The following is a 117,334-nucleotide window of genomic DNA, read 5'->3' as shown; positions in this document are numbered from 1 at the left end:
TATTTTTTATTTTTTTGATATATTACAATATATTTTCATTCATAGATTTATTTAAGTCTAAATCAAAATTAAATTCTATCCTTTTTGCTTTTCTTCCCAGCAACACAATGAGTCAATGGAAACAAATCCAGCAACTGGATATTAAGTTCCTCGAACAGGTGGACTTTTTTTATGATGACAACTTTCCAATGGAGCTGAGGCAGGTGCTGGCCAGCTGGATCGAAAGCCAAGATTGGTATGTGGATGTTTGTACATATTGATCAGAATTAGTGTTTTCAGTCACATTTTAATCTATCACAGAACATTCAATCTAAAATATTCTGATGCTCATAATACAAATGATATGTTTGTAACACAATTCCAGTGCATAAAGGTATTATGCCTCCTCCTAAAGCATTTTAATTTTCATCGCCACAGGGAAACAGCTTCAAACCATGAATCTATGGCTACTGTACTCTTCAATAACTTCCTCATTCAGCTGGAGAGACAGTGTTCTCAGGAGCAAAACTTTCTTCACAGGCACAACCTAAAACGAATATTTCATCAGATACAGGTAACAGATGCACATTGCCCTCCTGTTAATTTCCACCCGTCTGATGCAACATCATCATTTCCATTAAAGAAAGCATTTTTCTTGCCCTTTAAATTATAGTTGTTCATGAAAAGCGTAGTTTCGTTTAGTGATGCCTCCATGCCTATTTTTTTCTCACCTACTATGAGAAGTGAAAGAAAAGGAAAGTGCGCATATGTACTTGTGAAATGTTGATATGAATGTTTATTTAAATGCACAAATGGATGCTCATATTTTCTCTGTGATCATTTTGCAGGAAATAATCCATAATGCTAAATATTGAGATTTATAGTAATAGTCAACAAGCTAATTATATAACAATTATATATCTCAAGTAAACGTTAATTATAAATGATCATTTAAGTGCTGTATTCGGTTGTCAACGGATGCTTGTGTACTCAGATGTGGTTTCTGATAACTTTTCATGGACTTCAGTGGAAACAGTCCTATCCAAAATTTTGCACTGAGGTCACCTACCTCACGTAGAGTTTACCACATTTAGTAAGTGAGAATATTTTCCAGCAGTCTATACGCAATTGCTGACATGTACACTAAAACAAGATACTATTTTGATGTGTTGTTGCAAAGTCTTGAAAGGAAGTCTTGTAGGAAGACAACAAGAAAATTAGAGTAAAATCACTGACCGAAGCAAACTCTCAATGTATTTTCAGGCTGCTGAAGACATTCCATTCAATTGTGCAGAGTTTTCATGAGTGGGTGCTATGGGGATTTCTTAGTAGATAAATTCAAAGAAACTTCCACCGAAGAATCAAAGGTCGGGGGTTTCGCTTTGTTAAAAAAAAATTACATAGCTGTCTGTAACTGGTGTTGCTACCCCAAAACACAAAAATGACAGAGCACAGCGTGGGGAGACAGCATCTTTTTTTTTCTTATTTACATAGACTGTTTATAGGGAGGCTGCAAAAATGGTTGGGATTTTTTTTTTTTTTTAAACCTTTACAAATATCATCAATATTGCATGAAAAAAAAAGAACGTCTAGACGAAACACCCACAATATTTTTGGTCTAAAAACAGAAAAGTTCAAAAGAACTTGACAGATGATTATTATTTTCTGTACCATCTAACAAATGTCACTTAAACCCCTGAATGAATATGAAACTCTACAAAGTCTGTATTTCAAGGAAAAAAATCACTCAAAAATTAAAGTGCACTCTTCTAAAGCCATTTGTGTGATGACCAGACTAAAATAAGTTGATTTTCACTAGTCATTTTTCCCTCTGCCATATGCTGTCAAATCAGACATGGGACATTTAGACGTGTTGCATCAGGTTCATCATTAATTATGACATTAAACATAATTGCTTTTGTATCTCATGACTAAATGTCATTGATATCAAATCTGCTAAAAATCAAACCCATTCCTTAATTGGAAACAAAACAGACCTATATAACTTCATGCATTAGATTTTTGCCATGGTCTGTTTCATTTACATCAATGGTTATTCATTTTAACTTTCACTTTCCAAGATTACTTAACCCCTTGTTATGTCACATTCCCCATGATACATGATTCCTGTAAATGGGGTTGAGCGTTTACTGTCAGCCAATTATTTTTAGAACTTTAAATTCCACCTAAATGAAGTGGGTACTTAAATGTGGATATTAAAAACACTGACAAAAGCAAATTACAATAACTAGGTTAAACCTAGGTGCTAACCCTGAACCTACCCCTACCCCTAAACCTAACCTTAACCCTACCCAGTACTTTCTTAGGTAAGCACACTGTCAGTACACGTAAGTGCACGTGCTGTAAATTAAAGCTGCATTCAGTAACTTCGGGATTTCTTCGCTGTATTCTCGCTTTTTGCTCGCAGGTTTCTCTCTAGAGCTCCCCCCACAGCTTCGGAATAGATATTTGACAACACTGTTGTAAAAACTCGTTGGCTATTCTCAGACACCAGAGGCTAGTAGATCAACGACATCAAAGCAGATGGGACATTCTTTAAAACGTCTTCTTCATTCGGGTTCGAACAGCGTGAGGGAGCGCAATAATGACGGCATTTTAGCAGATTTCTTTTGGCCGCAAAGCAATTGTTTACATCGCGAGACCTGATATCACGCGATACTTCCTGACGCGGCGGCCCGCCGCCCCAAAGTTGCAAGTGCGTATTTTCCGCTCACGGGCACCAGGGGGGTGCGAAACGACCACCATTCAACCCGAAATAAGTATTATAACCATTCCAATGACTCCGAAGCTGTTCAGTTAAGGTAAAAAAAGTTACTTAGTTCACCTTTAAAGTGCAACTTCAAATTATGCTGTAGATCTCATTAATAATAAATGTTTAAAAGCTGTATTGATTGTTAACCTTTGCATAACAGCAATAAACCTCAATGGATAGCGATTCTACTCCTTTTTCCCCACTCAGAGTCCCACATTCTCCTGCTTTCCTCACATATTGCAGAAAACATTCCAGCTAATCAGACATCCACTGGATTATCCTTTTTCACATTAAAATGTAGTTTTACCAGTGTACGATGTAGCGTGAATAGAATTTCCGGTCTCATGTCAGTAAACGCTGTTGCATCACTCATTCAGGTTAAATACAAGGCGAATACCATTCACATGGCTGCCGTCATCTGTAACTGCCTGAGGGAAGAAAGACGCATCTTATCCACAGCCAGCATGCAGGAACAGGTATTGCCAACACAGATTTGACAAACAAAAACCACATTATACACATATTTGATTTCTGACCTTTGATAATGCAGAACCTTAATAGTCTATTTCTTATTCGATGTCATGTCATCACGTTTCTTTGTTTTTAAACCTAAACTTTTGTATATTCTCCAGGTTAAAATTGTTGAATCCCAGATTTTCCATGCGGACCTCACTGTAGATTTTGATCTACTGTTTTTCATGTTTCCATTTCATTAATGGCAGGGACCACTGGAGAAGTCATTGCAAAACTCAGCCGCTTTGGAGAAGCAGAAAGTTCTTGACAACAAAGTGGCAGTGATTAGAAGCAGCGTTCAGGTAGTTCACGTTTAGTATTATCATCACAGACATGGTTTAGGTTTATGAAAAAAGTGCATGCATGACATGTGGAATTATTCAAACACGCTCTATCAGATGCTGGACCAGGCTGTGAAGTATCTTGAAGACATGCAGGATGATTTTGACTTTCGCTACAAAACGCTCCAACTTCGAGGTGAGCCGTCGCATGACCATCATAACTTCAGAATGTGTTCCAAAAATGCCTCCATCCTGCCGTTTTATGATATAATATAGCAAATAATATGAGAGATGGTTTTTGAAATACATCTTCTAAAATTCTGTAGATCCAGTTGAGAGGAACTCTTTGTCCATGAAGCAAGAAGTCACTACACTTCAGGAAATACTGAATCGCCTGGATTTCAAAAGAAAGGCAAGTGTTTCTCTAGGCTGTTATTACTCTTTTCTGTGTTTCTCTTCACAACCATTTCCTCTTCTTCTCGTTTGTCAAAGGTATTGTTTATATAGATTGTTTCGCACTTTCAGAAGTACCGTGGGTACTTCCTGCCTCAGAGGGGTGGTTTGAGAGATTTTCACACGTCTTTGCTCAGATGTGTGCATTGTTGTTGGCTGGTCATTGTTTAACTGTTTAACTATTGGTTTTTGCTCTTTGTTGTACCTTTGCAGGAGATTTTGTCAAAGATCGCAGATGTTATAAAAGAAATCGATGCCCTGATTTCCTCCCAGCTTAACCCTGAACTTAAGGAATGGAAACGGAGGCAGCAGATCGCCTGCATCGGAGGACCGGTTCTGATAGGACTGGACCAGCTCCAGAACTGGTATGACGCTATATAAATATAGAGAAATATAATAAAAAGAAATAATATAATATTTCTGTTATTGTTCTGTTCTGATGTTTAATATAGATTTTTTAAATGTTGTCATACTAAAAAGTCTGTCACAGTGCTCAATGTAAAGACAAGCTCAATGTAAAGACAAGGAGGAAGTAAAACTGCAAGAGATTTGGAGTTTGAAGGCATGTACACTACCGTTCAAAAGTTTGGTGTCAGTTTTTTATACTTATATTAAGCATTATGCATTAAAAATTGACCAAAAGTGACAGTAAAGATGTCTACAATGTAATAAAGATTTCTATCTTGAAAAAATGTCATGGTTTACAAAAAATGTAAAGCAGCTGCTGTTTTCAACATTAATAATATTAAGAAATATTTCTTAAAGCACCAAATCAGCATATCAGAATGATTTCTGAAGAATCATGTGACACCGAAGACTGGAATAATGATGCTGAAATTCCAGAAAATCAGCTTTGCATCACAGGAATAAATTACTTTAGAAATTGTAATAATATTTCACAATATTACTGTTTTTACTGTATTAGCCTTGGTCAGCATTAGAGACTGCTTTCATAAACATAAAAAAAATCTTACAGTCTCCAAACTTTTTAAACGGAAGTCTTTCTAGGTGGTTTCTTAGGTTTTCTGAACGCTTGCTAGGCAGTTTCTGGAGTATTGTGGCTGGTTTCTAGGGTGTTGTTATGGTGTTACAGTTTTATGGTTGCAAGTAGATTAGGACCTTTTAATCAAACCTAATGTTAATGTGATATCACTTTTACAGGTTTACCCTGACAGCCCAGAGTCTGTTCCAGATTAAAAGGCAGCTGGACAAACTGGGCGAGCTGATTCTGAAAGTCACTTACGAGAGCGATCCAATCCCTCTCCAGAGACCTCAGATGGAGGAGCAAGTCAAATACCTCATCTACCACCTCATTAAAAGGTACAATTTAGGGAAACACATTACATTTATTTACAACTAAGGCACAACAATTCACTTTGGGATTATAGTGGCATAAAAACGTTAAACTCAATGAATGAGAACAATAGAAAAGGATGTGCTTGGATGATCAGGAGGCCTGAATAATCTTTCCTGGTCATGTTTGCAGCTCCTTTGTGGTGGAGAAGCAGCCCTGCATGCCTACACACCCTCAGAAACCTCTAATCATCAAAACACAGGTGCAGTTTACCACCAAGGTCAGGTATGAACCACAGCCTCCTCCAAACTCTTCATGTAAACAAGTCTAACTTCGCAACGAGTCGACTGCCTTTAGTCAAACACAAATATTGCCCATTTAAGTTCACTTTTTTTTCTTTTTAGATTGCTGGTTAAGTTACCTGAGGTGGATTATCAACTCAAAGTCAAGACAACATTCGATAAGTATGTTTCCTGAATTATGTCTACATTTTATCTTGAAAACCTGGGTCATTCATATTATGCAATACTTTTTCAACCCAACTTATTAAAAAGAAATATACTGGTGCTGTAATATGAGGAAATATTTCTGTAAAAGGGTAAAGTGTTGAGTCTTAAAGAAATATAATCTGGTCAAGATCAGACACTTAAACAATATTTATAACTTGTTTACTTACACAATGTATTTATATTTTTAGTTTTTTTACTCTTATGTAGCATATTGATATTATCATATAGATTTCTGTTATTTTTATTATACAGCATGGAATGTTTTAGAGTGAAATAAACCATCTAATGTCAGAAAACACCACATTATTCATCATAATATTTACTGAGGTTTGTTCTGTTGCTTTCCTACCACATATGATGTCACTTCCTGGAGAATGATGTCAATGAACTCAGGTGCCTTTAGTTGAAGAATAATACATTGTATATATGTTCATTATATAAATAGATCACTTAGTTAGCCTCAACATAGATTCATTAACAACTGAGACAAAACTCAAAACTATATATAATCTATAAAAAGCAATATTCAATATTTCCCAAGACAAAATGCTTTCTTTACTTTATTTTGATTAGATATAAAAAAAAAACTGGAATGTTTCTTAGACATTAATGCTGCACATTACAAAAGTTATAACATCCACTCAAACCAAAGTACCTGTAGTGAAATTATTGAAGATAAATTCCTTAAAATAATCATAATCCCTAATCTTTTTAATTTTTTTATTAATTTATTTGACAGGGACAATGGACAGTAAGAAACTGTCCCAGAATTAGCTACAGAGCTAAATTTCATCTCCAGTCCTTGGGCAGAAAGTACCAAATCACATTACACACAATGTAATATCCCACAAGAAAAAAATATACGACACATTTTCTATCAATTAACAATAAATACAACAATATTACTACCAAAAAATCTCAATATACATCCTATAAAATCACATAATATTACAAAAATCAATCCCCCATAATTATAAAACCTTGACAAAACAAGAGTATTTAATGATTACAGACCTGACTCCTTTTTAACCACATTTTCAAATGCAGCTTGAACTGTGTCAAAGTATGACATTGTCTAATTGGTAAGTTATTCCAGTTTTTAACAGAAAAAGCTGATCGACCAAACTCAGTTACTCTAAAATGTGCTTCACAGGCACCTCTTGATGAAGCCCTTGTTTGTCTTGTGTTTTCTCTACGTGAAGCAACAAATGCTTTTAAAGGAGGAGGTGCAAGATCATTTACAATTTTATACATTAAACAACAATTGTAAAATATAATAAAATTGTCAAAAGTAAAGAAATTGTGCTTTTGGATTATAAGACAATGATGGTATCTAATAGGTTTCTTGTCAAATGCCTTTAGAGCACGTTTGTATAAGGTATGTAAAGGTCTGAGAGTAGATTTTCCTGATTGTGACCGTGAAGTAATACAATAAGAACAATGAGGAAAAAATCAAAGAATGCAAATAAATTCTTGCAGTGAAAGTTGACTCCGTATAAATTTAAAGAATTTAAATTTATATGATAAATTTATATTATATTAAAATAATATGAATTCCATCATTAAAATTGTGAAATATATATTACGACACACAGTATATGATAGGGACATGAAAAAGTACTGCACACTAGGTATAACCCACATATTATGATCGCTATAATCATTAATCATCAATAGCATAACCTATACTCTTTCTTACATTTACAATCAAGTCTGTTTCAAAATCATTTTTGCAAGCAATGTTTGTATGACAGGTGTGTTTAGCCCAAAGTGACCATGTTTTTCTACCCTTTTCTATTTGTGTGTGCAGAGACCTTCCGCCAGGCAAAGTGTGAGTGCACTCAACCTCAAAGAGAAGAAGCAACTTCCTGTTGTTTATTCAGGCCGAATCTCAATATGAGTTTTTCAGCCATGTGTGGGGGGAGGGAGACAGCAATGCTTTACAAGCTAAATTCTGTAGAATACATAGTGGGTTACTGTAATTAACAGTACTGAGGAAATTGTGACTAAACAGAAAATATCATAATTAACATTACTGATATTTCCTTATAGGAACAGACAGTTCTTCATCCTCACCAACAACACCAAAGTGATGGATGTTGAGGAGTCGACTGGCTGCCTTTCTGTAGAGTTCAGGCATCTGGTACTTCACTCTGAATTCTAGCACATGATATCAAGAGCAATATGATTTATTATGAGACTTTCTATTAAATTATTAGTTCACCCACTGTGGGAAAGTAAATGAGTCATTATTTACTCACCCTCATGTTGTTCCAAACCCATATGCTGATGCTGTTTTCCGTGAAACATAAAAGGAGAAATTGTGAAGCTTTTATTCCATACAAGGACAGTTTGTTGTAACCATGGTTCCAAAAAGTGAATAACTCACATAAATGGCGTTCTTTTTCTTTTCTTTTTTTTTCTTTGTTGAGCTTAAAATTGTGTTGCCACTATAAACTACTGTCCAAATGAGCTGTGTGAAAATGAACATGAGGGTGTAAAAAAAAAAAAAAAAGTACATTTTTTTTGGTGAACTGTGCCTTTAAGAGGGAAGTTGTTTCATGATGTCTTTGTGTTCTGCAGCAGCTGAAAGAGAGAAAGTGTCCTACCGGAGGAAAAGGAAATGAGGTAAGAAAGACTGCAGTGTCTCTTACAGAGGCCCATTTTTTTATTCTTAAAAGTCCTACGTAATGCCTTATGTCTTGTTATGAGATGTTTTTGTCGTGTTGTTAGTCGATGTGGAATGCACCATCCTGCCAAGTGCCAACAGAGGGCAGCCTCACACTGACTGTATATTCTTGATCTTGGCATTGAAGTGTAACAGTACTGCGTTTCTTTATTACAGGGTCCCCTGTCAGTAACAGAGGAGTTACACTCACTCAACTTTGAGGCCATGCTGATGTTACAGGGCCTGGATATTGATCTTGAGGTGTGTGTGATTCATGTGATGTATAAATCTCAATTAAATTTTTTTTACCCATGTGACTGTTTTTGTGGTCCAGGGTCAAACACACACACATTACATATATATGTATAAAATATGATATATAATATATATATGATATAAAACCATGCCTTATATATATATATATATATATATTCATATTCATGCCTTAGAAATTTTACACTTAGAAAAATACACTTAAAATATAAAGCAAAGTTGAATTTCCAGTCTTCAGTGTCACTTGATCCCTCATAAATATATTTTTATGGAAACTGTTATATATTTTTTTCAGGATTCTTTGATGAATAGAAAGTTCAAAATGACATTTGAAACAGAAATATTTTACTACTATAGCCATACTTAGATATTTTTATTAAAGTCAAGTCAGTTTTAATGGTATATTGTATTTCTCAATGTTCATCACTTTACAGGAAAATATGTAGGAGTAGTTGTATTTAAAGTTTCATTGAAAATTATGACTCATAGGGTTAGGGTTAGGGTTAGGTTTTTGTCTGTAATGTTTTATTTATATAGATTCATAAATTACATGTTTTATCAATTATTACATGACAATTTACAATTCTGACAAGAACAGCTGTAATGGGCATGGGAAATAAGTGTGCTAATACAATGCTTTTATGGTCTTTTTTGTTATTAACCATAATACCGCTTACTTGGTTTATATTTTTTCCTGTGCAGACGTGCTCCCTGCCACTGGTGGTCATCTCCAATGTCAGTCAGCTTCCAGGGGGCTGGGCCTCCGTCATGTGGTACAACCTGCTTACTGACGACCCTAAGGTGGGCTTCTCAAAGTTCTGATGCAGATGCAAATGAATGGATATCTAGACTTAAAGTATCTTGTCCAGAGCTTGCAGCACTTGGTAGAAACATGGTTACGGTCTGCATGTGGTCTAGTGTTGTATTATATGACTAAAAGAACTAGAGGTCATAGTTTTAATCAGTGACCAGACTTGACTTAGAGTACTATTTGAACTTCTCTGACATGTTTAGAACCTTGGGTTCTTCGGTAACCCTTTGCGGGCAAGTTGGAGCCAACTCTCTGAGGTGCTCAGCTGGCAGTTCTCAAGTTTTGCAGGCCGAGGACTCAACAAGGAGCAGCTTAACATGCTGGGAGATAAACTTCTGGGTATGTTTTTATAAACATGTTGGATTATTATGATATTATAGTATATTATCTATAATTTTATGTCATTGTCAGCTGCTTTACACTGTGTTCCGTTTTTCCCCTTTAGTTTTATTGTGAACAAATTTTTGCCTCCATCTAAACAGTGTTTTGTAATTGTTTCTGAAGGTCAACACGCTTCTTTTAATGACTGCCAGGTTTCTTGGTCCAAGTTCTGGAAGGTAATATTGAATAAATATTATATTCTCTTGTTATGTTCAAATTGTACTTGAGCATCATGAAAAGCACAACAATATAAATCCAATGTTTTTTTTTGTTGTTTTTTTCTGTTGCTCTCAGGAAAACATCCCTGGCAAATCATTTAGTTTTTGGCTGTGGCTAGACTCTATCCTGGACCTTATTAAGAAACATTTACTTCCTGTTTGGATTGATGGGTCAGTGGCCTAATCTTCTTGCATGATAAATGGAACACATAATAGTTCTGTTATTCTAATAACCATGCAATACATTAATACAACTATTGGGTAAACTACTTTAAATTAGGTTGAACTGTTTTAACCAAATATATTAATCAGTATATTTATAAATGAGAGATCTTTTGATTAATCTGCCATTCTGGATTAATTTGTTGCTCTTTGCAAAACTTCTTTCTGCTTCTCAATGAATTCTGCTGTTTTTGGTTGTCAGTTACATAATGGGATTTGTGAGTAAAGAGATGGAACGCGCCTTATTGAAGGAGAAGAAGCCAGGGACATTCCTGCTACGCTTTAGCGAAAGTCACCTTGGAGGAATCACCTTCACCTGGGTTGAGCAGGATGAAAATGGTTTGTTTTTCTGCTATATATTATGTTTGAATGACCATATTCACAGGTAGGAGACATGATGTCACAGGTGTCCAGTTGTAAAACAAAGATAGTAACACAAAACAAGTTCCACGCAGTGAACAGTTAAAATGTTCTGTTTGCAAGCCCACCCAGTTCAGGAACTCGTGCCAAGTTAAGCAGTTGTTATCCAAGTGATATCCTCACTGGGATTTGCTGAGGGAAATTCCACCCTTGGAGTTGTTCCAAAATTTAGAAGATGCCTTTTATCTTATAGCTACAATTCAAGTGTCCTTATTTTAATTTGTCTTTGTTGTATTGTCTTAATTGTAATATGTTTTTACATGTATTCTGCCCACAGGAGACCCAAAGTTCATCTCTGTAGAGCCGTACACGAAAAACCGTCTCAACGCCTTGCCCATTGCTGATATAATACGGGACTATAAGGTCATTGCAGATGGTGTTGTCCCAGAGAATCCTCTGAAGTTCCTTTACCCCGACATCCCGAAGGACGAGGCTTTTGGAAAACATTACAATAGCCAGCAAAACAAAGGTTAGATGTCTATAAACTTTATCTGGTTTATAATATTACACTGTGTTCCATATTTTGTGTACAGCCCTGTTACTGTTTCTCCATCAGAAAAAATGAAAACATTCTGAACAGTTGTGACACGCCTAAGAAATGGCAGGAAGGCTCAGGAAATCTTTATATAATCTCATTATCTACTGTAAGGGTGGTTTGCCTACAGAGGTTCAGGCTGCAGGATGGCAGAAAACATTATAAGCACGATGGTAGAAAACTGTACATTTCTTGTCTAGGCCACTGGAGTGTTTCATTTTATTTATGTTTAATACACTTTTTTTTCTATTGAATGTTAATGTTTACTTTATGTATTTTGTTAGAAAATTATAGTCACACAAATCAAAGTTTTATACTGTACTTGTGTTTAAAGTTGAAAACCATTCATTATAATTAGCTCATTTAATATTTTATTTAATATTTAATTAAGGTTAAGCACCTCTTTTTTAACTATATTTGTGGAAAGTGCGCAGTTGTAGAAAGATTAGAAATAGCATATGCTAAAATGCAGTTTTTTTATTGTTGTTTTTCCCTTTTCCAGTTTGTCCTTACATTCAGACACAGTTAGTTCCAATTTCCCGTCGGAAGTGAGTATCTTCATTTCTTTCAGATTAATATTTAATTTTATAATTTGTTGTCTCTCGGTGTTGTATGATTGTATGAACTGATACTAATGATTTTCTTTTACTTTCTCAGTGGTCCAGTCCAACATGCATGTTCCTCTCCTGAACCTCCGATGTCTCCTGGAATGTTTGAAATTATCACCCAGCACCTCAGTCCCTTTGAGTTTGAAAGCGCTGTAAATATAATTTTTTACATATTTAAAAACTATATATATATATATATATATTAGTGCTATCAATCGATTTAAAAAAATGAACTAATTAATTGCTTATTTTTCTGTAATTAGTCATGATTGATCGCACCTAACATTAAAGTTTTGAATACATTTTTAAATTGTAATAGTTTTACAGTTGAAGGTGCAATAGGTGATTCTCTACAGAAAGATTTTTTGTTATACTGGTTGAAAGTCTCCTCATATCCTGATAGCAATCACTATGTTAAATGGTCTAAATGTGTTTTTATAAATATATATTGGCTGTGGAAGGCATAGGACCATAAAATGTAAATCCAATCATTATATTCGGTCCGAATGAAATAATACAATGTCCTACCTGCCTGTCAGGGTTTGTTTTTACATACCTTCACGCACCCTGTTCACGCAGACATCATACGTCATCAGCGCGTTTCGCGCTATAAAGATTTAGACAGATGTTGATCATGGAGCACCGCAAACAAACAGCAGCCGCCATTTACAGTTCCTCCAAAACAACGAGCGTATGCTGCGTTCACGCCATAACTACCGTAATTAAGAGATGGCAACCCGTGACGCTCCAACCGGAGCTGTTCATGTCCTCGCACATTTGAATTATGCGTTTCCATATCAACACCGCAATGAATCTGCAGAAGTCAGGTGGTACTGGTCAGAGTTCTCCAAGTTGTTTACGTTCATTTTTATTGTTATTTTATGTGCTTTGAGACATGAGGTAGTTTAACGCCGTCTCTTGTGACCCTTTGCTGAGAGCAGATGTGTGTGTGTGCCTTCATGTGTTGTGGAGGAAGCAGATGTGTGTGTGTGTGCCTTCATGTGTTGTGGAGGAGGCATGGTTTGGACGGCGATTTGCAGGGAGGGTGGGATCGTATGCTTTCAATGCTAGCAGGCTAACATTAGCATTTCCCAAATCACCTACTGCACCTTTAAGGCCCTTGCACACCGAGTCCGAAATTATCGCATGCGTTTTTTCGCATTCGTGATTCGGTGGCTCTGAATTGTCAAAACACCATTCAAAATGCTTGCTACGGATGCGAAAAACGCAGAAAATTACGCGAACCTTATTCGAATTTTTCTTTTGACGGAGGAAAGTTTCGGAGGCAGTGTGCAAGCGTGATTGACATAACGTGAGGTCGTATTTATTTTTTAACGTGCGAAAATTTCGGACGCGAATTTTGGACTCAGTGTGCAAGGGCCTATAATCTCCAAATTAATGTAGAAACAACATAAAAGCAGTATTTTAAATATTTGATCTAACAGGTAGGAAATATACAGAAATTAAATAAAGTTACTTCACGGTTCCTCACTGCATAAATTATACATTTATTGTAGATTAATACTTATTAAAGCTACAGAAGTTATTCAGTCAAGAGTAGTAAGTGATTTTCTCTGATTTCTTTTTTTTTTCCTTTGTCTTTTGTTCTTTGATTTACAACCCCATTTCCAGAAAAGTTGGAACATTTTGTAAAATGCACTAAAATTCACAATCTGTGATTCGTTAATTATCTTGAACCTTTTTTTAACTGACAAAAGTGTAAAGAAAAGTTTTCCAATGTTTTCACTGATCAACATAATTGTATTTTGTAAATATAAAAAAGTTTGATATTGATGGCTGCGACACACTACAAAAAAGTTGGGACAGAGGCAAAAATAAAAGTGAAAAGATTATAAAGGTTAGATTATCCAACTCTTTTGAAACAGTCCACAATGAGTAGGTGACTTGGTAATAGGTGATGGTATCATGTTTGGGTGAAAAAGGAGCTTCTCAGTCTTTTTCACTGAACAAAGTCTGACGCTGCATTAAGGAATGCCACTTGAATCTCTGTTACGCAAAGAGAAAGCTATACATCAGTTCTATGCGGAGATGCCGGCGAGTCCTCTGGGCCCGAGCTCATCTCAGATGGTCTAAAACACAGTGGAAGTGTGTGCTGTGGTCAGATGACTCCATGTTTCAGCTTGTTTTTGGGAAAAACAGACATCGAGTTCTCAGTCTCAAAGACGACAGGGACCATCCAGATTTTCATCAGTGACAAGTGCAAAAGCAAACATTTGTCATGGTATGGGTTGCATCAGTGCAAACGGCATGGGTGACTTGCATTTGTGTGATGTGGAGGCATATATTTGCATTATACAGAGACAGAAACTGCCATCAAGATGGCACCTTTCCTGGGAAGCAAGACAATGCCAGGCCTCATTCTTTCTGCACATGCTAAAACTGAGTGGTTTCTAGTCACTCTACACTAGAGTGGATGTGTCTGACTGCCTGCAGTCCAGCTCTGTCTCTTATTGAAAATGTATGAACCATCATGAAAAGGAGAATCAGACAATGACGACCACGGACTGTTGAGCAGCTGTCTTGTATCAGACAAGATTGGGCGAAAATTCCACTTGCAAAACTTCAGCAATTAGTATCCTCAATTCCCAAATGATTAAAAAGTGTAATTAAAAGGAGAGGTGATGTGACACAGTGGTAAACGTGCCTCTGTACCAACTTTTGTGGAGTGTGTTGCAGCCATCGAAATCAAAACTTGTTTATATTTACAAAATAAAATTAAGTTGGTCAATGAAAACATTTGAAATATTTTCTTAAGTTAAATAAAGGTTCAAGAGAATTAACAAATCACAGATTCTAGATTTGATTGCATTTTACAAAATGTCCCAACTATTCTGGAAATGGGGTTGTACGTGAATGGCAGACATCACAGCTGCAGGTTTATTTGGAGATCTGAAGATCTGAAGCACATGACGCGGATCTGACACATATCCCATGGCCTCACAGCTCTTTACAGTCATTTAAGACTTTGTTTAACTAATTTAAGACTGTGCTTCCGAGGATACTCGACAAAGCGGGCATTTTGGCATACGTTTGTGTGTTTTTGTCTGTTCAAGCGCGAAAGAAATGTGCGCTGTCTGAAGAGGCTTTCTGTGCGCACAAGTCATGTGTGTGTCACACAGACAGGAGATTCACGGACAGCACGCCAGTACAGATTTAACTTCTTTTTTTCCTCTAATCGCGCTTGAATCCCTAACTGTACCCCTAACTGTGCATTTTCAAACCCATAAAATTTTAATTCAATATGGTTTTTCAGGCTGTTGCTCAGAACCGTATCTTGTGGGTAATTTGGGGCTGTCACTAATAAGCAAAACATAACTGTTTAAGCATCTATATATTTAAGAAAAGCAAACTAACATAATCAGAAAATGACATGACACGTTTTTCTTGTTTACATTGCAGATGAATTCACCGTAGAAAGGGCAACAACCAGATTTCGCTCAGATACAAGATTTTGGATGGGTTCGAAGCTTTCCATCTCTGTATTCTGGTTTCTTTTGCCATTCTTAAAGTCCCCCTGTGGTGAAAATCACGTTTTTAATGTTGTTTATATGTATATGTGTTGTTTTTAATATGCTTTGAGACAAACCATGTACAAATGCACAAGTCAACACCATTGCTGAGTATTTTCTCCTTAAAACTGCAGTGAACCAAAGACAGTCTCAAAAACGCGGTTTGAAATCGCTGGTGTTTCTGACGTCACAAACTACCTTGTAACCAATCAGGTCAACGTGTGATCGTCAACGAGTCAATCTCTGAGCTGGTGTGAGTGAGTGGAGGCGGGGGCCAATTTGCATATTCATGGCTAGGCTGTAGAGTTATATTCAAGAGGTTTTAAGGCATGAAGAATTTTATAGACTTTTAAATATATAACTTTGGTGATCAAAGATGAGTTTTAAGGGATACAATTATTGACTACAGGGGGACTTTTTTTCTGGCTCTATGCCACTAAAAAACATAATTTCTCTCCCTTTGATTTGCTGAGTGTATATTCCAAAATACTGTCAATATGAAAATGTATCAGATGTACTATTCATTGTATTATTCAAGTTCTAGTTAAGTATCTGTGAAATTCAGATTTAACTAAACATAACTGCCTAACATTATACCCATTATACAGTTTATGTATATATTATGACAAACTTGTTGTTGCTATAGTATTTTTTGTTTTTTTAATAAAAATTTTTATGGTATCACTATTGTATTATTAGTAGTAGTAGTAGTAATAGCAGTTTACTAAATACCAACAATGTGCAGTCTTAAAATGCAATGTGTAATCTTTGACTAGGACATTGACTGGACATTGACTAGGAATTGTGATTATTGACATTTTGATGATGGAAATGTTGTTGAGTGAGCCAGTATAAAGCATGTTCCAACATGGGAAAGACATATTACCACATCCTTCCTAGCAGCATATGTGAAGTGTTTTCATTTTTCACAGTAATCCAGTCATTTTAAGATATATAGCAATATAACCATGTTCTCCTTTAGCGTGTGGAAGTGAATCAGAAAACTTCCATTAAAGTCTATTTCTAGATGATACATGGCATTTAAATTCAGACATTTTTTTTTCAGACACCTGGCTTTATACACTTGACTTTTGAGTTTGTGCAAATACGACGTTAAGTCTTTTGCATTCGTGCAACTAAATATGCCAACAATTTGACGTCTACTTCATTCCCTTAGTATATATGCTGATGTGGCAAATAGTGCTTATGTATAAGGGAAATGCTATAAAAAGCGGTTGACGGGCCTATATGAATCATAAGTTGATCATAATAAAGAGTTTCATTTCTGTAGCAATCCACACACCACTTTGCAGTACATTTTCATATACCTGTCATGTCTTAATATATTGGATAAAGTATTAAAACTATTAAACTCACAATTACAAGATAGAAATCATATTAGTTTTTATTTCTCGATATCACAATTAAGTGAACATATGGGCTATTTTTCATCAGTTTCACTACTTTGGACTGAGCCAATGTTTTGCCATGTCCAATGTTTTTAAAAATAAAGTATTATTAAAAAAATATGTCAGGTGTATTCAAAGGACATTGTTTTAACTGGTAATCAATGTATACGTATTTCCCATATCCTCTATTTCACTTTTCATTCTGTTTAACTAACAAAAAACAGCAACCTGTTAAGAAAACCCTTATTATTCTATTAAAATTGTAGAATAATAGCTTAAGAGATTTGTTACAACCTGGCCCAGTTCCTTAAAGGAGAAGTTCACTTTTAAAATGAAAATTCTGTCATCATATACTCACCTTCATGTTGTTTCAAACGTGTATGAATTTCTTTCTTCTGCTGAACACAAAGGAAGATATTTAGAAGAATGTCAGTAACCAGACAGTTTTTGGGTCCCAATGACTTCCATAGTATATTTTTTTCCTACTATGGAAGTCATTGGGACCCAAAAACTGTCTGGTTACTGACATTCTTCTAAATATCTTCCTTTGTGTTCAGCAGAAGAACACGTTTGAAACAACATGAGGGTGAGTATATGATGACAGAATTTTCATTTTAAAAGTGAACTTCTCCTTTAATGAAACATCCTCCAGGAGGTGACATCATTATAGTGGGAAAACAGCAAAGCATAGCGTATTTGGCAAAGGATTTGTGATATTAGTTGGTTTGTGTCACTGTAAAACTTTCATTCCTTTTTGATAAAATTACAGAAATTGTTATGTGGTCTTGATCATAGCATATTTTCATTCAAACTTTTTACAGAACTGCTTCCTAAAATTACAGCACAAACATTAATTTAATCAAATTTTAGCAACGTGCTGTGTAGGCACAGGTAACAACAGAATGGCTCGTTGTATCACATAAGATCATTTTAAATATCAGTGAAACAAACGTCGTATCTGTTCTTCTCCATGTCTGCCTATACATTTAAAACAGCACATTTAAAAGCCAAGGGGTCCCCAAGAAAACATCCAGTGGTATAGTATTATGATAGGGACCTGACGCAAATCCAAGTTTCGTTTCTCTGTTTAATTCCTGCATTCAGATCGTTTAGGTCTCGCTTTCTCAGAAAACGCGTGCTTGCCTTGCTGGCTATGCCATGAGTTTCACAACCCCCCTCCCTCCCTCCATCCAGACGGCAGCCTATCAGAATGAGATACTGCTCCACGGATGTGCTCCAAATGTCTTTTTTATTGGTTGAAGGAACTTAGCTATTTCTTATGAATGTTTATTTTAATAATGTATGTATGTATTTATTATTAATTTCTAGTGTGTCGCTAAGTTTCTGTTTTCTCAGCAGTTCCTATTCTGTAATCAAGGGAGGGCTGCGCTTCACTGGAACAGCCATTCGCTAAAGGGGCGCGGTTTAGTTCACGCACTAGAACGTTATTGGTTGTCATCACTAGGATATTTACATATGGTAATTACAGCATTCCGATTGGCCTATAATGACAGCGTGGGCTGTAACCTGCGTCAGTTTTTCATGCATAACCATTTGGGGGCTACTAAAGAGAATAAAAGTCTGAAGCAGAGACAGTTTAATCTACGTGTGTCTTGTCTACTTAGCCTGAGAAATACTGCTTTTGTGCCTTGACCCAACTTACATGTTGAAAGGTAATATTCTGTTACGTTGTCTACCGTTTTATCTGTGTTCGTTCTTGTAAAAGGTTGTGGGAAAACTGAATAATACTATAGCCTAATGTAATGTCATGTAATGTCATGTAAAGCAGTTTAGTTTACCATGGAATGAAACATCAGACATAATATAAATTCTTTTATTCTGTTACATACAGCTTTAAAACTAATGGATGTTAACTGTATGATAGAATAGAAGCATTTAATTAATCTCTAAAATCATATTTAGTCCTTTAATCTAACTCATGTCGTAAAAGGACAGTAATGAGTGTGAACGTCATCAAACCCTTGATTTTAAGTGGTTTTAATGGATGAGCACAGCACTAAAACTCTAATATTATTATTATAAAAAAAAACTTTTTATCAAAGTCTAATTTATAATTAAATATTATTACATTTGTGCATTTTTATAACGCATTTTATTTTATTAACTGTTATTTTTATTATTAGCTTAATGCCTAATGTTAACATAACTGTGCATAAAACAAGGTGTTAGGTGACTAACGTTATCACAGACAGGATGTACTATGTAAACAGTTATAGTATTACAGTATGTCATAATGGTTTGCGTTTTTATGTTTGCAGATGACGCTGTGGAACCAGCTTCAGCTGCTGGACTCTCTGTATTTGGAGCAAGTGGACCAGCTGTACGATGAGGCTTTCCCCATGGAGATCCGACAGTATCTCAGTCAATGGATTGAGAGTCATGACTGGTGAGATTTTTTGTAATTTCATATTTCATTTGATTTAGTAGCATCACGAATTGCTGAAAATAAAAATGTTTACGCATTATTATTGGTTGCAGGGAATCCGTTGCATGTAATGTATCCTTGGCCACCCTACGCTTCCATGAGCTCCTCAACCAACTGGATGAGCACTACAGCCGTCTCAACCTGGGAAACAACTTCCTCTTACAGCATAATATACGCAAAATTAAGCGTAACCTACAGGTGCAAAAAAAGATTACATTCAATTTAATTATTTTCATTATTCTAGAATGAAATGGTAATGGAAATTGATCATCTCCCATTAGGAGCACTTCCAGGAGGATCCTGTTCACATGGCTATGATCATAGCGAACACTCTGAAGGAAGAGAGAAAGATACTGGAAACTGCACTTAGTACACAAGTAAGACTTTTAGTCTTTCGTTGGTTGTAATTTGTTTTACAGTCCTGTTCCCCATGTACATACTATGTACTTATTATAGTGATAATAACTACGGTAGTAGGTACTAACCCTCAACCTACTCCTAAACCTAATCTCCTTAACCCATGTAGTTACCTTATATTACCCAAGACTTACTTGGATAAGAACACTAAGTTCACGTAAATGCACCTACTGTAAAATAAAGTGCAACTGTTGCGTCACAGCTGTCATTTCAAACTTGCACTTCTGTTGTCATTCATCTCTGTAATTTTGTTTTTAGGGTAAAGGTAACTCATCACAGGGGAATTTCATGATGGAACAACAAAATGATTTGGCCAATAAAATCAACAATTTGAAGACGAGCGTGCAGGTAAAACATCTCAGTGAATAATGACTAGGTTTTGGAGGTGATATTGAATCTTTTTGGGTCTTTACCACAAAAATGGCCCACATTTCCGAAAAACTATGTCTAGAAGTGACTACAATTTCACAAACTGTGGAATATTTGTCTCTCTATAGGAAATAGAACAGGACATTCAGGTTTTGGAGGACGTACAAGATGAGTATGACTTCAAGAGAAAGACCTTGCAGAGTCGAGGTAACAGATACATTCTTAGCATTTCGCCCTGGTATGATATCAGTTGACATTTTGGGATATCTGTTATCTGTTATTGGTTGGGATATCTGTTATTGGTCTGAATGAACAAATTATTTTTATTCTTATGGTTTCAGTGGAACTTGATATGAATGTCCAAAAAACAAAAGAGATCCTGCAGGAGGAAATGGCGATTCGACAAATGTTTATGGAGCTAAGCATGAAAAGAGAGGTAGGCCGAGATTGTGTTCACATCAGTGGGAATGTGTTTAATGTTGCCCTTTTCTTCAGTATCATTTCTTTTCTACAAAATAGCATATATGTGTGCAGGTGGCTATAAAGGAAATGGCTAATGTACTGACTCTAGCAGAGCAGATCCAGCACACACTCATATCAGATGAGTTACCCGAGTGGAAGAAGCGGCAGCAGATGGCTTGCATCGGTGGTCCGCCCAATGCGTGTCTGGACCAGCTGCAGAGCTGGTGAGAACCTCTCCAAATTACCTGTATTGCAAGCTGGAAACAAAATAATGGGTGCTTTCCAAACGGAAGGCTGGATCCTAGTAAGGCTGCTTATCTCGGCTGCCACGTCATCAAGCGCCACCGAAGGCCGTCTCGATTTGAAGAACCTTCGCTTCGCGTCCTTCATATAGCTCATTTTGAAGTGTATCCTCCGCGTCCTTAAATCACCCACAATCCATTGCACACATTCCAATTCACAAAGAACCGATGAAAAATGAGTAGGCATTGAGCTTGTCTGAGTTCATTATGAAATGTAAGGAAATATAATGTTAACTAATAACTTAATTTTGTCTGTCAGGAATTGATTGGATCGTTGTCATTTGCTATTGCTGTGATGTCATTGGAAGAGTTATTTTGATTAATGATTACATGAATTAAAATAAAATTATGATGTGTGCACAGATAAATCATTTATTATAAATACTGGAATGTTCCAATAATTTTTATTTTATGGTGACTTAAAGATTTTCTAGTTGATAAGTAAATCATTTTTATTATCAAATAATTCGCTGGAGATAATGAGCTTATATTGCCCGTATATTTGTTTTGGTGCTGTCCTTGGTACTGATGTATTATTTTTCTATAATTAGCTACTGCGTGAATTGTGCTGCAGGTTCACAGTGGTGGCAGAGTGTCTGCAGCAGATCCGTCAGCAGCTGAAGAAAGTTCAGGAACTGGTGCAGAAGTTCACCTACAACAACGACCCCCTCACTCTGGGCAAGAGCCAGCTGGATGAACAGGCACTTTCACTCTTCAAAAACCTTATATCAAAGTGAGACACAACACCGTAACTCTTCTTCCCTTTATATGTAGAGCACAAGCTGCAGAAAGACAAACTGCTGGTTATTGAAACGAGGATTTGTGGGTTTAAGGTTCACGGTGGAATATGAATATATCCTGTGGTTTACGTCACTTCTGAAAGATTATAGTTTTGAACAGGATGACAGCGGTTGTGACGTGTCTTTCAGTTCTCTTGTGGTGGAGAGACAGCCGTGCATGCCCACACATCCTCAGAGACCCTTGGTGATAAAGACGGGAGTTCAGTTCACAGTCAAGATTAGGTGGGTTCAATTTACAGTCACTGACGCTCTTATGTCACTCAATGTTGATGTGTAGCCAATATCCAATCTAAATATGTTTTATTATTTTGTAGATCACTAGTCAAACTCCCTGAACTGAACTGTCAACTGAAAGTAAAAGTCTCTATTGACAAGTAAGTCATTTCTATCTATCTATCTATCTATCTATCTATCTATCTATCTATCTATCTATCTATCTATCTATCTATCTATCTATCTATCTATCTATCTATCTATCTATCTATCTATCTATCTATCTATCTATCTATCTATCTATCTATCTATCTATCTATCTATCTATCTATCTATCTATCATCTGTGTATTCATACAGTATACTTGTTTTTCTCCTGTAGAGATTTAACAGAGAATGACACAGTAAAAGGGTACGTAAACTCGCCGAAACTCAGTTCAAATGTGATCTATTACTATAATATGATGTTTTGAATGAGCCGATGTATTTAGATATATAGCAAGCAGAGGTTAAAAAACATTTAATTGTGGCCCACACAACAACCACAAAAGCTTCTGCAACCCACATTTGAACAAGATTGCAATCCTGCAACTTACTATACTGTGCAGTATTACAGTGAGCAATGTAATTATAAAGCTTGAAATACATAATGACAAACTCTATTCTGTTTTGAATCAAATATTTTAATGGCTCACCATTAGCATTTTAATACATGCCACCAAAGCTCAAATAATCCAATTGTCTGTTTTCTAATGTCCTAGATGTAGAAAATTCAATATTTTAGGGACAACTTCTAAAGTTATCTACTTAGAGGAATCCAATGGATGTCTAGCAGCTGAATTTCGCCATTTGGTATGTTGTGGAAAACCCCAGGACAGAACGATAAGACATTATTGCACATCATAAATACATGTTAATGTCTGACTGAAAACCTATTGTTGCTCTCTTTTCTCCCCACAGCAATTAAAGGAAATGAAATGTAGCAACAGAACCAATGAGGTAGGCCATAAAACACATACATTGAAATGGATCATTATGAATGGCTGATGTTTTTTTCTTTTATTACAGACTTCTCTCATCATTTCTGAGGAGCTGCACTTACTTAAATTTGAAACTCAATTCATTCAGCCAGAACTATGTGTTGATTTATCGGTAAGGTACTCCGAAACATAGTTACAATGTCAATAGCATTTGGGTAGACAAGACATCTGAACTGTTGATCGGACCAGTAATTCTGACCTGACCTGTTTTATTGTGATCAAACAGAACATATCACTTCCTATTGTGGTGATCTCTCACGTGAATCAGTTACCTAGTGCCTGGGGCTCCATCTTATGGTACAACATGCTCTGCAGTGAACCCCACGTACGGCCGTTTCCCATCATCAGTGTTTTTGTCCTCTACTGATGCTTCCGTTCTGACTCTCGCCGTCCATCTCTCGCTCTCTCTCAGAATCTGACGTTCTTCTTGAATCCGCCACCAGTGAAATGGGAGCAGCTTTCGAAGGTCATAAGCTGGCAGTTTTCTTCTGTCACTAAACGAGCGCTGAACTCTGAGCAGCTGAGAACGCTGGCCGACAAACTTCTTGGTGAGTTTATTTATATTTTCTTATTTCTTGATAAAAAATATTATTTATATTTTCTTAATATATAGCACATTTTTTCAGATTTCGCATTTGTTTTCAGGTCATGAAGCCCAGGGTGACCCCGAGGGTCTCATTTACTGGAATACATTTTGTAAGGTAGGTTTATGGTCGTGACTGAAACAAAGACAGGAAAGTTGCTTTCGTTTTCTTTAACCGATCTCACTTTTGTTTGTTCCTCTGCTGTCAGCACATGATTTACTGATAAAACAAAACTTAGAGACAAAACTGAGACTGTGGAAGAACCTGATACCAAATAGAACAGCTGGGCTTTTAGAACTCGACACTAACTGAATATATATATAGTAGTCACCATTTGAAGTGAATCAAAACCTTTCATCAAAGTTACCCATGAATTTTAAACAATACCCGTTCTTGTCTTAGGACAACTTTGATTAACTTTTTTTTTATACATACAGGTGAAACATTCAAAAAAATTTAATATCGTGCAAAAGTTTGTGTATTTCAGTAATTCAAATTAAAAGGTGAAACTAATTTATTTAGTATATATAACGTATATATATATATATTATTTTATTATATTAATTTATTATATATATATATACAGTACCAGTCAAAAGTTTGGAAACACTACTATTTTTAATGCTTTTGAAAGAAGTCTCTTATGCTCATCAAGCCTGCAGTTAAAAAAAAAAAAAAAAAAAAATCATAATTATGAAATATTATTACAATTTAAAATAATGGTTCTCTTTTTTTAATATACTTTAATATGTAATTTATTTTTGTGATGCAAAGCTGAATTTTCATCAGCAAGTACTCCAGTCTTTGGTGTCTTATGATCCTTCAGAAATCATTCTAATATGCTGATTTATGATCAATGTTGGAAACAGTTGTGCTGCTTAATATTTTTTTATAACCTGAGATACTTTTTTCAGGATTATTTGATGAATAAAAAGTTAAACAGAACTGTTTTTATTTAGAATAGAAATCTTTTGTAACAATATACACTACCGTTCAAAAGTTTGGGAACAATAACAATTTTTTTTTAAAGAAATTAGTACTTTAAAGGGATAGTTCACTTTGAAATTAATTTTTGATATGTTTTAGCTTACCTCAAGGGCATCCAAGATGTAGGTGTCTTTGTTTCCGCAGTAGTTTCAATTTTGATATTTTTAGGTCAAACCGTTCTTGTCTGTCAGTCATATAATGCAGGTCTATGGTCACTGTCTCAAAACACAAGCACAGAGTCCAAATTAAAACAATTCCCCATCGTCCAAATGAAACAATTCCCCATCATAAGTAAACATTGTTTCATTTGGACGATGGGGAATTGTTTTAATTTGGACTCTGTGCTTGTGTTTTGAGACAGTGACCATAGACCTGCATTATATGACTGACAGACAAGAACAGTTTGACCTAAAAATATCAAAATTGAAACTACTGCGGAAACAAAGACACCTACATCTTGGATGCCCTTGAGGTAAGCTAAAACATATCAAAAATTAATTTCAAAGTGAACTATCCCTTTAATTCAACAAGAATGCGTTAAATTGATAAAAGGTGATGGTAACGATTTATATTGTTAGAAATGTTTTTATTTTGAATAAATGCTGTTTTTATGAATAAATGCTGTTAACGTTTTACTCATCAATGAATCCTGAAAAAAGAATTCCAAAAAAAAATATTAAACAGCACAACTGTTTCCATCATTGATAATAACTGAGTATCAAATTATCATATTAGAATGATTTCTGAAGGATCATAAGACACCAAAGACTGGAGTACTTGCTGATGAAAATTCAGCTTTGCATCACAAAAATAAATTACATTTTAAAGTATATTAAAAAAGAGAACCATTGTTTTAAATTGTAATAATATTTCATAATATTAGTGGTTTTTTTTTATTTTTTTATTTTTTTAACTGCAGGCTTGATGAGCATAAGAGACTTCTTTCAAAAGCATTAAAAAAAGTAGTGTTTCCAAACTTTTGACTGGTACTGTATATAAAACATATACTTTTCGGAGGGCCGACATTTCTGTATTTAAAATCCTTTTTTTGATTGATTTGATGTAATATTCAAATTTTCTGAGATTTTGAATTTGGGGTTTTCATAAGCTGTAAGCCATAATCATTAAAAGTATAACTTTTGCACAATATTCAAATTTTCGATTTTCACCTGTATACACACATACACACACTCACACACTCACTCACACACACATATACATATATACTGTGTAATAAAAATTGTCAAGGCCATACCATATCCACTTGCTTTATCTAATCAAATAGAGGTAGTATAAATGAAATAATAAAATAAACTTGTGTGTTTTCACCTAGATATCTCCTAATGAGAGGGGTCTAGCGTTCTGGCTGTGGATGGATGGAATTCTGGACCTTATTAAAAAACATCTGCTCAACATCTGGAATGATGGGTAAGAGTTCCATCATTATTATTATTATTATTATTTAATTCCAATTCTAATTTCAGTTTGAAATGAATTAAAGTCAACACGAATTCTACATTCACCCCATTTTCTTTATTAATATATCTTTCTGCTCTTATTGTGTATGATTCAACAGTCTGCGTTATTCCAAATAAAACAAATTGCGGTAACACTTTATTTTACAGTGGCATTGTTACATGTAGCTACTATAGTAATAACTATAAATTATGCATAATTACATGCAACTAAGCTTAAACCAAACCAAACCCTAATCCTAACCCTATAGTAAGTACATGTAGTTACAGTACTTAAATGTACAATTACAGTGTAACAATGACAAATTTCATTCACATTGAAATTTGATGGATATTTTTATTCAATGCCACAAGCTGCCAAAAAACTTTATTTTAATTTCTCATAACAATATGCAGGTATATTATGGGGTTCATGAGTAAAGGGAGAGAGAAGGCTTTGTTGATAGACAAACTCCCGGGCACGTTCCTCCTGCGCTTCAGTGAAAGCTGTCGAGAAGGAGGAATCACCATCACATGGGTGGAGCATTCACAGGACGGTGTGTGCTGGTTTGAACTGAGTATTTTATAATCTTTTTTTTTTTTTACAATAATAGTGTGCATCTGGCAGTCTTTTACTGCACGTGAATGAGTATCAACATGTGTGTAAATTATAGGTAAACCTAAGATGCATTCGGTGAAGCCCTACACTAAATCAGATCTGGCGAACATCTCTTTGCCTAACGTCATCCGGGACTACACCCTCACTGCTTCAGAGGAGGTTCCAGTGAATCCCCTCGTCTACCTTTACCCAGACATCCCAAAAGATGACGCCTTTGGTCGCTACTATAGCAGCTCTTGTGATGGTAGATACTCGTCCATTCATTCATTCATTGAGTAAAAAGAGGGGTAAGACATGAGTGTAATACATCATGTGGCCAAGATTATGATGCAGATCTCATGGGTGCAAAAAAACATCACTGTATAACACAAAAGTTATATTTTAGTATATTTTAAAGGGATAGTTCACTCAAAAATTCTAATTCCATCATTATTTACTCATCCTCGTGTCATTCCAACCCCATAAGCCTTTGTTCATCTTCGGAACACAAATTAAGATATTTGTAATGAAATCTGAGTGATTTCTGTCCCTCCATTAAAAGTCTATTCACCCAAAACTCTGACACTTGAAAACATTCATAAAGAGATGGTACAATAAATCCATATGAACCAAGCAGTTTAATCCAAGTCTTCCGAAGAGACACGATCGCTTTATATGATGAACAGATTTAATCTGATCAGCAAACAATGCTTACAGCATTTAAGTTTGCATATCTCTCAGGTTTCATTAAAAATATTAATTTGTGTTCAGAAGATAAATAAAAGTCTTTTTTGGAATGACATGAGGTTGAGTAAATGATGACATGATTATCATTTTTGGGTTAACTAACCCAAATTAATATATTACAGCACATTTCTCTTCTAACTGTATATATATTCTTACAGTATATAGTGTCCACAAATATATAGTCACACTTAACAATGAATTTCATTGCATTAAGAAACAAAATATTGAACCAAGTTCCTTTTTTTTTTTTTTTTATGAGAGAGCACAAGCACTTTTTTCAAGCAAAATGGTTGACAAAAAAAATGTGTTTGATCTGAAGAAAATAGATGTAAGTGGAACTGTGTTCAAAAGCATTTTAGGACCACTGTATGTTAGAGACCACGTGTTTTGTCAATATCGACGTACCTTACATGTTCTTTTGTCCATCAGATTCAGAAGAGATGGAGATAGACAAACCCATCAAACCATATATAGACAGACGCATGATTTCTGTGTCAGAAAAGTAAGCAATTACTTTTCCTTACTTTCTACTCTCTTTTTTATATGTGTATTTCTGTGTCTGAAAAACTATATTCATGTTTTATTTATCCATATTTTTAGCCCTGTTTCAAGACTCCAAAAGTGTTGAGCACATCAAGGCAACGCTGGTTTGAGGAACGTTTCTCCACCGATGCATCTAAATTTAATCCAGGTTTTTCGGGGAAGAAAATGATCCTGTTTCTCGAAGTACTGCATCTGTTACAACTATAATGAACGATGGAAACAGATAGTGATACCCAAAGGATTCATCTTTGCACAGATCTTCTCTCTACTAAATTAGTCATAAAAATATACTACATTTATTCTCCACTTCTTGATGAAAAGGAGCCATTTTCTTTTGTCAAATTACAGAATACATTTACAGCTAAAACAGTGTAATCCTATTTCTTTATATATATATATATATATATATATATATATATATATATATATATATATATATATATATATATATATATATATATATAAAATGTGAACATATGGTCAAGATATGGTCAAGAAACTTGCATTTTGTTGTCACTGAGAATGTTTGTAATAATTATATTTAGTGTGTGTGTACCAATCTCTCATGCTAGATATTGGCATAATGAATACATGCAAATACTCTGTTTCTGCTAAGGCATTTGTTTGAGAAAAACCTCCTCTCTTTTGTGAAGTATGTATTTATTTTTGCACATCAAAAAACCTTTACTGTATATACCATTGCTTTAATTGCACAAACACACACACTGATTTCAGTCAGCCAGATACAGTCTAACAGAAATAAACAACAACCGCCCCTCTGCAGTCAGTCACTGCTTCAAATCCAAGCTGTCATTATTTTGTGATCTATTTTTGAACATTAGACAGTTTTACATAATGTGAAGAACTAATAAAGACTATTACATGCTTTTTATTCATGTAGTTTGAACGTTGTTGTTTTTTGTTTCTCAACAGTGGGTTCTCTCATACTATGGAAGCATATGGGTAGCAATATTCAATTTGAAATGTAATATTCAAAATGACAGTGCAATATGTAAAATGGCAATGCATTTCTGTATTTACATTTACATTTGCCCATTACATTTGTGCAACGTTTGGTGCAAAATGAAAATGAAAATTCAATTATATAATTTACATTTGCCATTTCATGCACTAGTTTTAATATGTAAACTGAATACATATTTTAACACTTTATAAGTTGCAAAATTAAAATGAAAATGTATTACAGATATGTTTAACATGTTCAAGCAAAAACTGTAGCAAAATGATCATTTAAATGCAGTTTTTCTTAATTGCATTTACACTCACAGTTAAGACACTTGCGATTGCATTTACATTAAATGTCCCGCAATTAATGAAGCAAATTTCAATGTGCAAATTGAAAATGCATTCCGAGCCGATCACTCCCCGCCCCCTCCCACCCTGTCAATCTCTGCGTGAGTTGGCCCCGCCCACACCCAATGCAAAACGTCGGCAAAATCAATATTAACCAACTGCAGAACCGCAGAACCATACGTCATAGCAGTGTGAGGATGACAGCGCCAGCCTAACGGTCTGATGCCGGAAGTGGGCGGGGTAAAAGCATCTAAGGGGTGGAGATGGGTAGGTTTAGGGGTGGGTTTAGGGATCAGGGGGTGGAGATGGGTAGGTTTAGGGGTGGGTTTAGGGGTCAGGGGGTGGAGATGGGTAGGTTTAGGGGTGGGTTTAGGGATCAGGGGGTGGAGATGGGTAGGTTTAGGGGTGGGTTTAGGGGTCAGGGGGTGGAGATGGGTAGGTTTAGGGGTCAGGGGGTGGAGATGGGTAGGTTTAGGGGTGGGTTTAGGGGTCAGGGGGTGGAGATGGGTAGGTTTAGGGGTGGGTTTAGGGGTCGGGGTGGAGATGGGTAGGTTTAGGGGTGGGTTTAGGGATCAGGGGGTGGAGATGGGTAGGTTTAGGGGTGGGTTTAGGGGTCAGGGGGTGGAGATGGGTAGGTTTAGGGGTCAGGGGGTGGAGATGGGTAGGTTTAGGGGTGGGTTTAGGGATCAGGGGGTGGAGATGGGTAGGTTTAGGGGTGGGTTTAGGGGTCAGGGGGTGGAGATGGGTAGGTTTAGGGGTGGGTTTAGGGATCAGGGGGTGGAGATGGGTAGGTTTAGGGGTGGGTTTAGGGGTCAGGGGGTGGAGATGGGTAGGTTTAGGGGTCAGGGGGTGGAGATGGGTAGGTTTAGGGGTGGGTTTAGGGGTCAGGGGGTGGAGATGGGTAGGTTTAGGGGTGGGTTTAGGGGTCAGGGGGTGGAGATGGGTAGGTTTAGGGGTGGGTTTAGGGATCAGGGGGTGGAGATGGGTAGGTTTAGGGGTGGGTTTAGGGGTCAGGGGGTGGAGATGGGTAGGTTTAGGGGTCAGGGGGTGGAGATGGGTAGGTTTAGGGGTGGGTTTAGGGGTCAGGGGGTGGAGATGGGTAGGTTTAGGGGTCAGGGGGTGGAGATTGGTAGGTTTAGGGGTGGGTTTAGGGATCAGGGGGTGGAGATGGGTAGGTTTAGGGGTCAGGGGGTGGAGATGGGTAGGTTTAGGGGTGGGTTTAGGGATCAGGGGGTGGAAATGGGTAGGTTTAGGGGTGGGTTTAGGGGTCAGGGGGTGGAGATGGGTAGGTTTAGGTATGGTATATGTAAGGTGGATATGTATGGTATGCGGTTCCGGCATCAGACTGTTAGGCTGGCGCTGTCGTCCTCACACTGCTATGACATATGGTTCTGCGGTTCTGCAGTCAGACCTATCGCAATTGTTTTTACGTCGTTTGTGCTGGAAATTTTTTTTTTTGTGCTGCTTCGGTTTTTTAGATATTAAAGGAATATTTGTAGGTCATTCTGAGGTTGCCCAGCACCCACATGCTCCAAATAAAACAGTCTCGGTTGTTTGTGCTGGTTAAAGTTTTGTTTGTGCTGCTTCATTTAATTACAGGTGATGACGTAATCAGCCACCCCCTGCTCCCACATTCAGCCAAAAAACTCTTGTTTGTGCTTCGGTTTTTAAAATATTAGACACTGAATTATAGACGATGACGTCACCAGACACCCACCCCTCCCAAATTTTTTCTTTTTTTCTTTTCATTTTACACCAAACGTTGCACACATGTAATGGAAAATGTATATTTAAATACAGAAATGCATTACAATTTTACATATTGCATTGTCATTTTACATATTGCATTGTAATTTTGCATATTACATTTCAAATTGAATATTGCTACCCATATGCTTACATATTTTTCATCCACCATCTTACCAAAGCTTAAAGATAAAGTATGTAGTATGTTCGTCTGAGGCCACTAGTGGCAACAAACAGAACTGCAAAATGAAACTATTTTTTTTTTTAAATGCAACGAATTAAAAGACGCTTATCTTTTAATGAAGAATTACTTAACGCTCACAACGTGCCACAGGTAAATTTATAATGGTAAATTAGAAAAGGTTACGTTGAACTTTCAAGCAATCATAACAAATAGAAGCACTTTTTTTTTTTTTTTTTTTTTTAAAGGAAATACTTAAAAAAATAAATGTAGTGTTTTTTATTTATTTATTTTGCATTACACAATAAACCCAAATAAGTAAACCATATCATGTGATAACATGTCAGTATCTGTAATTTCCTCTATTAATTTGTCCAGTTTCTAGTAGTGTCTAGGCTTGTGAAAGTTGCATTTTATTCTGAGCATGCATATCTTGACTGAAATAACTTCCTGCATGGTATAGCGTAACAAAACCAAGCAGGACTTCTTACAGGTGCACTACTTTGCTCTTTGTTCTGCAATATTGTATTAAAGATACAGTATATTTATAATAATTTTATTTTGTGTAGCATGTTTATATTTCTCGCACTAGGAGCACTTAAATGAGGACATTGTTTACATGGCTACGATCGTATCCAACACCCTGAATGAGGAGAAGTCACTTGTTTTTGTCAAGTAAGTTATTCATACCTTTTAATATACTGGCATTCGTCGAAGTACGTCTAATAAGAAATTGACTCATCACAGGAGAGTACGACGATGGAACAACAAAAAGATTTGGACCATAAAGTCAACAAGCTGAAGAAGAGTGTGCAGGTAAAGCATCTTACTGTAATTAATATGGCACTTTACTCTCACCTTCACTCATTCTTAAAACATGAACATTCAAATACACAACAGACTCGTCTGTTTGGATATTTTTCATGAACTATATGAAACAATCTTAAAACATTCAACACAGTAGCTGCCTTCTGTTCTATTTCTTCAGGAAATAGAACAGGACATTCAGGTTTTGGAAGATCTGCAATATGAGTATGACTTCAAGAAAAATACTTTGGAGGGTCAAGGTAAAATGAGAGCAATATGTGTTTCTGCTCTGTATAAAATTAATACATAGCAATGGATAATGTACATGGTATATTCAGACTCCAAAGTTTACATACACCTTGCAGCATCTGCAAAATGTTAATAATTGTCATAAAATAAGAGGATCAAAAATCAAATCAAATAAAAAACCTTTCCCATAGCAGATGTTTACATTTACACAACAAGACAAAATTATAGCTGGATAATTTTTTAAAAAATAAGAAAACTTTTAAAAAGTGACTGTTAATACTATGTGTCGTTACTTTTTGAAAACAATGATCACGGTAAATTGTATTGTTTTATGGGAAACAAGCAAGTATGTAGCTTCAGAAGGCCAGTAAATAGGGCATTAAAAGACAATTAGAAAATTGTACACAAACATTTACATAGGAGGAAGTGTTTCATAGATGACAGCTTCATGGACATTATCATTCTTTATATTTTCAGTGGAGGCTGAAACAAATGGTCAGACAACAACAGAGATGCAACAGGAGGAAACTGTCCTAAACATAAAAATAGAGGTAGGTCAGTAAACACAGCTTCCCATAGAATTAACTGTAGAAATGTGGTTAATGTCTATAATGTACTGTATATAAATCAGTGGTACACTGTAAACACTGCTGCCTTAAATATTTCAGTACAATCAACTTGGATGTTTAAGTCATTTCAACTTACATTACATTAATCTTGTATAACTTAAAAAAAGTTGAAAATTGCATAACTTATTTTGTTGAGTTAAAGCAATGTAAAAACAAGTTGTCATAACGTTGATTCATTTTTTTTTTTTTTTTTTTTTACAGTAGCATGCATCCCTTTAATATAGCACTGTATACTCAATGTGTGTGCAGGTGGTGATAAAGGAAATGGCTAATGTACTGACTCTAGCAGAGCAGATCCAGCACACACTCATATCAGATGAGTTACCTCAGTGGAAGAGGCGACAGCAGATGGCTTGCATAGGTGGTCCGCACAACACGTGTTTGGACCAGCTGCAGAGCTGGTGAGAACCTCTAGCAGGCGCTGTTTATGCCATAAATTAATGCATCCAGGGCAGAAAATAATGGCCAACAAATGAGAGCCATTATTATGCTGCTTTTTCTGTTAATACCATTAAAAATACTAAGACTTGCCTTTTGTAAACTTAAGCACTGTGACGGAGAAAGTGTCCCACATATGTTATCGAGGATATAGTTCTCTAAACTATATTTTAGTTAGTTTTTCAATATTTTCAATATTTTGAAATTGATTGACGACTGGGGCAAATAGCTCCAAAATGACAAAAAACATATCATAACAGCAGTCTGTATGCCTCTTGCCCCATATTACAAGTCTTCTAAAGCAATATGATAACATTTTGCAAGGAACTAACTAAAATATCTCACTATATTCACTATATCTATCTAGACGCATCTACACTGATCCATGAGGGAAGTAGTGACTAGATCTTTGTTTGTTTGATTCTTTTCAATGATCCAATTCCTGATCTGGGCTGCGTTTCTTAAAAGCATCATACTCCTAAGTAGATCATTGAGACCATTATCACCAGTGGTTTCTATGATCTACTTACTTTTCACAATGTTTTTTGGGAAACGCTTTCATTCACTAATCTGACTGATTATCCTATCGATTTAATGATTCGATAGGGTTTGGAACAACATGTGGGCGAGAAACAATGGGGGAATTTTCCTTTTTAAAAGTATTTAAAAATAACTATGTTCAGATTAGAGTGGTAGTCCAGAACTAAAGTCTTTGTAAATGAAAAGACACAGGAATCTTTCTTTTCACTTATTAAAAGTCTGAAGTTATGTGTATGTACTTGCATTATTATTTTTATTATTAATTGCCCAGAACAACATGTTGCCTTATGTTTATGATTGGGTGAGTTAAGTACTGAATTGTAATTGTGCTGCAGGTTCACAGTGGTGGCAGAGTGTCTGCAGCAGATCCGTCAGCAGCTGAAGAAAGTTCAGGAACTGGTGCAGAAGTTCACCTACAACAACGACCCCCTCACTCTGGGCAAGAGCCAGCTGGATGAACAGGCACTTTCACTCTTCAAAAACCTTATATCAAAGTGAGACACAACACCGTAACTCTTCTTCCCTTTATATGTAGAGCACAAGCTGCAGAAAGACAAACTGCTGGTTATTGAAACGAGGATTTGTGGGTTTAAGGTTCACGGGGGGATTTGAATATTTTTTTGAACGATTAAACACCCAGACAGGATGAAATCTGTTATGATGTGTCTTTCAGTTCTCTTGTGGTAGACAGACAGCCATGTATGCCAAATTATCCCCAGAGACCCTTGGTGTTGAAAATGGGAGTTCAGTTCACAGTCAAGATCAGGTGGGTTCCTTTGTAGCATTACTGTTACATCAACAGACTGCCACTCATTTGAAAAGACCTTAATTTTCATGTGTTTTATAACACTATAGACTATTAGCCAAACTTCCTGAACTGAACTGTCAACCCAAGGTCAAAATATCTATTGACAAGTAAGTAATATCTATCTATCCATCTATCTATCTACACTGAAAAAAATTATAAACGCAACACTTTTGTTTTTGCCCCCATTTTTCATGAGCTGAACTCAAAGATCTAAGACTTTTTCTATGGTTTTATATGGCACAGGTGCAATAATCTGTGAGGTGGATGGATTATCTCGGCAAAGGAGAAGTGCTCACTAACACAGATTTAGACAGATTTGTGAACAATATTTGAGAGAAATAGGCGTTTTGTGTACATAGAAAAAGTATTAGATCTTTGAGTTCAGCTCATGAAAAATGTGGGCAAAAACAAAAGTTTTGCGTTTATAATTTTGTTCTTTCTTTCTATCTATCTATCTATCTATCTATCTATCTATCTATCTATCTATCTATCTATCTATCTATCTATCTATCTATCTATCTATCTATCTATCTATCTATCTATCTATCTGTCTGTCTGTCTGTCTGTCTGTCTGTTTATATATCTACCTGCATGTTTACGCATATTTTTCTCATTTAGAGGTTTTTCCGAGATGGATACAGTGAAAGGGTATGAAGTACTGTATATTACTGTACATTAAAGGAGCTGTATGTAAGAAATGCATTTCAATTAATCATAAAATGGCCCTGATATGTCACTAGACATTAAGAAATCATGTTAATTACAAATACTTATATCACTGACAACAGTAGTCCGGCCAGGATATTGTCATTTAAAAAGTGAAGTTGCAGCCCTCAACTGATGTTGATGTTGTCATGTTGTGTTTTGGCCTGATGCCTCACCCTCCACCTATCTACCAATCACGAAGTCAGTAGTGTTTCGGCATCGGGGTTGCCAGCTCTGCTCTAGTTACCACAGCTACGTAGCAGCCTACGTTCCTGCTGGATCCTGCAGCCTATCTGGCAACCCCGAGTCAGGGGGAGGGGGAGGGGATACACCGCTCTACAGTAATTTGAAAGTGATTGCAGTACCAGTTTTGGCCACAATCTTACATACGGCTCCTTTAAACCAAAGAGCACAAGTAAATGCTAATTACAAACGAGCTCTCTGCACATACGTAGCTCATGATTAAAAATTCATATAAAGAGCAATGTTTTTAGTTGTGTATGCATGTCACAGGTGCTCACTGATACCTGCTTTGTAATGTTCTAGATTTCGAAATTTCTTATTGTTAACTAATCACACCAAAGTTATGAACTTGGATGAATCTAGTGAATGCCTTGCAGCTGAGTTCCCTCATGTGGTATGATGATAAACACTTATCTACTAAAGATATTACAAAAGATAATAAATACATGATCGTATATAATTATTTTTTCTCGTTTTTAACACAGATCTTAAAGGAGAAAAGACCTAGCAACCGAACAAATAAGGTAGGATAAAAGAAATATAAGTGAATATTGCTTTTAACGTAACTTATTTGTTTGTTTTTTTCCAGCGGTCTCTCTCTCTCACCATATATGAGGAGCTGCACTTAATCAGCTTTGACACGCAGCTCATTCTGCCTGATCTATGCATTGATTTATCGGTAACATGATTTGCTTTCTACAAGCAGAGTTTCTACTGTCAAAGGTACAACATGAAACTCTTGTAACTGCCACACAGGTCACATGTCTTCCTGTGGTGTTGCTCAGCGCTGGTATGATCAACACCATAGTGCCTGGGGCTGTGTCTAGTGCCTGGGGCTCCATCTTATGGTACAACATGCTCTGCAGTGAACCCCAGGTACGGCCGTTTCCCATCATCAGTGTTTTTGTCCTCTACTGATGCTTCCGTTCTGACTCTCGCCGTCCATCTCTCGCTCTCTCTCTCAGAATCTGACGTTCTTCTTGAATCCGCCACCAGTGAAATGGGAGCAGCTTTCGAAGGTCATAAGCTGGCAGTTTTCTTCTGTCACTAAACGGGCGCTGAACTCTGAGCAGCTGAGAACGCTGGCCGACAAACTTCTTGGTGAGTTTTTAATGTCACCTATCGGAAATATCCTACTTCGCACTTCTGAAGTCCTAATTACGTGTATCTTGGGTTCAAATGCTTTGTTGTCAGAATCATGAAAACCATAAATTCTTCCCCGTCATGTTGGCTCCTTCAAACCTGGTTATCAAAATGAGCTTCCCAGTCATAATTACAAGTTTCCTACTCTGAAGTCACATGTATGAAGTCATATTTGCGATAATTTCGAAGGAACGTAAAGACAGAATTATTGTACTTTTTGTTTGTAGTAAATGCTCATAGTTAAATGCATGTTGCTTTAGATGTCACATCTGTTTTTTTCAGGTCATGAAACCCAAGATGACCCAGAGGGACTCGTCCACTGGAAAACATTTTTCCATGTAATTTTTAAACAAATGATCGAAGCAAAGACATGAAAGTTGCTTTCGTTTTCTTTAACCAACCTTGCTTTTGTTTCTCTGCACTTGATTTACTGATAAAACAAAACTGAGTGAGAACATGATACTGTAAAGAACAGAGATGAAATATCCTAAATAATTGTATTTTTAATATATACACTCACCTAAAGGATTATTAGGAACACCATACTAATACTGTGTTTGACCCCCTTTCACCTTCAGAACTGCCTTAATTCTACGTGGCATTGATTCAACAAGGTGCTGAAAGCATTCTTTAGAAATGTTGGCCCATATTGATAGGATAGCATCTTGCAGTTGATGGAGATTTGTGGGATGCACATCCAGGGCACGAAGCTCCCGTTCCACCACATCCCAAAGATGCTCTATTGGGTTGAGATCGGTGACTGTGGGGGCCATTTTAGTACAGTGAACTCATTGTCATGTTCAAGAAACCAATTTGAAATGATTTGAGCTTTGTGACATGGTGCATTATCCTGCTGGAAGTAGCCATCAGAGGATGGGTACATGGTGGTCATAAAGGGATGGACATGGTCAGAAACAATGCTCAGGTAGGCCGTGGCATTTAAACGATGCACAACAATTGGCACTAAGGGGCCTAAAGTGTGCCAAGAAAACATCCCCCACACCATTACACCACCACCACCAGCCTGCACAGTGGTAACAAGGCATGATGGATCCATGTTCTCATTCTGTTTACACCAAATTCTGACTCTACCATCTGAATGTCTCAACAGAAATCGAGACTCATCAGACCAGGCAACATTTTTCCAGTCTTCAACTGTCCAATTTTGGTGAGCTCGTGCAAATTGTAGCCTCTTTTTCCTATTTGTAGTGGAGATGAGTGGTACCCGGTGGGGTCTTCTGCTGTTGTAGCCCATCCGCCTCAAGGTTGTGCGTGTTGTGGCTTCACAAATGCTTTCCTGCATACCTCGGTTGTAACGAGTGGTTATTTCAGTCAAAGTTGCTCTTCTATCAGCTTGAATCAGTCGGCCCATTCTCCTCTGACCTCTAGCATCAACAAGGCATTTTCGCCCACAGGACTGCCGCATACTGGATGTTTTTCCCTTTTCACACCATTCTTTGTAAACCCTAGAAATGGTTGTGCGTGAAAATCCCAGTAACTGAGCAGATTGTGAAATACTCAGACCGGCCCGTCTGGCACCAACAACCATGCCACGCTCAAAATTGCTTAAATCACCTTTCTTTCCCATTCTGACATTCAGTTTGGAGTTCAGGAGATTGTCTTGGCCAGGACCACACCCCTAAATGCATTGAAACAACTGCCATGTGATTGGTTGATTAGATAATTGCATTAATGAGAAATTGAACAGGTGTTCCTAATAATCCTTTAGGTGAGTGTATATATGTATATATATATACAAAATATATGCATGTGTATGTGTGAGAATTTTTGTGGTGTAAAAAATAACTTGCTAAATGACGAGGTATACCATACACATGCATGCAATATATACCATAGAATAACTTATTTGTTTTCATCTCCAGACGTCTGTTGAGAGTGGTGGTTCACTCTTGCACTGGATATATGAGCATCTGCAACTTACTAAATTATATGTACTCAGCATCTGGAATGATGGGTAAGAAGTCCAAAACATTTGACATCAAAACTGGCTCTATGGACGTTGAGGCGGCAAATGTTCAATGAGTTTTGAGATTTGAGAGGGACCTTAATAATCAGGCTGTTCATATTATTTTATTGTATTGTCATAATTATAAACACACTGGTTTGTAGTGCAAATAGTTTTACCGTTTATGGCACTTTGTTATCCTTATGGTTATTTACCTATAGTGGGTGATGACTCGAAAGTCACAGAAAATACTTTACTTCTGCATTGTAAAATAAGGTGGCTAGTGCATGAGTCAGATGGACACTTTTATACAAAGCAAAAATTGTCCACTTTCTTTATGTACAGGTATATTATGGGTTTTCTGAGTAAAGAGAGAGAGAAGGCTTTGTTGATAGACAAACTCCCGGGCACGTTCCTCCTGCGCTTCAGTGAAAGCTGTCGAGAAGGAGGAATCACCATCACGTGGGTGGAGCATTCACAGGACGGTGTGTGCTGGTTTGAACTGGAATGTTGTTCTGATAAAGATCTTGGTGTTTGAAATGTCTCTTGTCAGCACAGGTGAACCTGTGGTCCATTCAGCAAAGCCGTACACTAGGGTAGATATGAACAGAGTCCCTTTACCGAACTTCATCCGTGACTATACCGTCACCGCTGGAGAGAAGGTTCCAGTGAATCCCCTCGTCTACCTTTACCCAGACATCCCAAGAGACGTCGCCTTTGGTCGCTACTATACCAGCGCATCTGATGGTAGAGACTTTACATTTACATATACAGTAGGCTTACTGTATGCACTTCATACTTTTGTAATGTGCCATATTTGGCATGCAAAGGAAACAGCACAAATCCCAAAATAAATCGCCTCATAATAAAGTGGAAAATACAATATTGTATAATGAAGAGCAAAAAAAAGTTGCTAGATAGGCAAATACTTAAGAGTCTATGATTGGATCATTATCACAGTGATTGTTATGTTTCTAGCATGTTATATATTTGGCAACAGTTCTTCTAACCCAAACTGATGGAGTGTGTAGCTTTTCATTTCTTAGACAACCATGTAGGAAGACACATCATGGACATATTCCAGGATGACAAAGCCAAGATTCATCAGGCTCAAATCGTGAAAGAATGGTTGAGAGGGAGCATGAAGAATTATTTTCACACATGAATTGGCACCTCTGAGTCCAGACCTTAAATTGAAAGGCTTTTGGATGTACAGGAGTAGACTTTACAGAGTGCTGGACTCTAACATTGTCATAGACATTTAGAGACCTCATAAAGTGCTCGACTCGTGCATTTTCAATACAAGATCTTTACCAAAAATGTAACATTTTACGCGACAGCTTGAGCAGACTCACAAATGTGCTCTAATACAAGAACTCTTCCTCTTCTCAACATGGACTGCGTGTTCCAGAGGGCGGGGTTTATGTAAATTTTAGGGTTGGTGATGTCACTAACCCGGGAGGAATGTCATGTAGTCCCTTCCAGCCGTTTGTTGTAGTCCTTAAAAAACGATTTCTTTAAAAGCAAATATCTCCCTTTGCTTTTGAACATTGTTTATGCTCAAACAGCAACATTACACACTAACTAAAGTTAGAAAAGTGAAATCATAATCAACCACCCCTTTAAGAGGTGCATCAGTTTTTGGTCAAGATCTTGTATTGACAATGCAAGAGTCCACAACTTTATAAGGTCTCCAAACAGTGACTTTTATTTTTTGGCCGGGCAGTGCATTACAATTTCAGTTCACCCTCCAATTCTGCATCTGTTTTGAGACTCTTGTATGAGTGTTTTTTGTCCTGGTAATTTACACACAATTTTGGACTAAAACAAAATTCTGTTCTCTTTTAGCTCTATGAGGGATGAATGAAAATATAGGACAGTACTACAGCACGTCTGGACATCGTGTGCTCTGCCGGACTCATCTGACCTAAAGGATTTATGCTTTGAACTGGTAGAGCATTAAGTTAGCAATGCCAAGCTCATGGGTTTGATTCTCAGAGAACTTATCAAATGTATACCTTGAAGTTGTTTTGGATCCAATGCATAAATGTAGGAAACAAAGTAATTTTGTTATTGTGTTCGACAAACATCTCATGGTTATTCATTTCAGAGCATAACTCATCCTGTTTCAGCTCTGAACATGACAACTGATTGTTGAGGTTGTTGTGCAATTACTTTAGATACACATTATAAATACAGTAGACAAAACCACATAAAACACTGAAATTCTGCTTTAGTGAGGTGATTTGTATGAGAAAAATCACAACCTTTTAATTACTAACAGATTTTATTAATTATTGCACATCAAAGCTAAATCTTTACATACCATTGCTTTAATTGTACATGTACACACACCAACTTTAGTCAGCCAGATACAGTGTAATATAAATCAGAAAAAAATATTTGCTTCTATCCGATTGTATCTAGTGAATACTGAACAGAGTTAAAGTGTCTTTAAAATAGTTTTTGACAAGTGTTTGGTCCGAGTGAACAGGTCTGACATCATATTTCCTCTGCTAAAACAAATGTTTAGAAACTACACTTACAGTAATTTAACACTTCATCAATTCTAGTGCAGATGCAGATGTTTGCACAAATGCATGGTGTCTTTTATTTATACATAAATGAGTAGTTATAAAAGAGTTTTTATAGTATACAACAAGCTGGTGTGGATGTAGGCATAAATATTATTTATAATGGGATTTTTTTTTTTTTTTTAACTTCATACAGCTTCCTGTATGTAAAATGTCTCAGTAAATAATGTAGTTTTATTTTTGGGATTGCAACATTGTGTACTTTCTCAAAATCCAGGCATTTTGGGGGACCTGCATGCTAATATTAAAATATGATTGTGCGTACATTGAAGAATAGATATAGACTAACATAAATAACATGAATTTGGCAGTGGTTAAAATGTTTAAATAATGTGCTATAATGAAATAAAAGTGATATACACGTAAAAAAAAAAAGTGTTATCTACAGTTTAATTCTCTACTAGGAGTGCATGCAAACTTTTTTATATTATGAAAATAAATCCCTTTTTTTTTTTACTCAGGACACATTTTTACATTCCTCCTGCAATATTTTGTATTACTACACAGCCCGGTGGAATACTTCATTCTGATTGGTCACAGCTGTGGTGAGTAGACATGTAATCAGCAGGATAATGTCGTTATCGCTGGTCAGTATCACAAAAATAATCAACCTGTCACATGAGATCGCGGTATACGTCACAACAGGGAAGAAAAGACTCGCAACTACCGTTTTCATGCTGACTTTGGAAGAGGCTATATGTTGTTCAAAAGCTTTTATATAAAGTCGTGAGTGTTTTTGTGGAACCGTGCCAGATCTCAAGAACGCAACGTGTTTGAACGGCTTTACTAAACAGGATTGTTTGGTATCAAATCTATACTTTATAATTATGTTTAACCGTTTGCCCTCAGAGAAACAACGGCATTTGTTTAATCATTCACATCCACACCTCAATCACCTCTTCACTTGCACGAAAGACGATAGAATTACAGCGCCTAATGAGAGCGTTTCACACCACTGAATACGGACATCATCACTACTCACACCCTGATTTGCGATGAGGAAGTTGAGAACAAGCCAAAAATGTCTCACAAAAGCATACAAAAACTACTAGAGACAATGACAAATGAAAAAACAAAACAATAATGTACACAAAGTTTTGACAAAAACAGCACAATGCTATTGTAAAGAGCCAGTCCTTCACTCTGCTCCAGAAGAGTGTCCTCTAGTGGTGGGAATGGTTACGTCTCCAGCATCCCATCCAGGTTTTTTTCGGTGGTCTCTTTATCTGCCACAGGATTGACCGCTGGGCTGTACTTACTGGTGTACTCCTGTAGAAGCGTGAGCACCTCGTGATGCCCGAAATGTGTCGCCTCATCAATCGGTGTGTTGCCCCACCTGGAGGAAATAGAAGTTATTTTGTTTTCATGACCCTTCCAGTCATTTGATTACTGTATAATAATATATCATTATTAACTCAGAAATATTTGATCTATTTTTGCTCTGTCATTTTTTTTCATTTAATTATATAATTATTTTACTTTGCAGTTTTGAATTACAACACTTAAATGGTTAATTCACCCAAAAATGAATATTAGCCCATGACCTAATTTTTGGTCACTATCCCTTTAATATGTATTCATTTTTACAACATTGGAGATGTATGTTCCTATGAGAAATGTAAAATATATTTATTTATTCAAAATAATTATTATTATATAAATGAATGTATATACATAAAAATTATATAAATAACTTTAATTTATAAACATATTTTTTTAACTATATTTTTCTTTCTCCCTTTTTTGGATTTATGATATTATGGCCAAAGTAATTGAACCAGGCTGAATGTATCACTGAACGTTGGAGAGTGTTTTTTCTCACCTGTCCTTGGGACCAGGATTCACCTTGCAGGCCTCTAGCAGAAAACGCACAACTTCAACATGTCCTAAAATCAAAAGAAAGGAGAGAGAGAGAGAGAGAGAGAGAGAGAGAGAGAGAGAGAGAGAGAGAGAGAGAGAGAGAGAGAGAGAGAGAGAGAGAGAGAGAGAGAGAGAGAGAGAAACATTTTTTACACACACAGACTGGAGTTTAGAAGGCAGAAGAGTGAAATGTCATCTGGATAACTCCCCACTGATATAATATCTGAAGACTTATATTTACATTAGACAATCAGATACCAACAGATATAATCTAAACCAAACTAACAGATACCAATGGTTCTTGACCCCAAAATAAAGTGACGGCATGTGCAGTTGTGTACCCTCAGCGGCTGCTACGTGAAGCGCTGTCCTGGAGTCATAGTCCCGCTGCTCCATGTCCATGGAGGACAGTGCAAACCTGGAGTCACCATAAGGGAAATGTTACAGAAGTAGAATAGAAAACACTGTTAAGACTTTTAGGCAATAATGAACTCCGTACCTTCTCAGAGCAGACACATCTCCTGTGTAGGCAGCAAAGAGGAGGTTGATGACAGATTTCACCTGGAATGATACAAAAGAGCCTTTGTGGAATAGAAATAAGTTATTATGGACAGATGGTGGGCAGAAATGGACGCCTCCAGAGCGTCTCCTTTAGCTCTAGTGGACAGAAATGAGAGGAAACATCCAATTAAAAATGCAACTTCAATTAAGTGCATTGAAACACATTTTTCGGGTGGAAAGACAGGAGAGGAACAAATTGAGTGTTGCATTTTAAGCCTTGCATATAATAATATGCATATTGACTCATTTTATATTACCTTTTAATTAGGCAACTTCTAAACAATTAAAACAATCGTTTGCAATTACTGTGATTTTTACATGATAAAAGTTATGGACATTTCTAGAATTATTCAGCAGCCAGTCTTCAGTGTCATATGATCCTTCAGAAATCATTCTAATTTGCTGATTTGCTGCTCAAGAAACATTTCTTATTTATTATCAATGTTGAAAACTGTCGAGCTGATTAATATTTAATATTAAGACACTTGCCTCAATCAAAACATGACTTGATTTGATTTTCTAGCAGGATAAATTTGGTTTTAAGCAGCATCTGATTATATAAAAATAAAACAAACAAGCAAGCCATGCAAAAAGAAGAAGAAAACCTTCATGCACTTTACATGCAAACTTGTGTTTTAAAGCTTGTGAGACAGAAAAGCACCGCTAGGGGGCATCAGCAACCCTTCATGTTAGTCAGCAAATCTCAAATACCAAGACAGAAACAAGATCGACTTACAAAAAAAAAAGTGCCAATCTTGCTGCAATTCTCCTTTGTACATTTTTTTCTGCCTTTCTTATTAAAGTTTTGTTCAAAAACGTAATCATAAACCAACCAAAATAATAAATAAGAATAACCATCAGATGTTTGAATACATATCTACAAACATAAACATTTGAATTTAACCCTAAACAAAACTGTACATTAAAAACAAAAAAGAGAGATGACAAACATTAATGCTTAATGATAATACATTCAGATAGGCTACTCAAACTTTCATGTTCCTGGAGAAAATGTTAATAACCCTGTTACCAAATTTTGGGACATAGCTAGTCTAAACGCTCGTTATCACCAATAACGACAAGATAACAATAACTATAGCGTCCACACCAAAGAACGATAACGCTCTGTTTATTCTAAGCTCGTGCTGCAGGTTTGTCGTCTGTCACTTTAAATGCTCGAGCTCTTTAAAGCAGGATGGATTCTGATTGGCTGTCAATGTTTTTACCGCCCATAAGCTAGTAAGAAACCTTGTGGAAAGTGATTACAACGATATCGTTTCTCTGTGCCTTTATAGTTACGGTGTGGACTCTGCAATTCTTTTATATTTAGACTTTTTTTTAGAACTGCATCTTTATCGTTAAGGCCCGTTCAAACAAAGAACGATAACTATAAAGATACACACCAGCGGGCGATATCTTTCTGTTTATTCTACGCTCGTGCTTGTCTGACGCTTTAAATGCTCGAGCTCGTTACAGCAGGATGGATTCTGATTGGCTGTCAATGTTTTTATCTTTCATCAGCTGGCTAAAATCATTCTTAAACTAATTCCAACTTTTCTCTGTGCCGTTATCATTGTAGCTGGGAATTTGAAGTCTACTATTCTTTAATATTGAGAACGATTTTTAGAACTATATATTATCGTTATCTTTATAGCTATCGTCCTTGGTGTGAACGGGCCTTTTAAAACTTTGATTTGTGTGATTTTTTTACTTATTATCGACGATAAACATCAAATAAAAATGAAATAGGCCTACGATGTATGAAATAAAAATAAAAAAACACTAAAGGAGGAGTAACAAAATAATTATGACTTAATTGAACCATTTGAAGGAATAAATAAAGTTAAATTATATTTATTTTAATTATACATTATACTTATTATCTTAAAATATTCAGTATTCTCGCTTTCCTTTCCACAGACATAGAGTGAATTCAAAAAGTGGGAGAAGGTGTCAGTGTCTTTGGCCCAAAATATCATCCGAGAAATGTCAGTCCCAATGCGTGTGTGTTTAATTATAATCTCTATCAATGTAATTACATTCAAGTAAGCGTAATGTCTTAAATTGAAAAAAGGGCACTATTCCTGTTTGCTATAACGTGTAATTCTCATTCTCCAGAAATGTGCATGCTAATTCCAGTCAGAAGTCAACTAGAGCAAGACAAACTTGCGTTTAGTGTTTAAAACTGCTTTAAGGTCATTTTCAATGTTATATAACATCTTTGCAGGCCCTTGCTAGGAAGCTAGTAAATTAGAAAGCAAGCTAGATAGATGTCAGTGTATCAAGTTGCAGTGTGCCATCAGCATGTGACCCACAACCCCTGCTGTATGAATGAACATGTAACATGAGTCAGTGTTTAGAATCACATTAGAGCTGGATAAATAAAAAATGAACATACAGTTTCATTCCAAAGCATAAACTACTACATATGAGGGGTAAAATGATGATGATCTTCAGATCTTAATACTTGTCTCAAAATCAGGCATTTGGAATGTTAACTGTACATCAACAAACAAAAGATGAATTAAATATATTTAGCTGCATTTCTAATGAAGTATGGATCACAAGGGAAAGTTAATAACAAATGTAAATAAATAGAATGTAATCAATGTAATAAATAGTCACGGAGAGAAAGTTGACAACAAGGAAGTCCAAAATGTGGGAAGCATCACTAACTATTCAGCACAAGAACCTCAGGTTTACACAGGGGTGCTTCATGTGCTTGCTGTTCCTGCACAGCTTCATTTCTCTTCCTGGATCAATGGAAGGTTCTCTCATCACCTCATGCCAATGAGAACAGGATGTGCTGAGAACTGATAAACAATACATTTCAAAGACAGACTAAACATGAATTCAACACTAAAGCACAACAGAAGGCAGCAGAGAAGCACTGGACAGCAGCTCTTAAAAAAGAAAAGAAAAAACAGTTCCCACCTTCTGAGTGATGAATTTACATGCCCTTTCCAGTCGTGCCACCATTACTGAATAAAGATTTAAAAAATGTTTGCAAAAAGATCATCTTTTAGATAAGAAAATATTTTGTATAAATATAATTCAAAAGAAATTTTTCATAATTATATTTAATAAAAAAATAAATGTTAGAATTATACTCAATTATATATAATACACAATTTTAATTATACTTTATAATAAATGTGAAAGAATTTATTACGATTTTATTCACCATGATTTTTCAGGCCTGAAAAAAATAAAAAAAATAATAATAATAATTCACGATTTGAAAATTCCTTGCAACTTCCAGATTTTTCATGAACATGGGAATCCTTTCATAGAGATATTTTCCGTTATGTTTTTGTGATGAGGAATGTTGAAGCTGCTAGGGGTCGCTAACCTCTTACAATAACAAAGGCGTAGATTGATGATGCAGTGATAAGCGGAATGATGGGACTTGCTGTCATGCTGATGGATCTAATCATGTTTATGGATGAGTGAAAACAATGATGTTTTTAACATGACTGTGGTATGAAGCAGGGCGCGATCGCTAATAAGAGACAGATATCAGCTCCACACGCGAGTCCCGCGGATATAAAGGAATACGGACATTTCATTCTACCGAACTACCCGCAAGTGCTGAATTACTGCGCACACTGGTCAGTTTATTTGACGAATTAAACTTGTGAGGTAACGCACCGCTGTTTCACTTGGTCCAACGTTACACTATCATACTAAACAGCATTTGAGTGTGTTGAAAGTTATAACGTTATTCTTTGTGTTAATTCGTTTGCTATATGAGACTAGCAGTAAGCTAGATCAACATTAGAATAACATACTGATCATATTCTAACATTTCATCATGTTGAGCTATATAACATTGATTTGTTTTATGTACATTTGCTCACCTGTCTAATAAAGTACATGCAAGAGCGGCGTCCCTGTCAAGTCGTGACTCGCGAAGCTCTGTCAAGTCCAAGTTAGTCGCAGACGTGGAGCTCTCGGCATCTCGAAAACGTCACTCCGATATTGATCCTCATTTTAGTTCTCCTAAAATGTTTAGTTCGCCATGGTCCATAATGTTTGAACGAAACAAGAACACCGCTAGACGTTACACACTACGCAGTTGTCCACGTCTGTCGCCATGGTTACGCCATGGCTATGGCAGTACAAGCGGAAACCAGGGATAACGCGGAGATTACGTCATTGACGGGCGACAAGTGAACAGGGACGGCCGCTTTTTAAAATTGTGAAGTTCTCTGAATTTACAAATTCTTGGAAACATTTAGAATAATGGAAGTACACAACTGAAAGAAATATATAACACTGTGCAAGTGGTTTTTGGATATTTTGATACAAAATTCTTGCATATTATACCTTTAAGTAAAACTATGGCACTCTAGCAAACAAGGCACTTTTTTGACACTTTAGAAAACAAAATAATATAATAGTGTCCCTTCATCATTTCTAAAACACAAAACAGAAACAAAAAAGCAAAAGCAATTGATTTCAGGTAACAATGTGATGAGATTAAATACATTTATTAATGATACAAAAAAGAAAAACAGAACAAATGACATAGATGCACAATGAGAAAACAAGAGAAAATAAACAGAACTGTTATGACATTATGAGTGAAATCAGAAATCATATATATAGTGATGAGGAATTTTGACAGCCGTTCTGTTAGAATCAGAGCGAGCCGCTTCCTCAAGCGATAAACTCATTGACTGTTTAAGCAGTCAGTAAGACCATGAGAACACTTCTCCTTAAAAGCATATGACTGAAGCAGCATAAGACCATGACATGAAAATAATAATACAAAAACACACACACAAAAATAGTGAAACTAAGCAACAAAGCCCACAATAGTTTCTGCAGATATACTGTACACAAGCTTGTGAAAGCATATAGTAAATTATACAAAAATAAAATTAATTTATAATGTAAACATTAATATGTATACACTGCAAATATATTTACAGTTGTAATCAAAATTATTCAACCCCCATTGCAAATCGTATTCTGCAAAATGTACAGACTTTTAGTTGTTTGCAATTAATAAATAAAACAAAAGTCATTGAAATACTAATCAGGTTATTTTGGTAAAATTTACAGACTTTTTCAGCTGTTCAACAAATCAAACAAAAGTAATAGAAATAGCTCAACACAACAAATGTTTCAAGTGGTTTCCTCAAATTCAACTGAAAATGCAACTTTTAACGAATGCAATCCTCATGAAGAATGGGCTCAGATTCCTCAGAAACGCGGCCAGAAGCCGGTGTCTGGTTATACATCTCATTTGTAGCAGGTCATAACAGCAAAAGGGTACTAAAGTACTCAAGATGCTTGCTATGAATAATTTTGAGACTGCAGAAGTCATTAAAAGTTGTATTTTCAGTTGAATTTGGGGAATCGACTTAAACATTTGTTGTGTTGAGCTATTTCTATTACTTTTGTTTGATTTGTTGAACAGCTGAAAAAGTCTGTAAATTTTACCAAAATAACCTGATTTGCAATGGGGGTTGAATAATTTTGATTACAACATATATGTGTGTATATATATATATATATATATATATATATATATATATATATATATATATATAATTAACTAAAACAAATTAAAAGATCTCGCAACACATAAAAACAAATATATATATAATACTTAAAAACCTAATAAAGGCAGCATCTTCCCCATAATAAAACAACTACTGAAGCTAATTGAAGCTTAGTATGATATAAACCGACATTCTGAATTATCAAGGTGCATAAATGTTTTTAGCAATAATATATGATAATAGACAGAGCAGACGGAACAGTGGAAGGAGTGTAACATTATTGATTTCACCTTAAATAAGGCTGAGCAGTACTATTGGGGCTATATGATGCAAGAACTGCACATTACAATAGCGTTCAGGTCATGGAAACATCAAGACAAGCAATTCGGTAGAAACGCATGCGACTAATCTAGAAATCAGTAAGGGAGAAGCAATTAAGGAACAGTTCAGCCAAAAAGTTAAATGCTACTTCACCTTCATGTAAGGAACATTTTTGAACCTTCATGCAGCTCTTTTCAATTGAACCTTTTCAATAAAATCTCCAAAGAGTACCAAAAAACAACCATAAAAAGGGGTCCATATGACTTGTGCGCTATATTCCAAGTTATATAATAGTTTTGTATGAAGAACAGGCAGTTATTCAAACATCTTGTGGAGCGCTCTCGGAGTAGGCATCTATTTGTCGTTTTAACTGATGGAATAGGAACGTAAAAGTGGACGTCAAAGATTTCTCATCCTGTTGCACCCTCTATAGGTCATGATCAGCGACTTGTCGATAGTCAAGCTTAAAGCGTCATGGCAGAGCATTATAGTTGACTAGTCCAAGGGTCCTATTTTAACGATCTAAGCGCATGGTCTAAAGCACAGTGAAATGATAACTGCGTCGGGCTGAAACTAGCAAAACACACTTGCGTCACGCTTGTAGTGTATAATAGGGCCCCAAGTGTTTAAAGTCATATAATAGTTTTGTGTGAAGAACAGACAGAAAATTTGCCATTTTCAAAAGATTTTCAGTAAACAAGTCATTCTTTTTCTTTTCCCTCAGAAAAAGCTATTATATAGCTTCAGAAGCCTTTTTTATGGGTATTTTGGATGAAGAGTGGGAAAAAAGCTGCATAAATTTAAAATTCCTCAAAAATGTACCTTTGTGTTCCACTGCAAGTCAACATACAGGGTCAAAATTACACGAGGGCGAGTAAATAATGACAGAATTTTAATTTTTTTGGACGCACTAATGTTTTACTTTTGTTTTAGCAACACACATATAAAACCAAAAAAATATATATATAATACTTAAAAACTTGCTGATAAGGGCACCATATTTCCAAAAATAAAACCAATTCAGGCTCTAATCGAAACTTAGTTTGATTTAAACTAAAATGTACTTTTGTGTTCCACAGAAAAACAACAACAACTACATATGGGGTCAAAACAACATGAGGGTAAGCATATAATGACTAAAATTTCCTTTTTGGGTGAGCTATTGCTGTAATTCTGACTGAAGGCCATCCTTTCCGGCCACCTATACAGTACTTCCTGCAAAAAGTTTCAGAGAACATTCATGTGGTCGTGACACCATCAAGTTAAAGGCCACACTGAAAGACTCCATGTGTGGTAAGAGGCGTCAATTATGCATGACCACAACATGCAATTGTAATGAAAAACAGATCCGTTCAGCAGCCAATCCTAAACTTCCACCAAAAAAAACAAAACAACTGCTGGTCTTTGAGAGAATACAGAGCCTATAAATCACACTGCACCTAACGTCCACCAAGCAGCATTGCTTTAAGCATTTGCTCAGACAGATAAAACAGAAGCCAAGGCACACAAGTCCATATCCTCAACCACAGTCATTCATATTCACTGAGAAAGATACAGTGACTCTGGTGACAAACCACACACGTGTCCAGAATGAGATTCATTGAAAATAAATAACTGTTAATTTACATAAATATATATTGTCAAAAAGCTCGTTGAGGTTATTCAGATCAGTTTTAGTTGCCATCTCTGACATTCTCCATCCTGTAGACTACAGTAGTGGAACTGTCTTCATTGCACTCAGTGGGCGAGACTTTTGTCCACACAGTGTCTTTGAGAGCCAGCTCTTTCTGAAGGCTCTCGTAATCCATGGGTCCAAAGGTTTGCTGCTGTGTTGAGCAACACGGAGAACAGATTAGTTTTTTAGGGGCCTCCAGGGAAAGTGTGAGACTGACACTGTTCAATATGGTGATTTTATAAAAAGATTTCAAAGTCAACAAAAACAAAGCGAGCCCTTGTATTCACAAAGCTGGGAAAATGTCAAAACAGGTGCGTCTTATCACAGAAACTGCACAAGCCTCATTTAGGTGTCAGTAGTCAGTAAGTCGTGATCATTATTAACTGATGACCAGTCCCACACGGAATCTGTGCACGCAGATTTCAGATGAAGCGGGTGTACATACATCACATTAAATAATAAAAGTTACATTTTAGATTGAATAATATAATAAATAATATAGAATATTATGATAAATACAATAATGCACACACAATACGTTATTGTATTTATCATATTTTATATTACTGTATATATTTTTTATATTATATTATATTATATTATATATCTATATATTTTATTAATAATATTATTGAGTCAAGTGACATTGTTATCCCCTGAGGAAAATGTAATAATGAAGATCATAAAAATTGCACATGCCTCATTTAGGTTGTACTAGTCGGATTTAAGTCATGATCATTATTATATGTTCGGCCATACATCAACATATATCACATAATAATAATAATAATAATAATAATAATAATAATAATACAAAATAGTATAATATTTTACATTGTTTTGTAAAATACAAACAATTAATAATATAATTATTAATACAGAAATATAAAATACATAAACTATATAGATTATACATGTAGTATTTTAAATATAATAATAATATCAAATGAAATTTGACATATATATATATATATAGTCAAATTTCATTTGCAACAATTCATTTTCTTATTAAATAATTGGGTTTGCACGAATCTGTAAAATACATATTTTATTACTTTTTTCAACAGGAAAATTGTCTCTACATTGATTTTTGTAAAAAAAATTATCGGGTCTGTGTTCAGGTTTAAATATTTTAACTAATCTTTTTTTTTGTTGCTTTTTTTAGATAAGAGTATTCTCAGCTATGTGTAACACATTTTACCATGTTTAAATGCATTCCGCAGATTTTTCTAAAGTGGAAAAAGTCTACAGATTCCATCTGGGCCTGCCGATTATGAATCTGAGGATGCAGACTGAAGCAAGCAAACAAAAATCTCTGGCTAAAACGGCATAAAACATGGGAAATTAAGAGGTGGCACTCAACATGCACAATTAAAATCTCATGCAGAGCTGAGAACTTTGACGAATCAACGCTGCTCTTTTCTCGCTGCTTTAGCTGTGCTGCTTCCATGAGAGGACAGAACAGCAAAAACAGCCGAAACCAACAAAACTCTTTGGCTTGTAATATAGCTAGCTAACTAGGCATGTAGTGTCAAAATGCTCCAGCAGGGGGCGTGGTGTTTGTGCATGTCTGACTCTGGGCCCTGTACCAGGTGTTTAGTGGAAATAAGCTTTCTCTGCAGTATTCTCAGCTTCAGAGTCTTAAGTAAATTATTATGTGCCGTCAATCATACAAGACGTGACGTAACGTAACGCTCCGATGGGGCAAGTGGGGAGGGCAAGACTGGCTGGCAAATAGAAGAGGACACTCACCCGCTGGTCTCCTCCCTCACGGCGAGGATCGAGCTTCTTAGCAAAGTGCCTCAGGTTGTCATAGTTGTGAAAGTTGAACAAGGACACCAGATCCTACAACAGGACAGAAAGCCACAGGAGTCAGTCTGAGAGGTCAAAGGCTCAAAGCGCACACACAACTGTGTATGTCTGCGTTGAGGTGGTCTGCTAGTGACAAGAGATTGTGCAGTGCATTTCAAGTTTTCATTAGAGCCTTTTGTACCATCATAATGCTGAAATTAAACTTCATCACAATGTCATTAAACTCCTCAGGTTCCTGTTTGCAGGGTCATCTGAGGTTTAGTCCATGTGATCTTTATATAGTCTTTAAAGGTGACATTTCAAGCAGTGCCAACAGTATCCGTTCCTTGTTTATGTTTAGCTTGTTGTTGTTTATTTTTGTGTAGCCGTTCTGAAAACGTAATCAAAATTAACCTGATAAAAAGGTGACATTTCAAGGTTTAGAAGTGTGATGTTGATTAGGAAATGATTTACTGGTCCATTTTTTTAGACAAAGGCAAAAGTTACAGTTGCCTTGCCATTAGACTTCCATTGTAAGTGTGAAACATATATTTTACTGCATTTTCAGGGTTAGGAGAAACCACATTTTTAGTTATGTTCTCATTTCTGTATATTCAATTTCAATTCCCTTTAAAAAAAGAAAAGAAAGTCTTTCTTAGGACCTAAGGAGAAGCAAATTACCATGTGCTACATCTCAATTTTAGCCTTTCAGCTAAGACAATGTTTTTAAGTCCTAATATTAATAAACTATTATTATTATTATTATTGGTAATAATAATAGATTATGTGTATAATATATTTGTAAAATAATAATAGTTTATTATTATAAATAATAATAGTTATATTAATTATAATTAATAATTATATCCGCATCTACCGTTTTGTTCTACTATCAGAAACTCAGAAATATTCTTTAAGACATTGAAGTTTGTGTAACAAGCAGTTAAACCTTGAAGCTGACCTTGAAACTGCACTTCACCTCATAAACTATGATTTAAAGGACTCAAATATTCAGAACACTCCCTGAATTTGTTAGAAACTAAGAAAGAGTTGGCAGGAACGTCTGAATGTCTAATATTACAGCCATTTGCTGTTATGTAAGCCCCTGACTAGCCAGTCTTTACTGTGACCGTGAGACTGTAGAAATGTGTCAAACGGTTTATACCATGATATAAAATCCTGGTCTTACTGCCCATCCTTTAATTAACTCCACCAATTAGCTCTGGTTCCTTTCCTGGGGTTGTCGACTGTACCCACTCATGAGACCCAGACATGGACTCTGATTTCCTTAAGACACACAGGGAGTAATTATAGATTCCTTGACCTTTTACAAGGGTCTGAGAGGCTGTCGAGATATTCAAACCCTGAACCAGTGCTGGTTCTCAGAAAGACCTTAAAATAACACTGACAGATTCTGATCATTTCGGAGTTACACGATGGGAACCACTCATAAAGGACAGGATCGTGGGATCAAAAATACAGCAAACAGAGAAGACAAACTATAGATGAAAAGCATATTTCCAAACACAAATTCTATTTCTTGTACTGATTGCAGATATGTAACTACAGCTAGGCAATATAGCAGTACAAAAAAATTAATCTCTATAATTTTTAGGCCTCTGACAATTTTCAATATATAATTCAATATAATATTAATGTATTAACTGTAAAATACTGTACAAATCTAGTTAAAAATAATCTATCATTTTACACTGTTTTTAAATGAATAAATAACTAAACTGAAACAATAACAAAACACAGCAATAAACAACTGAACTACCGTTCATAAGTCTGGGGTCAGTAAGATTTTTGTAATGTTTTTGAAAGATTTTTTTTTTAAAGCAGTTTTTGTCTTTTATGCTCAGCAAAGCAGTAAAACAGTAATAGAGTAAAAAATACAGTAAAACCAGTAATATTGTGGAATGTTTTTGCAATTCAAAAATAACTTTTCTATTATTATATTTTAAAATGTAATTTAATAAAAATTTTAGCATCATTACGCCAGTCTTCAGTGTCACATAATCCTTCAGAAATCTTTCTAATGATTCTGATTTGGTGCTTAAGAAACACTTCTTATTATTCATTTAAAAAAAAGTTGTGCTAGTTAATATTTTTGTAGAAACTGTGGTAAATGTTTTCAGAACTCTTTGATGAATAGAACATGGAAAGAAGAACAGCATTTATTTGCATGTAAAAGTCACTTTATTGTCACTTTTGATCAATTTAACGTGTCCTTTCAATAAAAAAAAATCAAATAAAAAAATGTATATAATATATAATATATTAATATAATATATATATTATAATATATAATATATTTTTTTTATATATATATATATATATATAAAATATATTGATACTAACAATTTTTTGGTCAGTAAGATATGTACCAATAATAATAATAAAAAAACATAAATATTGCTTTATTTCACCAAATATCACCAGCAAAAAAAAGTTTGCAAATATATTGTGAATGTTTGACATATCGCCCGATCCTACATGCAAAAAAGAAATCAAGTTTCCAGTACATGAGTAGTACGTTTTTATATTGTGTGTAGGTGTGTTGAGAAGAACATTCACATACCGTGCAGAACTGGATGCCCCTGACACTGTTGCCAAGTTTGTCTAACGGCGGAGACCAGCACATAATGCCCATCACATTGGGCACAACCAGCAGAATACCTCCAGCCACACCTGACTTGGCTGGCAGACCCACCTGAACAAATATTAAATACATTAAAATAACATAAAACAATTATATACAAACAAATACTAGAATAATAGTTGAAGATGTTGTGTTTGGCTAGAAGACACTGGGTGAGTTGTTTATTTTCATGTTATGTTTCTCATGTTACGTTATCATATTTCATGTTATTACGTGCTTTATTAGCATATAAAGAAGATGTGTTTGCCCAGAAAAGATTATTGCACACCACAGTTAAGTATGTTCTACCATGAATAGTTGGGGAATAAGTCACAGGGTTTTGTCCAGAAAAAATGTGCGCTATAGTGATACAACTGTTTAATGAATTAGAAAGAAAAAGTGTACTTTAAAGGGGCCCTATTATTCCCTTTTATGAAGTCTTGATTTTATTTTTGGGGTGTACTAGAATATGTTTCATGCTTGATTGTTTAAAAAAAAATATATTATTATTATTTTTTTACATATTTTACATTAATCACAGTTTTAAATTTTAAACCAAGCCGAGCCCGATTCAGACCCTGACAATGTTAACAAACAAGTGGATCGTCCAGAATGAATTTCCTGCACAGATTTTGCAAGCACGGATTTCATAGGACGTTTCAAAATGGTATGTTTTTTGTCATTTTCTCATACATTATAGATAGCCCACTAGGGGCCTCAGCAAACATCTAGCGGGGCCTCAAGATGACTTAAAATGTTTTAAAACAGAGATAAACCATTAATATAAGCTAGATAGTTCTTATTTTAATCCACCCCCTCAAGAACAGTTTTTTTTTTTTTTTTTTGAAAAATTATAAAAGGTGTAATGTCTAGTCCAATAAAAGTCATAATAAAATATAATGGGCATTTGTATACATTTGTATACAATTTTATGAATATATATATATATATATATATATATATATATTTTTTTTTTGTTAATACAAGCTCTAAAATATTTTATCAGGTAGAAATGTATTAAAATTCTATCCTTTTCCTTAATCCACATCCAGTATATCACAAACGAGTGGAATGTCATGGGGCCTTCGAATATTGTTGTGAACAAAGATAAAGGTAAGAATGACAAGGAAAATGTGAAATGTAGAGAAAAAGAGGTACAAGTTATGTCGTGAAATAGTACCCCAAAATAACAGGAGGTGAGTTAGCACACGTATTGTGTGAACTATTGTTTTTTTAGTGGGTGTGTTTATGCATGTGTGAACCTGCATGCACACAAACTTACATGGAAGGCAAACTGTCCAGAGAAGTCATACATGCCGCAGGAGTGCATGAGGCTGAGGGTGTTTCGCACGGCCTCGGGGCTCAGCACACGCTCGCCTGTGATTGGACAGAAGCCGCCGTTGGCCAGCGTGGCAGCCATGACGCTAGCACTCTCACAAGTTACCTCGATGGAGCACAGCTGCACATATAGACGCAATCACAAATAAACACACATGAATAAGAAATATGATTAGGCCAGGATGCCTTTCAATAGGTTTCATTTGGCAGCTTTTGAAATCGATTTTATTGGTGACAAAAACCTAAGAATGAGACCACTTGTGTGTTTGTGTGTGTGATCAGGTGGGCTGATCCCATTACACACACCACATGATCTCAGAGGCACATGATAGGAGTCAAGGGACAGGGTCACCAGACTGCATTCTGCCATGCTTGTGCCATGCCAAACGAAAAACTTTCTGCTGAACTTTCAATTCTAGGGCTGGGCATCAACAGGGAGTCGCTAATTTGATTCTTATTCACAAGCTCTTGCTTTGATTTCAATTTTGATGTGATTTCATACTATTTTGACTAACCTGGGAAGACAAGTTTGGGGTCAGTAAGATATTTTCAATAAAATATGAACAATTTTATTCAGCAAGGAGAAATTAAATTAATCTAAAGTGACAGTTAAGACATTTGTAATGTTACAAAAGATTTATTTCAAATAAATGCTGTTATGTTTCACAGTTTCCACAAAAATATTAAGCAGCACAACAGTTTTCAAAATTGATACCAATAAGAAATGTTTCTTGAGCACCAAATCAGCATATTAGAATGATTTCTGAAGGATCATGTGACAGTGAAGACTGGAGTAATGGCTTTGCCTTCACATGAATACGTTACATTTTAAAAATATATTAAAAAAGAAAACCGTAATTTTAAATTGCAATAATATTTCACAATAATATCATTTTTTGGATAAAAAAAAAAGCCGTCTTGGTGAGCATAAGAAACTACTTTCAAAAACATTAAAAACATTACGACCACAAACTTTTGAATGGTAGTGTATTTCAGTTACAATGTCAACATTTTGGAATGCAATCCCAGAATGCTTTGCAACAAGTTCATAACTTTTATGATGCAATCCGACAGTGACACAGAAACGAAAGTCATCTCAGTACGCACCTGAAAGTAGAAGTCCAGAACAGCAGTCATATCTGTGCCATCTGGAAAGCACTGCATACAAGAGAACGAAAGGTTAAAGTCAAAATTCAGAACAAAACAACGAACCACTCCAGTAAGTAAGGGGCCGTTTACACGACATCGTTTTGACAATGGTGTCGCCTGTACACGAAAAATGCAATTTCTTTAGAACATAGTTGTCGTGTAAATGTACCCTAAATAGAAAAATAAGTCACTGCATACAAACAGGCAGACAAAATGTGAAGGAGAGAAATAGAGGGATTGCTGGGTGCAATAAATCAAGGGTGATAAAGACACTTAACCATCTCAAAAATGCCCTGAGAAACTAACCTTCTTTTCTTTCAGGTAGTAGCCAATAGCGAAATTCCTGTCTCCTGACTCACGCTCCGACTGGAATCTAGATCAGGTCAACATTCAGATGCTTCAATTGAACCAACCATGCAAATGATTAGGGCTGCACGATATTGATGAAAAATGCGATATGCAATAACTTATTAAATAATTTGATATTCGATATGCAATACGATAATGCTTAAAGTGTGTTAAAGAAACTTAATATCTTTAAAATTATATAACCTACATACGTGTTTCACATTCTTTTTGTGACAAGAAAACATCCCTACAACTTCTGAAAGTGAACAGCAGTGTTTTACTGTAGCATAAGAAGTGTTATTTTAACATGAGTGTAAACCACAGGGTTTAGGGTTTCAGGAAGGCCTACATTAGGTTTATTTAACAACAGACACCGAAAAATCTAAATGTAAAAATAAAACACTGCTTAGTTGTGAATTAAATATATACTGATTCTTATTAAAGCTACAAAAGTTATTCAGCCAAGAGCAGTGAGTGATTTTCTCTTTGTCTTTTGTTCATGACCCCAGTTATTGCAAGCTGTTGCGATATGCATATTGCGATATATACATTTGTGATATTTCGATATATTGTGCAGCCCTACAAATGATGCATTTCATAAAAACAGAAACTTAAAGAGGACTTATTTTGACTGTATGATCTATGATCACATCTACAGAAATTGCAGCTCAACATACGTGGCATTGCTGAAACCAACATATTCATTTCCTGCCATCTTCTTCAAGAAGTTCATGACCTGCAGAAGAGAAATCAGAATAGGTTAATCAAAGCCAAAAGCAACAACTGCTGTGATTTATTGTAATCCTTTGCTAATTGACTCACATAATCAAACTTCTCAGCATTGCCTGCTCTTTGCTGAAAAACAGAGGGAAGAAATAAAAGACATGTACAAATATTTTGCCCTCATTGAGTGTTTATTATACTTCTATTCTAATAAAATCACATTAAAATAGATAAAAATACATTTTCAAAATAGCATAATGGGGAAAAAATTTATCAGAAGAGTAACCAACTCGTATTGATAATTTCATTGCTTAAATATTACCAGTACAACGCTAAAATCTTCATTCCTTAAATATTATACCAGTACAACGCTAAAATCATCATTCCTTAAATATTACCAGTACAACGCTAAAATCATCAGTTAGTGGTCTGTTGTTAGAAATCAATAAGAGGATAATAATCATTTCATGTTTACTACAGTAAAGTACTGTTATGCTCTACAAAGGAAGTGATGATAAACCGCTACAGAGCGAAGACTGGAGTTAAACATGTACATGAAGACCTGTAGGCCAAACAGAGAAGTGTGTCAAAAACCAGAGTGGATGTGAATCAGCAGGGTTGGTAACATCTTAAGATGATGTGTGAGGAGGATCTGTGCATTGTGTGTTGAGTGAGTGTGGATCAGTGTCCAATAACCTACAGCTTCCTGCCAGACTGAGTGTGGGTTTAGACACCCATCAAATGAATGCAAAGAGCTAAGAACCATTGAGCTTGATAACATTACTGCCATTAATGAACACTGACTAATGTGGTTGTTTGACTGTCTGTTAGATTGCTGAACATCAGGGGTGTAAAGTACTCAAATAATTGCACTTAATCACTATATTTATATGGATTAATTTGGTAAAATTGCATTCTTACTCAATTACATTTCTATACACACTACTGTTTAACAGTTTCGGGTAAGATCTTTTGTGTAGTTGTTGAAAGAAAGTAAGTTTTATTCAGAAAGCATGCAATAAACTGATCAAAACTGACAGTAAAGACTTTTACATTGTTACGATTTTGTTGCCCAATTATATGCTGTTCTTTTGAACTTTCTATTCATCAAAGAATTCTAAACAAAATGTATCATTGTTTCCACAAAAATATTAAGCAGAACAATGGTTTTCAATATTTATAATAAATAAGAAATGTTTCTTGAGCCCTAAATCAGCATATTAGAATGATTCCCGCCGACGGACCGTTGGCTGACCGTCTGATGCATATGGCACACAAACTGGGAAACACTTCAGGAGTTTCGAAGTCATCATCTGATTGGTTGAATTCTCAAGGTTTTCTGGGAGACGTGTGCGTCGAGCTCTTTAACGGTCTGCCTGAAAACAAAGCCGTCGTGACGCCAAACCCCCTAATGGGAGAAGAAAGCCGTCCTGTTTACAACTGTGACAATGAGCGCTTATCATCAGGATCAAGTCAATTCTTGTTTTTTTTCAAAAGTTTGTGAAGTTCAAGGTGCCATTGTTGCAGTAAACTTGCACAATGTTCTTAAATGTGTAATTTATTAGATGCATGCTGTTATCTGGTCTGTTATCGTAGGGACAGACTTACATTTTCACGCGCCTAAAATGTCACGGAACAGGTCCAGACCGTTGACACTAAAGTCTGGAGTAATGGCTGCTGAAAATTCAGCTTTGCCATCACAGGAATAAATTGCATTTTTGTATATTAATTGAATCTTAAGTACAATATTTCATACTTATTCAGCCAATTAAATCTATTTTAGTCTAAAATGTAATCAGAAGCCATGACACCTAAAGCAATTTAATTTGAAGATGAACCGTTGTCGATCTAAACTAGAGTCTATAATGCTGCTAATTTCAATGGTTTGCTAAAAGAATCAATCCCATTTATTTGTATAAAACTTTTTACAATATACATGTTTGAAAGTACCTTTATATGAAAAAATAAAATAACACAAATATAAATAATAGAAAACAACTGTGTCATACAAAATCTTTTTGATCATTACAAAAAGTCATAAAACAAAGAAAACTTAATTATATGGGCTGCTTTTGTTTCTTTATTCTGTTTAATATTTAATTACAATTAAATGTGGAAACTTTTGTAATATTGTATAATAAAAATTGTAATCAAATAAAAAAAGTCCCAGTGCCTATAATTTAATGCAAGCGCACACTTTTTGTACTTTTTACACCCCTGCTGCACATTATATCTTACAAGAGGGAAAAAGCTGTATGAAAAAATGCTGAATGTACTGCACCCAGTGTACTCCAGAAACCCACAAAGGCCATGCATCATTATTTTTTATCAAGCCCTCAAGAAAAAAATCTGAATAAAATAACACATGGCCTCTGTGGGCTTCAGTAGCTTCCAGCACTAAAGATCATTTGGTCCTGCACAGATGCTCTATTTTATGCAGTGGCCGTCTTATTAAGAAACACAAAGGCACTACTGATATTTTAGTATCCGGGCTTGTTCATGGGGAGGGAGGAAAAATGGAAAGGAAAAATTACCAACGTCATTGACCTGCAGCAGTGGTCAAAAAATCCCACAGATCCTACGTCTGCAAAATATGCAACAACATAAAACAGCACACAGAGCCTTCAACAGCATATCACACGCTTTTAGTACACGCTCATGGCGGTGCTCAAGGACTCGGGAGGAAGGGGAGGAAATGATGTCATGCGTTACTTATGTGCAAAGGAACCCGACAGGCACGACTTACATTCAGCACTGACCTATCAGAACACATCAGAGGGGTGAAAGACAGTTTGCGTCACACCACTATCATTCACAGGAGAACAATATGGGAAGAGCAATCACAATGGTTGAGTTTAGGTTTGATGGGAGATGTGAGGCTGAATTTCAGTTTACAGGATGCCGGACATTCATCACGCAGAGTGATGGTGCATCCTTTTAATGTGTGAATTGGTGCTGGGTTCAAATAAATTCTAGGGCTGTCAATTGAAATTTTAATCAAAATAATGACATGGTTTGCAACAAATTGCATATTACCCATATTTGCTGAGAAAAGCCCCCAAATAAAGATAAACTAAAGATTTTAAAGACATTACAAAAGATAACTCAATGTATTGTTTGTTTCATTTCCATTTTGCAGTCGAGATGGGCTTGCTTTGTCCAATTACAGCGTTTTTCCACGTAAAAGCAGCACTAGACACTAAGTAGATTATTTTTGTAAGATTTACTGGACTAAATCAACAAGTTAAATTGACAGCCCTCATAAATGCGTACAAATTTGAATAATTTCTCTTATGCAAACCTGTCGAAGCAGAGAATGACAATAGCTCCTGTCTACCCAGCTTGGAAAAGCCTTCTGGAAACGTGTATGTGCATTTGTATGTGTGTTTTGTTTTGAAATTATAACTTTGCATAAAACATAGACATGCATTCTGTATACAAGGGCTCAACTGTGAGCATTATTGTAGAGTGTCAACTCAAGGCATAGACATTACATTACAAAACCACTATTAACCCAGCTGGAGTGTTTTTCTTGTCTTGTGTGTTTGCACATGGACCAAAACACATAAAAGACCAAGGTATATCAGCTGTGACACACAAACACAACCAAAAGTTGCAAACAACTACAAGAAATACCAGCCAGGCTTCATAAACCCACTACTCTAAATATGTAATATGATGCATTTTAAGGATGGGCGATATATCTGATATTCACAATATACTTGCAATGATTTTCATGGTGATATAAAAATCAAGCAACACTGTGAATATCATATGGATTTTAATGTAAAGTTTCATGAAAATGTTTTAAAAGTGTCTTAAGTAGCACAAAATTTTGCATAACATTTAACAGCTTCCTAGAACTATTGGCGGAAGTACCCGTTTTTTGGCGTGTCCGCACTGCAGGAAATAGGAATGATTTTAGTTCTAGGAACTCCTTTTGGAGGAACTAATTTAGCTCCTACTTCAGAGTAGGGTCTAAACCAGCACTATAGGAACTAGCAGTGGCTTTAGTATACGTTGATTGGGCAAACGCACACAAAACACCAGTACCCGCCATTTTTAAAAAGCTGTGTAAACACACAGATTATAGCCTATATGTTTACTCCAAAAACTAACTCTACGAACATGGAAAACAGTGATAGATTGGCCTCTTAACCTTTACACTAAGGAGAAAACAAGCGTGGCTTACATAACTTCAGAGTTCTTACTGGTGGTGCAAATGAAACCAGGAAAATGTTCCTAGGGGAACAATTAGTTCTTGTGGAACCACCCTGGTTGCTAGTTCCTAGAACTACCCAGAAGCCCCTTATTAATCTTTACATAAACCTATTAAAAAATTCGGCTGCGCATTTAATATAACAAGGTTCAACACTAAGGATTAGGGTTGGGTATTTTATTTTGTATTTTTTGATACCAGTGCCAAATCGATACTTTTAAAACGGTACCGGTGTCTAAACGGTGCCTGAACCGATACTTAAAAAAAAAAGAAGAGAGAGCCTCAAAACGATGGTGAATGACATTAAAGAATGGCTTTTTATTGAAAAAATTTTTAAAAAAAAAAAATCTTAAAATTGTATATATACATTTTTTTAAGTAAATATATAAATATAAGCAGTCTAAACACAAAACACAAAAAATTTACATACCAAACTCACAATAAAACCTAAGCTTCTTGTTACATACCGGGTACTTGGGTACCGGTTCCATATCGGTGCCCGGTTTCGGTACCCAAACCTACTAAGGATTTTTTTCCACTGGCCAAGTCACAAAAAAAGATATTGTTTTTGACCTATAGTATGTACTGTATGCAAAACAATTTTTTGTAGGTCTAACAGTAATATTCAGAAAGGAAATATAGCTACAGAAATTAAATAAAGTAATTCAATGTAAAATAACACTGCACAGTCTTATCGAGCTTGAATGGTTTAAAATAATTTGAATGGTTCATATAACGATCAATATTTTTAATGCGTTAATTTTGACAGCAAATAGAAAATATAAATGTAGTTATTTTTTTCTTGAAAGAAAATAATTTAAAATATTTTTTGTGCAAGTTTTATGTAAATCACTCTTGGGGCCTTTTCTGCAACATTCAAAAAATGCCTAATTTATATAAAACTAAACTTAGAAATACAATATATTTATAAGGTTATATATTTCTTAGTTATATCGCCCAGCCCAAGTGACAAGAGAGGGTGTAAAAAATGTGGAGAATAGAAAGTCTGGATGAATTTTGCTTGAAATTCATTGCAAACAGACTTCTAACAATAATGGTCCTGAAAACAGGATGATCTCCACTTATTGTAGTTGAAATGAAAGTGGAGGCCTTGAGTAGGTGTACTGTGTACAGTAATTAAAACAAAGAAAAGACAAGAAGCACCTACAATACACACTGATGATCAGTTGGTCTTAGTCTAGGCAGCATTGCTCACAACTAATTATTCATACAGTCTATAAAATACAACTACAACCAAAACCTCTAAATATCATTACTGCACATGTAACCTTTATCAACAACATTTGACCAATACCAAATAGTCTGTTCTGGCTAAATCAAATTAGGTAAATGTGAGTACAGTTAGGAGAAGTAGTCAAAAACAATTACTAACATGAAAATGAAATAAAAAACAAGTGGAAGATGCTTACCTTAATAAGAGAGGTACACACGATTGCACCAGCATTCACCATTGGGTTATGGGGTTTCTCTGTGGGAAAATAACATTTCTTATGTTCCATAGGGTTACATATTTAAAATGTAAGACACATGCAGACACTGTTCCCTGATTATAGAAGCAAGCAGTCATGCGTAAGATGATGGTTATAATTATTACCGTCCTCATCCAGGAAGAGCTTGTTGAAGCGTAAACCACTGGGTTCTTTCCCAATAAACCGGTGCACATATTCAGTGCCGTGGTCGTGCACGGCAATAGCGTACTTGAGCGGCTTCACGCACGACTGCAGGCAAAATGGCACTTTAGTGTCACCCACTGTGTGTCTGTGTAAAGGAGTAAACAGAGATCAGAACCAGAGATATCATCCTATAGTCCACATAAGCAAACAAACAAAAGAATAAAAGGAAGCTGAACCTAAAGGCCACACTGTGATTCTACCATGATATGAAGATGTTCTGACAAACACGCCGTTCTTTTCACTCTCTCTAAATACAATGCCAATCAGGGTTTTTCCAGGGTCAAAAATCCACACACAAAGTACCCTACCCATGTGAACTGCAAGCCCGGTACTGACAATAATACCCCTCAAAAATGCAAACTTATCCTATTTATTCATGAAACTGGACAGATCATAATTAAAGTGCTTAGAATTATTTTGTATTTAAAAATCTGTAAATGTATATGTAAAAAGTCCCTGAGTGACTGATTTGAAAAGTTACAGTAGAAATAAAATGAACAAAGAAAAAGTGTATTATTTAGCATTTACACTCCAAGGCTTAATGCACAGATCATTTGACATACAGTATCAGATTGTTCTGTTCTGTCCATTGTGATGGTCATCACTGTCAATCGGATTCAATCACGCATTTAAATACGGTTGTCAAACCAGAAACTTTGCAATGTGTAGTAATCTCTGAAGCTGTCAATAACGCGAGGTGCACAAAGCTGCACTCCTGCGAAAACTGTTATAATCAATGAAGCTGTCTATGCTTTGCAATGAATATCTTATTGACATCGTGTTTATAGTTTGTATAAGGAAAACGTATATATGAAGGACATAAATATTGTATAATGAAAGGACTCGCGAGCGTGTAGAACTCCTGCCGAGACAAACTCAGCTGTGTTGAGCGGATTCTGACAATCTGATTGGCCACTGCGTTCACACACTCAACAGATATTTGTCAGATGTTTGTGACTGGCTACAAAGCTCAACGCTGCAAAAACACGTTGTAAATAGAAACTTTTGACACTCTGCACAGAGTGCTTTACATAAAACACTTTACAGCAGAACAGCAGATATGGTCGCATTCAAAAATCTGATAAATCTTTGGCGGGACAAAGATTCATTTTGGCAGCTGACAAAATATTTTCAATGCAGGAAAAACCCTTTCAATATGCAGTGATCATGTTATCTGTCTTGTTTTGTTTTTTGGGGGTTGTTGTGAGATTCAAATTGTGAATATGTTATTATATAACAACACATTTCAGAGTATGAGCTATTGTTGTATATCGTTTTCTATTTATTTCATTTAGTAAACAACTTTAAAACTGTACAATTTTGTGTAAAGATCAGAAAAGAACAAAGTGAAGTCATTCCATCAGTTTCTGTCAATAGGTCAAGGCTCTGGCAGTGTTGTTGACTAAAAGAGCTAGTTACTGTGTAACAGGTGAATGGCCATAGCAATCACTACAGAGCTATGCAGGCACCGTATGTATCTTTACAACAAATTCTATAGCATGGGGTAAAACATATTATATCTATGTCCTTATTATCAGAGATCAAAGGATGTACCATGACACACAGGTCTAAATATTGAGGGAATCATTAATTACTGTGAGTTTATAGTCCTGTTATCAATGCTTCTCACATAAGAGGCTTAACATTTAGCATGTTTTTTCTCCACTGGATGACTAGTCCAGGAGAATATTGGAGCATTTATTGAATGATAAGATTAGCAGCCACTTTATCTGATGGTTTTGTGACCAATATATATATGAAGTATTTCCGGTACTTGTCATAATGTACATAGTGAATGGTGAGTGATAGCGCAGTTCAAGTGGTTTGGTTAATAAATACCCAAAATGATTATCAAAGCTTGTTGAAATATGAAATTTGTAATGCTACAACTGCAGTTCAAAGATTTTTTTAGTGACAAATGCAGTGAAACCATTCATTGATCTCAGTAGATGATGCTAAAATAAGTAGATGAACCTAAAATAATCTAAATCTCATGCTAAAATAAGTAGTTCCTGTCAGTAGATGAAGGTGTAGGACTCATACCTTTGTCCATCTACTGTGCAAAGGGAAACGGCCCACAGATCTGGGCTGAATTTGGCAAGTTGGGGAATGTAGTCAGCAACCTGTGATCAAAAGAAAGAAGTGAGCAGAAACAAAGGCTGTATCAAGAAGAAAAAAACATTTTAGTTGAAGTGTTGTTATTTCCATTTCTCTCATCTTACCAGGCCCCCGGAAAGATTACGGCCTTTCTCATAAAGTGTATCGATGTGGGAGGCGAAAGTCTGGAAATCAGGGATGACAAACTTTTTCCGGAAGGCCTGGGTTAGGAGAACAATGTTGCTCTGGACACACCTGAAGAAACAAGAGCACCACAGAGCTGAAGAATGTATACCTACTAGTGGCTTGCTCAGCATTTATGGGGGAAAAAAAGTATGTATTTTTGTCAGTCTGTGTAATTTATTCCTCCCGAGTAATTATACACCGAGATTAATTTGTTACTTAAATTAGACATAACTATTAACTCCACTATATGACCAATCTGCATAAACTGGCTACTTTATGCCATCAAAGTTGTGCATTTTAGGGAGACAAATGATAAAAGTGAACACTTTTGTATGAATTACAGCCCTCAAAAATCAATGCAACACACATTAGAAAAACTCTTTCTTGAAGCAATCGTTTACACTCCCTCCTCAGGAAGCTAAATGTTTATTTCCAATTTGATCAAAAGATAGAGGAGAAAAACGCTGAATTATTTCTCGCTGAAAGATGAAAGATTTATTGTAAAATGTCAAAACATCTATGGCGTGAGAGAGGAAGCCATGGCTGCTTTCACAGAGCTGGGTGATTCACTTCCACTGCAGCAGAGAAAAGTACAGCGTTCACAGGCATCATAAACTCAAACGTCCCCTAAGATTGTGTCTGAAATATTGGTCCAGTTGCTTCACCAAGGTCCCTGAACAGACAGACAAGCTCAAAATAGCTGTGCACTGTGCTGCTGCTCAGATTTATGTGGTTGTGGATGTTCAAAAGATAATCTATTACTTGTATCTGTAGGGCAGGAGAAGCTAGAGAGCAACCTTTTTTTTTTTTAAATAGCACACTAGCATCCTACTATTTCTGCAGTATGTTTACTGTGCACCATATACAATCTGTAGTCGTAGAAAACCTGGATATCCAACCACTTTTGCCAAAATGTGCATCGTACATCAGAGCACATGGCGGTAGTACTATATCCCACAATGCAATGAGCCCAACTTGACTTCTTCCTTTTCCATAGTAAAAGTAAAGACCACATACTTTGAACAGTTTTTCTTGATTAATTATTTAATCGAATAAAGAAATATTTTACAGAATATTTGATTTCAAAATGTGAAATCATCTGGGGTTTTTTTTTCTTCAAGATCATAATTGGACACCACACACTAAATTAAACATGTAATGTGATGAGTATTTGTGCCAAAAATGCAGCACATTACTGTTTGAATTTAATGTTTATTGTTGCATTCATGTTTAATTTACTAATTTATATTAGAAAACAGCAGGTGTATGCAGTATCTGAGCCTTATATACTGTATAATGCCTGCTATTTTTCTCTAAAGATGCACTCACTCATTAAGTACTTGTTTTGTTTTATTTCGTTGGCTTTTCTTCGTCCCAGTGGTCTAGGGCTTCACATTAACACATATCGGAATAAATACATGAATTTGGTTTAATAACTGCAGCTAAGTCACGTTAGAGCATTTTATCTTTCTTTTGTTATTCTTTTTCATCCACGTTTCCTCTTTAACATTTCCTACTGCACACGTCAGTCAAATTTTTAGATAACATTTTTGTATCTATTTCTATATATCGTCTCTCTCTGTCTCTTTATTGCCTTGATCACCATGCAAGGTCACTCACTGCCATAATCTATCAAGCCTCTACAAGCTGACACCACTGCATCTATCTTTTCAGTCTGTAATGAAGCTGTCAGTGGCAGACAGATCGACCGGGGCGGTAAAAGCTGAAAAACAGACATCTGTCAGGCTGGTTATGGACGGAGGTGTTTATGGATCATGCCAGAAGAGTGACACAAAGCTAGAGGGAGCAGATTGTCAGGGATCGCTTGTGTTGCCAAAAGACAGCGATTACTAACTATCAATAAGATGCAACGTGCCGCCCATCAACCACAACTCTTATGCAAAGTATAATATATGCAATCAATCAGCACCTATGTGTATCATCTAAATGTGTGGGGACTGTTATAAAATCCTGATGTGTTTGTCAGCAGACAGTCCACACAGAGTCATCAGTTTCAAGCAGAATCCTGTTAAACAAAACCTTGCAAGGAGAAAGCACTTTTTTTCCCCTCGCTCTCTTTTCACATGCAGGGCATTATTTTGGCTGAGAAATGATTAATTTCTCACCTTGAATTACCAGGGAAACTGCATTTGGGCTAAATATAGTTGGGCTAATGATAGGTGCAATTATACGATAATAGTTCTGCAGTACATAATACGTAGTATATACACTGTATGCAATGTGCTTGACTTCTTAACCATCTGAAGAATTGGTTTGATGATCAACTAGATTCACCAGGAAAAATTCATGCTGGTCCACCAGCATTTTTCCTATAATCCACCAGCTAGATCAGCACTGAACCAGCAAAACCAGCCTGAACCTGCACCGACATTCATCCTGGTCAAAGCCATTTTTAATTAGGGTATGATGAAAGATGATATTTCACAAATTCAAACATCTGAATCAGAATCAACCCAGCAAAATCAATTACATTTTAAAATATATTAAAACAGAAAGCAGTTATTTTAAATTGTAATAATATTTTAGAATACTGTTATTTATTTTTTACTGTATTTTTGGTCAAATAAATGCAGCCTTGGTGAGCATAAGAGATGTCTTTCAACAGCTTACTGACCCCAAATGTTTGAACAGTAGTGTACACACAATCAGAGCTGCTCAATGCTAATTTTTTTATTTATTTTCCTAATCATTCCAGGCCTGCAAAATGTCCAAGCTTTTTCCATTACAGTGGCGTGCAGCACATTAAAAACAGTGTCAACTTACTTTTTGAACAGATGTCGGTCCAGCATTACGCCATCTGCCGTGGATTTGAGGGTGACTTTCAACATGTCCATACATTCTTTCAGCCGTGGATCTCCCGTTCGAAGTCCAGTGGCCTTCAGTGCCTGAATGCACGCATAATCAAGAGATTTCCATGAGCACAAATAAGAGTTAACAGCTCATTTTCAATGCCATTATTCATTACTATCATCAATCAAAACACTCTTATCAGTGGGTTTTACATCCTTTGTCAGCCAGGTTAGAAAAAATAGCCTTGGCGTAATAAAATTTGGCTCTGTGCCCCGTTTAGAGGCGCTGATAACAGCAACAACACATCAGTAACTGTACACACTGACCCCATCAGTCCTCCCTTCGGTCATACTATTGCAAGGAACAGTTGACCTACTAGCAGGAGATGTAAACATAACATGCTACAGCCGATAATATCTATCCCTGTGCATTTAAACATGTGTAAAGAGGAGTGGTGTCGCTCACGGTAATGAATTTGTGAGCTGGGATTCTCTCCTGGCCTTCGGCAATACTGTAAAACAGCAGGTCCTCCAAGCTGGGCAGAATGCCAGCCTTCCTTCTCCTGGGACAAGAGAGAAAAGAGCATTGGCACTGAGTGATCTGACTTTAGAAAAATGACCTTTACCATGACAGAAACTGCAGTCACAGGATAGGACATATTATGTCAGCCTGGAGTGTATTTGAACACTATAATATTTGGTTAATTGGGGTTAATTTCAGAGAAAAACCTATTGCAGAGAAACAGAGTCATGCAACAAAGTTGAACAGAAAAAGGAATCAGTCATGTTAAAAAGCCAATGATATTTCTTGATCTAATTCCTGTGTTGACGAAATTTTTAATTTCCTTTTAAAACAGGTAATTGGGACAGGACATATATTTTTTAAATAGCCAATTTAATATGTAATAAATAAATATAATTATCAATAAAATGTCTATATTCTAACTGCTGATATCTACAAAGCTCATGTTACAGGTCTCCTGCAATGCAAACACACATGAGCATTGTGCAATACAGGAGTGCAGAGTCAGACTCACTTTTGCCAAGTTCTATTAAGAGCCGACCTAACTTAGAGCCGTTGAGAGTCGTTGCATTATCACATTTAGATGGCTTTGAGTCTAATGGAGCTCTGCGTAAGCTGCTGTGGCACTGAACCACAACAGAGTCTGGCCAGGACTGTGTTTCCTACCAAAACATCCTCTCACAGAGCACTTTCCCACTACACCACACACTAATAACATTTCCTGAACTACAACTGTCCTTTCCCAAACTTCATTTCTATTAGCTCCATTCATTTTATGTTTCATTTGAATGCATTTTATTTGAGGACACGTCGAAAGGCCACTTCATGGGAATGGTACTGACAAACGGTGGTTTTGATCACTAGGGTTCATTTGTGAGGATTATGAATCAGAGAAAGGAAAGTTGTTGAGAAAGGATTGATACGGTTGTAGACTAGAGGTGAAAGATTGGAAGTGACGATTCAAATCATACTTACACACAAACAAACAGCAGGCAGAGCAATGGGGGAGAGAAAAAAACATGCAGAATGAATGAGAAACACACGACAAACAGATCAATGAATTATGACAAACTTAAAATGCTGAGAAAATATAATCTCAAGAGCCTTTCACGATGTATAATGTACTAAATTCAGTTGCTTTTGCTTCTTTTGAAAACAGATCGTATAAATACGGTTTAGAAGTTGGGGTCTGTACGGTGGTTTTCAAGAAATTAATACTTTCATTAAAGAATGCATTAATCAATCAAAAGTGACAGTAAATACATTTATAATGTTGTTAAATTGTACATTTTAAAATATATTATAGAAAATTACTTTAAGTTGTAATAATATTTCACAATATTACTGTATTTACTGCATTTTTGATCAAATAAATGTCACCTTGGTGAGCATAAGAGACTTCTTTCAAAAACATTTGAAAAGCAATTTTACTGACCCTAAATGGGTCTATTTCTGTCTTTGGCCTGCCTTATAATTGAACATTATTAGGAATGTTTCAGGTAAAAAAAAAAAAAAAAAATACCACAGAGAATCATTTCAACTCAAACCTCACTTTATATGGGGCCACATATATAAATTGATACAATCAAGCACTTACTATGAATAATTCAGTAAAAGCAGTTAATTATAGCTATAAAACTATAAAGCTATAAATCGTGTTTTCTTAGGACTTCTGTTGTAAGTGTTTGAACTTCTGGTTATGCTTTAATGATGTAAGTTCCCTTCATGTTGACAGCACACAGACAGTTATGACAAATATTTTTCAGATATGTTTTAATGCCAAAATACAGGGTTAATCGGTTTTACATTGACATGAAATTGAAGTGAAAACAAAGTGATATTAACTTACACAGATACTAGAACATCAGTCTTTAGTATTTTTAAAAGTATTTTAATGTTTACTGCCTGCCTGGCCCCGCAAAATTATGGATTAGCTGACACTATTTTCTGTGGAAATCAACATTTTGCCAAAAAAATACATATGGAACATTACTGTAAGAGCAAAAAGAGAATTTTATAAATGATAATGCAGAAAAATAAACTAAAAAAAAAAAAAAAAAAAAATTACACAGGAATATCTGATGCAACCTACAAACAGTCATTATGCAAAAAACAATTTTTTTGTTTGTTTTTCCAATTAAATTGATATTATATTATGCAGGATGCAGACAAAGAACTGATGAACTTTGATTTAATTTGAAGTGAGGTCACTTGAAGTACAAACTGAGTTATGTGATTCAAAATCAATTGTGTAATGATCAGAATTGCGGTATCAGCTTGCAGCTGAAACAGTAGGTTTGTAGTTCTGTCTAATGAAAAACAAAAGATCGAAAAAAAGGGAAATGGGTGAATCATCGACACTGGACCTTTGGGATCTACTTAGCACTAAAAGTCTATGAATTACAAAACAGCACATCTGTCTGATTCCGGCCCACTCCCCTCTCCTTTTGTCGGTTGTCTCTCCGTCTCTGCAGTGTGTGACCCTAAACGGGATTCCAGGGATTCTCAGAGCGCCTGATGGCTCATCGCCCTCCAGCAGACTTAATAAAACAAACATTACGCGCCTATTTACACATCACTGACAGCTCAGAGAAGACAAACCCAGCACGTAACCAAAAACCACAGACCGTGCAGAGACAGTCACTCGACAGCGGGGAACTTGGTGGCACAATTTGAAAGCAGCACAATTATTCAAATAAATAATCAAGATTTTTGTGCAAATATTTTAATGTCCATTTTATTAAATCACAAATTTGAAATTCATTAAATCAAAATGAAAGTAATTCATTACTAAATTATGATATTCATGATCTCTTTCAAATAATAATAAGGATGTGGGCGGTACTGATAAATCAGTAACCGACAACAATTTGTTTGACCAATGCAATCGGTTCAAAATATTCATTTAACAACAAACAACTAATGAGAGCTAAATTGATGGTTTAATCATTTACGGTAATTTACATTTGTACATGAGTGGGCCATGAAATTTTTGTAAAAGTAATCAAAAATGCTGCCGCTGCCTGGCAACTTTTTGAAAAAACGCTGGCAGGGAAAGAGTTAACAGATTAAGATGATGGTTATCATCTTAATCTGTTAAAGGGATACTCCACTTTTTTTGAAAATAGGCTCATTTTACAACTCCCCCAGAGTTAAACAGTTGAGTTTTACCGTTTTCGAATCCATTCAGCCGATCTCCGGGTCTGGCGGTACCACTTTTAGCATAGCTTAGCATAGATCATTGAATCGGACAAGACCATTAGCATCTCTCTCAAAAAAATTACCAAAGAGTTTCGATATTTTTCCTATTTAAAACTTGACTCTTCTGTAGTTACATCGTGTACTAAGGCCGACGGAAAATGTAAAGTTGCAATTTTCTAGGCTGATATGGCTAGAAACTATACTCTCATTCCTGCGTAATAATCAAGAAACTTTGCTGCCGTACCATGAGTCCAGCAGGCGTAATGATATGACGCAGCGCCTGAAAATAGTCCCCAGCTCAGTAACTTCCAACGTGACCGGGACTAAGTTTGTCTAACCTATTAGACCTATAAAGCTTGTAACTGGTTAATAATGGTCAGTGATGGGCATAAACTAAAGGAACCTGACATAACTTGCACTGTAACACCAAAGTCTCCTGGAATGCTCACAAATGACTCAGCCATTCCAGGCATAAGGGCCATCATTCACAGGGAAAAAGGACAAAAGCATTAGATAACTGACCTTGCAGTTGCATTCATCACATTTATGCCAAAACATACAGGAGAGGAAGTATATTCCCAGAGATGAGGATATATGAAACTGAAAATACATATTCGTCATCTAACTATCTTAGAACTTCCTGTTTTTCTTCATTACACAAGTGGTCACATGACATTTGATTGTGTTTACTGCACACTGTGCAAGTTTAACAGTTGTTTATTGGTTTATTGGTCTAAACAGCTTGACCCTCAGAGCGTATTAAACTTCATGGTGGTATTAATGGACTCTTGATGCTATTCATGGCTTATGTTCTTCCTATCTGTGAACTCGTACAGGGAAGGCCGATATTTCAATCAACAGAGTTCCCATCTGGTCCTCGATCAAAAGATTTTGACACAGGAGGTCTTGACTTCAATGCATCACAAAGTATTCACCAAGTATATATATGAACTGATAATGAATTTTGCTACTTGCATTAGAGGAAAAGCTGATTTTACAAGTAGCTGTTCAATAATAATAATAATAATAATAAAGTTGTGAAGATACAAATAAGGGTGCTTTCACACCTGAGAGTTTGTTTCGGAACCTGGTGCGTTTTCTCCCTTGGTTCGAGTTTGTTTAGGTATATGTAAACACAACAATCGTGCTTGGATCCGCACCATAACAATCGTTCCGAGACCGCCTGAACAAGGTGGTCTCGGCCCAATTGCAAGCGAACTATTGGGTGGTTCTCTTGAGGTGTGAAAGCAATCTGACCCAACGGACCAAATGGTATAATTCATAACGGGAAATGTGCTATATAAATAGCAGTAGTGTCAGTGAGCACATTAGTTATCATAGTTGAAAACCATGTTTTATGTTATGGTCAATAAGCAAGATGAAAAATCCACAGTGAATTATTTTTCAGAAAAAAAAAAAAGAGAGGATGCACTGACGCTCAAAGTGCCAGGAAGTCATTTGGAAGTGAAAAATCCAAACCTTCTGGATTGTGACAAACAGTTGCCCATCCACACACTGTCTGATAAATCTGGTCCATTGTCTGGATGAGTAACATAATACTGGTAGTTATACTGTCCTCAAGAGAGCCATTAGATGCCCATCCAACCCTGCTGTACGTATAGGAAGTGAGAACAATACTACATCAGTAAGTCAATAATCCATTACGAATTTCTTCTTCCGTAGACCTTGAGAAACATGACAATTTTCATTTTGGGGTGAGCTAGAGCATATAGTAGAGCATACACTAGAGTACCCTGGTTACTAGAGTATACATTTGTTATGAAACAACATCCTCAAAAACTGTTCAATAACTTGCTTTCCACCGACAGATGCTGTAACCTATAAAGCTGCTGCCTAAATTATGTTCAGCTGACAGCTCTCAGTAAAGACTGAAACAAACCTGGTGCATTAGCCACTGTATACAATGGCCAGTATAGGCTCAGGGTAAAGTGTTTGTTTTTCAGAGTGCATGGGACAGGTATGGGATATGGAAAGGACAGACTGTGTTCTACAGTTACTGCTGCTGACAGTGGTATTTCATCTAAACCTTGTGCCAAGTGGAAACGTATTCTGGATACAGGTGTAGGTGAGGTCGTTCAGTCTCATTCTCAAAAGATTTAATGTAACTAAACACTGTAAAACTGACTAGCTCTACAATCTTTCCTTGTCTCAAAACATATGAGTATGAGAGCATTGAGACAGGGATGTTTTAGTACCATAACAAAAACACATCAGAGTTGAAAAGTCTTGTTCATTTCCTTGAATACATTTAAACTGTCCGTTTAAGTGAATAAATTAAAAAGATCAATTTCACCCAGAATCAAAGGTGTTTGGCATTTTTCATAAATTAAAATGTATGTGGGTATTGGGTAAATATTACTGAACTACTATGAATTGATACACTGTAAAAAAATTGTAACACTCCCAAATCAAAAATTTCAATTGACCGATAACATCTAAATTTTTCAATTGGCCCAAGTGAAAATCTGTACATTTAATTTTAGAATTTACAGAATTTCACTTGGGCCAATTGAAAAATTTAGATGTTATCGGTCAATTGAAATTTTTGATTTGGGAGTGTTACAAATTTTTTACAGTGTACTGTATATTGGTGCATATAAATAAATGATTCAACATATGTTAATTTAGTGATAGGATTGGAAGAACTAACATGACAATTATTTTACTAGATTTTTAATCGCAATTTACTTATTTACTTACGTATGTATGTATGTATGTATATATATATATATATATATATATATAATTATAAAAAAATAGTCAAAACAATGGTATTTAGAAATATTAATACAATTTAAATTAAAAGACAAATATTTTATATTTTAAAATGTAATTTATGAATTTTCAGCATCCTTACTCCAGTCTTCAGTGTCACATGATCCTTCAGAAATAATTCTAATATACTGATTTGTTTAATGTAGGCTATATTGCTCAACCCTACAACATTGCATAACATTTTTTGCTCAAGTAAAAAGTAATTGGATTAGGGGGTAATTGTTTTTGCCCCACCATTATCATTTAAAAAAAATTACTTGCAAATTATTCCAATGTTACGGTGCTGTGCCAACTGCCAAGTGCCATGTGACGCTCTCTGGAGGATTGTGGAAATATCAGTTGCACCTCTGTGAGGCCTTTGGGGTTGAGAAAGCATGCACCTCTGGCACCACGTGCAATTCAGAGGAACATTCACTGCGGGTTTCAGATGTCAGATAACTTCACTTTACTGACAGAGTGCTGGCAGATCAACTTGTCAGATAATAACTTTAATTGCGGGTATCACATCTTCATGTTCATTCACCTTTTGTGCTGAAAATCCTCGTAATTTGTTGACAGACTTTTGTTATTGAGGCATTAGATTTTACTGACATGCCAGACAACCAGTAACTAAGATGTACAGCAATATTGGAAAATTGAAAGTAACAATCTGACTGATTCAGAAAATACCAGCTCACAAAGAAGTGTATGTGTGCATGTGACAGAATGAGCAATAAAAATCCCTAAGACGACCTAAAAGGGGTGACCTATTGAAACTAGAGGTTGCTGCTATATGTGAGTTTCAACAAGTTGAAATGAACACAGAACAACTTAGCAAATCGAATAGCAACATCCTGGCAACTAATCAAGCACCACTCGCATTTTCTTTATGTGCCATTGCATTATAGCCCATTCATCTACAGTAGTATCGTTACTATAACAATGATCAAAATCTGATCAAAATTCTCTGCCGGGGCCAATGACAGCTTTTAGCAATATCTTCACTGGTTTGGAAAACAAGTTCCCCGGCACACAAGGACGAGAGCTCAGCCCATTTTTCACACTCAGTCGCTTTGGATAATTATCTGAACCGCCGAGGTTAGTTGTCAGCGGTGAATCAAAAGTCCACGGATGGCTTTCCAACAACAAATTATCATGACTCAACAAGTACAGTGAAAGACACGGTTTCAAATAAATGCTCGATAAAAGGTGATCAAGAGCACAAATGGCATTAAATTGTACTTTTGGCACATAGACCATATGTTTTGGCACAGAAACACACCATCCTTTTGTTATTTTCAGGTCATAGAGTCAGAAGATATAACCCCTCGTTGCCTCAGATATATTCACTGACACCATGTTTAGTTATCTCCTGGAGAGGGCTGCCCTGTCTCATGCTGAATGAGCCGTGCATCATGTTACACACAGAGAGAAAACTAAAACATTGTGACTGATGTCTTCTGAACTTCATATTAAAAACTCATATTAAACACTCTGATCCATTTATGAATTAAACAAGGTGTTCATTTGACTTTGAGTGCCACTTCACAAGGCTCAAATGACGATCAACGCATCACGCTGAAGCTGATGTTTCACTTCATAGAGATCTGTTGGGAGTGATTCAAAGCATTGAACATGCCAGGGCTGCATTTATGCATTTATGAACCTCTCGTCCAACAAAAGATAACATTTAATAAATCAAAGCGTTTCAATCGTCTGTTTATTCAGCTACAGCGATAGTATGATGCCCATAGGGATTTCCTGGAATGATGTGCGTTGTCTACCGCCTGGTCCGCGGGGCATATTTGGAGTTTCTGGGCGTTCAGATGGAGCAGCATTTACTACTGATCATGGAGCCGTTCTCGTAATCATGTGCGGTTTCATTTCGATAAATCATGCGGCCCTAGAACATGATGTTATCAGTCATGAGAAATCCCCATCAAGCCTCAAACTAGAGGTCTGCACTCCCGCGGGAGTCCCGCGGGACCCGCGGGTCGCGACGCAAAACAGTGCGGCGCGGGACAAATTTTGAAAGGTCATTGCGGGCGCGGGCGGGATGATCCGGTGCACTTGCGGGTGCGGCCGGGAGGGATGATACGCTGCACTCCCGCAAATTAAATATTAGTGTAAAGTAAAATATATAAATGGTTAAAGTAGCGTTCATAATTTGTACTTGTGAGAGAGATTCTGTTTGTCAGCAATAAAAACGTTTTAAGCAATCTAAACTTGTGGATGTTGTCGTTTGGGGTAGAGGGGGGCGTAATCTCGCGCACACTTGTTTAGAGACAATTCCTTCCCGCTGCTCCGTGTTCGAATACTTCATTCAAGTTCAAAATAGACATCATGGACGAGGAACAGACTCAGAGCACCTCAGATATAGCCCTAAGCGCTTACAGTGTAAATTGTCAACCGCTGAACTTTTAGTCATCCTAACAACAAACAGAGCATTGCGTAATGTAGTGCATCAGAGCAGCATCAAGAATATCAAGTGCGCAACGCTGCTCAACGCTGCAAAAAAGCACATCGCTTTAATGCAAAATGGAAAAATATAAATAAAACTGTAATATGCACATGATTAGGTAATCACGGCTGCTGTAATCTTATTCACATTTCTTTTTCTGATTAATTGTTTTGCTCTATGAGAGACACAATTTAACAAAATTATTCGGGGCTAAAAACGTCCTAGCGCCGCCCCTGATCCTGCCTGCCGTCTTGCGGGCATTTGCGGGCGGGAGCGGGACATAATATCACAGATGCGGGCGGGAGCGGGACTAAAAATGACAAATCTTTGCGGGAGCGGGCGGGAGCGGTACTAAACACTGCGGGAGCGGGCGGGAGCGGGACTGAAAATTGTGTCCCGCGCAGGTCTCTACCTCAAACGAATACAACAACAAAGATATCTTCTTTATCTTCTGACAACTGATGGCAAACTGAGCAAACTGATTTGTTCACCTGAAGAAGGACAGACACAGGCAATCGCATATGCTCAGTTCTGCTTCTAAATTAAATAAGGGACCAATCTGGGAAGCTCTACATAACTAGCAAATATGTGCATCACACAAAAACATATCACTAGCAATAAGACTTGCTACAGATTTTGTTGTCAGCATGTTGCAAATGGCACAATATTCTAATAAGGATAAAAATACACAAAATTTGCCCATAAATAAGTAATAAGTAAAACATTTACTCACTAGATTTTAAAACAAGGCCAGGATTAATCTCAGATTAAACAAAGGTCCATCAGAGCAACTGCACCCATACTAAAAAAAAAAATCCAAAGGCTGATTTATAAAAGACAAAAAGGCAACATGTTCTAACAGTTAGATAGAAGAACAGTCACCAAACCCATCATGATGGAACATTACAACTAGAAATGGAATAAAAATAATCAGCAAACGGCCTTATGAATGTGTGAAATAGAGAATTAAACCAGGATGAAGACCAGAGTGTTGAGACACAAAAAACCTACAAGAAAGAATTGAAATCTCCTAATATAGAAGTGGAAGGAGCCAATCTTATAGAGGTGGAGAGCAGAAAGGCCTTCTGGGATTCCCAAGAGATTAACTGACATTTCACAGATCAATAAGAGAAACGTTTGCTGACCTTCAGAAGGTCCTTGATGAAAATAGTGATGTGCAGTAGTATGAAAAAAATAAATAAATCATCTCATCTCAATAGTAGTGTACCACCACAATGTAGTTATATTAAATAACCATGTGGTAATCCATATCTCTGCACAATCCAATGATCTAAATACATACTTTACAAATGAAAGGAACTTCATCCTTTAAAGAGGATACTATTATTTGATTATTTTCTCTTTTTATTTGGAACTTGGAGGCAAATGAAAAGATTTTATTATTCATAAGTGAATAGCAAAAATATCTTCATATTGCCACTTTATATAACATCAGAACTAAAAGCAAAAGAATGAAAACAGCTAAACTAATGTTAAAAATTAATTCTAAATTCTGATTGGACAAACCACACTGGTCAATCAAATATTTTTTGTTACATAGGGATCTATCACATAAGTAGTGGGATAAAAGTTTCTAGTTTTAAAGAAAACTTATTTAGTTTAGTAAATATGTTTAATTATAATATTATTTGTTTAATATTCAGTTTCACTGATCATTAATGTATCGTAATAAATGTAATAAATAAGAAACATTTCAAGAACGTCTGGTGTGGAACTGAAGTGCATATATTCAATTTTATATATTTTTTTTAATGAGCTCGTAGATTTTTCAACTTAGGAGCACGTGTGCTCCTTGGGAAAACAGTAAGCGTCAAGCCCTGCATTTAAAGCAGAGTGATCTCTATATCATCGTATATATCAGAGCAGTTCTAGAACAAGTATTCCTCTCACACTTTCTCCATTATAACCTGTTAAGTCTTGTTGTCAAGGCAACAGCAGTAGCTCTGGGAGTCTGTGACAGCATGTGTCTGGTGTCTGTGATCAGCTTCAGGTCCAAACCAGCAGCCTGTGGTCTCGCTTTCACCCATAACATCAGCAGCAGCAGACTCCTGAAATTTCCATTCACCTCTCCTCACCTTTTTTAAACACTTTGAATACACAGCATATCCCCATGACAACAAAACAATCAATATCTAATTTTCAAAGGAATGCAGAGCTGATTGCTTCAAACAGGACGTGTCAGCTCAAAGCTTCTCGCTGGAAGTATCAAGGCAATTAATGATGAGTAAACACAGCACAGTTAAAACTGGTCTGTTTATATAGAGGTATTTTGGATTGGATTGGATGGATGGATGGGGTTAGTGTTGTCAAAAGTTCCGAGTTCGGGACTGAGATTTAAAAAATGTGACGATCCCAGCATTTCCCTCTAGCATGGGAATGGTTATAATTGTGCTCTTATAAACTATTCTAACTCAAACGTTCTGGGAAAACGTTTTTAGATGAAAACTGAAAGAGGTGTCAGAAGCTTAGTAATGGTGACGATGAATTCATGGGACCGTGGTGTAGTTTGTTTATAGCTTTTTACTTCTGGCGACTGCATTTAGGCTTCAAAATTCATAAAAGTTGAGTATCTGTGATAATTGTATTGATGGACAAAACATGCAAGTATCATACAATTTTGTTGATCGCAGAGCTTGTTTTTAGCGATAATCCAAAAGGGAAAATCCTATTGGTTTTTTGTCGAGGGAACCAGCGTGATGCTAACTGCCGGTTGGCCAACAAAGTGACGTCAATACCTGCACCACTCTATTGTGTTCACTACGTTCGCTCTGTTGAGCATAGATGTCTAGAGGCGTTTAAAGGGTTAGTTCACCCAAAAATGAAAATTCTGTCAGTAATTACTCACCCTCATGTTGTTCCAACCCCGTAAGACCTTCGTTCATCTTCGGAACACAAATTAAGATATTTTTGATGAAATCTGAGAGCTGTCTCACTCCTCCATAGACTTCTAGGTGACTGAAACTTGCTGGCCCAGAAAATGTATTAAAGACTTCGTTAATATAGTCCAAGTGACTCCAGTGGCTCAATCTTAAGTATATCAAGCGACGAGAATACTTTTTGTGCGCAAAAACAAACAAAAATAACGACTTTATTCCACTATTCATTTCCTTCTCTCTGGGCCTCAAGTTAGTTCACGTAGTGTTTTTGCGCAGCGCGTCTGTGTTGTACGTCACCACGCATCACATACGACCAGCGTCGGCCAATAGTGAGCCTACGTGGTGACGTGTAACACAGACGCGCTGCGCAAAAACACTACGTGAACTAACTCGAGACCCAGAGAGAAGTGAAGGAAATGAATAGTGGAATAAAGTAGTTATTTTTGTCATTTTTGCCACTGTAGTCACTTGGACTATATTAACGGTCTCTTTAAAACATTTTCTGGGCCAGCAAGTTTCGGTCACCTATAAGTCTATGGAGGAGTGAGCCAGCTCTCAGATTTCATCAAAAATATCTTAATTTGTGTTCCGAAGATGAACGAAGGTCTTACGGGGTTGGAACAACATGAGGGTGAGTAATTACTGACACAATTTTCATTTTTGGGTGAACTAACCCTTTAAGAAATCGTTCAACAGGACTCAAAATGCTAGAGGGAAATGCTGGTATCGTCACATTTTAAACATTTTGACAACACTAGATGCGGTCGACCACTACACCATATCCATGCAATTACAACCTTACAGCACTTTTAATTGTGTAATAATCTGCATTACCCATTAGTCCAAGTTCAACACGTCACTAAACAGGATTATGCTGTACGTCATCAACTTTAATCATGCCAGCTGAACCAATGCCCATGTTTTTCATTAACAGAGTAGGCAAGGACAGCAGAAATTTAAACAAATTTTGCAGAAAACCACCATTAATTTTACTCTTTGTCTCAGACTGTCTGGAAAACAGCAGTCATCTTGCTCCTCCTTGAGACAGAATGGCATTCATGAGAGGATGATCAAGCTCTCGATTAAAGTCTCTCTGCAAGGACAGCACGAGCCTTCTGCGTCATCTTATAAATAATCCATATGGACAGACGAGCGATGAGTCACGCACACTGTGTGAACCACAGGCAAACAGAAGAGCATGAGGAAAAGACTGCCAGGGATATGTTCATCTATAAACATGGATAATAAGTTTGGTTATATATAAGAGATGAATGCTCCACTGAAAACACTGCAGCAGATCTTCCCACACACTCACTGGCTGTTTGTGAAGTGCATTATTTACATTCTACAGCTGCCGTATGTGTGGAGTCATAATGTAGCAGCTGATAAGAGTAGCCGCCGCCACTCCCCTCTTCAACTTTCACAAAGTAAACATTAGAGGATTAGCACACTAATGCTAAACATTATTGGTTTCATCATGATTCATTCCAGTTACTCAAAACTTTTACATGCATTGATTCATAAAAAATCATACTCGTTCCCCAAATCATTTAGTGGCACTTTCTGCAAGTCATCAGGAGGAAACAAGAAGTTCTGTTATGAATGAGTCACTCAACAAATTAGCTAAAAAAAACAATGAGGCGGGTTAGCCTAAATAGCTTGTGTGTATGGAGTTGGAACACATTCATAACCGTTTCTTTCTTGTTGTGAATGACTAAAGGCCAATCACGCCAAGAACAATAATTGGTGCTGGGTCGATTATCAATTTATCGTTTTTAATCAATCTTCACTTTGATGAACAAACATCGATCCAAATCAATCTTTTAGTTTATGTTTTCTGTTGATGTGTGAACAAAACTTTACAAACATTATTTGTAGAGCACCTTCCATCCAATTATCACGATCTTCGTTCACAAACTAGACAATCTAAAAATGGCATTTCAATAACTTTGGTTTACGAACGAGTTGTTCCAATTCATTAATTTTCTTAACGCCCAAGTTCATTCAGATGTTTCACGAATTCGATTTCTTTGGTTATTTCACTCACGAAACACAGAGAAGGTCAATTCATTCATAAACTAGGGCTGCATCCGAAATCGTATATTTCCCTACTTTATAGTAGGCTAGCGAGATTTTGAAGTGTGCATGCGGTGGTCACTTTACTATCCCATGAATCCACGGAAGAGGATTTGTGAATGGCAGTGAAGTGACGCAACTGACGCTGGTAGGTCACATGATAATGACAACATGGCGAATATAGTACGTCCGAAATTACATTCATTATACATACATTCATACTATATAGAACATATTTTTTAGAGCTTGTGAAGTAATAAGTGCCTAATGTTACTCAAGAGAGCATGCGATTTCGGACGCTGCCAAGCGGTTTCGTTTAAAAAAAAAAATTCGGGGGCACATTCGTTCAGTGCGTTCAACCAAAGAAATGCTCCTTCACAGCCCACACTCGAATACAATTGGTTCGTGCTATATAGTTGGTCTTTGATGAAGGTGTGACAAAGTGACATTAAAGGCAGGGTCGGCAGGTTTTTTCAAAAAAAGAAAATCCAAATTTGTTTAAACTTTCTTTATATACCAATACATAATTAAAATGTAAGTACTCTGAAAAAGAGAGTATAAAAATCGAGTGTCTCTAGTCCTCTCAGGGCGCAATAAACACAGCTACTTATTTCCATTCGGAACGAATGAAATGATTGGCTGGGCGACTGTCACTCTCCCTCGCTACCATGGCTACCACCCCTGTCGCTACAGGAGCTGCCCACATGCGCGCACCCGTTTGACTCGAGGAGGGGAAGAGGCACTGAGAGAGGCACGGAAGCTAGGAAGAATCACAATAATGGCAGAGAAAGAGCAGTCAAAATTCCCAGTACCTGCATATACAGTCAGCGAAGGCAAACAATTATCGAGTATCGAAACTTTACCAGTATCGATATGCTAGCTTGATAGTGAGTACTAACAGCCATGTTAGTTGTTTATATTCATAATGATAAAGTTAGGTATTTTATTACGTGATTCTAACATGATGTCACTACATGCACTGCGCTCCGCTCCGCTCGGCGCTGGCAAATGGGCCTTTCACACAGGACGCGGAATGCGCGGCGCTTGCCGCTGGGTTCAGCGTTGCCCTTCAGATACAACGTGATTTGCGCTGCGCTATGACGTAGGCGGAGTTTTAAAAACTTTTAGCGGGAGCTCTATTACGTCTGTTGTTCCTCCTTTCGGTCAGCAGCAAACAATGTATCTGTCCCGTTCTAAGAAGCGAGCGATAGCGCTAGTCCTGCTAATGAGAATAAAGAGAGAAGCAAGGAAGAAGAGGTTGTGGGTGCATGAAACCCTCAGGTCCAGAGAACAATTCGGTGAATTTAGTACAATATACTAAACTTGTATCGTACAGCTCAGGAAATTCCGACACACACAGTACATCCATTCATCCATTTTGATTTCCGTGCTTGTTTGGATCCCCTGATTCTATTGGCCGCGCTGGTAATCGTCACAGAGCGCAGTGGCAAAAGTTGAACTATTTTGAACTTTGACCGCGGCGTGCGCGTGAGCACGCCAGTGATGCGCACCGGTCGGCATGCGCACCGGTCGGCATCCTTGTTCATGTGTTTTGGGGGCGTGGCTTGGAATAAGGTGGGAGTGAATGGAATAAGTAGCTGTGTTTATTGCAGTCCTGAGAGGACTACAGACACTCGATTTTTATACTCTCTTTTTCAGAGTACTTACATTTTAATTATGTATTGGTATATAAAGACAGTTTAAACAAATTTGGGAAAAAGTTTTTTTAGAAAAATCCTGCCTACCCTGCCTTTAAGTGTTAAATATCCAAATATTTCAGTTATTAAATTAAACGAATTAATGATGTTCAATTATTCACTTAATAGGCTATTATTATTATTACTATTATTATTATTTATTAATGAACAATTAATCAAGTGTAAGAAATGACGTTCAATTGGTTTTATTATGCACTAATGTGTTTTCTTACGCATTATAGTAAGCTATGCATATGTTAAATTAATATCATTCATACTTAGGATAATAGTTAACTGACAGTTTGGGGAGATCCGATTTCGAGGGAGGACACGATTTGTCATGACAACGGAACAGGAGTCACGCGCTTCAAAAAGCAGCCACTTCTGTGAACGGAAAATACAGCCAGTGCATTGAAGTGAACGAGACCGATTCACTCACTTAAAAAGATTCGTTCAAAAACCATAATGTCAAGACGTTGGACTGTCCTTCACATAGTAATAGGGAGTGCCACATTACCAGAAAGAAACACTGTATACGTGACCTTAACCAAATTCTAATATATTAATATTAGACTGCACATGTTCTCCACCCACTTGCAGTAAAAGTGTACACACAGCGCCACGTTGTCAGCCTTTCAGGAATATTTTTTGGCGCGTGTGCTGAACACATGCCATATACTTCTGATCAATAACCTTGAATATCTCATGCGTCATGACCAAATTACAAATAACGTTAAATAAATTTCGTACTTATCTGCCGTCGCTTCCTGGACAGTCTCATCTTTCTTCACCGGCTCTGTGGGTTCAATCGCACCATCGGTCTTTGTACACAGAAATCTTCTCCCAGCTAAAGGCTGAATAAAAGGTCTTCCATTGTAGACAATCTTTAATTTAGATATTCTGTCATCCCGATAAGCAGCGCTGAAACAGTACGCGTTTGGTAAAGTCTTTTTGTGCCTTATAATGTCAGAGAACGAACGCTTAGGGCTGGTTTGAATCAACTCCTTGAGCACAATTGAAGCCCTAAACTGTAACATCTCAGTCTTGTCGAGCTAAATCAGTTTAATGTCCTTATTTTGAAAAATACTAGGAGACAACTTGTAGTTCCAGAATCAACAGCACAATTTCCACACTTTACGCACCTACCAAGTACTGACTAAGCCAAGAGCATTTTAGTGGCGAACACCGAGCAATGCGTTTACGTACACGCCCAGCTAACGTATTATTGAGCAACGTGCTAATGTATGCATGAATTCTCTCATATCATTGGCTGAAAAATACATGTTTCATTTTTGATTGCCATGCATCACATCCTGCAATGACTCACTGTATGACCCGCGTTGAATGTTTTGTCTTTGACTTTGAAATGTTGCTTTTTGAGTATATAAGAAATTGAGTGAATGCTAATTTTTGTTGTCCTGAAAGTGTTTGCACATTTACCTTTTTTAGCATAAACTAACACAGTACTCACCCTGGCCACCACATGTTTGAACTGTTGCTGTCTAGAGGACGCCTCAGATCACTGGACGCCAAGTAAATTAATTGTGTGTGCAAACTCAGCAATAAATAAATAATAAATAATAACATTGTACACTTAAAAAAAATACGTAAAAAAACCGTATTGGTTTAGGTATACTTCAACTTCATTTTGTTTATTATAGAAAGGGCTAATTGTCAATGCAACAAGGTTTTTTTTTAGTTTATTTTTTTTAGTTTTTCCATCTAATATTTATATTTTATTTATTTTAATTGAACTTTATTTCAATTACAATTTTTTTTTAGTTTTACTTCGCTATAACAAAACGATGTGCCTATATTTACCTGATACTACCTGATACCTTTATCTATATATATGCTATTTATATTATATAGGGAGATCAGAGTTGTTGTCAAACTTTTTACTCCCGTGAATATTTCTCACAGTTGGAAAAATGACTATCTATCTAAAACAGTACTGTTCAGAGAAACATCATTATAGCTGAGTAGCTGACATATATGCACATAGTCTTTAAGTAAGCCATATGGAAAAATTCATGCCATCAACTGAGTCGTCATCCATTTTATAAGACCAAGTGCAATTCAGTTAGACATAAAATCTGTTATAATGTTAAAATAAATAAATAGTCATGCTTAATGATGCAATTTTAAATTATTACCTGTAGATTTTAATCTGATGCAAGAAAATGTTAATATAAGATGATACTGGGCGAGATGTTAATATAAGATGAAACTGGGTGAGAAGTTTGCTAACAACAAAATTTGATTGTGGCATGTTTTAGAGAAAGCTGTTTATCTCTAATGGCTGTAAAATGAAGAGCTCAGGTCTGCATGGAGCTCAAGAGAAACCAATCACGACTGATGTTTCCATAATGTAAAAAGAGAAAATAACTGGATTCTGGTGATCAGTTCAGGTGTTGCTCTGGGGTTGTGCAACCATTCAGTGACAGTTCAAGGACCTGTCAAGCGGTCTTTATGTTGGTAAACATTATGGGGGACGCTGTAGTTGAAATAGCTTACTATTATTGCCTGAAGTTGTATTCTTGCGCACCACAAAACAGCCCTCCAAATGCACCAATCCCATGAAGCATTGGGAATGATGGTATTGAGTCAGTCTAAAACAACTTATGTATTTGAATATATCTGAATATTTTGCAATAAACATTAAATAGAATGTATTCTATACCTACAATTTATGACTCGTTGTCAATAGTAATCTGTTGAGTAATGCTTCATGGAACAAGTAGTTTCCACATAAGATCATTTTTCTTGGGAGTGGGAAAACTACTTCTGTAACTGAGGCCACTGAAAAAGTGGACAGTCGCTGTTGTTGTGCTCTACTAGGCCTACAATCCAGCAAGTTGCAGATTTAACTCTGATTTTATCAAGAGAATCGTATCGTCACCTTCCTAAAATAACTGCCTAAGTCATTTTTTCAGGTTTCTCAAAAAACACACAAAAAAATGAAAAATAACTTCAGAGGTTCGGTCTTCTTGATGCAGCTCCCATCTTGAAAAGCTTGTAAAATTGCCTTTTAAATTTTTAAAATTGCTTGTAAAATCTTTTGACTTAGGCCAAATAAAACGGCCTAAGTCACACTCTTGACATAGGCCATTACACTGCAGGGGTAGAACTGCATGATCTGTTCAACTGAGGACGTGGGGATTTTACCAGAGGTGGCCAGCATCATGAGGAGATGACTTATGCAAAAAAATCATTTTTGTCAAAAAATTACTTAGGCAATTATTTTAGGAAGGTGACGATATACAATATCTTATTAATCTCTTGATTATCCAGAAAAATAAAAGCCATTTGGTTCTGTATCAGAACAATTGTATTTTCTGTGCGAGTTTGTCCTTGAGGAAAACATTATATGAGTCATTCAGGCCTACCCATTCTAGAAACTTCTAAACTTTTACAAGGCCTAAACCAAAAAAAGAATGTAGTGTTTTACGCCTCCTACTGTCACAGTGAGGTAATTACAAGAGGTTACGATTTCACTCTTGGCTTCAAAAGAAAATAATCCATTAGAGAACACGTATACAGTCTGATGCTGCCATCTTGTGGAGAATGTGTGAGAAATTGGATTTAGCCCAAACATGACAAAATAGCATGTTTGTTTATATTTATTCTTGAACAGTTTTCATCTAGTAATAAACAGCAATATGTCTCTTACAACAACAACAACAACAAACTACTGTGGCAGTAGCCTAGTGATGGTAGGCTATCACATGGTAATATCACGGTACTTCAGTGGTATACTGTTGGTATTACCATGGAACATTTCTGAAAAGTAATTGTATTAGCCTATATGGTGCATGTATGAACCTCTGGTTCATATAAAATCAGTTTATATGACAGTAAAGGCTGATTTATACTTCTGCGTCGGACATGTTAAAGCCTCATTATACTTCTGCGTCGGACATACGCCGGAGCCTAGGCCTATACGCCGTAGGCAACGTGTTGGTTTTAATTTATACTTCTGTGTCGTTGTCCGCGTTGACGCGCACCTGGGGAGCATGTTACCCCGAGTGAGGGGTTCTGGCAGACCAATCACAGCGCTTGTGTCCGCGTAGAATTGACGCGTTGTTACATTTTTGGAGAGGTGCACGTCAGGGTACGCCGAAGGGTACGCGCGCTACACACAGCCTACGACGTAGCTACGGCGGCAGTTCGACGCAGAAGTATAAAACAGGCTTAACTCAGAAGTAAAGCCTGTCATATGAAATAGTGGCTAGAAAAAATCAATCAATAAAACAACAAAATATTTGAAACTATTATAGAGAGAATATGGAGATAATGCTCAGGGAGAAAAAACACTGTTTTATTTAGATGACCAAACTGAGCAAAAATTGCATTTTGGAGCAGTTGCTGATATTTATATGGCCAAGATGAAATTCTGATAGCTAATGTAAATCAATTAGATCTAAATAACAGTATAGCAGACTAACAATGCATAACATCCCTTGTCACTCGATATCTCCCAATAATGTGTCTTAGTAAGTAAGATGATTATTAAATGCTTAGTTTTCACAAATTAAAGTTCTGTATATAAATAATATAATAAACAAAATAATAAATAAAATATAAACAGATGAAAAAACTTATACTTAAAAAAAAAATCAAAATGTGAAATGTTTAAGTGTACTAAATTAATCAAAAAAGCAGGTTTCTGAAACACCCAATGCCGCAACTTTTTTCCGGTCTTAGATCATCAGACACCCTCGTCTGGGTGACCCAGCCAGGGATGATCATTCCCCTCTTGATCCACTGAAGCTGTGAAAAAAGCTTCATTTGTGGCTATGATGTTCTTGGTGACTCTTCTTTCCTGCAACCCTCGAATACCAAAGAGAAGCAAAGTCCCTGCAGCCCACCTCCACCCATGCCTTCTACATTCCTCTGCCAGCTCGAGATACCTGGTGGGCCTCCTCTATCTGGGCTTCCCATGGGACAGTAAGTTCCAACATGACCACTTGCTTGAAACAGTCAGATGTTAAGACCAAATCTGGCCTGAGTGTCATCCTTGCAATGTTTTTCGGATCATTTCAGCTGCTTCCAGGCCAACCTTCAGCTGCCAATCACGAGCTGAGGCTAGCAGCCCATAGGCTCCAGCTGAGGTTTCTCTCCTGCCTTGACAAGGGTGATGTTGGACCTTATTGGGAGCTGGTGTTTACTCTGTTGGATTGCGATACAGATGGTGTCAGCTACTGCCTTCAGAACCTGGTCATGGAGCCACCAGTGCCTCCCTTCTCCCAAGACTTTCGGGCAGCAGCTCACATAAGATGCGCTCTAAGGAACCTCTTGCCAGGCACAGAGGTCATGCTGGGGTATTAGCTAAACCCTGTGGGAGTTGTATGGTCCCAATTAGTCCAAGCTCCCTGCTTGCACATAGCTATTGTTACTACTACTGTTAGCTACTCCGGCTTTCGCGTTCCTCTTCCACTTCTGCACGGACCTCTCCTTGGATCAGCTGACGTCTCTCTCTCTCCCCCAGGCTTTGTCGCAGCATAGTCTTGTGTAGATACCAATCACGGCTCGTCCAGCTGCCACAGAGGCTACCAACAATTCGTTGCCCATATTCAGTACACCCCCCTCAGGCACCCCTGGGACTATCTCTCAGAAGGGCTTTCCGTAGCTTTGTGAAGGTGCTCCCTTGAAGGGAGCACGGGAAATAAAAATAAATCTAAATGCTAGACTCAAGGTCCATTAGAGAGAGAGAGAGAGAGAGAGAGAGAGAGAGAGAGAGAGAGAAATAAAAGAAACAGACAATACAAAATACAATACAATACAAACCAATTATACTAATGTTTTCTCATAGGTGACATGTATATATATATATATATATATATATGTGTGTGTGTGTGTGTGTGTGTGTGTGTGTGTGTCCAAATATTATATAAAATCAAAATCCTTTCATTAAAAAAAAAAGAAAATTCCTTATTTACAGTCCATATGTCCATTTTATAGTCTCACTGAGCACCTTATTTCCTATATACACTAGGGGGCACTATAAGGTTTTTCTTTGATTCCATGTAAAACACTTTCTAGCTGTTTGCTTTGAACTTTTTGATAATTCAACGCTATTCAGGCTCCAGCTCTAATATCTCTGTAGGGGGACACAGTATAGACAGGAACTGCTTTTGCAGATTCATTAGTGTGCACACATCACAGGACTGTTTATTTTATACAGCCTACAAGGGCAAACATTTTATTTTTTTCTATTAAATCGCATCGTTCACAATGACTTGTGAATGGCGCCGTAGCCGGTCTGACATCCGCGGGGAGAGGCTTCATTCCGGGCTGACTGTGGGCGGGCAGTGAGGTGGTTATCAGCAGCACGGAGTTTAGACGCACACAGAGACAGTGCGTACGCACAACAAAGGGTGGAAGCACAACAGTGAGTGTGTGTGAGTCATTCTGCAGTTTCAAAATGTGTTAATGTGATGTAGATGCAAATGAATAGAGGTGAAGACATATCGACCCACACGCTGCCCTCACAGTCATCTGTCTGAACGCATGTCATCAAAGGCAGATAGGCCTATTGAAAGATCAACATCAACTCTCATTTTAGTAACATAACCGTTTATACATTTTATTTAGTCATATACACTTAAATATTACGCATTTTAGTTTAGTTTTTGTGTGCAAATATTTTCTTCTACACTGCCCAGCCAAAAGGTTTTGTATAGTGCCTACATATGGATTTCTTAATATAAACGAAAATGTTTTTCTTTTTTTAATGGAGGAGTTGGACCAAATAGCGAAAGAAAAGCAGTCAACAAGTGTCCAGCATACATAAACCTTGTTAAATAAAATCTAAAACAGCTATTAAAAATCGTTTTCGCTAACTGAAATAAAACATAAACATTAGATGAAAAACTTAAACTTAAATAACTTCGCAATATTGCCTTGGCAACTTAAATAAAAGTTGAAGTAACCAATTAACTAATTAAAATAAAATCTGAAAATATAAATATTTTATAAATAAAAGTAAAACAAATACAAAGAGCATCCCAGAAGTTAGTTGAGAAAATTAACGGAGTAGAGACTTAATATAAGATGGTTTTGATGTATTGTGAAAACATTTTTGGTCATACTTGCATTTTGTGTCATAGTTGGATGATTTTACTGTTATTCTAAAATGTGGAGAATGGTCATAATAAAGATTGGCTTGTAGTGTAACTATCTTAAAATCCATTTTTCTTTTAATTATAAAAAATTATGAAGGCCAGTAATTCCTTGCTATGCATATCGCAACTTCTTAGTAACACAAAGTTCAAAGCTCAGGTGTATTCAGACACAGCTGTGGTCAGAGATGTACAATGAATCAGACTGAAACTGAGGTTTTTACTAATCTTATATATATATATATATAAAAAAAAAAATTGTCCATTACCATCTGTTCAATGAGTCACAGGTCTCAGGAAATATTAATGAAAACATTCAAATGCAAGAGATAATGAATCGATTAATGAATTCACAAATTAATTATTCTGTCTGATTTTAACTTTAACTTTATGTTAATCCACTTGATGTGCAGTATAAAATCTGGGTCCTAAAACAAATGAGAATGAGCATGAGAAACACTTCAAATGGATGGGAGAATGAAAAGCACTTCACAATCAGATGTCAAAAAAATAGAGTTTAATGTTCATGTGCTGTATAACAAATTAAATATATTAGTGTTTACAAAACAATATGTGCAGGACTACCGTATGCATATCCTAAAGTACTCTCTACTCAAAAGTGATGAGAACAAGTTCTACTGACAACACAGTTTCATCCCACAGTCCAAGATGCATAAGTCTATTATACAAAGCAAGTACAAAGATTAGAGAAAGACTGATCATTTCTGTGAGTGGTTAAAGACGGTAACAAGCAAGGAACAAAGGTAGGCGTCTAGATATGTCTTGCTATATAGGTCATTGGTAACGATGTAATCAGTGAGGTCCAATCAGATTTTTTCCAAAGCAAATTTTGTTCCAGTGCTCTTAGAAAGCTTGATATTGCCAAGGCTTTAAGTCTCAGATTTTCATACAACTTCCCAAATCTCATTTTCCATTCCACCTAAAACGAACACCCAAAATAAACTATACCACGCGCGAAGAATTGTAACGTGGAATGCTTTTAAACTAAGGCAAAATGAGGATAAATATTCACATAACGCTTGTCTCCTAACCCACCGACTTTCAAAAATAGGTTTAAAATGGCACTTAAATTAAGATTTTGCATACTCGAGATCTCTTTAGTCTCTGAAAGTAATCCTAAAAAAATAAAAGCACGCACAATATTTCCACACATTCCCTCAAAATACTGAAGTGTATGATCAGGACGTTAAAAATCGGTCTCTTTGCACCGACATAGAGGTATTTGTCATCGACACAAATACAGATTATATAACAGCTTGACCGGTACATTACAGACATGTAATTGCGGAAAACCTGATTATCGTGTGCCTACTTCACCTCACGTGATACTCTAGAACTACATGAAGAGTGCGACTCGAAGCCGAACCGATGATTTCACAGGTACAAGTCCTACAAGAACACGTATCACCATTGAGAAACACGAGAAATGTTGAGCGGTAGGATGCAAATTCGAGAATCAAACACTAGTGCATATCAGTTTCACATACATTTGCACGTTAGCTGAATCTAAGACCATGTCTACACTACGAAACAGAGTAGAAATACTGTACAGTGAATGTCCTCTGAGGTTGGGACACCTAGACACGTTCACTGAGTTAAGTGACAACAGCTATCCGGTATTGCTCTACGACTAAATATTCAGAAATACAAATACATTACGTGATTATGATAAAGACTGGAATGGTGCAGCAAAGACGCCCTGTTTTCAAGTTCCAGTCAGTTGTGAATGTTTGTGAACTATTTACATGACTATTTCGCTAACGTTCCAGAGGGGAGACATGCTTGTCTATTTTAGCATTTTGTTGGCATGTATAGAGTACGACGAAATATATTAATTGTGCTTAGTATCGGAATAAACAGGCATTACTATTCGTTCAAGAAAGACAAACGGCTGGCTCCGAGATTTCAGTGTTTAAATAGCAATGTGTACCGCAGTTTTCCTGTGTGTTACGCAAGTAAATTCAACCATAGCACCATAGTAGAGACTTTGAAATTCAGATTCGCTAGCATTGTCAACTTCCTTAAAGACCCCATGAGATCAAAATTAGAGTATTCATATGTCTTAGCTCTGAGGTCATCTGTATGCTAGTGTACTGCTAAACGCTGACAAAATTCTATTTTACGCATTAAAAAAGGCGCTTCGTCTTTCTCTTCTGGGATAAACAACCAAAAACACTGATTAGGGCTGCACGATATATATATATATTGTAATTAGATTTTCGCCTTGAATAGCTATATTTGGAAAGAATTAATCATTCTAGAATGTTTTGAGTGTGAAACTGTGTAGAAAAATCTGTGTAGATGTTAAGATAATTAAAAATAAGAAAAAAATGTGGATGTTCTTTACAAGAACCAACTCTCTCACATTCCTACTGTTCAAATACAACTATAAAATATGATTTTTTGTGATTATTATTATTATTAAATAAAAATATAAAAATGAGAAATGTTGCAATAATTACACTGAAATTAATTACATTAAAAAAATAATGAAAATTTACAACTGTAAAAATACAGTACTAATATTTACATCTTAATTTCTTCATTTTTTTTAAACGTTAGACAATCGAGCTTTTATTTTGGCAGTTTGCTGGCAAATTAGTATGTGCACGGTCGGTTTTAGAGTAAAACAAGGCCCTTTTCATTTACACTGCTGAAACTCAATCGTGAGCTGCACGTCTAAATGAAAATCGCAGCCTGCATGATTTGTCATATTACAATATCAATTTTATTTCGATATATGCAGCCCTAATATCGATGAGTCAGAGTTTTCTCCAATCAAATGCTCTCTAGAATGATATCATAACTCCTGCTAATAATACCACCTGTTGTCGACTAGCAATAGCAACTAGCAAATCACGGTTCATATTTAAAAAAGGAACGAACCCTTTGATGTGTCCTACCAACTTCCTGTTATAATAGGAAATGGTCAATACAAGAAATGAAAGCGACAGCATGGGGTCTTTAAAGAGAAACGCAATCCAGGAGGCTCACTTAAATAGGCGACAACAACAGCTGCGTACTGACAACTTTAAAAACACTGCGTCCCTCTGTTTCAGTGAAATTATACATGCAATCATATATACATACAACACATACTGTATTTAAATAACATTTAACCGTTTTCAAACAGACATTTTCTATGTATGTACAAATAACGGACTTCGTGGTCCACACCGATAGGATAGCATGAAGAGATAAAAACAGGTGATTAGAGCTAATGAGAATTGAACGAGTACAGTCAGTGACAGCACAAACAGTGTGAATCTACTCAAGAGAATGGAAATAAGGACTCTAGGTGCTTTGGCAAAAACAAAAATGGTGAGAAACTAAAATAAATTCTATTTTGAGGCAACGTCGGTTGTTAAGGCTCTACTGTAGTTGTGCTTGTTTAGTATTCACTGACAGACGACGCGTATTGTTGTAGGTTTGAAACGAAAGCATTCAGGGCTGCTATCTGGAATCCTCCGGCTCTGATTTGATGGTCTTCTTCTCAGAAAGGTTGAGGGCACGTGAAGACGCGTCTCCGTTTTCTGGAAAAATGAAGAGAAATGTTCTGGATTACTGAAAACCTTTATGCAATTAATGATGCATAAAGCGTCTGCTGAATGAATTAATCCATAGATTAGCCATGACAAATATAACACGGATCATTCCTGTTATCATATGATATAATATTGGATACAATTACACCATTTTAAAGATCACATCATATATAGTTAGCTTTTCACAATTAACATAGGTTAATTAAGTTAATAAAGTTAAATAATATTAACAATTTGGTTTGATATTTTTGCTATGTCCCCATGTGCTTCTAAAATAAAATAACAAATAATTATAATGATAATTATTATTTTTTTTGCTTCTAGAATTGGAAAAACTGTCAATTTATTAAAAAGTGCTTCTAAAATGAAAAAATGTATTATGAAAATAAAATAAAATAATATATTACAGGTGTTTCTTCATGTACTTTTGAGCTTTTTTCCATCTTATGTTTCAATTTAATGAAAATATTCAAATTATAATGAATCAGATCAGAGCTATCTTGATCAGAGCATTTTTCTGAAAGTCTGGTGACCCTTTTATAGAAATTCTTCCTTATATTAGAACACTAGCATATTCATATTTGAACAGTTTCAGAGCTCAAAAGGTATTAAAGGAATGACCCAGGTATGAAAAACAAATGTATCCAAGTCAGCCATGGAGCGCAAATGTCACGAGTGTGTAAGATAATGTGCATTTACCAAAAAAGCATTTACTGGAAGTCACAGAGTGTGTGTGGGTCTGTTTCAAACCCTAGTGTGCTGTTTTGATGCATATGATGCTGACTTGAAATTCCTTAGGTGTCTTAGCCTTCATTTAGCCTACAGTCGCATGCTTATGATGCCTCAAAATTGCCTATGTAAGCAGCTCACTAGGTCTCTTCTCTTTCCATTCAACACACACCTGTGGCTGCTGACATCTTGCTCTCTGCATTAGCGTGATGATGCCTCTTCAACTCATTCGCCAGCTGCTTTCCGAGAGGAGTGTCTCCGTCTGATGCGCTCGGCCTCAGGTTAGTCACCCTTAGATTCAACGGTCTCTCTCCTGCAGAGAAACAATAAAACAAACAATTCATTTTAACTCATGTTCACATCTCTTTTCACATCGCAACTGTATTCATGATCGCCGTTTAACAAAACGCAAGGCTGCATCATTATGTCCATTACCAAGTCCAAGCTAATGCTAGGAGACAAGCATTCCGCCTACCAGAAACACTCAGCACAATACGCTCTCTCACGCCTGCAACTGAGCTTCATTTGATACAAATGCACCTTTTCTTCGACTACAGCCTGCCAACGCACACGCCGTAATAGCCCGAGGACAGCGAATGCGGCTTGAAGCGCATTGATAGCGAGTTGCATTCAGTGCGTGCACCTCTGTGCTTACTGCCTCCTTCAACACAGCACATTAACCTCCCCTGTCCCTGGCTGGCTGATCTCATTTGTGTCTATTGACAGGATCAGAGCAGCATCATGACTAATATCTGTCGTTTTTAACTTAAAGCTGCTGGTAATTAAAGGGCATTGTGTTAATTTGAACATTGAGGGGACACGTCTCTTCCACCCACTCCTCATAATACCTCACTTTAAACCATAGAAGGTAACGACCGCTGTGGATAACAGGGTCGGAAAAAACTCAGAAAGAATTTGAATTGGCAATGTCTCACAGGAAATTGCACTGGAATTTGAATTTGAATGACAGGATGAGAAATGCAAATTAAAGAAACTGAACAGGTAATAAAAATAAATGGTGTTCTTCCACCCTGGTCCACAAAGTCTGTCTGTCTGTATGTATGCCTATTTATCTATCTTCCATTCATCCATCCATCTATCTTCCATCCAACCATCAATATATCTTCCATCCATCCATCCATCTATCTTCCATCCATCCATCCATCCATCTATCTTCCATCCATCCATCAATATATCTTCCATCCATCCATCCATCTATCTATCTTCCACCCATCCATCAATATATCTTCCATCCTTCATCCATCCATCCAACCATCAATATATCTTCCATCCATCCATCCATCCATCCATCCATCCATCCATCCATCCTTCATCCATCCATCCATCCCTTCATCCATCCTTCATCCATCCATCCATCCATCCATCCAACCAACCATCAATATATCTTCCATCCATCCATCCATCCATCTATCTTCCATCCAACCATCCATCTATCTTCCATCCAACCATCAATATATCTTCCATCCATCCATCCATCCATCCATCCATCCATCCATCTATCTTCCATCCAACCATCAATATATCTTCCATCCATCCATATATCTTCCATCCATCCATCCATCCATCCTTCCATCTATCTTCCATCCAACCATCAATATATCTTCCATCCATCCATCCATCCATCTATCTTCCATCCATCCATCCATCCATCCTTCCATCTATCTTCCATCCAACCATCAATATATCTTCCATCCATCCATCCATCCATCCTTCATCCATCCATCCCTTCATCCATCCAACCAACCAACCATCAATATATCTTCCATCCATCCATCCATCCATCCATCCATCCTTCATCCATCCATCCATCTTCCATCCAACCATCCATCTATCTTCCATCCAACCAACCATCAATATATCTTCCATCCATCCATCCATCCATCCTTCCATCTATCTTCCATCCAACCATCAATATATCTTCCATCCATCCTTCATCCATCCATCTATCTTCCATCCAACCATCCATCTTTCATCCATCCATCCATCCATCCATCCAACTTTCTTTTATCCATCATCCATCTTTCATCCATCCATCTTTCAGATAGATAGATGGATAGACAGACAGACAGATTTGGGGTCAGTACAATACTTTTTTTTTTTCAGAAAGGATGGATTAAATTTGTAATGTTACAAAAAATATATATATATTTCAAATAATTGCTGCTCTTTCAAACTTTCTATTTATCAAAGAATTGTGATGCAAATGTACCTCAAATATAGCAGCACAACATTTCTCAACATTGAACATAAAGAACTGTTACTTGTGCACCAAATCAGCATAGTAAAATTATTTCTGAAGGATCGTATATTAAACAATAATTGTAAATTGTGATATTTCACAATAGTACTGTTTTACTGTTTTTTCGATTAAATAAAAACAGCATTGGTGAGCATAAGAGACTTCTTTAAAAAACATTTAAAAATCTTATGACCGCAAAAATTATGAATTGTAGTGATTATAAATATATATAACACACACATGTGTTTGTGTGTATATGTGTGTATACACACATATACATGCCTATATATATTCAATCAATTCAAGATCAAGAATGTAAATTCCTGCTAAGGCTTGAGATGGCATTACCATTGATATGTTTGTAAACCCAACAGCACTGATTCATTTCATTAAAGCCCTACCTGGGGGAGAGTCAAGGCTAAGGAAAGACATATTTAGGTCTCATCTAATTCTCACTTTCTGCCACTGCTTCTACCTCTTTCGCTCTCACTCATTCTTTCTCCGCAGATCCCATACGCCCACTCTGGAGTTCTGAGAACGCATGGGATATTAGAAAGCTGAGAGGGATCATGTACTCAGAGAGTTCATGAAGGAGGTATTCTCAGATTTGTGGAGGGAGAGAGCTTTGTTGTGCTCAGCACAACGTAAACAACAAATAATAATTATCCTAAATAATGAGAAGAGTGTCATATTAATGCAAAGGAGAAATAAGCTTTTTTTTCCAAGGAGTCTATAATAGCTAAAGAAATTAGCTTCTTCTCTCAATGGTAGATGCCTGGCTGGTGCATAAATTATGAAAGTATGCGACCTGTGTGGTATCTGAAAAAACAACAACAACAAAAAACGATTAAAGCTCATTTATTGGCAGATATCTGGTAAACAAATTTTTTTTGCCCCCTCAGATTTTTGAGCCAAATGGATCTGAATGATTTTTTTTTTTTTGGATAATTAACCCTTTAAAACGTACAATCACACCAGTGAGATTACAATGTTCAGTGCATCACGTTATCAACTGCTAAATTCAAATCTGCGTTCGCACTAGGGCTGGGTATTGAGTTAGCAAATTTCGATACCCAAGGGGTTAATCTTGTCAACGTCAGTGAGCCAATAAGCATGCAGCATGATTGGCTGAGACATGGCATCAAGGAAAAACACTAGTTTACGGCGGTTACGCCCAGACACGCAAGTCACAAGTGAGGCTGTAATGTGTAAGCGTCCCAACCTCCATAGATGTAAAAGATGTGGAAAAGATCAAAAGTGTGGCTACATTTCACCCGGCTCGATGCCAACAGCGTGCGAAGCAATATTTGCGACAAGATAACTGCTGCCAAGACCAGCAACACGACAAACCCGATGAAGCACTTGACAGTGCACAGAATAAACTTTAGACTGCAAGAAGAACTAGAGTGTGTCACAAATGAACCGAAACTCAGCGTATAGCCTACTAGCCTCACAGACATGAGAAGTAGGCCTATAGAAAGCTTGAAATGTCTACTTCTAATCGAACCATTATATAATCCAAATGAAAGGTGCATTTCTCTCTATAGGTGCATGCACGTTAAGGCTGCACGATTAATTGCAATTTACATGAAATCACACTTAAACCGATTTGGCCTATCGTGATTATGAAATTCCAAAGGCAGCGATTATTTTTTATGCGCAGCTTGTCATTGATGTACAGCTCTGTAAATGCTGCTCAAAATTGTACAAAAAAATAAATTTTTAGCCTTCTGTTAAATTGACTTACACCAATCAACCGAACTCTGAACTCCAAAGAACAGCTTCTGATTCACAAAATGCGCTGTGGAACGCCAAGATAAGGTGCAAATTGACTTGCGATGTTAGTGGTTAAATGGTTTAAAATCTTTTGTTTTTATAAGCTACACAATACATGGAAGACTGAATAGATGCAGGACTTATAGGTCTAATAGGCTATTCTTAATATTCTGGAATAGCGACAGTAAATGTGTTAATAATGTAATAATTAATAATAAGTATCTGATATGATGACATTACAGTAATTACAGTAAAATAGAGTGCATGATGCTCCTGATATTTAATATACCTAAAACATACAAAAATAAATGTATGCATATGTATGTGCATAAAATATGTATTTATAAAAATAGATATAAGTTTCTGTACGTCTTATTTGTTCTTATTAAATTAAATTATACCTATAAAGCAGGGTGGCTTTATATATCACCGTTAAAAATCCATGGTGGTGGTCGCGTACTACTCTGCAATGCAAAAGCCCTTGTAAACATCCAAACATTTGTAACTGCTGTGATGCAGATAATCAGTGCTCAGATTCTGTATATGTGCAGTAATTATCATCATGAACCAACACGAGGGTCAAACTGAACTCCAGAACGGGTGGCATTCTAAGGCACAAGATTAGCAGCAGAACGCAGAGCTGTGTTCATATTTCCACCCAGCGTCCCCCTCCCCTCTCTGACACCCACCACCCCGCCTCCGCCTGCAGCTGCCAGATGAGCCCCAGAAATGAGAGTGCCAACAAGAAACGAGAAAAAAAGAGAGTCTGGAACAGGTGATGCAAGCTACTGAATTATATGAGAAACAACAACTGAAACGCCTCACCGGTTTTCGATACTGTCAAATGTGTACAAAAATAACCCGGATGGTCAATCAAGAGTAAAAGACAGTTTGTCTGCTTTTCTGATAACAATAATAATAATAATAATAATAATAATAATAATAGCTGTTTTCATGAAAATAAATTCCTTGACTTCTACATTCTCTTCTTCTACCAGTTCTCAACTGGTTTTGCTTTAGGATTTAGACACTCAGGAGTTTTCAAACTTTTTGATGCAAAAGACCTCCAAATATGATACAATATAATATGAAATAAAGGTGTATTTTCATACAAGACCCTGTATAGAAAAACTATTTTTTTAGGAAATTGAAAAGACAAGTAGTATCATTGTACTAAAAAGGATTTACTAAAATAATTGTTATTTTATAAATATTATTTTATAATAATATAATATTTTTTATACTATATAGATATTATTATAAATACATTTGTTATAACATTACATTTTAGTTGACAGCAAATCTGAGATTAACACTTTACAGATGACAATTTTTTTCCACACTAATTTATGCATTTCTATTAAAATCTAGTGTTACTGATGACAAGACATCGGACCAGTCTCTAGAAAAGAGAATGAAGCAGTAATACTATCAAATTTGGTGAATATGTTAAACATATTAACTTTGACAGCCCTAAAAATATTTGTACATTTTCGAACCCCCTAGTTCGACCCCAGTTTAGAAGCCCCTGAATTTGCTGACAAGGAAAATAAAATAAAATAAGTTCTAAAAGGCCTGTCCTTGCAATAAATGGGCAGCAAGTTACTTTGGATAAAAAGCATCCACTATGTGACAAATAACCCATCATCTCTAATTTTATAAAGCACAGACTCACCCTGCTGGTCAGCGTTTTTGTCAGCTGAGAGGCCATTGCTGTTCTGCCTGTCTGAGCTGTGTTTGTAGGGCCCTGGTGGAACCCTCCACTCCAGAGCCTGCAGTCTGTCCTGCGCCGCGGCATCATGCAGAATCTCCATCTGCTTGGCCAACAGACGCTCCAGCTGAACCTATAATATGCACAGACAGCAGGGAGTCAGACAGGCGGATGTGTATAGCATCGTACGTACAGTGTGACACAAATTATTTCCAATATTCGTCATTCACAAACAAACCGCAACTGTAGTGATACAAAACAAAACTAACCATAAACAAACTACAGTCCAAATGCCCAATGATTATTTAAATGCTCCTCAATCATATTTGCACATGAAACGGGGTTTAATTACCATCAATATTTCGTTGTGATTGTATTAGTTTCTGCTCTCTGATTATTATTAAAAGCTTGATTCATTCCAATAGCACCCCTCCTACATGCGCAATAGCATGCTACCTAAAGAGGCAAGCAAAACGAACTTTTACTGCTTGTTTTTCTTTTACACAGGAAGATGCTATTCAGAGTTACAAATAACACGTTTCCACTTCAAGACAATGCATTGTGTCAATCTATCTATTGAAAAACAGAACAATTAAAGAGAAAAGATGGCACAAATGATGTTTTAAATGCTCAGAGGTTGCTCAAAAGATATAATAGAGAGATGTATCAACTTTGTCCCAGATGCAAAAGACATAAAAAAAATGTGAACAATTCTAGCTAAGTAACCATCATTGTATGCAAAAGTGTGTAAAAATGTAATAAATAATGCACCCCTAAGTATGCAGTGCATTCTTAGCATTAAACTAAGGGTGCTATAGTAGATATTAGTATAAACTCTCCTTTTAAAATCATTATTCTCTCTAAGGTCAAGTACTGTCATGGTACAGCAAAAGTGTGAAGTCATAAATATCTTTGCAGACTGAAATAAAATGTTTTTGGCCTTATAGTGTAGAGCTATACAATTAATAATAGACAGGAAAGCCCACATGATTTTATCTTCCAATAATATTGGACATTTTAAGTAAATATTGAAATCTCAGACAGTTGACGCTTGACGGTAGCCATTGACTTCCATAGCAGGAAAAAATACTGGAAGTCAGTGGCTACCGTCAACTGTCTGGTTATCAACTACTTTAAAATATCTTCTTTTGTGTTCAACAGAACAAAGTAACTCAATACAGGTTTGGAACAACATGAGGGTAAGTGATGACAATTGAAATTTTTGGGTGAACTATCCCTTTAAGAAAAATCTGATAAGCTTAAGCTGATAAACTGAAAAGTCTCCATTTGTTCTCCATTTTAATTCTATAAGTTATATAGTTACTTAAGTAACATACACATACATACACACATGCATACATATACACACATATACATACATATTATATATATTTAATTTTTTTATTACAACAGAAATACCTGAGGTTACAAATTTGCTTTGTTAGAAGAGCCTTCAAATATCATGTTGAACAATAAGGGGACTTGGTGTGAAAAGGTTGAGAACTTCTGGTCTATGAGAACAGCGGAGATAATTTTTCTTCCCTATAGGGGAATTATCACCCTACGTCACACGGCGTCACGCAGGTTCTACTGCGCATGTCGGGACCAAAAGACAACATCCGAAAAAATTTTGTGTTGTGCAGTCGGTTGCCAGAATCGTAAATCTGTATAAAAAATGTTTTAAATCGAACTATTAGTATTATTCTTATCCTTATCCGTGTAATGATCAGCTGTTAAACGGGTCTTTCTGCAACCATGATTCGCGCGCATCCCGGATGTTTACAAACCTATAATTGGTCTATAGAACAACAATCAGCAAAAAGCACTGAGAGTAACAGTACTTGCTAATAGAAGTATTTTTCATCAGTTAGAACATCCCATACACTTCCTCAAAAATATCCAACCAATGACAGTTCATATATTAGACCAGTTGACCAAAAGTAGGTCATGGTCAGGAGAACCAGGGAAGCTCTTGCAGCTATTGACCCGAAAACCTGCATGATAGGATACCAGAGCGAGACGTGTGGTGGTAGACAGACATGAAGACGGAGTCAGCGAGGCGCCTGAGAGCATTCCTCTCCCACACAAAAATAAATACACTGTCATAATGCAGTCAGTCACCTGGATATTCCGCCCAACCGTCTCCTCTCCTTTAGATCTGGCGTGGGCTAGCTGCTCCTTAAGGGTCTCCTGGCGCATGTGAATAGCCTGCAGCGCCTCCTGGAGGTCAAAACAGCCCTCCTGCAGATCGATACACATTCGATTGATATTTCCTTTTGATCAAAGTTTCAGAGTCAGCAAAATAATGATTTTTAAACCGGTTTCCCTTCCATCCGCGCCCTGTTTTGGTAGGACAAACCAACAGTCCTGCCAAAACATATGCCACTGGATGAGCCCAGTGTTGCTTAAAGCAACAATTAAAAATTAAAATGATGTCATTAATTACTCACCCTCATGTCATTCCAAACCCGTAAGACTTTCGTTCATCTTCGGAACACAAATGAAGATATTTTTGATGAAATCTGAGAGCTTTCTGTACTCTCCATTGACAGCTACGCAACTACCACTTTGACGCTTCTTAAACCTAATCCATATGAATTGAGCGGTTTAGTCCAAATTTTCTGAAGAGACACAATCGCTTTATATGATGAACAGACTTCTGATCAGGGAACAAACAGGAGGTCAATCGAACCTGCTTGACACGCGAGAACAAACCTCATTGGTTCTTGCGGAAGCTCAAACGTGCTGCGTAACACGAGAATGAACCTCATTGGTTCTCACACATCAAGCAAACGTGCTTGAGCTTCTGTTTACCACAACTGATGTGTGAGCTGATCAACGTTTATATGTGAATAAAAGCCCAAACTCAGTCTGTTCCTCATATAAAGCGATCGTGTCTCTTCAGAAAATTTGGACTAACCGCTCAATTCATATGGATTATTTTTACGATCCCTTTATGAACTTTTTGAAGCGTCAAAGTGGTAGTTGCGTAGCGGTCTATGTAGGGACAGAAGGCTCTCAGATTTCATCAAAAAGAGCTTAATTTGTGTTCCGAAGATGAACGATAGTCTTAAGGGTTTGGAACGACATGGGGGTGAGTAATTAATGACAGAATTTTAATTTTTGGGTTAACTATCCCTTTAATATAGCTCATAAACAGAATACTGTTATGATAGTGCCACAAAGACTTTTTTTGAAGAATCAACTTAATTACTCATTTGCGTCTGCATGATAATTGATAAGATGAAGTATTTTAACACCAAAAAATTGACACATCAACTTTAAAGACAATATGTGTCATAGCTGAATTTGACCAGCCCCAGTAAGTCCACTACAAGAGCAATGGTCAAGACCATTTATAGAAATATGAATCAACCTCTTATTGGAGGTCAACGAGGTTAGAGTGACATTTGAAGAATACCTGAACAATTCGAGGACAAGATGTTAATCTCAACCACTTCAGAGCGTAGCTACTAATTTTTCACTAAACCGAAGTGAAAAAAGATCCATTCCTCTGAAGCGAAAAGGTCAAATACTTAATAAAATGTCATCCCACTTAAAAATCCCCTCAGGATGAGTTTCAACCCAACAGGCAGATAAAAAAAAAAACAAGAACATTTTGTCCATCGGACTGCTCCGTCTAAATTATTACACGAAGGATGAGCTCGAAACTTCAAATGTTTACATGGGTTCCCATGGCTGCAAACTACCACAGACATTCCAGTCTTTTCACTACTAGTTGGGTGTTTGAGGCAAAGAGGTATCTGATAATAACAGCTCTGACGCAAATTTGCCAACGCTCACGCAGCAATAATGAAGTCACCGAGCCACTCCTGTGAGTTAAGGCTTTTCTCTTGACACGGAGGCTGGTCTTCTAGAGCGCACAGACAAAGGTGCATGCATACGCCTGCATGTATACGCCTGCATGTATACGCATGTGTCTTCAGACTCGGCCCCTTTTCACTTTGTGGTATCTGCGCAAATGCATGGGCGTGGGTGATTCCAAGTGCACCCACATAATGATGTCACATCTACCTCAAGAATACGGGTGGGTGCACAACTGATCTCATTTGGACCTTGTCTGGGTGCATGTGGGCGGGCGGCTTAATCTCAATGGTGTGGATGGGAGTGTAATGTGGGCAGAGTTGAGGCCAGACAAGGACAGCGAGAGGGGGAGGGGAAGTTTATGTTTTTTTATTTCTGCAGTTCAGACACAACACTAATAACTGTAAAACACTATGAAATAGTTAAACGTGGAAAATCCATTCTAGAGTTGAGTACAAATTAACTGCAACAAACAATGCAAAAACAACAAAGTCATTTACTGTAAGACACTACTAACTTAACTACAATTGGAGTAGCTTGACCAAACGGTATGTTGATAAAAAAGGTGACTCTTTTAAATGTAAAAAAACCACAAATATTCACTGATTCATTCGAGCATGTGTTCTAGAGATCACGTTGCGTTTGTGGGCGGTATGTGTGACCAATCTGCAGCTCTAAAAATTCCAATAATTATTTCATAAAGGTCAATAATATGCTTATCAGAAATGTATTACAACTTTAATTAGCATGAAATCTAATCTACATTTACACCCAAACAGTATTCATTTACATGGATCAAAACCCAAGCTCCAAAGTGTAGCAATAACCTGCTTAAGTCATCTGGATTCGCTGAAGAGAAAGTGCAGTTTGGGTGCCTGCCTGTCATTGCTTGTTGAAGCAATGTCTTTGTCTTTTTTTTCCCCAAACAATGGGTGAGTAATTCACTCCACTTTTGTATGTAGCTTTGCATAAAAGTCTACAGCAAAAGACTTACGTTAATAAATATGTTTATAGTATATTCTCAACGTGATTTGTGATGAGTTCAGTGTATGCGCATGCTGTACACTAGTAAATACAGCCACCAAAATAAATATGCATTGAAACTGTAACTTGCTAAAAAAAAGAATTAAGTAGCTTCCCCAATGCTGCTGTTCATTCACATACCTAGTGTGGGAACATGACGTAAATGTGAGGTAAAATGTGATTATTAAGTGAGTAACAATGCAAATTAGGGGGAAAAGGAAGTCACTTGGTAATTTGCCACTGTCTGATACTGATAGGACTCATTTCTCCTTAGAGGTAGAGTGGGTAGAAACCACTGATTTTCCGAAGTGGTCTCATGTCTTTGCCCGTATGCGGAGTGAAACCAGGTCAGAGGTGAAGTGGGCAAACACCTGCTCTTCTTGAGACACCAGCCCAGCCCATAAGCATTGATGTGGGATGTTAGAAGTTTCCAGAAGATCTAACGACTGGACAGTGATCAAATGTGTCACCAGAGAGCCATGAATGGACAGCTGCCATAGAGCACAAAGGCCTCTTTAGCAGACCACATCAATAAGATCACTATATATGTGAAGCTAAGTATAGGGCAGACTGATCACGGATATGTAGGTTATGGAAAAATAATGACCGGGGGATGGCTAAATATGGACTTAAGGTGTGATCGAGGGAGTGGGTTTGCACACATTAGTCCTTTGTAACTTCTTCAGGCTAAACTTTGACCTTTCCCCTACACCATGACATGCAATCCTGATGGAGCTACCCCGCATGCTCCTGCAAAGCCCTCCCACACAGTTCAGTATGCTGACAGGCAGCTATGCAAACAAAAAGCCACTGGACCCACCCAGTGTCAATCCTGCCTCCTACAACAGTTTCCTCGCACATTGGTGTTAGCGCAGCAGCGCACATTAATAACAAAATTACTTGAGAAATTGCGTTGGAAGCTGCAGACAGATTACTTGGAGTTCAGGTTGGAGAAATCATGAAGCAATTTTACTCACCTCAGTTTTAATTCTCTTGGGCGAGGGCTCATCTCTGTCGCCGCATCGAGATCTGTAGGAAAGAAAATGAAATGTTTAGCCCTGAACAAGCAATGAAACACTTTCACAACAATGTGTCCTATGTATCCTCATAATATTATTTAAACAAAGTAAATATGAAAGCCAAAACGTTATATTCAATATACACTATCATTCAATAGATTGGGGACTGTAAGCTTTTATTTGGGGGAATTCTTTTTTAAAGTGACAATGAAGATATTTCAAATGTATAAAATCTGTATAAAATTATTCATGGTTTATCATCCCCTCCTCTCCATCAGTTTGTTAGCATCCGAACAGCTGATCACAGCAGAACCAGAGGTGCAGCGAGGGGAGATTGTATCATTCCCTTTAGGAAAAGTGTATTTGGTCAAACTGCTTTTTCTGTTCGAGCTGCTACTGAGTGGAACCTCACCCCCATAACCATCAGAAATCTAAACACATATAGTACATTTAACATCCAGTTAAAGAAATGGTTAATTGATTATCAGAGTTGTCAACATTAACTTGCTTCTAGACCTGCTCTCGCTGCCCACTGCTGGCTTCTTGCCTTGTGTGTGTGTGTGTGTGTGTCATGTTTTAGTCTGATGTTCGTTTGATTGTTGGTTTGCTGTGTTTCGATTGTATATTTGAACATAATAGTATTTCTTACTAAATGTATTGTAATTTTTATATTGTTATGTAAATATGTAATTTTACTCCCTTTTAGGGTGACTTTTTTTCATCTTTCTAGGGACTGCAGATGAAAAATAGCCTTTTGGCCAATTCTGGCTTATTGACAGAAATGTTTATTAATATGCACTGTCCCTGTAATAAAAATAAATAAATAAATACTGTTCTTTTGAACATTCTATACATCAAAGAATCCTAAAAAATTAAATCCTAATCATCAAAATGATTTTAAACAGCATAGCTGTTTTCAACGTTGTTTATAAGAATAAATGTTTATTTTTTATTTGTTTTTTTATAAGAATAAATAAAAATGTATACAAGAAATGCCTTAAAGCAAGGATTTTCAACCTTAACAAACCCTTGACAACCAGAGTCTCAGCCCCACCTGGTACCCTTTCAACATTACTAGCATTATTATATTTTACAATCCTTCTCAGATCATTAAAATTAAATAGAATTTCTCTGTTTCTATGTTTTATTTATCTTATACATGGACCCCCCTGAAGTAGTTTCATGGACCCCTGGTTTAAAACCCTGGCCTTAAAGTACTAATACTTGCTTTACTAATAGTAGTTTTCACCTGCAACCTAATTTAGGAGTGCTCTTGGCAAATATCATTATGACGTAAGAAGCATTGTAAGAAAACTTGGCCTAGATAACTTTCGCAATATCCAGTCCATGACTGTGATGCAATCTTTCAAGTTTTGAATGAGTGACTGCAACTATGTAATGCCAAAAGGAATTTTCCATCCACTGACACGCAAGCCTGGAAATCTAGAAAACACCTGCACGGTCTCTTTGGATGGCAGGGTTTGAGTGTCTGATAAGGCTTGTGGTCCTTTAGATGCAAAGGAGTGGGAGTGTTCTTATTTCTCCGTAGACCTCAGTGTAGCACTTCACACCTCAACACAAAAGCCACGCACAAAGCCGACTTTGATATCTTGGCTTGGCTCTAAGCAGACTACCAGAGAGCAGATCCTGAGCTGCTCACAATGCATTAGCATTAGCTATCTCTCTCTTGGCTTAAAGGCTAAACATCATGAATGATTACTCACTTACGGGGTGTAAAAAGTGATGCATGCAGAGAATTTTTATCCATTAAAGCAAACAAACAACTCCCCTACATTGTGCTTTTTCCATGCTAACCAGGCGGATTCTGCAGGATTTATGAGCATTTTATGCACTTTTTGTTTGGAATCTTCAAAATTTTGTGATTACAATATGGTCAGGCAAACAGGTAGTCTCAAACTTGTGCCGTTGGTTAGGCAAACTACTCACACAACAGAGCAATGTCTTTACAGTGCCACATAACACTTTTTAAGGAAATTAACATACAATGGCTTACTTGCATTGGTCTGTACATAATAAGCTGGGATAGGAGAAACTATTTAAAAACTGAAAGAAATTGCACACTTCAGTTTTAACCAAAGGTCCAAAAATAGTCGACCAAGGTGTTTCATGTTTGGGAAATGACTTAAGCTCTTACTTGCTAGTTCTGTAGGTGTATTTGTAGGTGACCTCTCGGGAGACCTGACGTGCCAGTCCGAAAAGCTCATCTCTGCGAGTCAGCAATGCCACCTCCTTCATACAAAGCTGCGCCGCAGCCTCATTAACTGTCAGCTATGTAGAAACGAAAGATATTTTTTATTGTTAATTAGACAATAAATAATAGATATTACAATGCACTAAGAATTAAACCAGTCCCACGAGCAAGCAACAGACCAACATGATATATCTGTTGCAGCTTTAAATTAATTAAGGAAACACACCAGCATCCCAAAAACTGGTGCCCAGCTATGCTGAAGTTATTTAGCAGGGACACAACATCATTTCTTACTAAAAGTACAGCCATGCTTTGAAGTGCATGATTTATTTAAACCCCAAAAGAACCAAAATAGGCGAGAGCCCCGTATAACGCACCTCATGCAGAGTCAGATGCTTCCCATCCTTCCTTTTTGAGTCGAATCTGCCATATATGGCACTATACTTGCGGATTTCCTCTTCCCTGTGAGGATCCTCGTCGCCCATATCGAAGATGTGGCTGATCATTTTGGCAAGCTTCTTATTTCCCTTTAACTGTTCTTTAACCTCTATGGCGTCACTCTTGGGCAAAGTCTGAGAGATTCTTTCCACGCACTCCGCCACGGACTGAATGGCAGCCGCGTCGAGCGCCTCTAGGCCATCCCGAGGGGAAGACGGAGAGCCCAGTTCTGCCGGGGAAAGGCTGTGCTCACTCTCTGTGCCATGACTGGCCCAAAAACGTGGCTCGCTGCCACTCTGGAGGGGTGAAACTGTGGCCGAAGAGTTCCCGTTGCCTGATTCTCCTTTTCCGGGATCTACACAAGCAGCTGCCAAACACTTGGGCACTTTGACTTGGGTGTCTCCACGGGCACCGCTACCAGGCAACAATGTGGGTGACCCTTCGGGCAGCTTGTAGACAGGAATGCTGCAGACGGGCAGGGACGTGAGGGGCTGATTGAACAGGGCAGGGTTTGTGACCCAATCGCGCAGAGATTTCTGTAGGCGTCTGACGTGCAGTGGCTTGCTGGCCATGCCCACGAGCGCCATGATCTCAAGAAACTCGTCCTCGCCGGCCTCGCAGAGTTGCTGAACATCGTCGCCACCTTGCTGGATGAAGGCATCGTAGTAGCACAGCAGGTTGGCCCTCTGAAGAATGCGGTAGAGCTGCAACTCCCCAAGGGTTCTGGGTAAAGTCGCTGCCATACCTGAACAAAGGAAGGAACAAAATAAGCAATTACAGGAAACAAAGCAAAACCGCTCGAAGGAGAGGACACTGGCTGCCACAGCAGGGGGAGGAAGAGAAATGTGTGGCTGGATCCAAGAGTGGCGACTATAAGAGAGCGCCTGTCAGGCTCCTGGGCTGCTGGGAGAGTCACATACCACACTCCACCTCTGCAACACGCGTAGGTGGACTCACTCAGCACAGGCCTCATTTGTTTCTGCCGGGATCTTGCTTCTACAGCTGCCACTGTCAGGATCTGGATCCGCAGCAGCAACGATAAAAGCGAGATTGGCTGCAAGCAAGGGAGGTGGGGTAATGGAGTCGTGTGGGAGTGGGACGGTAGGTGTGCGTGCTAAGAAGATAGCTTTCTGCATTTCACTTTAATTCACCCACTTCTTCCTCAAAAGTATCCAGGGATTATGAATGTACGACAAACACACACACACACACATAATGCTCTCTGCAAACTTTGTCAGAGACTGTAATGCATACTAATGTGGTAACGGAGTTCATTTGCTTATTTTTCTGTTGAGAGAGATATGTTTTAGAAACGATATACAAACCATGACAGTGGGAAAACTCTGAGACTGGGGGACAAATTTTGTTGATATCTCATGGGGTCAGAATTGAATCAGAATAAACAACACATTCCCTAATTAAAGTTAATATGTATATGCATATAATTACCACCACACTCACAGAACCCTGTGGAGAACCTCAAGGAAACTGTGGAACTTCCAAAAGGATCCCATAAGTCCTACAAGAACTCTAGAGACAGTCAACGGTTTCTCGAGTAACCCCATAACAAGGGAATGGCATTGAGACACTTACATTTTAATGAAAATTTTATTTAAATTACATTTAATAATGAATTTCCTTGAGTACACAATAGGAATGAGGCATATTCAAAATGATGCGAGGTTCTCCAGAGAGTTCCTCCAGGGTGGCAGTCTGAGGACTTCCAAAAAGGCTCTCATGCCTTTTCAGTTTTACAGAAGTGAATCATATTTTGAGAATAAGAATTTAGGTTATGCATTTGTGAATATATTAAATTCTGTCCCCTAGAGATATCTCAAGAAACATCAATGAGTTTTTGCAGAAAATCACCAACTACTGCTCATCAATGGAATGTGTTTTAGTAATTAATCTGTCCTATATTGTTCATTTCAAAATGAACTTGCACTGACATACACATCTGCATTTGCATTTTCCCAAAAGTAATTTGGGAAGTATAGAGACATAAAATCTTTAGACAGACACTGCTTTTGAAAACACACATGACAACAAATATACATGACCAAAAGTTGCAAAACTTGCACTGTCTTTTATGGTATCTCTATGCTATACTTGTATACTTAAAGTTGAAAATTTAATACAATAAATTAAAAATTAAAAAAATTAATAAAACTAGTAACCCCTTTTAAAGATCAATAACAATGCCAATGTCGGGCCTCAATTATTCTTTCAGTGGTGGTAAAAGATGACAGATGTTGCCAAATCATTGTGACTGTTAGTGTACTAGAGGTGAGTAAGTACAGTATCACAGCGAGGCTGATTGTGAGTACTGATGAGTGAGTGTATGGAGTCTAATGAGGACGCCCCACTGCACAGCAGAGTGATCCGCCACTCTAATGGATGACTGAGGCCTAGACCCAAGTGAAGGGTGCCTTGTTGAAACCAATTCAGTATCAACATGGATGGCACTTAGGCAGCAATTTATCCAAAGCTCCCTCTCCCCGCAGCATGCTGGGTTCCTAATGCTGGAGATCTAAGGCCAGGGCTTCACGCAACACGCTGAGAGCACTCACAGCACGTACTCATGTTGCCCAACAGCGGCCTCTTATCAATCTAAATGAATAATGGATTCACATCGAGACCTGTCCTAAATAGTTGCATGAAGCTTTTGAAAAGAAGCTTCTCTGGAAAGGTGACCTATCCGTCCTGTGCATCAGACTGAATGTTTGTGGAACAGCTGCTCTCCATATGAAAGCTATAAAGGGTTGTTTTAGTGAAAGGAGCATAAGGCATTACTAGAGGAACACAATCGATTCATTTAAGTGGAGGAACAACAACAAGAAAAGGAAACGTGTGTGTACATAATCAATTGGTTATCTTCTAAAGGGATGGTTCACCCAAAATATTTAAATTGTCACGATTTACAACCTTAATGTCACTGCAAACCTGGCTGCTTTTGACCATACAATGAAACTGAATAGTGGGAAGGGGCTGTCTAGCACCAGAAATGAAAAAAAAAAGCAACTCAAATTTTGGTCTGCTCCTCACACAAAGCCTTTAAACAACTTCAGATGATTTGGAATAGTATATTGGTCAGACTCTTGTCACCATTCACTTGATGGAAAGCAGCAGCAACATTCTGCTACACTTCTCATTTTATGTTCCATGAAAGAGAAAATATCATGCTTAGAGTGAAAGGAGGATGAGCATTTCCATTTTTCGAGTCAGCTATTTCGTTAATAAAAAGGGGTATGTAGTTAATTACAAATTATATCTTTACAATATACCTCACAGATACAGATGTCTTCATCACCTTTCAACTGCAACTCAAGTTTAACTTAAACCTTGATGCTCTTTACTTTTCAAAGCCCTTCAAAAGATGGATGCAAAAACACTAATTTAGATGGCAGTGCCTTTTACCCAAATTCGATACATCTAAGGGTTTTTTGAAGATAACGGTGGAAATTATTGGTGAGGAAAGTACAGAAGGAAAACAGGCATGACAAAAGTTCATCACTTTGCATTTAATACTAGCATCCGAGTTGTTTTTTGGGGGGCCCAGTGTGTACAATGAAGTGGTAAACAATGAGTCATAAATTCACAGGACAGAAAACAATTCAAAACAAAAATTCCCATTACATCATTTCAATTATTACTCAAATAATAAACTAAACATGAGACATCAACTATTACTAATGTTTATGGGAAAAATAATAAACCATTTCTGGCAGAAACAGCATTATATTATTATTAGGGGCCAAGCATCAAAGGTAGTTTTATTATAGGCGCTTATTGTATTGATATTATTATTATTATTCCATCACAGACTATGGAAGCCTATTGTTAAATTTGAGCTATAGAAATAGAGTAAACAAGCCGTTTCGAGATGGAGCGAACTTATAACTATTAATAATAATATTGCTTCAAGTCAGAATTAGAATATTCGGAGTTAAAAGATTGTCATATCATGCATTTTGAATTGAATTTTGAATCTGTCATTTTAAATTTAATTGGAAAATGCTTGATTTGCCATGGTCAACCATTTAAAATTTCATGGAAAACATTTTTTTTTATTTTGCCAACACCATTTTTCAAATTCATGTCAGATCATCTTCATAACATGCTGGCAAAATAATTTGTGTGCATTAACAAATGTGGTGAGTGCCAAATAAGAATTAGGCTTTATCTTGGCAACGCTTTGGCATACGGACACAAAATATTATATGTATCATTGGCATAACACCTTGAAAATACCCAATCAATTATGTGACAGACAGTGCTATAGCAATATAAACAAACATTTATGCTGTTGGTGTGCTTGGCCTTGTAATATCTGCATGCAACTATATTAAGTACTATTATCCTACATAATATTTTATTTATATTTTTATATCTAGCTCTATCTATCAATATCTATAAATACAAATGATTTATAATAATATAACATTATATCCTATAGTATAGCTAACTCTTAAAATTTCTCTGAGGGAAAAAAAACCACATCAGCCTATAAAAGTCACACATTTAAAAGCTATTCCACATTGGGAAAACTACCCTTGGAAGTGAAGAATCGCTAAGGATGCTGTACACACACAGCTGCCGACGACCAGACGCCCACGGGGGCGCGTTCACACACGGTACCGAGAGCTGTCCGGTCTGCACGGCGCGCACATGGATCACAAAAACACGCAGGAAAGTTGCACACAATGCATGAATTCAGCGCTCAACCACATTTAAAAGCGACATTGAACAATAGCACTGGCATCAACGTACCTTTTAGTTTTCTTTCTTTGTCTTTTTTTCCACCAAAACTCTTCCAAAAGCCCCGTCTGGTTGTATGATTATTAAAGTTCTGAATGATGACGGTCCGCTGAGTTACGCGACGCTTCACCTGACGTCCAGTTACGTGCCGCGCGCGCGTTCGGCGGATCTGCGACGCGTCCTTCGGCTCTCTGTTATTGAATTAACTCTCACACACTCTGTAGTTTGAACTACGGAGGGACTCTCAAACTAGTTGGTTTCCGCTCTCTCCCCTACTGCCAGAATTGGGATATTCCGCGCTTGCTACATTGCTCTCTCACTCCCACGCGCCTGCGTGACGCAGATCCTGGCGTGGGCGGTAGCGGCGCGTGGGAGGCTGCTGCATGGAATACCAAACCTCATATCAGCCGCATGCACCGCCTCACATATATATATACATGGACATTTATCATGTTTGTTGACCTTACTGAAAATACGCCAGCATAGGCTACAGCATAACGGTTCGGTGGCCGCCTGTACGCCCACACCGGTGCTATTCTTGCCCCCTCCTCCTCCAGTGCAAATTCACCTGCTGCCTACAGCCTGTCACATACTGAGTCCTTGTGCATTCCAGTGGGCCTCGTTTCACATCTTATTAGCTCTACCTGTTCCATTTATAGAGTTCTGCGCTGATGGCCAACTACAAGATCAGCAGGCAATCTCATAAACAACATAATTACTTATTACTTTTAAAAATACACGTTCTAAAGATGAGTTAATTAGCGAGTGGAGGTCTGGGTTCTCGGATTGCAATTAAAGAAAACACACACACACAAAACCTGCACAACATACAAAACTAGGAAAACAGATTGGATTTCAAGTTTAGGAGTTAGGTGTTAAGTTTTTTTTTTTTTTTTTTTTTTGACTCTAAAGATACAGATAACTATCAAAAACAGATTATTCAACTAAAAACGTGCACACTGAATAATAATAGATAATACGTGATAATATAATATGTGTTCGCATTATTTATAATGATTGGATTTTGCTTGGTGTATGACGTTTAACCAAAAGAGAAAGCTTTAAGGCATTTATAACACATTGGGGTATTTATCATAATCATAGTAAATGCAAACACATGAACGAATCATTCT

At 36.8% G+C, this 117,334-nt stretch overlaps 5 protein-coding genes across 10 annotated transcripts in view; 3 read left to right on the top strand and 2 right to left on the bottom strand.

Moving 5' to 3' along the window:
- Nucleotides 1-16,149, top strand: part of stat4 (signal transducer and activator of transcription 4) — a 17,020-nt gene extending 871 nt beyond the window's left edge. The window contains exons 2-24 of one of the 2 annotated variants that reach the window (XM_084420606.1): nucleotides 101-235; nucleotides 418-553; nucleotides 3,130-3,228; nucleotides 3,475-3,567; nucleotides 3,664-3,742; nucleotides 3,873-3,958; nucleotides 4,213-4,364; nucleotides 5,161-5,319; nucleotides 5,486-5,578; nucleotides 5,698-5,757; nucleotides 7,613-7,633; nucleotides 7,855-7,945; nucleotides 8,389-8,430; nucleotides 8,648-8,731; nucleotides 9,446-9,544; nucleotides 9,758-9,893; nucleotides 10,059-10,111; nucleotides 10,230-10,324; nucleotides 10,578-10,714; nucleotides 11,073-11,264; nucleotides 11,833-11,878; nucleotides 11,988-12,090; nucleotides 15,359-16,149. In XM_084420606.1, coding sequence (XP_084276732.1) covers nucleotides 108-235; nucleotides 418-553; nucleotides 3,130-3,228; nucleotides 3,475-3,567; nucleotides 3,664-3,742; nucleotides 3,873-3,958; nucleotides 4,213-4,364; nucleotides 5,161-5,319; nucleotides 5,486-5,578; nucleotides 5,698-5,757; nucleotides 7,613-7,633; nucleotides 7,855-7,945; nucleotides 8,389-8,430; nucleotides 8,648-8,731; nucleotides 9,446-9,544; nucleotides 9,758-9,893; nucleotides 10,059-10,111; nucleotides 10,230-10,324; nucleotides 10,578-10,714; nucleotides 11,073-11,264; nucleotides 11,833-11,878; nucleotides 11,988-12,090; nucleotides 15,359-15,373 — 2,199 coding nt within the window. In that variant the 5' untranslated portion in view covers nucleotides 101-107 and the 3' untranslated portion in view covers nucleotides 15,374-16,149. Of the gene's footprint in view, nucleotides 1-100; nucleotides 236-417; nucleotides 554-3,129; nucleotides 3,229-3,474; nucleotides 3,568-3,663; nucleotides 3,743-3,872; nucleotides 3,959-4,212; nucleotides 4,365-5,160; nucleotides 5,320-5,485; nucleotides 5,579-5,697; nucleotides 5,758-7,612; nucleotides 7,634-7,854; nucleotides 7,946-8,385; nucleotides 8,431-8,647; nucleotides 8,732-9,445; nucleotides 9,545-9,757; nucleotides 9,894-10,058; nucleotides 10,112-10,229; nucleotides 10,325-10,577; nucleotides 10,715-11,072; nucleotides 11,265-11,832; nucleotides 11,879-11,987; nucleotides 12,091-15,358 lie in introns of both variants that reach the window. The other variant, XM_084420605.1, reaches the window with a different exon arrangement.
- A 2,279-nt stretch (nucleotides 16,150-18,428) lies between these two features.
- LOC311298768 (signal transducer and activator of transcription 1-like) lies at nucleotides 18,429-28,119 on the top strand. Of its 2 annotated transcripts, none has more exons than XM_084421995.1 (23): nucleotides 18,429-18,550; nucleotides 19,157-19,284; nucleotides 19,377-19,521; nucleotides 19,605-19,700; nucleotides 19,999-20,088; nucleotides 20,238-20,316; nucleotides 20,451-20,545; nucleotides 20,644-20,795; nucleotides 21,448-21,606; nucleotides 21,803-21,895; nucleotides 21,988-22,047; nucleotides 22,268-22,297; nucleotides 22,647-22,737; nucleotides 22,846-22,884; nucleotides 22,954-23,037; nucleotides 23,152-23,250; nucleotides 23,338-23,473; nucleotides 23,571-23,626; nucleotides 25,830-25,924; nucleotides 26,368-26,507; nucleotides 26,625-26,813; nucleotides 27,725-27,797; nucleotides 27,896-28,119. In XM_084421995.1, the coding sequence occupies exons 2-23, from the start codon at nucleotides 19,157-19,159 to the stop codon at nucleotides 27,921-27,923; spliced, it is 2,157 nt and encodes a 718-aa protein (XP_084278121.1). In that variant the 5' UTR covers nucleotides 18,429-18,550; the 3' UTR covers nucleotides 27,924-28,119. The 2 variants fall into 2 exon arrangements, with proteins under 2 accessions (XP_084278121.1, XP_084278120.1); XM_084421994.1 differs by having other exon boundaries at nucleotides 20,629-20,795; nucleotides 27,896-28,062.
- A 3,710-nt stretch (nucleotides 28,120-31,829) lies between these two features.
- Nucleotides 31,830-41,576, top strand: LOC311298928 (signal transducer and activator of transcription 1-like). The gene is made up of 16 exons (XM_084422249.1): nucleotides 31,830-31,895; nucleotides 32,068-32,146; nucleotides 32,613-32,686; nucleotides 33,014-33,165; nucleotides 34,078-34,236; nucleotides 34,416-34,508; nucleotides 34,598-34,657; nucleotides 35,169-35,224; nucleotides 36,044-36,177; nucleotides 36,255-36,374; nucleotides 36,464-36,599; nucleotides 36,924-36,979; nucleotides 38,525-38,616; nucleotides 38,953-39,092; nucleotides 39,166-39,354; nucleotides 40,456-41,576. Exons 1-16 carry the CDS (start codon nucleotides 31,839-31,841, stop codon nucleotides 40,461-40,463), a joined length of 1,605 nt encoding a protein of 534 aa, XP_084278375.1. The 5' UTR covers nucleotides 31,830-31,838; the 3' UTR covers nucleotides 40,464-41,576.
- Nucleotides 40,467-87,038, bottom strand: glsb (glutaminase b). 4 transcript variants are annotated; one of them, XM_084421008.1, is made up of 18 exons: nucleotides 86,511-87,038; nucleotides 70,597-70,693; nucleotides 70,105-70,226; nucleotides 67,260-67,389; nucleotides 67,081-67,160; nucleotides 64,959-65,122; nucleotides 64,774-64,832; nucleotides 59,224-59,256; nucleotides 59,079-59,137; nucleotides 58,360-58,426; nucleotides 58,012-58,062; nucleotides 56,849-57,025; nucleotides 55,507-55,638; nucleotides 52,884-52,976; nucleotides 43,561-43,622; nucleotides 43,403-43,479; nucleotides 43,024-43,087; nucleotides 40,467-42,537 (listed from the first exon to the last, which is right to left on the bottom strand). In XM_084421008.1, the coding sequence occupies exons 1-18, from the start codon at nucleotides 86,795-86,797 to the stop codon at nucleotides 42,381-42,383; spliced, it is 1,911 nt and encodes a 636-aa protein (XP_084277134.1). In that variant the 5' UTR covers nucleotides 86,798-87,038; the 3' UTR covers nucleotides 40,467-42,380. The 4 variants fall into 4 exon arrangements, with proteins under 4 accessions (XP_084277134.1, XP_084277135.1, XP_084277136.1 ...); XM_084421009.1 differs by having other exon boundaries at nucleotides 70,597-70,687; nucleotides 86,511-86,976; XM_084421010.1 differs by lacking the exons at nucleotides 40,467-42,537; nucleotides 43,024-43,087; nucleotides 43,403-43,479; nucleotides 43,561-43,622 and adding an exon at nucleotides 49,170-51,282 and having other exon boundaries at nucleotides 86,511-86,976.
- A 6,346-nt stretch (nucleotides 87,039-93,384) lies between these two features.
- On the bottom strand, nucleotides 93,385-116,825 carry nab1b (NGFI-A binding protein 1b (EGR1 binding protein 1)). Its single transcript, XM_084421012.1, has 8 exons — nucleotides 116,214-116,825; nucleotides 111,383-112,188; nucleotides 110,949-111,082; nucleotides 108,752-108,803; nucleotides 105,048-105,167; nucleotides 102,891-103,059; nucleotides 97,352-97,492; nucleotides 93,385-96,438 (listed from the first exon to the last, which is right to left on the bottom strand). The coding sequence occupies exons 2-8, from the start codon at nucleotides 112,184-112,186 to the stop codon at nucleotides 96,359-96,361; spliced, it is 1,500 nt and encodes a 499-aa protein (XP_084277138.1). The 5' UTR covers nucleotides 112,187-112,188; nucleotides 116,214-116,825; the 3' UTR covers nucleotides 93,385-96,358.
- Between the last annotated feature and the right edge of the window lie 509 nt (nucleotides 116,826-117,334).

This window comes from Rutilus rutilus (genome assembly GCF_951802725.1).
Source record: "Rutilus rutilus genome assembly, chromosome: 10".
NCBI classification, from domain to species: Eukaryota; Metazoa; Chordata; class Actinopteri; order Cypriniformes; family Leuciscidae; genus Rutilus; species Rutilus rutilus.
The sequence above is the reverse complement of the archived record's forward strand: the minus strand, read 5'-3'. Positions and strand labels throughout refer to the sequence as shown.

What these genes read in the sequence shown, in the direction of transcription:
- LOC311298768 (XM_084421994.1), top strand. Translation starts at nt 19,157, where the DNA reads ATGACGCTGTGGAACCAGCTTCAGCTGCTGGACTCTCTGTATTTGGAG. An exon ending in CTCAACATCTGGAATGATGG is followed by an intron (nt 25,925 to 26,367) that starts GTAAGAGTTCCA and finishes AACAATATGCAG; the next exon opens with GTATATTATGGGGTTCATGA. An exon ending in GGTGGAGCATTCACAGGACG is followed by an intron (nt 26,508 to 26,624) that starts GTGTGTGCTGGT and finishes TGTAAATTATAG; the next exon opens with GTAAACCTAAGATGCATTCG.
- LOC311298928 (XM_084422249.1), top strand. Translation starts at nt 31,839, where the DNA reads ATGGAACAACAAAAAGATTTGGACCATAAAGTCAACAAGCTGAAGAAG. An exon ending in AGTACTGTATATTACTGTAC is followed by an intron (nt 35,225 to 36,043) that starts ATTAAAGGAGCT and finishes AAGAAATATAAG; the next exon opens with TGAATATTGCTTTTAACGTA. An exon ending in TGCTCTGCAGTGAACCCCAG is followed by an intron (nt 36,375 to 36,463) that starts GTACGGCCGTTT and finishes TCTCTCTCTCAG; the next exon opens with AATCTGACGTTCTTCTTGAA.
- glsb (XM_084421008.1), bottom strand. Translation starts at nt 86,797, where the DNA reads ATGTTACAGTTTAGGGCTTCAATTGTGCTCAAGGAGTTGATTCAAACC. An exon ending in GTTGGTTTCAGCAATGCCAC is followed by an intron (nt 58,427 to 59,078) that starts GTATGTTGAGCT and finishes GACCTGATCTAG; the next exon opens with ATTCCAGTCGGAGCGTGAGT. An exon ending in AATCCTGGTCCCAAGGACAG is followed by an intron (nt 42,538 to 43,023) that starts GTGAGAAAAAAC and finishes TATTTCCTCCAG; the next exon opens with GTGGGGCAACACACCGATTG.
- nab1b (XM_084421012.1), bottom strand. Translation starts at nt 112,186, where the DNA reads ATGGCAGCGACTTTACCCAGAACCCTTGGGGAGTTGCAGCTCTACCGC. An exon ending in TACACCTACAGAACTAGCAA is followed by an intron (nt 108,804 to 110,948) that starts GTAAGAGCTTAA and finishes TCTTTCCTACAG; the next exon opens with ATCTCGATGCGGCGACAGAG. An exon ending in CCAAGAGAATTAAAACTGAG is followed by an intron (nt 105,168 to 108,751) that starts GTGAGTAAAATT and finishes ATCGATCTGCAG; the next exon opens with GAGGGCTGTTTTGACCTCCA.